At 36.4% G+C, this 137,796-nt stretch overlaps 5 protein-coding genes across 10 annotated transcripts in view; 3 read left to right on the top strand and 2 right to left on the bottom strand.

Moving 5' to 3' along the window:
* The first annotated feature begins 24,405 nt into the window (after positions 1–24,405).
* LOC115447165 (synaptic vesicular amine transporter) lies at positions 24,406–40,077 on the top strand. The gene is made up of 13 exons (XM_037443735.1): positions 24,406–24,475; positions 27,885–28,042; positions 34,327–34,482; positions 34,925–35,057; positions 35,676–35,734; positions 36,281–36,402; positions 36,724–36,868; positions 37,363–37,464; positions 37,772–37,906; positions 37,979–38,070; positions 38,325–38,508; positions 38,608–38,741; positions 38,996–40,077. Exons 2-13 carry the CDS (start codon positions 27,910–27,912, stop codon positions 39,059–39,061), a joined length of 1,461 nt encoding a protein of 486 aa, XP_037299632.1. The 5' UTR covers positions 24,406–24,475; positions 27,885–27,909; the 3' UTR covers positions 39,062–40,077.
* Positions 40,078–47,730: 7,653 nt separating this feature from the next.
* Positions 47,731–67,024, top strand: LOC115447156. Of its 4 annotated transcripts, XM_030174126.2 has the most exons (15): positions 47,733–47,815; positions 48,018–48,117; positions 50,555–50,672; positions 51,072–51,210; positions 52,063–52,195; positions 52,425–52,564; positions 52,938–54,818; positions 54,907–57,027; positions 61,253–61,471; positions 63,096–63,238; positions 64,216–64,357; positions 65,546–65,737; positions 65,819–66,021; positions 66,295–66,450; positions 66,723–67,024. In XM_030174126.2, exons 3-15 carry the CDS (start codon positions 50,623–50,625, stop codon positions 66,766–66,768), a joined length of 5,565 nt encoding a protein of 1,854 aa, XP_030029986.1. In that variant the 5' UTR covers positions 47,733–47,815; positions 48,018–48,117; positions 50,555–50,622; the 3' UTR covers positions 66,769–67,024. The 4 variants fall into 4 exon arrangements, with proteins under 4 accessions (XP_037299340.1, XP_030029986.1, XP_037299339.1 ...); XM_037443443.1 differs by lacking the exon at positions 50,555–50,672 and having other exon boundaries at positions 47,731–47,815; XM_030174127.2 differs by having other exon boundaries at positions 47,770–48,117; positions 54,907–57,018.
* A 2,147-nt stretch (positions 67,025–69,171) lies between these two features.
* On the bottom strand, positions 69,172–78,130 carry LOC115447161 (uncharacterized protein MAL13P1.304). The gene is made up of 9 exons (XM_030174133.2): positions 77,856–78,130; positions 77,397–77,570; positions 76,243–76,342; positions 75,310–75,432; positions 74,110–74,205; positions 73,445–73,565; positions 71,163–72,995; positions 70,354–70,431; positions 69,172–69,524 (listed from the first exon to the last, which is right to left on the bottom strand). Exons 1-9 carry the CDS (start codon positions 77,999–78,001, stop codon positions 69,493–69,495), a joined length of 2,703 nt encoding a protein of 900 aa, XP_030029993.1. The 5' UTR covers positions 78,002–78,130; the 3' UTR covers positions 69,172–69,492.
* A 404-nt stretch (positions 78,131–78,534) lies between these two features.
* Positions 78,535–127,366, top strand: LOC115447154 (protein neuralized). 3 transcript variants are annotated; one of them, XM_030174123.2, is made up of 4 exons: positions 78,535–78,862; positions 121,120–121,292; positions 121,512–122,588; positions 122,699–127,366. In XM_030174123.2, exons 1-4 carry the CDS (start codon positions 78,835–78,837, stop codon positions 123,116–123,118), a joined length of 1,698 nt encoding a protein of 565 aa, XP_030029983.1. In that variant the 5' UTR covers positions 78,535–78,834; the 3' UTR covers positions 123,119–127,366. The 3 variants fall into 3 exon arrangements, with proteins under 3 accessions (XP_030029983.1, XP_030029981.1, XP_030029982.1); XM_030174121.2 differs by lacking the exon at positions 78,535–78,862 and adding an exon at positions 101,844–102,243; XM_030174122.2 differs by lacking the exon at positions 78,535–78,862 and adding an exon at positions 102,855–103,546.
* An 8,377-nt stretch (positions 127,367–135,743) lies between these two features.
* The window catches only part of LOC115447158, a 9,353-nt gene continuing 7,300 nt past the window's right edge, over positions 135,744–137,796 (bottom strand). The window contains exons 8-9 of the mRNA XM_030174130.2: positions 137,744–137,796; positions 135,744–137,043 (exon numbers count right to left, since the gene is read on the bottom strand). The exon at positions 137,744–137,796 is cut by the window's right edge and continues 62 nt beyond it. Coding sequence (XP_030029990.1) covers positions 136,916–137,043; positions 137,744–137,796 — 181 coding nt within the window. The 3' untranslated portion in view covers positions 135,744–136,915. The remainder of the gene's footprint in view (positions 137,044–137,743) is intronic.

The following is a 137,796-nucleotide window of genomic DNA, read 5'->3' as shown; positions in this document are numbered from 1 at the left end:
CCTCACGATGTTTTCCTTCACTGTCCAAGCAAGCGATAACTCACAAAGAATACACACATAATTTTAGAAATCAGGGGCGCGTGCCATTTGTTTTTGAACCTGGACATTCGTCTCGGCAGTTCATTCCATTCCTTATCTATCTGCCTTTGAAAACGAATAATACTTAATATATAAAAATGCCTTTACCCATTCCCTAAGTGATAAAGGAATACTTATTCCAGACGTGGTGGGTATTGGAAAGCTATTATCATTTATTAAATTAATTCTTAAACGAGTGAAATTCTAATATAATCATATGTCCGCCTCTCGCCTGTTGAACGTTTAGTCTCGGCTTACATGACGATCACAATACTAGCATACCTACGAGCGAGATGTTTGATGGTAAGCAAAACATAAATATTTAATACTAGTTTCCGCCCGCAGCTTCGCCCGCGTGGATTTCGGACTTCAAAAATGGAGGAGGTGCTCAATTTGTCGGGATGTTTTTTTAATGTATGGTGGTATGCATTTTTATATAATTTTAAGGAGAACATTTTCGTCATACATGATTTCTGTGTAGCTTTAACTATTAAGTTTGCACACGCGAGGGAAGCTTAAAAAATGGAGTAACTTCTCCCATTTTCCCAACATTTCCCTTTACTGCTCTGCTCCTATTAATTGTAGCGTGATGAAATTTATACTATAACCAGCTCGGGAGTATGAAAAATAATTGTACCAAGTTTCGTTAAAATCCGTCGAGTAGTTTTTGTTTCTATAACGGTTATACAGACAGATAGACAAAACTTTTACTAATTGCATTTTTGGCATCAGTATCGATCCCTAATCACCACCTGATAGTTATTTTGGAAATATATTTCATGTACAGAATTGACCTCTCTACAGATTTATTATAAGTATAGATCACGGTCTTACAACACAAGAGTAGACACTTGGGAAGGAGATGGATAGCCATTTAACACGTTTCTGACGCAATATTATCATTTTTTTATCCTGGCCCGGGAATGTGGCTTTACTGCACCTGATGGTAAGTGGAATGGGGTCCAATAGAGTCGACTGACGAGAGATGATTACCCGTCTATAGTTGGTACAATTATGCCGGCCTGTTGGAACCGGATATACACAGACTGATCCTGGAACACGACACACTTCCGTGGGCCACTATGGCGAATTTCATGCATTACTGTCAAGTTAAAATACTCATTAAGAATTACAAGTTCTTTGAGGCGTTGCTCGCAGTGAAGAGGCTTTCTCGTTACATAAATCTCTGTATGATTCCAGCGCCATCTTGAAATTAAAATTAAATATTCAATTATTTTTCACGAAAACAAATTACCGGGATAGAAAGCCTATATGTCAATCCAAGCCAATCTACAAGTGTGCGAAATTGCATTAAAATCTGTTTAGCAGATATTGCTTTCTAACAAACATTTATACATATACATTTATAATATTAGAGGGGAAAGAAGATTGTCAGATATCTGACATTCAAAGGTCCCTGGTTTTAAGTTATTTCTCGGCCCATGAACACCAACACACCACACCAATTCCAAAATCATGAATGCATAGATAAACGAAAGAAATGATTGTAAAAAAGTAGAACGATAATTTGGCTTCGTGATTTCTGGAACACACGAAGCCTCAGACACGAAGCGTTCGCAAACTGTCATTGATTTCTTATGTTTATGCGAATTATAGAAACATCGGTAGAAAATTATAATGTAATAAACCGCATAAAACGCTAAAAATAGTTTGATTCCAAACTGTAAATTTTCGCCATTTTCTATGAGACTATACCAAGCCCTCATTCATCCTGTAGACCAATAACATCTACAGCATAGTTCTACAGTATGCCTAGACGCTACTAATAATTTCGCCCATATAAACCTAGGAGTACATTCTTACCGACTATCCTTAACTGGTGACCTCGCTCGCTCCTTACCAAAGATTAATTCACAGATAGGATAGCAAATATTTTCTATAAATTAAGTGAAATAGGAGGCGATAGCCTAGTTGGGAGTGGAACGGACTGCCGAGAAGAATGCCCGCAGGTTCAAATCCCAAGGACTCACACCTCTGACTTTTCTAAGATTATATGTGTATTCTTTGTGAATTATCGCTTACTTTAACGGTGAAGGAAAACGTCGAGAGGAAACCTGCATACATGATAAATTCTCTATAGAAATTTTGGGGCTGTGTGAAGTCTACCAACCCGCACTAGGCCAGCGTGGTGGACTAAGGCCTTATCCCTCTCAGTAGTAGAGGAAGCCTGTGCCCAGCAGTGGGACAGTATAATATAATACAGGGCTGATATTATAAGTGAAATTGGATACGCAGTACGGAAGCGCTCTGAGGTCCTGGATTTGAATCCCGGGATAAGAAAAGTGATATTTGCGTTTTTCTGCTCAGTATCAGCCCGGAGTCTGGAATTTGTGTCCGGTATGGCGATAGGCTCGCCTATCACATCATGAGACGGAACACACTTGGCGAAAAGTGGGTGCCCTGGTTGTAACCCTTTGAGGATAAATGCGTGATGTGTGTGTGTGTGTGTAACAATAAGACGACAAGACGGGCAAATGCTAGGGACCCTTAGCAAAATGAGCCCCTGGAGATCCAAGAGATCTATGCACCAATTTTTCTATATATGTACCCAATCACCCAGCTAATAGATTTCTTCTGAAACCCTGATCCTCTCCTTCTATAGATCCAGAACTGCGAAGATGCCAGTTAGCTGGATTTCCAACGCTGAAGGTTCTATAAATTCGCAGTTGGCCTCAACGACATAGCTCCATCACTAGTTTCTTTTAACTTTGTCCGGCAATATGACTATTAGATAATATGACAGCAATTACAATACAGCGTCTACGGTCGCGATAATTATGCCGGCCTAAACCTATTTGTTTATCAGTGTATAGACTGTTGGAGATGATTTTTTTTTATTTTTATATGACAGCTCTTTTCAACTAATAATAGTAAGTTTTTTTTGTAAAATTTTCACGTCATTTTAAAAGGAGTAGGCAAAGACAAGGCTGATATTAATTTATATTTTTTTATATAAAATTTGTTTCACACTTTATCCCTTCTGCGTCATTACTCTATGTGACTGTAAGCGGGTTCAATTATTATCCAGGGTCGCGCTGCTGCCGGAGACGGCTCCAATTTAGCGCTAAAGCTCTTTGCGAAATGACGATTAATATTGTCAAGCACTCGCCATCTTAGCTAGGATTTTAATAATACGCCTAACAAGACCACATTAGGACTGCAGTACTATGGCGACATGATCTAATGGAGTTTAGCTCAGATAAGAATACTTGAACGAATTTCGGCCAGGTCGGTAAATGTCAACGGAGATCAGCCATGATATTATATTCATAAGTGTGTGCGCAATACACAAGCACTGTTCCTTTACTCTCATAGTCCGGTGAGACAATCCGACATGACCGGAGAGAAATCAGGCGCGGGACCAATATTGACTATACTACCAGAATGTGAAGATATAGATATACTTATTATTAGCAGAAAGTATGCTATTAATGAGCAATTGCTCTTAAGCAGCATAAGTATTTTGTTATGCTCATATCTAATATGCTCAAAAATAGGAAAACGTAAAGTTTAAAATATTCCCTTTGAAAGAAATGTTAATTGCCTTGGTTTAGAATTTGTACTCGTTATAAAGAATAGAGAAGTCCATGATAGCATTACAAATGGTATGGACAGCCGAGACGAAAGTACGCAAGTTCTAAACCCAAGGTACACAAAGTGGTTTGCGTATTGTTAATTATTTATATTCGTTTGTTATTAAAAGAAAACATCGTGTAGAAATCTACATAACTTATAATTCTCCAAAAGAATTTTTAAGATGTGTGAAGTCTGTCAACCCAGACTAAGCCAGCGTAGTGGACTAAGACCTAAGCGTTAGATATGACATCATACCCAAATTTAACGGCTCATGCTCTAATTTCAAGTTTCCCTATCAATCCCTCAAGGAATTAAGACAATGCGTGATTAATTGCTTTATATACATTGACGTCATCGATATATGTACTACGTACTAGATTTGGCGTTCCAAACATTCGCTGTGTTCAACTGAATTGTACTGAAATCCATTCAAACTGACTTTAGTATGGTCAATATTGACAGCTTGTGGTTGTGAACTGAGTGATCATGATATAAGAACTCGAGTCTAAGTGTAAACCTGGATTTGAATAAAAAAACATTAGTCAAATAAGTAAAATTATTTGTTGTTCAAGTGAATGAATAGGTTATAACGGTGATGTTTTGGTTGCCATTTTAGTTCAAATTTTGATCAAATAGTTTATATGGACGTTCGTGTCTATAGAATATACGTCAATGCGTGGGAATAACATCATATGCCTACTGCTTGGTTGTCATTCTTATATATAACGTTATTGTTAACGATTCTTCAGGTATCTTTCAATGGCGAAGGGTCCATATAATCTGATTCCTGTCAGCTTGTCTCTCGTAATTGAGTTAAAATCTAATTATGATCACTAGAAGGCACATATAAGCGGCGATAGCCTAGTTGGGTGTGGAACGGTCTGCCACGACAAATGTCCGCAGGTTCAAATCCCAAGGGCACACACCTCTGACTTTTCTAAAAAATCATGTGTGTATTCTTTGTGAATTTATCGTTCGCTTTAACGGTGAAGGAAAACATCGTGAGGAAAGCTGCTTACCTGAGAAATTCTCTATAGGAATTTTGAGGGTGTGTGTAGTCTGTCAATCCGCACTAGGCCAGCGTGGTGGACTAAGGCCTTATCCCTCTCAGTAGTAGAGGAGGCCCGTGGCTAGCAGTGGGACTATATAATACAGGGCTGATACTACTATTATAATGGACGATCATTATGTTGGATTGGAAGACATAAAACTACAGTTTGTTACGAAGCTTAACATCTAAAATCTCAGATTACAATACATGAATTTTATTCACACCATTAACTGAGAGACTATTTAAAAAATCATACCAGAAAACAGATTTTCATCAAAATGCCCTAATCCTCAACATTGCCTGCAACATATTTTTAAACGTATTACAGGGCGCAAACTGGGAGCACTATTTGCGTTTGCTTACCCTTATGACGGATAAAATGCATGAGTGTGTGTGGATATAATTTATCTAAAAAGAACCAATCATTTATCAATGGGTTATTGTTCAAAAAGCCATAGCCCTCTAGTTTGCCTACGACATATTTCACGCGATCGCGTGCGGGCACGTCCCGGACACTTTATTAAATAACTGAAGGCTGGAATGCTGCGCGACGTCTTAATACGCTGTGACCATGGTTCAAATTATAAAAAAAATATATCTTATTTTTTATTCATTGCTCGAGGAAATTTTAGTGCTAAAGGGAATATATAAAAAAAAAACTTTTATTTGTCAGACTTCAATGCGCAATGGTTAGATATTCCCGCCCTCACACCCACCACTACAACTCCTGTAAGCCAGGATCAGTGGCACGCATTTGACACCGAGCGGTGAAGTTCGGCGAGTCTCAGGGAAAACTAATCTTTATCCCGCAACGAAATTAATCAAATAGAAATATAGGGATGAGTTGGAAATATTAATTGTCCACTTCCATAGCTAAGCGGGAGACAAAATAATAAAAGAAGCATTTTCACTTAAAGTATAGGGAAGTTTACAACTAGAAAAGCCAGTTGTAAAGCACCACGGGTAAATATTAAGCTGTTGGATTTGATTCCAATAGGCAGGGCAAAAACGCCGAAAAGTACTAAAATTCCGTTTAGTCTCTACAAGGTCTATGTAGTTTACATTCTTGGATGTTATTTGCATATTGTTTAACATGATGTTGCGTTATTCATGCCAAAGACTACACTCCAAAGGTTTCGTGATAAGCACACTGTTCATATTCGTAAGTAAGTATAGAGCATGAGCACGCAGAAGACGCATGGATGCAGAATAGTTAGGTGATAGAAGTCGTGGGTCAAATCCTATTCAGAATTTAGTTGTAATAGATGGCGCAGGAGGTCGCTGGAAAAACACAACTGAAAATGTCACAAGAAAGCAAAGTCCGCAATTTCGTTTCCTTGGACGTCATCCCAGTTATTTTAATTTAAAAACTAAACTACTGAATTGATTTTGAAATAAAAACCCATGGAACCAATTTTGAAGTACATTTTTCAAATATAAAAAGAATTTTCCAAGTCTGTTAATAAATGACCGAGTACTGAGGCAAGAATAAAATAAAATACACATCATACTAAGAAATTGATTTATTTTTTTAAATCGGTTAAAGACAGTTAATAACTAGTCTAGTGATAATAACATTACAGAAGTGAAACTCCGCAAAAATTAATTAAAGAAATACTCTGAAGAAAATCGAAGCAAGAATATTATTAACACGTAAAATATGTGGACTCGGTGATAACCTATCGCGTCATCTTTTGGTATTTCATTATGGCAGTCGCAGAAATACCTTAGATATGGTCACCTTATTATATTGTCTGAACACTGTACACACAAATCACTTCCTTATTCACAAACGCATAATGTTCAAATTACCTTGCAAATAATTGAGCAGTAATATTCAACAAATTTTTTCTAAACGCACATTTAGAATTCAACTCTTACACACAGTCTTACGTCTCAATTTTCAATAAAAGGAAATGTGAGAAAATTTTCCTAAAACGCTCACAGGGTTTTCATCATTATTACTCAGCAATAAAGGCGGTTTTAGTATGTGCGGTGTCGTTTAATGCACAAGTCAAATTTCTTTAAGAATATCGGCAGCAGTAATGATGGCGGAAGGCTCCAGGAGTCGGCCATGATCTGCGGCTTTGTGTTGCTGTTTACGAGGGGAACTAAAAGGCAGCGATATAAGTAAAGATTTGTGAAGACCACACACTTGATTTGGCAACTTTTTTTTTTCATTGCTGTGAATAACGGAACGAGCTTACCGTTCGCCTGATGGTAAGCGATATGACCGCCCATAAACAGTAGAAACACCATCCAATAAAATACAAAATATTGTTTGGTATTCCACTGCGCTCACCAGCCTGAGACGTGAGATGTTGAGTCTCATTATGTCCAGTAGTTACACTGGCTATAATGTCCTTTAAACCGGAACACAACAGTGACTACACACTGCTGCTTGACGGCAGAAATAGATTTAATGCAATGGAATGACGAGACGAGCCACTCACTGATAAATGATCACCCATAAACAGTAGAAATACCATACAGACCTTGGAATTAAGGCTCATTAGGCTAGGCTCATTTTACAATTATACAACTTTTTAAATTTTAGCTGTTGGTGGTCAAAACTACACATGAGCTCGCAGAGTCTTGAAGTCTGGCAACAGTAAATTAATTTACTAGATTCGGTCCAAACTTACAACTGAAATAAAAATTTGTAGACGGACGCGTTTTTAATGATGGGTCCTAATGTCTACGATTTGCTCGTATATAAAACCTTAACTGGTCCCGCAGCGAATCGAACCTGCGACTCCCCAACATAGCGAATAAATTCCGCGCTAAATAGGTTAGCGGGCGCACGCCATGGTAATACGACATTTATCGCGTACAATTTATCTCTAATCAAATAATGGAAGCGGCCGACATTAGTTTTCGCTCAAGTGTTTGGGCAAAAAGTTTTTGAATGGAGCCGCGCATCAGAATCACGATGGACACCTGCAGCGTCCACGGATAATGGAATGAACATACCATTTTTTTTAATGCTTTGCCTGACGAGATGTGCTCTACGGGAATAAAAAGCATGCGTGTGGGTGTATTTTTTTTTAATATAATCACATTTAAGACACTTAAATATCTCAATGAATATCTGCCCAGTATATACAGGCAGTCCTTGTACGATCAGCAACAAAAGTCGATGAACAGATACTAATTTACAAAACGCCTGAACATTGAAACGGACCATAAATCACTTACCAAAGAAGAGTACAGATTAAGGTGGTAGCTCAAGGTCCATTTTCATACATTTTGTTTCGGCTTTAATCTGGGTAACTAAACAAGTATTGGCAAGTAAAGAATTTAAATTCACGTCTAGTTAGTGATTAGTTCTCGCAGTTGAAAGAAAAATGTAAAAATAATTAATAATCATGGATATTTCTGCCTTTAAAATTTCGTCATATTAAATTGACGAAATTTAATATGACGAAATTATTATGATGTTTTGTCCGTACTTAAAAATTTATGATTCTGGTTATTAACTTCAATGTATACTATTATATAATTATATAAACCTGAAGAGTTTGTTTGTTTGAATGCGCTAAACTCAGGAACTGCTTAACCGATTTTAAAATATTTCACTAATAGGAAGCTACATTACTCTTAAGCGCTATATGCTACTTTCTATCCCGGGTAAATATAAAGCAAGACTTTAGTCCTTGAAAAATATTTTCACGCAGGCGGAGTAGCGAGCCAAAGCTAGTATGTTATAAAATAACAATTTAATTGAAATTCTGGACTGTTGAAAAAAAAGCTTGTATATAAAACAAAGAATTTGATAATTTCAGCCACATTTGTATTTACTACAGATCATAAATAATTGTCGCTAGTTATCGCTATGTTTAGCAGTGAATGGTTTGACAGCGTTCAGCTACTTTTGTAATTCAATTATGTCAAGTTGTTTTGTCTTTAAATTAATCAGTAACTTATGGTAAATGATAATGATTAGGAAATATTGGAAACAAATTATGTTCAACGACTTCTGTTGCTGACTGTACATACGATATGTTAGGTTCTCGAAATACGCGACGTAAATCGAAACGACGTAAGTCGCGACATATTTTTTCATAGGTTAGGGCTAGGTTCCACAAGGACTCCAAATAAAATAAAACTACATTTTCAAAAGTAAGTTCTTTAAATAATAATGCTATTATGAAATCAGTAGTTATTTTTGATGTGTAACTTTAATAAGCGACAAATAACTTCTCCTATGCCGGAAATCGAAACAATTGACGTATTTTTGAGGAAAAGTGCCAAAACATTGTTTGACGTAACTCGAAACGACGAAGTCGAGACTGCCTGTAAAAGTAGAGGACGTTTGGTTTAGCAAAAATTTGGGCTGTAGATCTGCCATGGCTTCAAACCTAGGTCAGCTAACAACTTACGTTGGATGCTAACATAATTTGACCAAAGCTGGGTGAATAAATTTGATTCGGCTTGCAAAGCCGAGAACAAAACTTAGTATCTATTTTTATAAAGCTCAAGAATTTGTTTCTTTGAACGCGCTAATCTCAGGAACTACTGAACAGATTTTGAGTTTCTTTTCACTAATAGGAAGTTATATTACTCTTGAATGCTTAGGTTACTTAGACTTTTTATCTCGGAAAAACATTTTCACGCGATCGGAGACGCGTACAAAAGCTAGTGGTATATAAATATGACGTAGAATTAAGAAAGGTCTGAGCCGGGCAGTGTGTGGGCAAGGGGCCGGTTGCCTAGCAACGGAGCGTGCCTCCGAGATGATTGGACCAATTCTCGCGGATTCCTCTTCTTTTGTCTGCAACTGCGCGGGTTGATTCCGAGACGCGAGCATTTATTGCGATTGTTATAAGAGTGTAAGGTAGATTGCTAGTTGTTATAAAGTACCAGGTTTGCATAACTACCTAGATGGTTACATCTTTTAATTCATTTTAATAAAAAATAACCGAACTATAATCTTGTACAAAAATAATAAAAAATATATATTTTAGTTTTTAACTAATAATTTGTAGTAAAAATAATGAAATACTATATGTGAAATGAAAAATACGGATAAATTCAGAGAATGTTTTTTTATCATTGAGCACTTGTTTTACATGAGTTGACATAAGACATTTATGTTTTTAATTTTTAAATTATATTCGAACAAGAGGTTCTACAACATATCCTCCCTTAATAAATTAAAAACATAAATAACAACATAGTAAAATACAGTTTCTTATAAAACTAATACATAACTATGTATTAACTCATACCCATGCCTTTCATGCATTTGATATGCTTTATTGGACATAATGGCTTTGCCAGCAAATCTGCAGGTAGCTCATCTGTAGGCATATACATTAATTCTACAACCTTGTCATTAACTTTTTCCCTAACAAAATGAAACTTTACATCAATGTGCTTAGTCCTATTGTGATAGACTGGATTCAATGCAAGTTTTTGCGCACTTTGACTATCAGAGAAAATAACAACATTTGGTGATTTACCAGTTACTTCAGTGACAAAACGTTTTATAAAACAAGCTTCTTTAGTGGCTGAAGTTAAAGCCATGTATTCGGCTTCTGCCGAAGATAAAGCAATAGTAGGCTGCTTCCGTGATTCCCAAGATATTGGACCACATGCGAACTCGAAATAAAATCCAGTGTATGAACGTCGATCAACTGGACAATTTGCCCAATCTGCATCTGCATAAGCTTGTAGTTTAGAATCTTCCACTTTCCTATAAGTTATACCAACATCTTTAGTGGCACTTAAATAGCGAAGACACCGCTTAGCAGCACGCCAGTGACTCTGATCGTTGTTTGTATTAAATTGGCTCAAATAACTTACTGTATAAGCTATATCTGGTCTCGTGTTAACAGCCAAAAACATGAGAGATCCAATTAGAGCTTGATATGAATCATTAGACTCACCTGTACCAGGTTCTAATTTCTTTAATGCAAGTGGTGTTGAAATACCTTTGCAATCTTGCATAGGATATTTCTTCAACAACTTTTCTATATATGTTCTTTGATATAATTTTATAGAATTTTCTTGCGAACATATATTTATTCCCGTAAAGAAACTAATTATACCTAAATCTTTTGTTGTAAAATATTTTCCAAAATCACATTTAAACTTCTCAAACGTCACATTGTCTTTATAAATAACAACAATGTCATCTACATAAGCTGCCAGTATTAAACAGTTTTGATTCGAAATCTTTTTGGTAAAAACACAAGGTTCAGAAGGAGTTTGAATAAATCCAATAGCCAACAAAGTTTGTTTTAACTTTGTATTCCAGGCTCTTGGTGCCTGTTTCAGACCATACAAAGATTTTTTTAATAAACAGACTTTATTCTCATCACCTTTACGAACAAAACCTTCAGGTTGTGTCATATATACTTCCTCTTCCAAGTCACCATTTAAGAAGGCTGTGTCGACATCCATATGCCGAACTTTGTATCCTTCCTGCACTGCTAAAGCTAGTAGAGTTCGCAGTGATGAGTTGCGTATAACCGGTGAAAAGGTTTCATGGTAATCTATTCCTTCTATTTGTGTGAATCCCTTGGCAACTAATCTAGCCTTGTACTTCACTACATTACCATCAGCATCTCGTTTTAGCTTATAAACCCATTTACATGGAATGCAGGATTTATGACTTGGTTTATTTACCAAAATCCAAGTTTCCTTTTTTAATAAGGAATTATATTCTTCCTTCATTGAAGAGATCCAATTATCTTTGTCATCTCTAGATATTGCATCATGAAACGTTTTCGGATCATCATTCAGAATATCATCGACAAGAGCACTATATGAAAAATAATCTGGAGGCTTACGTTCTCGTTGAGGATATCTTGACTCAGACCCACCATAAGGTTCATCATTAGTACCACTTGATGGCAATGAAGATGAATGATCTAAATCATCTGAGTTGTCATCAATATCATCAACAGCATCCACAAAGTCATTTTGCTCTTCCGGCAACAAAGATGGATTTGCATCAGATGATGAAATCTGCGATAACAAATTAATAACATTGGGATTAAAACTAAGATTTAAATTATTTTCAGGCATCTCTTTCAGTCCTGTAAAATTATTTTCGAAAAAAGTAACATCCCTTGACTTAATTAAGCTTCGTGGCGTTTCCACGTTACGGAAATAATAACTTCTTGGATCATCTGAATATCCAACAAAGATGTGTTCCGTTGCTTTCATGTCTAACTTAGTTCTATGACATGACGGTACATGAACTAAACATCTACATCCAAAAACCTTTAAATGAGATAGGTCAGGTTTGCTTCCATACCACATTTCAAATGGTGTTTTACCTTCAATTGCGCGATGAGGAGACCGGTTTTTTAAATAAACACTAGTTTCTACTGCATCCTGCCAATATGCCTTAGAAAGCGAACCATGTGACAGCAAAGCACGAGTCTTTTCTATAATACTGCGATTACAACGTTCACTAACACCATTTTGTTGAGGGCTATATGGAACCGTTGTTTGGTGTTGGATTCCTTGAGAATCTAAGTAGGCCGCCATCTCTTTATTGACATACTCAGTACCATTATCCGATCTCAGTATTTTAATTTTCGCACCAGTCTGTCTCTCAACAAGTGATTGAAATGTAAGAAACTTTGACATGACTTCTGTCTTAGAATTCATACAATAAACAAATATAAAACGCGTATAGTCGTCTACAAAAATAATAAAATATTTATTGCCTTTGAATGAAGTAGTTGACATCGGTCCACAAACATCTGTATGAACTAATTCCAGTGCTGATGTAGCTCTCTTATACTTCAGCCTCTTGAAGGGCTTCCTAGCTTGCTTACCTTCAATACAAGGTATACATGGTTCTTTGTCAACTTCTACGTACTTCACACCGACAGCAAGACCCTTTCTGAGTAGGTCCATACCAATACGGCAGAGATGTCCAAGACGCTTATGCCAAAGCTGAAACTTTGAAAGCTCTGAATTAACAATGTACGCTATATTTTGCGGTAAACGAACAGAACAATCTAAATGAACCAGTCCACCACTATAAGAACCATGAAAAGCAGCATTATTTAAATAAGATACATCATCAGATTTATAAAAATTACAACCATTTTTATCAAAAATTACTAAAAAACCTTTTTCAACAACCTGCTTTACTGATAGCAAATTGCAGTTTAGGCGTGGAACATGTACGACGTCAGCTATTCTGCAGACTCTACTATTCGTATCAATAGATACATCACCAACGCCTATAGCTGCCAACTTCTCTCCATTTGCCACAGTAATTGTACCTCCATCTATAGGACGATAGTTGATAAACCAATCTGCACGGGGAGTCATATGAACTGTTGCACCTGAATCCACAATCCATCTATTAAATTCTTTACTTTCTGGTGCAGATAAAGACATTTCAGTGATAACTTGCTTCGAATTCGTTACCCGTTCTTCCTCATTATTCACAACAAGACCCGTTTCACATTTTGCTTCCTTTTTATTATAAACAAAACTTGGTTTATCTTTTTAAGAGGACAGTTGGGAGACTTATGCCCTGGTTTTCTGCATTTATAGCATATTATACCCTTCTTATGCAATGAGCGCAGTGCTGGTACATCACGTTCAGTCTCTCTACTCATTTCGCTCAATAGTTTAGTTTTTACCATTTCGCTAGTGACTTCTATATTACTGTGCTCTAGAGCCATTATCAGGGGCTCATATCGTGATGTAAGACCACCTAGAATGATTGCAGCAAGCGAACTATCTTCAATTTTCTTACCAATATCGCCTAGATCCTGCGCGGTCGTAGTTATAGCTATTATATAGGATTCTAAATCTGTAAAATCTGATAAAGTATACCTATATAACTTCCGCTCTAGTGCTAACTTTCGGCCTAAGCTTTTATCTTCAAACGCTGTTTGCAAAGCATCCCACGCCATTTTCGCCGTTATAGCTGTTCTGACATGCGTGATAGCACCACCGTCAACCGTTAGGCATATTTTTGAAAGAGCCTTTTGGTCATTACGGAAACGTACCTCAGGAGGCGTTTTGTCATCGTCAGCATAGCCACTTACAGTACTCCACAACTCTTCATGCATCAATAACATTCTCATTTTAAATTTCCATATTGCATATCCTTCACGATTTTTTAACATAGTAATTCCATTTAATATTCCTACAGGTCCTGCCATCATTATCTTCTTCTAAATAAGATAACTTCGTGCTGATAACGATTTGTAGTAAAAATAATGAAATACTATATGTGAAATGAAAAATACGGATAAATTCAGAGAATGTTTTTTTATCATTGAGCACTTGTTTTACATGAGTTGACATAAGACATTTATGTTTTTAATTTTTAAATTATATTCGAACAAGAGGTTCTACAACATAATTGTATTAAATATAATTATGTTTCTTGGTCACACCATAACTTGTGAACGACTTATTGATTTTACTGTTCTTTTTTTAGTTTTCTAATGTTTTGTAGTAGGTTCTTATGGAAAGAAAAATTAAAATTGAGCAGAAAAATTGGGAAAAAACATTAGACTATTTTGATGTCGCGCGTTTGATGAATTTAGCAGACTTAGTGAAATGTTCGTTAATTATGGATGATTTTTGGCACAATATTAGCAGAGGTAAAGTAGAGTATTTTGTTACAATTATTACCGCAATGTCAAAATAACCCTGTATAAAGGAAATGAAGTATGCAGGATTGATATTTGTGATGAAACAGTAAGGGCTATCTTCACGTTTAGAGAACTTCCTTAGGTTTACTAGTATATAGGTCTCTCATATGTGGAAGTCCATCTGGGTAGGTACCACCGCAATGTCTATTTCTGCCGCAGTGTGTAGTCACTGAAGTGTTCTGGATTGAAGAACATCGTAGCCAGTGTAACTACTGGACATAGTAAGACTTAACATCTCATGTCTCAGGATGACGAGCGCAGTGGAATAACAAACAATACTTTGTAATTCAAGATGTTTGATGGTGTTTTTACTGTTTATGAGCGGTCGTATCGCTTACGTTTACGTCAGTCAAAGCAATAAAGAAACTGCCCATCAATTTTAAAGTTATTGAGATTTGCGATCTAGGATTTTATCTTCTTTTTATAAAATCACCTGGTATTAAATACATCGTCGTCAAATTTAACTAATATGGATCAATAATTTTTATGGTCAGAAATACGAAGGAGTGCTTTTAGTGAATTCACTTCTGACTGACCCGCGTCGCACACCTGACAAACCTGACTACCAGGCAATTGCAACTCGGAGTGATAGAGCAATTATAATTATAATTTGCACTAATAAATTCATGTTTAACTATAATAAAAGTCGCGTGCAAAAAATAGCATCTAATAATATAGAATAAGCCGCCGTCTCGTGATGAAATTTTCGGTAAATAATTCAAAAGGGAGGTTCGAGCCGACCTATCGCCGTTTCTGATAGCCTGGTACACGGGTTATGAAAGTCAAATTTGGGGGATACAGAGGGATGACCTCTGGCCCCTCTGGAGCATAAACAGCTGTTCAGTTAAAAATCGTAAATGTGGTAGAACTGTGTTTCAGCCAGTTTTGGCGAAAACCGAGGCGCCTGGGTTTGTACCAACTGAAGTATCAATAAGATACTTGGAAACCCAAGTAGTAATTTTTTATTGAAATTCCATCGAACATTTTGTATAAGTTTCCCACTATAGGGCACGAAGACGAACCTCTTTTACTATTAGGTTCCAAAGCTTTCAACCACCAAGTTGGCTCAATTTGATTAGCTAGACTTCAGATACATACGCTTATAAGATATCTAGGTTCTGACACCTTTTCCCATAAATCGAATAAAACATGGGTTACTATAAAAGTTCAGAGGTGTGGCCTAGAATCAAACCCCCGACCATTAACTATCGCTCCTGCAAATCTCACGGTCACTCAGTTGGAAACAATAGATCTTGACATTAATTCCTACAATAAATAGTCTTTGTCAATAGTGTTTTTCTATAGATCTATCTATTTTACGCCCCCGCGCCTAAGTCTACGGTACACATAATCTAGGATACTGTTGTTGTCTCTGTCTTACGTATTGACAACCGTAGCCGTCCTTGTCTAACACTTAAAGACCCTTAGGGACCGTGAAATGGACACAGTGTTGCGTGGAGTCGAACAGACTAGTCAACAGTATTATTTTTATTACACTAAAATAGTGTTTGGATTTTTATGTTATTAGTGGGTGCAGTAGACGCTGTTCTGTCTCAGACCGCATTTTATGTAAACTACCGTTAATTTTTTTAGGTCTTAACAACAGCGCCATCTATCGGGTCAAAAATTATCCAAAGCTGGAACTGACTAAATTCTCACAAAAATATTTATTACAGTTAGGTTATTTTGGAGATTATAGGAAACATATTTTCATAATAAAAATATCACCCAAATTGCCAACTTTTCCCGTAGATTTTTCAAAATTATTCTTTGATACAAATCTTTTCCTGATACTTAAGAACACATTGGAAAAGGAATCAGTCAAGCCAGTCGAGCCGTTCTCAAGTGATGCTCTTACATACATGAGGCAACAGATTTTTATTTATATAGATATTAGTGTAGAGAATTGAAACTTGACACTGAGCTGCATGTATTTTAAGAAAAAGAAGTCGTTCATACAAAACGTTTGAAAAGTATAATGCTTGCTTATGTTTACGCAAGTGATACACATTGAAATAAAACAATTTTTCGGAATTAATCGCGGCTTTTTATATTATATTTTTTTCCCGACGTTTCGTATATCACGGAGCGGACTGTGGTGTTTATCGTCCGAAAAGTAAAAGTTACAATATCTACCTATGTTTTACAATTTTACCGTTTTTTTTATTTTAGCTGTTGACCGTTCGATCTACGCAGACTGAGCTCACAGAAATGGCAAGGCTGAAATTTAACGTAAGGGCACTAGACACAACATAATTTAGGTACTTATATGCATAAATGAAGTCTGTATATCGTTCTAATATTAGATTTAACATAAACTACAAAAGGGAGGCCGGCAGGAATCGAGTTATATGGTCCTTTTGCTACTGGCTCACAGTGTCTAACTGCGACGCGTGGGACTGTTGATACATGAGGCGCACTTCTAGCCTCTAGGCTGAAATGCCCTTAGCCAGGGGGCCCTGTTTAACCTCATTGGTCGACATTTAACAATCCTCACGTAATCGTGATGCCTTGCAATATAAATTCAGAGGTAAAGGTGTTCTGGGAAATGGAAATGATGACCTGGTGTTAAAAAAAGCTTTCAGAGGAAGAAAATCCTGCTAGAGGTATAGAAGAGCATGAATTGCCCACAGTGACATTTGGCATTGCCTCGGCTCACTATAGGCCGTACGCACTCTACGTCAAATCGCTTATGATGAATGTAAGAGTAATCCTGAAATGTCTAGAATAATTCAAAATGATTTTTATATGGACGACCTGATGCTAGAAGCTATAAATGTGTACAATAGTTTTAAGGAAGTAGTGGATCAGTCACAACAAGGAATTATTAAATAGAATTAACAATGAGAATTAAAGGCAGGAGTGATGTGAGGCCTGGATTATCGATTCGCGGTCATCCGGATTGATTGCGGATGAAACTTTACATAAAGTCCTAAACTACGAATTTTAAAAATTGTTTCTCCAATGGTAAGCTCCATTATCTCTAAGTGTCCTATCGCTGAACAATTCGAAGCCATCTTCGAGCTGTTTCATGTTCAACTTTACATAAAACTCATAAACTACAAATTTTAAAAATTGTTTCACCAATAGTAATCTACATTGTCCCTAAGTGTCCTATCGCACACACTAAACAATTCGAGGCAATCGTCTAGCTGTTTTATGTTCTATATTTTATAGGAGATGCTAGGTTGTTAGAAAAAAATGTTGTGATAATGACGACTCCACAGCACCTCGCGAGTGCGGTACAGCCGACACTGGTCCGCACTCAGCGCTAATCACCCGCTGCCATCTGTCACTGACTACGCTCCTTATCAGAGCTACACTAGCTATACGACGCGACTTTACGTGCTAATAAAACTCTGTGGAATAATAAAGTCGAAATAATTTTAGGATTTATAGTAAAATGTAGGTAGACGTTGTATCTGTCTTTGGTCGATTAATGCCTCAGTCCGTCCCATGACCATGAAGGTTGCAGCCTTCAATACAACGAGAAAAAAAAAACGGAATAAAATTCGAAAAATAGTTTTATATCAATGTCTAACATTTGTAAAAGCATAAGAAAGCATTATAATAATAAATTCCTCTAATGAGCGGCGATAGCCTAGTTTATTGTGAAATGGACTGCCGTGACGAATATCCGCAGATTCAAAATCCAAAGGCACACACCTCTAACTTTTTTAAAATTATCTATTCTTTGTGAGTTATCGCTTACTTTAACGGTGAAGGAATAGATCGTGAGAAAACCTGCATACCTGAAAAGTCCTCTATAGCAATTTTGACGGTGTGTGAAGTCTACCAATCCGCACTAGGTCAGCGTTGTGGACTAACTTGAACGCAACTTCTTTTGTCAGTCGACAATTTCTTTACCTACACTGCTTCCTATGGGCTCCAGTGATGTCACTTAATGAACAAAACATTCATCAATTTCTAAACATCCTAGCCATTTACGCCTTAATGTAGGACAGCGACAACAGACATATCCACAAAACCTTTTTTTATATACATGCTATGGATAGTTAACTTCAAATGCTTATGTACTCCTAGTTATTTATAGAATGACTAGACAAATTAACGAACCATTTTACTGAAGAGATGTTTGTAGTATCAAATGTCATCTATGGCGTATCGGAGAGAGGTAGAGATGCAACAAATGGTCACAGTTTTCGCGGTCTCTATTTCCGTCGCTTATAATCTGCTCAGATTGTTTTTAACGTTTTATGAAACGGCAACGGAATAAAAAATGCTAAATATCATGATTCTAGGCCGACAGGAGGTACTTTATAGGTTATGATTTTCTTGTTAAACCGTAAATATTGCGATATAAACGGTCATATCTTTTGATCGCGTTGACTTACAAGTTTGATTTTCACAGCTGAAAGAGAACTGTAGACCCGCTTATTTATATAAATAACTAGCGACCCGCCCCGGCTTCGCACGGGTGCAATGCTGATACTAAATAATTACAGAAAAACTGTGAACGTTGTATATAAAACATAGCGGCCCGCTCTGGCTTCGCACGGGTATAACATAACAAAATAACAGTATTTCTCCACTATTTAATGGATGTTATTATACATATAAACCTTCCTCTTGAATCACTCTATCTATTAAAAAAACCGCATCAAAATCCGCTGCGTAGTTTTAAAGATTTAAGCATACAAAGGGACATAGGGACAGAGAAAGCGACTTTGTTTTATACTATGTAGTGAAAATGTATCACCAATATGTTTGTACGCGCATAACTTCAAAACGACTGCACGAAAGAAGATTATCTAATCTTTCTTTTACGTGTTCGTTATTGTCAGGAGGTTTGTATGAAACAAAATTATAGCATTAAAATTCCTAGAAAAGTGAGTGTTTGAATGAGGCAGAAGAAAAAATATAGCGATACGAAGTTCGCCGGGTCAGCTAGTTTGATATAATTTCAATTTGATACCTCTGTGCGTTCTTGAGAAAAATCGTCATGACACACAAACGGACGTCAAAGCGATACTATAAGGATTTCTTTTGCGATTCAGAATCCTAAAATTACTTAATGAAAAATATACAATTTTATTGTCTTAACATGGCATTTGTAGTCGAACACTGCAGTCCAAACAGTACCAAACGCAATTCTTGACGTTTTTCTATGTTTGATTTTGTATATATTGCAATGTGCAAGAGTGGGCGCGTAGTGGAGTTATAACTTCATCTCTTTTTACGCTCGCATCGTAATTCCTGATGATGTCACGTGCGTGTATTGCTCATCTTTTCATTTTTAGACACCACTTCTATCGAAATTCAAAGGCGTTTTGTTAATTATTACTAGATTTTAATAATTCTCTTGTGTTATAATTTATATAACATAAATCTATATATATAAAAAAAGTGGTGTTAGTTACACTATTTATAACTCAAGAACGGATGAACCGATTTGGCTGAAAATTGGTGGAGAGGTAGCTTAGAATCAGGGGACGGACATAGAATACTTTTTATCCCGTTCCCGAGGGAACGGGACGTGACATAAGACGTGGTATAAGAAAGCAAAATTTGGTATGGAGATAGTATAAGACCCTGGGAAGGTTATAGGCTACTATCCCGGGAAAATATATAGTGGGACTTTTATCCCGGAAAACTCCTTCACTCGGGCGAAGCCGCGAGCAAAAGCTAGTATTTAATAAAAGTGAAGAATACAAATGAGTCAAATGCCCTATTGTGCCGCCTAGGACTGACTTGCTACATTAATAGTTGCACATTGGCTGATCTTGAGGCTCGAAAGCAACACTCTTTGGTCAACTCGATTTGAATGATTCTGCAATACCATAAGCAAATATGAGACTTCCAAGTTCTACGTTCGATTCCCATGTCCATTCAAATGGTCCTTGTGGAATTGCAGTCCAGTTTTTGAGAGCTCTACCCACCCTTTTAAAATATATATAGTAATGTAACTCGTTATAATATACCAGGGGTACATAAGTCAACAGGTATAAATATTTAAAAAGAAATATATTGTTTATTTTTATCACCCCGTTTCATTTCATGTTTTCTTTAAATAGAAATATTAAAGGTACTAGGACGACATAAATCTATAGGCAATTAATATTATGAAAAGCGAGTGAGGAACCGTCAACCGTCGCAAAGTCAAAAGTGAGTAAAACCATCGGACCGTTAAACCGTCTGCAATCAGTACATTTGTGTGCGAGCGAGACGGGAGATACGTACATACAAAGAATTATGTGCTGTTTGTACATACATAAAAAATGTGTATTTAATTAAACATTCTGAGATTTAAAAAATACAACATAAGAAAATCAACGATACAATATTCCATTATGTAATTTTTTTTACCACCCCGATGGCGAAGTTTTAATGCGTACTGGAATACGAGTATTACTACCGTGCTGAGGTCCAGGGTTCGAATCCCGGGTCGGGCCAACAATAATTGTGACTGAGTTTTCCATCTTAAAAATTTACTTAGTCGCAGCTCCGAGTCAGACAGTTGGCGGTGAGAAACCAAGGTGCTTCGGAAAGCATGTAAAGCCGTTGGTCCTGCGCCTGATCTCTTTTAGGTCATGTCGGATTGCCATCTCGCCGGACTATGAGACTGAAGGAACAGAAAGTGTAGGAAATAAAACCTATAATATAACCCCGATTAATCTAGAATCATAAAATTCGGCAAGAAACAATGTCTTACAGCACGTACATGTAGAAATAAATTTAAAAACCATAAATATGTCACCACGCGGCGCGAGTCCAACTCGCACTGGTTTTCGAAGTGAAACTTCTTTAGAATCGTTGTGATTTGAAACTCGATGAATCAAAAATGCGTCACGATATTTGAAAAAGGAACAGCATTCAACCAGCCTGCATGTTTTTGCATCCTTTTATTCTTTTGTTAGAATGTATTTAATAATTATGTTAATAAAGCAAGCGTGTTGTATTATTTGTGTATTTTTTATGTAATTATTTAATACTCACAAATAATTTATTTTGCAAATATGTTATAGTATTATGCAAAAATAATGAACCTTACATTTATTCTAATACTCACATCCATCTCAGTCTCTCGTAGTATTATTAACAAGTTTCAATTCTGTCGTGTGTGAATTGCACACACCCTATTTTTCAATTTAACATATTTAATTTATATCATTGACGTATATTCCATAGACCCGAACGTCCATATAAACTATTTGTTCAAAATCTGAACTAAAATGGCAACCAAAACCTCACTATTATATTTACTCATTTGAACAACAAATAATTTTACTTATTTGACGAATATTTTTTATTCAAATCCAGGTTTACACTTAGAGTCGAGTTCTTATATCATGAGCCTCACTCCGTGCACAACCACAAGCTGTCAATATTGACCATACTAAAGTAAGTTTGAATGGATTGCAGTACAATTCAGTTGAACACAGTGTTTGGAACGCCAAGTTTAATACGTAGTACATATATCTCGATGATTTACACTCTGTAGAGCGATTAATATGGCATAGTTGAAGTAATTATATTATACATTGTCCGTTTTATGAATTATTCAAATAATTACCATAATGGCTGATTCATTTACACGAATGATTAAAAGTATGACGGGTCTATACAGGACATAGATTGGGGTACATTTTGAGATTATACCGTTGTATTTAAACCTCGTTAGGTTTAAGTATCGGTGGTATAGTTGTAAAACAGTTGTTAAACAGTGCAGTGTTGAGGTTTTCGGTTCAATCCCCGGGCAAAGTGATTTTTCTACTCAAAAAAAGAGCGAATAAATAAGTTATGATTATATATTCACTCTTTTTTGCACACAAGTAAAATAATTTATATATAAAAACTAACAGTCTTACTTATAAACTTGTTTTAGCGTTAAGATGTGGTTAAGAATTGCTTAAGTAGCTGTCAAAAACATCACCGGTGTCCTAGTTTAAACCTTATTAAGAGACAAGATGGCGGGTTTTGACTTACAGCTGATCGAGTAAATTTGTGTCTTAACTAAGCATGGCTTTGCGTAATTTTCATAAGTAAGACAGGAAGTTTTGAATATACTACATACAAATCCAATTCAAGACTTAAATTTTCCCATTTAAATACTATACCAGAGGTTCCCAAACTTTTTTTCTCATAGAGCCTTTACAAAATGTTGCTGGTTCCAGTGGACATTTTTTATTTTTGTTTGGCAGAGAAAGTGCAGTACAACTATCGCCCAGCCATCGCGGGAGGCGTCTGGACAGTTATGTTGGGGTCACCGTGCCTTACGACCCCTATCAATATTATCTGCCTACATTGATAGGCGCAGTCAAGCCAACATTTTAGTATTTTACTATCAAACCAGATACATTTTCGTGGACCCCCGCTTACGAATTGTGGATCCTCAGTTTTTTGGTCACGCCAACGTAGACCCCCGTCAAATCTCCCGTGGACTCCTGGGGGCCCACCTGGACCATTTTGGGAATCAATGATCTAAACCAATGTTAATGATTTTAAAATAAACTAATGATGTTTATGAGTACATTTAATGGAAGAAATGTAATTGAAAAATCTACCCTGGGGAATTATCTGGTGCAAAGTGACAGGAACAATTTCCCAACCTGAGAATCTAACCTAGGAACTTGCGGGAAACAGTATAAGAAACATTAAGAATACAATATGATTTTCATTGCAACAAAAAAAAATAAAAATGCAAGTGAAACCGCGTGCTGAAAATTAGTACAACATAAAAAGGATGGAAGTGTACTTATAAGTGTGAAAAGAGAGAGAAATACATTTTCCAAGACGTGTGAAGGAGATAGAGATAGAAATTAAGGATCTCTGCGCGATCTGAATGAATAAGGCTGTAATTAACATTGTTTTAGAACAATTATAAGAATTTGCATTTTTTTATAGATGTAAGTATTTTGGTCGTTGTTTACCCGGATGTGTAAAGAGTAGGATAATGTTTAGTTAGGGGTCTACTAAACCAAAGTAATTGTTTTTTTTTTCATATAAAAAGTGTTTTTTGTAAAGGAAAAAAATCTTTTCTCAAGTTTTGCACCTTATACTAAATGTAGCTTATAAGTATTTAAAAATAAGTAGTCAATGTATTACACTTCATAATGACGTCTAGTTATATGCATACATATATTAACAAATTTTTTACATAACCAGATAAATATTTTATATACAAGTACAATAATTAAACCTGTAAAACCTCAAAAACAATAGTAATTCCAATTAAAAGTTCAAATTACAATTTAGGTAGTCCATAACAGTGAATAAAGTAGTTATCTACGTTTGATTTTGTAAATTATTATAATTGGAACAGAAAATAATACGAAACGAAATTTTTATGGGAAATCAATAACAAAAATGATTGAAAAATAAACTAGTGGAGGCGTAGGGGGGTTATCATGCTATCCCTTTCTTAGGTACACAGCGTTATGGCTGTTGACATTCCATGACGTCACAGTTTGCTAATCCTCTTAATAGACAGGAAATCCTTCCACCGAATTTCAAAGCTTTATAACTCATTTATCATTGCGTGGATTTTGAAAACTCTTGTCCCATAAGATGTTTAAAACAATTTTAAAAAGTAGTAAATTACTCTATTATGGGTTTTACTTAAAGCCCAATAATTACACTAACCGGAAAAAACTATATTTTTTGCATTTATTTTGAAAAAAAATATAGATAATTAAGACATTGATAATTTTGTTAGTTAAGTATATTTTCATTGAGGGCGAAACGCGCACTTTCAGCGTGAACTTATCGAAAACCTGTGGCTTTTATCATGCATAGTAATCTAAGTTCGACTTTATTACATCGTGGTAAAGCTTAAAATTCTATTACTACATGATATGTTGGCTGAAAACCAAAGAGGCAACGAATAATCTTACTTACACAGTAAGAAATAGAGTTGAAAATCGCTAAATGATCATCCCGTTGAGTGATAACAAACGGCTAATTTTACATGAGCTTCCCCATCTCTCTCGCTCCCAATTTATAACACTAATAGAAGGGCGTTGAGCGTATATATGAGGGATCAACGTTACGTGGACAGTTCCAGAACTAAGCTTTTGAATTTGGAATAGTGGTGGAGAAGTCAGTCGGTCCGCGGACCTCGTGCGGCGCGGACGTCTCGTACATAGTTAGTATATATATTTTTTTCTTAAACAAAATTAAACCAACGTATTATTTAACAGAAATGACTGATGAAGATATCCTGAATACATAGAGTGAGTAAATTTTGTCAAAGTTCATGTTTTGAATTTAAGACGTAGATGTTTTATACACACGCCTTTTATTCCCGAAGGGGTAGGTAGAGACGCAACTGGTGCACCCAATATCCTTCGTGTGTATTTCGTCCCATGATGTGATAGGGGGCGAGCCTATCTGATACTGAGTATAAAAACCCAATATCACTTTGTCCAATTTAGGCATCGAACCCGAGACCTTAGTACTGCGTCATACCACTATGCCACCAAGGTAGTCGTATATATTTGAGAACCGTTAAAAACATTGCATATTTTAAAATACATTATTATTATTTTAAAAGCTTTTATTGCCTCTACTTAGCTTTACCATTAAAGCTTAATATTAGAGTCATTACTACATAAATTTGATAACAATGAAGCCCAGAAGTTATCACGTAGTTTTGCTCATAATGATTATATTTAGGAGCTTTTGCAAATAAAAATATTTTTACTGAAAAGCTTTACATATTATATTATAGATTTTCGCGCTTAGGTGGTTTTGAAAAATAAAAATAATTTTATTGAAATCTTTACATACTATATTATAGCTTTTAGTTCGGTTCGGGCCGCGTGAGAAACTTTTTCCGGGATAAAAAGTATAGCATTCAGGGATAACGTAGCTTCCTATTAGTAAAAAAAAATCAAAATCGGTCTAGCAGTTCCTGAGATTAGCGCGGTCAAACAAACTCTTAAATTTTATATTAATATAGCTTTAAATATATCCTTCCTTTATTGCCAGTTTGGAAACTAATCTCCACTAGAGAACAGAGAAACTGTGGTAGTTAAAGCCGACACTATTGTAGCAACTATCTCGTAGTAATAGCCTACTTCCCTTTCCTAATTTATGTAAAATATAATTATCAGAAAGATTTGCAGTTAGCATGTATGCATATTAGTACTTATATGTTGTGTCGGGTTACATTTTGGAATATTTCACTGTTGGCCAATAAAAGACGAAATACTTAGTCTAACTGTTAAACAAAATATATTTTTAGTTATTTTTAGTGAAGCGCAAATCGTAATTTAATTCTTGTAATGGTCTATGTAATTTCTGTTTTATTATATTATGATTTCTCATGATTACGCGAATGTTAGATATTGAAATTAAATAATTTTTCGGATTTTAACGCGATTTTTATATTGTAATTTTGTCCTATCCTTTCGAAGACTTTACAGCCTTTATGGTCCCCTGGTAACCGACATTGTGTTATTTCAATATTGCAACAATAAAAATCATTCGATTTAGAAAACCTAGGCAATACAAGCTTTACAAAGTATTTTATGATTTATTTAAGTAAGAAACTACGCTATCGTTTCCAAAAATAGAAGACTTACTAAAAAAAAACATGTATTTTCATGGAACTTACATTATCTGATAGAAAAATATTACGATTTTTTAATTGTGTTTCGTATAAAAAGAATTTCTCATTTCATCCAGTTTATGAGATTAGCGCATTCAAACAAACAAATTCTTCAGCTTCATATAAAAGTATAGATATAAATTCTCATAAAATAAATATATAACGCGATGGAAACCAATTAAAAAGAATTTTTAATGTCATACCTTTCACATTTCTCTAAAATATAATAACAGCGGTTTCTTTTTCTGCAAGAAAGTAGCATTCCAGATTTTCATTTCTCAGTGGTCGATTTAATATTGTACAGCGTAGCTTCGTAGCATTGTCGTAGCGACGTAGCGGCTACTACGCTCGTAGCAAACTCAAGCGCTACGTAAATAAATTAACTGTAGTTCTCTGCTCTCCTAGTACCTATTTTTAATTTAAAAAAAAAATGTCGGAACATCTTTTTTATTCTCGTTGCGAGAAAATATAAAAAAAAATACATTTTTTTTTTATATCGACAAAATAAATGACGAAATTTGAACGAAAATGAAATTTAAAAAAAACATATTATTTTTATTTTATTTTCGTTCCTTCAATTACAAATAATATATAAAGTCCCGAATTTTTATTTTTAAAACAATATAAGTAGTACTTGTCCAACACGAACTTATTGCGATTAAAGAGCATTTCCGATGATTCCCCGCGGGAACTTACTGACTCAATAGAAACTGGATAAGTTAGGAATCGAGCACTTTTCATGCGATCCCGATTAATCCACGCTCGGTGCTAGGAACTAACGATTTCCCAGGGGAATCTTTAGAGGCAACAATTTTCGAGCCAGGGCTGAGCCAGCACAAGTTATAGCAGATTTCAGGCACAGACACAAATATTTATTTGTACTGTCTGGCGTCTGCAAATATTTGTTTCAGTCTAACAAGACCGAGTTTTATAGTTCACAAAAATTAGTTGCTGGTGGAAGGATATGGTATCCGCCAGATAGATCACCGTACATAGTGCACCCTCCATAGGAGCCCACGTAAGTTTGGCGCACTGACAAGCCACTGCCCAGCATTATTATCAATTCTAACGCGTTACAAATAAAGCCTACTTCCCTCAAGCGAATAACGGCAAGTACTGCCTGAATTAAAAATCTAGCCTTTCATTTTACTAACTAACTTACGTTGCAAACCAAGAAGGCGATCAGAATTTTAATTCATATTATATATATTTATATTATTATGAATCCTTCTGCTCATGATTGCGTTCTGAATTCGCTTACGCGCAAATCATTATGAAGTTTACACATCAAAATACATCTGGAATGTTCACACTACCTCATAAATTTCTTAAAATAATGTATTCCTTATTACATATTCTGTGCTTTATATACGATACGTTTCACAAGCATGTTACGCTGCAAAATTTAATCTTTAATGAAATTTTCTAGAGATGCAACGGACGCGCCGCCATTTCATGGGAAGTGAGTCGTTAGCGCGCTCACTCATTTCCGGGCCGCCATTTTGTGCACTCCACAGTATTGTGTGTAGTTTTAATTGGATTGTTTGGTACTTTAAAGTTCTTTTTAAATTACCATCAAAGAAAACAAAGATAATAAACTCATACAGCCATATCAGCAACTCTGCTCGTGGGCAATATGCAATAAACCTTCTCCGCAACATATTTTACGATTTCTATAGCCTCCATGTTTGGATCCTGATTTTTCCCTTGGGCCATCATTATAAGCTGATATTTGCATGTGGGTCGCCTTAAGTTAAGGCAATGTACACCCTAGGAATACCTACATATCAAAAGAAAAGGGACAGGGTTGTTTACTTTTCCCGAAATCACATCCACTTTTTTAGAATGCCTAGCTCACTGCGGCAATTTATTTATAGACAAATGTCTACACCGAGGATCTGATTCTACAGTGATACTGACTGACCGGTTACTTCGTCTCTAGGTTTTCCACCTTCTCCTAAGACACCATGGGCGTGGCATCTGATGGCTTCGGCAGCGGCTGGCGCGCCAAGATTGCCGCCTGCCGCGAGTCTAGGAAGCTGGTGCTGATCATCGTCGCCATCGCATTACTCCTGGACAACATGCTGCTCACCACTGTTGGTAAGTGAAAGAATTAAAAAAAAACACGCAAACACACAAAAAAGAAGTACCAGGTAATCAGAAATCTCCAAGAGACGTCTCATAAATGTTAAACAGAATAATCGAGTGTTCGAATTTTGAAATTCAATCAATGCGAAAAAGTAAATGAGACGTAAAATATAAGAAGTATTTAAAATAGAAAGATAAAGAAATGGTTATTTAAACACCGCGATAATTCCAGTAAAAGATATTGTTAAACCAGTACATATAAATGCAATCGGTTAAATAGCCAAAGTTAAAAATACCCGAAGTACGATTTTAGATATAATGTTCAACAAAGGAAATACGACACGGACATTTTTATATCTTTTTGAATATTCTTTAGAAGTTCAATGAATCGAGAATATTCCTCCTTTGGCATCCATATTGGAAAATCGGACATCCATCTATGTCTGCTGCCCTGGTGCTTTAAAAGTGAGGAAATATGATATTTAGTTTTAAAATTTCTATAGTAACTTTAAAAGCTAATTTTTTCGATAAAAGAAATCGATTAACAAATTATACCCCACCTAAAGTAAAAATAAACCAATGTTATTTTTAACTGGAATTGTATTTTATAATATGAATAACTTTTGATTAATAATTGAAAATCTTTTATGACTTTTTTACACCATTAGTCAGACTGTACAATCACTAATATTTTAAACTGCAAAACAAAATTCAGTTTAGATATAAAAAAATTAGGCTATAATTTTATATTGACATATTTATTCTATAACATAATATACACGTTTTTTTTATTATAAATAGTATAATACATTTAGTAAAATTAATAAATCATTTACTTATTTTCTAACATCACCTTGGTCGGTTGATTGGTACCCTTTTAGTATTAACTCCGCCTAATATGTTCTATGTTAGTGTATCAATAAAATAAATATTTTTTCCTAAACTTTATACATACACCAGGCTAATACTATATTTTGTTCATAAGTGAAACAATAATTCAAAAAATATTCAAAAAAATACTACTTTTTTTCTCAACAATATCTTGTTATTATCATTAAAAAGTACCAGGATCGCACACCCTAAAAGAGACTCATTCAAACACCAAACGACCAAGCACACTCAAAAAACATTAAAAATGCAAAGTCGCCAAGTGACCGCAGAAATTATGCGAAAAATCACTCCAGCAATATTTAAGGCCATTCAATTTACAACTAAAAGGATGAGAACGGGCGCTGCTTGAAATGGTAAAACGCTACTCCATCTTATGAATTGTAGATGAACCACTCCTGTGATTGGGTGCTGGCCACCTTACTTTGTGGCTTGAGTGGAAGAAAGGGCTCACTGATGTAGTTCCGATAAGTGCGTAATAAAATCGATCATTGTTAACGACGATTTTGTAATAAGTACCGAGCATAGACGTATTTTTTTAAAGAAATAATCTAGCTAGATTTAAAAAAAATTCAAGTAACCAAAATAATATTATATTTTTATTATTCTTGATTCATTTCGGAATCGAACCCGTAACCTTTCCCAATCGACTTCTGCTTACGAAGCCAAGTAGAAACCAAAAATATACGGTAAACAAACATAAATGAATTATGCAGTACCAGGGTAACAAAATGTTGTAGGAGTAAAATTTCAGCTGAAATCAAGTTATCAACACGAGTATGAATAGATAATTGCGTTAGTATCATAACGCTATCGCAGTACGGAGGGTAATAAAGGCGAAAACTACACGAAATGTGATTTGCGACTCTGACGAACTCGCTCTTGTAGGGTGGCGACAGTTATCGATATTAATACTAAAGTATCGACTTGGCAATGAAGACAGCAGATCATGGCAAGAAGCTATAAAATATAAACATCACTGGTAGTAGGTCTCTATGTGAGAATCCGACTGTGTAGGTACCACTGCAATGTCTATTTCTGCCGCCAAGCAACATTGTGTAGTCACGGTTATGTTCCGGTTTGAAGGACGTTGTAGCCAGTGTAACTGCTGGACATAATAAGACTTAACATCTCATGTCTCACGATAGCGGGTGCAGTGGAATACGAAAAAATACTATGTAATTCAAGGTGTTGGATGGTGTTTCTACTATTTGTCGTATCGCTTACCATCAAGCGAACGGCAAGCTCGTTTCGTCATTCTAAACAATAAAAAAAATTACCTCACTACATAATACTGGATTTTACTGCAGAGTAATTAAAATTCCTATTGGAGTTCGCTATCCAAACGACCGCCTATTTATTTTCCACCTCTGTACCCAACCTCTTCCATTTAAAGGTGTTGCATCACAATTATAGTTATTGTTGTGGACTGAATTTCCATAAAAACAGCATAATACATTACGTGAGTGTTTTAAAGTATTAGTCGAAATAGCTCCGGCCAGAAGCGTAGGTGACTGGGTTCAAAGATTTCATCCGCCTATGTACCAACTACCAACGTCATTGCTTCGTTTAGTGGCAAAATTACGATTTTAACAAAAAAAATATCGAAAGCATATAAGGTGCACCGTCACATCGTGGAAAAAAATGGTGTCAGTGCATACATTTAGCCACATTGAAATCCAATCCAATGTTTTGAGAATTTATATTTCATCGACAAGCACCCAACCCCATCACTAACAAGAAGCGGCGTCTTTGATGAGGCGGCTAACTGAGTTTCACTTTGATGTTGCCGACGGCGGGAAATTGGCCTCGCTTCCGGCCGGCTAAAAGCTTGCGACGTCCGCCCCTTGCAGCGAAAAATTCAAATCATTTTAAAGTAAAATTTAAAAGGGTTGCGGTCGCCTCCCTGGACGGCATGCCATGAAGTATCTTCCGTATGCGAGAAGCTATCTGGTCAGACACAACTGCATTGTATATAGTTATGTGCAAGTACTGTTATGTAATAAAATTATGCCAGCATATTGGAACCGGATATACACAGGCTGATCCCGGGACGTAACACACTTACGTGTGCCACTATGGCGGGTTTTAACACCTTGTGTATGGTGGTCGCTATCCGGACGGATATAAAATATATCCTACCACCAGCAAATATATAAAGTATATTATATAAGTAACTGAGACATCGATGCAAACAAAAAAAAATTACGTCCACATCTAATAAAGTGTATATATATTTTTTAATTTAATAAAAACCGTTATCAGCTATTCAATCGAATTCCATTTTCAAATTCATATCGGGCAATATCGACGTAATAGCTATGCGTGGAGTTTGAAAGCCAGTCCGGCTCGAAGGACCACTTGACACGGCCCTGTTACTGACATTTCATTTGCAGCCGCGTCGGCAATTATCGACTGCCGAGCTTTGCCGAATGAGAATAAATATGGCCGCCATAATTGATTAAATTTTTCTTGGGACGTTAATGATTTTTTGTGCCATCCTTAATGCTTGATATAGCATGTCCTATTAGTTTATTTATTTTTTTGGCTAGATATTACATCCGTCGAGATGTCATCGAACATTTTACTTTAACAAAATATAAACCACGTTGAAATAGGTACACACGCTTTTCATTCATCTCGCCCTAGTACTTACAGTAATAAAACTTTACGGTTGCACTAAAATGAAACATATGGTTCAAGGAATAAAAATTATATTACTCTTTTATGTTCCGTCGCACTTTATAATTATTTTAGAATATAATATGAAGTATAAGATTTTTAATATAGGACTGAAATCTACGGAAAAAATATTTAAACATTTTCGTTCTTTAAACCAAAAAATTAAATGCCATTCTTTTTTGTAAAGGGACATAATATTTTTTTTTTATACTTAAGCCGTAAAATATCTTATTGGAACCCATTAGAATCGTAGTTCGACTTTAAAACCAGTTCTGGAATCAGATTTAATCCGAGAAATGAGATTTCGTTTATTTTGAAATACCAATTTGAAAATGACGAATGCAAGCGTGCACAATTTTCTCTCGGGAATACAGTTTCAGAATTTAGCCGTAAATAAAAAAAAAACTAGGTGGATAATGTAAAGATGACGCTTCGGACGATCTCTACCACAGCACACCACCAAATCCAATGCAAAAACGTCACCTAAAACATCACAAGAAAGCTAAATTCGCGATTTATTTCGCGATATTGCTCTAATATACAATTAAACAAGGACTCATGTAACACCGTTTCTTAATGAAAAAAATATTTAAAAAATGGAAGCTCGTCGTAAATTACATTTAACTTGCTTTGTTCATAAAATTGTACAAAGCAGAGATCCCAAATACTTGTTTAAGGCGATACCTCAAGGTCCATTTTCATAAAAATTTAATATGACGAAATTTTAAAGGCAGAAATATCCATGATTATTAATTATTTTTACATTTTTCTTTTAACTGCGAGAACTAATCACTAACTAGACGTGAATTTAAATTCTTTACTTGCCAATACTTGTTTAGTTACCCAGATTAAAGCCGAAACAAAATGTATGTAAATGGACCTTGAGGTATCGCCTTAACAAGCTAGGATGGTTGCAAGATATCCACGAGAGGAATACACGGAGTAGAGAAGCAAACGATATGGTGATTCCACGACACAAGACAGCAGGCTATAAAGGTAGTTTCAAGTATGCGGCTTCTAAGATCTGGAACACCTTTCTTCACCTCTTCGCAAAAGGATGTCTCTGCATACTCTGAAAGAACATCTTCGGAGGGAATTTTTAAGCAATCAAAAATTACCTTGCCCAATGTAGTGACTCAACGGGTTATATGATTCTTTATTAATCGAAAAAAAAAACGGTTTCAATGTCATCTAAATACGTGTTCTGTATGTGATTATCTATTGTACCCATAATTATTAATGTTGCACTATTCCCAATATATGTATAATCTCTTTGTATGCTGTAGCTGACCGTACACTCAAAAAGATTTGTTGTGCTTTAATAACAGTGGGGTTCAGCTGAAAATCAGTGCTGTTTTGCAGCGTATACTGAGCTGGTATCCCTTCTACCACACATCGTGCAAGCAATCAGTTTTGTGCCTGGTATTGTTAACTGTGTGTGTGTTTGTGTTTTTTTTTTCTTTTATACTTTTTTTGTTGTATTTATGTGTGTGTAGAGAAATAAATGGTTTAAATTTAGTTTTCTTGGACGACATAATTATTCTAGTTATTTTAGTTTTAAAGCCAAACTACTGAAGCGATTTCGAAAAAAAATCTATTGAACCAATCTGGAGGTATATTCTTTCAAATAAAAAAAAATCCAAATCGGTTCATAAATGAGCGAGTTCTGAGGTAACAAACATACAAAACAAATAAAAACATTCACGTCGAATTGATAACCTTCTCCTTTTTTTGAAGTCGGTTAAAAAGAAGTAAAACTACTAAGAAGTAAGATAAGCTATTGACAAATTTTACCACGCATGTCATATTCCTAATATCATGTACACGAGTATGAAATCTTCACAAATCTTCGACCAGCGATTTATCCATTTTATATATATGGACCCGCATCGCGCTCCGTTATGATAAGAATACATTTATGAGCAAGGAAATGGAACTATGAAATGGTACTGAGTTTATAGCTGGATAGATAGGTCTTTATTAAATCTGTTGGAGCGATGGAATTTTATACAGTGATTTACGAATGGAACTCTACTCATCTGTTATATATGTCTACACTATATATATTATGATACAATAATAATATCAGCCCTGTATTATATACTGTCCCACTGCTATGCTCGGGCCTCCTCTACTACTAAGAGAAATTAACCCTTAGAACACCACGCTCGCCTAGTGCGGATTGGCAGACTTCACACACCTTCATAATTCCTATAGAGAACATCTCAGGTATGAAGATTTCCTTCACCATTAAAGCAAGCGATAATTCTCAAAGAATATACACATAACTTTAGAAAAGTCAAAGGTGTGCTTGGGTTTTGAACCTACAGACATTCGTCTTGGCAGTCCATTCCGCTCCCAACTAGGCTATCTTTCTAATGAATTAAATAGATGTTGCCTTCCAAATACTAGAAGTTACAAATATCTTCTACTGCGATATCTCATTTTAAATATTTAACTCGCTCAACACTTTCTGCTAGATTTTGGTTAGAAGATGGTACACATTTTACTATTGCACGCTATTAAAACTTCGCAAGACTTGTAACCAAACGCAAAATTCAGCATCAAAATATAAATCATGACGTTTCGTGTTGTGAGGGAGATTAATGATTTATATTTAATTAAACGGCTGAGAATCTGGTTTTTTTATTGCATAAAATGAGACAAGCCATCATCATGAAATCATATGTACTAGGAAATCATAACCGCAAGGCGTTTGTTATCAGTGCCGATAATCCCGGAGTTCCTGTACGACATCCGGCACCCAGACGCGCCCCTATCGGTCTCGTTGGAGGACATCACGACCACCCCGCCCCCTCCAACCCCCTACTGCCCTTGTCTCGAACGGAACACCACGCTGGTCATCGAAAATGTTACGCATAGTAAGTACATTTTTAATATTTTTCTGTGGTACCGAGACTTACTCGTGGATCTTACCACGTCAAAATAAATGGTTTGAAAACAAATAATAATTATAATGACTTGAACGAAAGCACCCGTAATTTTTTCTCATAAAAGTTCTAAAGATAAAATTTTCGAAAATCTACAAAGTTTTAAATTTTTTACCAACGTGGTAGGTGTTAGTGTCCATGAAATATAGGTAAACATAATAAACACGTCTCTGTGACGTCACACCTTTGACAAAGCAGGCATACGAGATAACATATTGTCACTACGCTCCTAGTCCCCTTTATACTCATTATTGTAAAATCATTTTTTGAACCAATTCATCTTTCTGTTCTCCTAGTAGAGTTTCTTAGACTTTCATGTAGTTTTCCTTTGTACAAAACAATAATTAAAGGTAAAAAATTCTGTTACTTACAGTCAACATCACAGCTGAGAAGGAGGCACGGCACCAGGAGCTGATCCACGAGACGGTGGCGGTGGGCGTCATGTTCGCCAGCAAAGCCATAGTGCAGCTAATGGCGAACCCCTTCGTCGGACCGCTAACTCACAAGTAAGGGTTTTAACTGTAGAGGTACACAATAAAGAATTAAACTTGTTATGGAACGCTCATAGAGATTCCTTCTTCGTTGCAATAGAATGACATGACTAGCAAGTCTGGTGGTACGCAAAACGACCGCTTATAAAAAGTAACAACATCATCATCCAAAACTTTGAATTATAAATTACGAAAGCACTCCACTGGTTCGTCACCCTGAGATATAAGATGTTTAAGTTCCTCCACCCTCGCAGTACGTTTCTGTCAAACCAATAAGTTTTTTAAAGATTTTGTGGTACAAATTGTGGTTGAGAAGTACTTTATTTTTAAAACAGAAAGCCGACAAATCAATAAATAAACATGCAGCGTGATTACCATCGCCAAATGACCAACAGCACAATGGTAAATGGCAGGTCTTATAGTAAAGGTATTGGGAATTTAAAGACATTGACAAAACTTCGTGTATATTCACTTGCAAGAATTTCTTACAACCTATCAGGAAAGAGTAGATAGTAGATACTTCAGTTTACAAAAATTTCTAGGTTAGTGCTATTAATATAAAATTTAAAAAAGAAACTAAACTTGGACGTTAATTTCTTGTGAACAACTTCTAGATTTTATCGTATTTTCCAGAATCGGCTACAGCGTCCCTATGTTCACTGGATTCATATTGATGTTCCTGTCTACGCTCAGTAAGTATTGGTTTACCATTTTCTACTCCGAAGAATGATTAGGACAGTATTTTGATTGTATTATACAGGGTCATTTGGCATGAAAACTATACTTTATTATTATTCCAAACTTTGTAAAATAAAAAAGAGATTTTATTTAAGATAATTCTTCGGAGCGGCAACATCACACTTTCAGTTAAAAATACACTTAAGTACACCATATTCGCACTGAATTACAAAAGGATAAAAAATCAGAAAAATAATTATGCTGAAAATATTTGTTATACTTAATACAATTTTTGCAGAAGTAGAGACGAATGTGTGCTTTCATTTAGTAATGCAACGTAAAAATGATCTTGTATAACAAAAAAACTAGTCTATATTCAACATATGGATGTAATACTTCCATAGATTTTAAGATTTGAATAAACATGATTTTCCAACGTTTGTCTCAAAGCAAAAACTTTATCCGTAATGTTTCACTTCACATATGCCTCAGTGGCACAGAAAGTTTTAAATGAATGACTTGTAATATGATTAATTTAATAAAATTCCTGTTCTTTCCAGTTTTTGCATTTGGAAGGTCGTATAGTGTGTTGTTCGTCGCGCGGGCTCTGCAGGGAATCGGTTCCTCCTGTTCTTCCGTGTCTGGTATGGGCATGTTGGCAGAGAGATATCCTGATGATAAGGTAAATAAAACTTTTGACAATGCCTTTTGAAAGTGGTTTTCGATGATTATTTAAGACAAATTTGTGATTGGATTTTAGAAACAATGTAAATCTAGTGATCAATGTAATTTACAAAACAACACTGGCATGATTTTTTAATAAATAAGGAAAATACTCCAAAAATATATTTTTCAATATTAGAATATGATAATTATACCTACCCTAAAGTACCAGTGTATCATAAAAACCTAGGAGGTTATTAACACCAATTTGACCAAACATTCAAACTCCCAAGTGGTACTAGGACAACATAAACTACACGAAGTAATTTGTTTATAACAGGAACGAGGCAACGCTATGGGAATCGCTTTAGGAGGTCTCGCCCTCGGAGTACTCATTGGCCCTCCATTTGGAGGACTTATGTACGAATTTGTTGGCAAAACTGCCCCGTTCCTGATGCTGTCTGCACTAGCCCTTGGAGATGGATGTAAGTTTTCTAACTTTCTTGCTTCAAGAACCATAAGATTAAGGACAATTATTCTTTAAAGCAACGAGGAAAATAACTAATTTTATTTATTGTTTGAATGCGGAGAAGAGCTTGCCGTTCGCCTGATGGTAAGTGATACGACCGCCCATAAACAGTATAAACACCATTCAACACCTCGAAATACAAAGTATTGTTTGGTATTCCACTGCGCTCGCCATCCTGAGATATGAGATGTTAAGACTTATTATGTCCAGTAGTTACACTGGCTACAATGTCCTTCAAACCTGAACACAACAGTGACTACATACTACTGCTTAACGGCATAAATAGACATTGCGGAGGTACCTATCCAGGTGGATTCTCACATATGAGAGACCTACCACCAGTATTTGACGAGACATGTTATTAGACCACGTCGACTGTCAGACTACAAACTCGTACGACTGTCACCAAACTTGATTTATTTTATGAGCCGCATTATGTTTCCTTTGCAGTACTTCAGCTGATGATCCTGCAGCCAGGCGTGGTGCGACAAGAGACGGAACCGCCTTCACTGCGTGACCTGGTCACTGATCCCTACATCCTCATTGCTGCTGGTAAGCCCAGTTTTCCTCTATTAGTAACAACTAGAAAGTATCACCTAGATCTTCACTACTCCTGGGCCTCCCCTATTTTCTCTATTAGAAGCGATCTGCATCCAGCCACATCCTTCGACTTTTATTAAGTCACTGTCCACCTCGTGGGTAGACGTCTGACGCAATACGCTTAGAATGTAAAAAAAAACGTGAGAATGATAATCTGAGTACGTCAGTGATATTTAAACTTCCTCGGAGGCGGTGCTTCTTTTGAATTTAAGGCAATATTTAAACAAACTGCTGATCTCTCTTCGTATGGAATTTCCAGGAGCCATCACATTTGCCAACGTTGGCATCGCGATGTTGGAGCCAAGCTTACCGATCTGGATGGCAGACACCATGGAAGCTCGGAGGTGGCAGCAGGGCGTCGCATTCTTACCCGCTAGTATTTGCTACTTAATCGGTAAGGAAATGTTTTCAAATTGAAGTTCCATCTACCTGGTCAACACAGCTAAACACTTTCGCTTGTTCTCAGGAACCAATTTGTTTGGACCCCTCGGCCACAAAATGGGACGTTGGTTAGCAGCCTGCTCTGGACTGGTCATAATTGGCTTGTGTTTGATCTTGGTAAACAAATTATGAATATTCCTCTCATATTTTGAATACGTAAAATACACTTCTTTGAAAAATTACTTCCTTTTTTTAGTTACCAGATAACTAACGATAGATTACATTGTTTTATTATCAAAGTAACCAGGGCAACAGAAGTTTACAAGACATTTCCCTAGAATACAGAAAAAAATTAATGATCCTCAAATAGCATATCTTTTTCAACGACATTTTGTCAGCTCCTAAATTACATATTTTCCTGGTACCTGCAGATCCCAATGGCTCGCAAGCTAGAGCACCTGATCATCCCTAACGCTGGCCTAGGCTTTGCTATCGGGATGGTAGACTCCTCCATGATGCCTGAACTTGGTTTCCTGGTTGACATCCGCCACGCTGCTGTATACGGATCCGTCTACGCTATTGGAGACACTGCTTTTTGCCTGGGGTATGCTATTGGTAAGTATGGAGATTAAAGAAGCCAAAAAAATATTTTTCAATCTCCAAAAAGGTCTTAAAGTTTTAATTTCAATCATTAAATCTGATGAACTTCTGCAGGTCCCGCGTTCTCTGGCGCCCTGGTCAACAGCATTGGCTTCGAATGGATGTTGGTCATCATCGCTATCCTGAACTTCGCATATGCGCCATTCTTAGTGCTGCTGCGGTCCCCACCGGCCAGAGATGAGAAACAGGTAATACTTCAAATGGCACATTCATTTGACCACAGATAATATTACTGACTTGTCATTATGATGTCTAAGAATGTTTTCAGAGATTTTATATTTTATGTACACCACATTGGACATAGGCGCTCTTTTCTGTAACTATAAATGCATAAGATATTCCAAAAGTCTTCTAGATTTTGTTTAATGACTACACAAAAGTCTGTGTAGTCATTTAACTCGCTCAAAAAGGAGTTTTAGCAATTTTGTATTTCTAATTACAGAGCCTGATAGAAAGCGACAAAGCCTCAGTGCGCTACGTGAGATACCAAAACGACGAAGAAGAATAAATTTCCCGCCATTTTGAATCGTCCGCCATGTTTTTCGTGGCGCCATATTGGCAGATTTTGGAGCGATAGCCGATGTGAGGTTAAATATTTAAGGTTATTCCAAAAAAAAAAAATAGGCAAACTAAATAAGCATTATATAAAGGGGTTTGCTTAAGACGTCTTAGGAGCAACGCTGTTTTTTGGCAAATTAAGAAAATCACAAAAAAAATGTTCTAGTCAAGACCAATTCTATATATTATTATTGTGATATAATATCAGAATAACTTATCATTTAACCTAGATGACATATTTTATAGTAGAAACCCAATATTTATAGCCTTTTTAAAATATATTTTAGATATATTAGTGTTTATCGAATTATACATTGGAATTATTTAAATAACCCCTAGTCTACATACAGTTTCAAAATTGTTAAACCAGAAATATATAAGGCAATCTAGTAAACATACCAGTATACTATTCAATATTCTAGTATAGTATACTATTCGATATTCTATGTACTTATGATTGCCCGGGTACTAGTATATTAAAAATCACAAATATGACAGGGTGCCCTATTTCATCTACTAAGGCATATCCATCTTTTTGCAATTACTGGCGTTCTTATTGAAGGACTGCTTTGGTGGTCATATAGGTACAAGTGTCAAAAAATCGCCTATACCTATACCGCTTATAAAGCTATCCTTCGATTATAATGCTCGTAATTTTAAACGGATTCGCCCCCGTTGACGGAATAGGGCCCTCTGACATATACTAAAGAGGAGACTAAATTCAGCAGAGATGTACTATACATATAAAAGCAAATTTGGATGAACTTTCTTTATGTTAAGACGAGAATAAAAACAATGTCTTCTTTAGCATCATTTTTAAGGACTCAAAATGCAATGATACTATGTGACCTTTGCTATATAAACCTAATGATTTAATTTAATAATTTTCTTTACATATATCAATGACCAAACGAAATATTTAATCATTCTTATATTCTTCTAAAAATGTTCAAACAAAATCTACCGTTTAGTCAGGGTGTGTTTAGCAAACAAACGTATAATCTATATTTTAATAAATAATATATAATAAATATATGTATACTGTTTATTATACGCTTTAAGGGTAAGACTAGATTAGTATTTTTGGCTAAAAAAATATCTAAGTTATCTATGGTCACACATAACGCGGATAGCAAGTTTTACAATTTTGCATTTTTTGGATTCCATATAACATAACCTAAAACATATTTTGTAGGAAGAAAAATATCTTCTTCCGCTAATAAAAAAATGAATACATATTATATTAGTACTGGCATTCGATCGAAATATTTAAATCGTATTGATTTGCCTCATTATGGACAATAAATAAAATGGAAATATACAACTTTAACAATAATTAGGATTTGAAAATATTTGTTATAATTAATTTCAATATACGAAAAAAATATGTTTATTCGTTTCTAATTGGCCAAAATATATTAAAAAGTCCATCACATTACCCGCTGCCAAATATTGCGCTTTTGCAAATAATGTGATTAGTTCGCATATGTGACTTTGACAATATTTTTTCTTGTGTATATTATAAAACTTAAGACAATAAATTTAGTAAGGGCGAATATAGCTTCAGAACAATCATTTCATCATATTTGCTTAAAAAAAAGAAATGATGACCAATTGTCTCTTATTATCTTATCCTTCCCAATAAAAAAGAAAAATTAAGAAAAAAAAGGCTTGTCATTAAAAAATAAAAATAATTATCTCTTATCATCAATTCACTTTTTTCAAATCAATATCATATTGATATTCTGCATTGCAAAACTCTATTTTACATGCCCTTTAGCCCTGGCTTAAATAAACGACAATAATTTATATCCCACGTGTTAGGTACGCACTCTTTGGAATTATTTTTGGATATGGACCAAAAATTACGTATTTTATCATTTTAAACGACAAATAATCTTTGAGCTTATTTTTAGTATTAAGTATATTTAAGGTAACATTTTAAAACAGTTGTAGCAGACCGGCGTGTTTTTAACCGCGGTGTTGACACGCCCACGTTGGCGGTTTTTTAATTACCAAATATGAACGTTTACTTTTATATAATATACGCTTTGTATAGACGATTTTGAAGTAGGGCTCTTTTAATATTAGTAACAAGTACCTATATGTAAGATGCTATGATATACAATCGATATTAAAATAACTTCATAATTAAAATTAGGTATACCATTTGTAGTTGAATTAATACCAATATGTATAATCAATAAATTGTTTAACGTTTTCAAAGATGTATTTAGATATGTACTCCATTCTTACATATATACTCATATCATATATGCTGAATTTCAGTGAAATATTTAATGTATTCAATATCTTTCATAATTCTATTTTCAACTAAACAAATCATCGTAATGCGTACAATTTTTCTTGACGGTGCCAGCTTATGCCACCTAAAACTGTCAACTCAGACCTACCAGAGTACCTATCTAGTACACAATAGACCTCAGACACAGACTAAATTTGAAAATCGGCAATAGAAACTGGCCTTATATAGTGAATTCGTAAACATTACACTTTGCTCTCAGTGAGATAGGGCCGTCTGCATCCTCACTTCTTATGTTAGTTGCATCTAACGCATTCTATCTAGGATTTGGGATTAAGTTTGAGGAGATTCCGAATTAAAACAGAGAATAAATATGTCATCTTAGGATCCATCATTTATAACAATAGAATTCTCACATAATTACTGTCTAGGTATTGATATTCTATTTGATATCTTATACCGCATATACCATCTATGGCTGACAATAAGAAGTTAGGAATTAAGTTCTTTGGCACCTATTACGAACTATTTCTGTATGGCTGCGGAAATAATTTGTATGAAAAATTAAGAAAAATTGACGTTTTCTAATCTAATTGCTTCTACTTAAATTTCCAGATTGAAATCTTCAAATGTCAGTTATATTATGTCTTATTAACTTATCCTTATAATATTCTCTATTCTTAATCTTTAAAATTTACTAATTGCACCTCAAAAAAAAGCATTCAAACTTTAAATAAAGAAGTCACGACGCCCCTGTGACAATGTGCAATTTATACTAAAATTTCCAAGATTTTCAATTTAATTAAATGCTGCCTATATATAATTCTCTCTTTTCTATCGCCTTGTAATATTTCTTGCCACGTACTTTTGAGCTATTCTAACATATTTAATCACTTGAAGATTAATATTCAGTATTCTCAGAATAAAAATATTTAATCACATATTCTTCCATTGTTAGGCGTTATTGTAGCATATGATATATTAGTATACGTAAATATACATAAGTCGTGTTATTAATATAGATATCTGAATCACATCTACATAAATACAACCACGACCACTAACAAACAAACAACCAATAAATAATAATTTATGTAGTATATTTTTAAATGGTGCACGTTTTAACCTTGTGTAATTATTAATTAAAAAGCAATATATAAAAAATAGAGCGTAAATTATGCTGTCTGTATATGCTTTCAAGTAAATAAATATAGAAAAACATATTTGTGTATGTATACAGTATTCGTGTTCATATTTGGTAAAAATTAGCGACATAGGAAGCAGCCAGTGTTTTTTAAAAACCGAGCGTTTTTTTCCCCGGTCGTTTGTGTAGTTTTTTTTTAATATAACATTATTTATAATTACGTGTAACGTCATATTTTTATGATTAATAAAAAATAGCATTTTTAAAAAGAATTTTACATACTTTTAGTCTACTACAAATTAAAGAAAAAAATATTTCAAAATTGTTATTTCAACACATCGTCTTAGTAGCATTAGATTAGATATTAGACGCTTGACCGATTTCCAATAAAATTTACTTTGATATACTTATTTCATCATAATGTCAATGTGTACAAGACGAGCAAAATAAAAAAAAACTGCTATTAACTAGAAGCTTCTAAACCTCTTAATAATTTCGTATTGCAATACTGAAAAAATTGTTATAATTATTAAGAGACTAACATTTCTTTAATTTTTATTTATAAATAAAGAAATGTGTATTATTTTACACTGTACTCAAAATAGCTGGATTTGGGTCCCTTACGTATTTAATTTTGTAATCTTAACATTGTATCAATAAGTGATTTTATTGTAAAAATTATAAATATTCTTTGAATGTAAAATAACTTTAAAACCTCATAGTTCATAATGATGTATATAAGTAGCTTAGGTTTGTAAGACGCAAACTGTGCGTAATTTTATGGAAATATATCTTCTTATATAACGTTCTTCTATAATAAGTATTAATAAACTTGTAGCAACATTAATATTATACAAACTCTGACGTATCGCAAAATAATAAGTCAGGGCGTCTTATTACGTCTGCAAGGGCAAACCCGTTATTGCAATTACGAGCGATCTAATCCAATGACATCTTTGAATGTCATAAAGGTAAAAGAGTAAAAAAAATCCCTATATACGGCTATGAATACTGTCTTTCGATTAGAAAGCCCGTAATTGTAATAAGATTGATTTGCCCCCGTAGGCGGAATAGAGACCCGTTACTTTATCTTTATACGCTCTTAATAGAAATGACGGGAAATTCTGACGACAAATTCTAATGCTATACTTTACTTGTTAGTGTGAACGCGTTAAATACTTCGTATCGTTCTATCGAGCATGTCTGCCGGGAGTACGATCTCTATCGCTATATCGAACTTATAAGCGACCAATCGACGATACTTGACGTGTATTGACGTATATTCTTGACTATTATAGTTGATATCAAAATCTTCATTGTTATCAATGCAAAACAATTAAATATTATATAACATTCAAAATAAGTAGATATCTTTGCCATTACTTGGATTCTCTTCCAATAGCTTATGGTTAGACTGGTAGATATCTTGAGAAGTCGTTTACTTTCCGTATGATAGCTCATTTGATATCATTGTATCATGTATTAGCAGTGGGTGCTACATACAAACGCAAAGCAATATTAAGTTTGCATTAAATATTATAAACTAATTAAAACAAGTACCTACATCCATACTGAAAATAAGTATTTTTAGAAAATCATTAAATCGTCACAGGGGCGTTGAATAAGCAATTTATAAAATCTTTTGTCAAAATTCATGCCTGTATTAGATGTTCATATTTAGCTTTTGACTTTCGCTTTCACACAACACCGACGGATCATTTTTTTAATATGACAACATTTGTAAGCCTGGTAAGGGTCAGCTTATACTAATACACTGGCTTTTTGGGTGAGCGCTTTAGAGGCTCGCAACCCTTGATCACATTTAAAAAATCTTTAAAATTTTTCATGTCTACATTCTTTAGATGAATTATCTATACTCACTAAATAATATATAAACTATTTATCGTGTTGGACGGTCAGTTAATTCGCGGGTGTTAGGTAAAAATGAATTTAAAGTCTTCATTAAGTTACGAAAATTATGCTAGTCAAACATATCGTAAATATTACATTAATAAACCAATTAGAACGAAAAATCATCCCATAGAATGAACTAAGACATTTCTAATTATAATAACAAATGATGTCTCCGAAGTAACGTCTATTAAAGAGAATTATTTTTTTTTAAAACAAACTGGATTCGTGTTTCCAAGAAACTAGATGCTTTTCACTGATGGTAGAATATATTTTATATCTGTCCGGTGTTAAAACCCGCCATAATGGCACACGTAAGTATGTTCCGGGATCAGCCTGTGTACATCCGCTTCCAACAGGCCGGCATAATTGTGTCGATTGATCATCTCTCGTCAGTCGACATACTATTGGACCCCACTTTACTTCAGGTGCAGTGGGGTTACTTTGTCGTGTATAAAAAAAGATAGTTTGAATAGACACCAAGCCGTCATACAAGTTCGTACATATCTCAAAACTTATAAATAACTTTTTAACTTACCTTAGATATTTTAAACCTTCTTTCGAAATAACTGACTGAAACTTTTACCTCGATTCTCTTCGCAAATCTCATTGTATCGCTTAAACACTATATCATATATTACTTCTAGATATAAACATATATTATAAAATGTATATTAGAACAATATACAAAGAAATGACGCGTGTACTGCAATAAATTGTATTAGAAAATATTTAAACCATTTAGTATGTAATTTCGCTCGCGTTCCATCTAACGTACCTAATATTAGTATTTTAGTATATAACTATCCTCATTAGTAGAGAAGGATATGAGCTATATGTTAGTGAAAATATTATGAATATCGGTCCAGTAGTTTTTGAGTTATGTTAAGTCAAAATATTTATCTGCTACACTAATTGCGGTTATGGATATAGTCAATGTATATATGCATTTATCTATGTTAACTTGTCATCTAGGTATATTTATTCATCATGTAATATTATAATAAATAATAAGAAATATTTCCAAATTCCATTGCTAGATGGAAATGCATTGTAGTGTGATCTGAACATATTGTTTTACCTGATTGCGAAAAAGTAATGTTTTGAGTGTATTATTGATATTATTTGTGGTTATACATATCTGCTTTAAGAATGTAAATTATTGTATGTTTTAATAAAATGTGGGTGTATGAACTGATGTGCTCGTTTCATTTATATAAGGCATCCAACCAACTACAATATAAAGCTGGTAAAATTATCTTTTACATGGTTTTGTCTTTCATTGTTTTTTATTATTTAAAAAAATGTAAAGGAATTTTATCCAGTTTGAATCAAAATTCACTATAAAATTTTCATTATTTCACGTGCTACAAAGGCTATATGAGTTAAACTTATTGTAAAACTTATAAACCTCTATTGCCCTACCAAGGAAAACACACTAAAAATGTAACTACTGGACATATTAAGACTTATGTCATCTCATGTCTTAGGATCTACATCTCATGTCTCAGGATGTCGAGCGCAGTGGAATACCAAACAATACTTTATAATTCAAGATGTTGGATGATGTTTCTACTGTTTATGGGCGGTCGTATCGTTTACCATCAGGCGAACGGCAAGCTCGACTCGTCATTCAAAGCAATAAAAATAAAACACAGAAGTAGTAAGATTTATACTTTCATAGACAATAAGGCCCCTGAGTTTACAGCTGATTTAGAAAAGTGACCTTCAGAACAAGCCACTATGACGTATTCTTCATCATGTGTATGGTCGTTATCAATGAAAAAATATGCGGATATCCTTCATATTCAAAAAAAATAAAATAAAATACTTTATTTATCACGTAGGCGAACAAAGTTGCACTTATGATACGTCAAAACAAAGAATAAGAATAATTAATATTATTTCTAAACAACTATTAAAATTACTTATATAACTATGGACATTTTAAATTAGGGATAAAATTTATAATAAACACATGGTACAAACCGAAGTAACCAGGTCGGGCTGGCAAGTAGGGGGAAGTAGAAGGCTAACGCGTCGCGATCCTCACCGGCGAGGACATGAGCCCTAACCTAGCTAACCTACCAGCCTTTCACTAGCTACCTAAGCGATGACTACCCGAAGAAGAAAGGCAGAAAAAACTCCGGGCTTTCTTTTTTGTCATCAAATGTTCAGTACATCATGCAAGTCGTAACTACTGCGGTATGATGACGTATTAACACAAAAAGGCCACATTAACAACTTATGTCTTCCTGATAATCCATTTCTTACGGAAAAGTAACTTCACTGCTCCTGATGGTAAGTGGAGTGGGGTCCAATAGAATGTCGACTGACGAGAGATGATTACTCCTCGACAGTCGACACAATAGGGTACCGGACTCATTTTTGTTCGTTACTATTATCAAATATTTACATAATATAAAATATAACACAGAAGGAATTATTAAAATCCGGTAAAAAATCAACAAGTTATAAGTCTTTGAATTTCGGTGGAAGGGGTAATTAACAAGAAATACAAAAGAGACGAAATATCCACATGTGACGTCATCGGGAATTACGACGCGTGCGAAAAAAAGAGATGAAGCGATGTCCCCACATCGCGCCCACTTCTGCGCGTTACAATATTTTAAATATGAATTACTCGCTCATTTTTTAACCAATTGTTATGCAGTTTTCGCAGGAGTGCTTCTTTTTCGTATTATTAACCATTACGTATAGAATAATGTACAAATCAAGCATAGGCCGGTCCCCTATTATGCCGGTCTGTTGGAACTAATTTACACAGACTGATCTCGGAACGCGACACACTTACGTGGGCCACTATGGCGGGTTTTAATACCTTGTGTACGGTGGTCGCTATCCGTGCGGATATAAAATATATCCTACCACCAGCAGTATCTTACGAGAAATAAATACATAACATCACGCATTTATCCCCGAAGGGGTATGCAGAGGCGCAACTAGGGCCACCCACTTTTCGCCAAGTATGTTCCGTCCCATGATGGGGGCGAGCCTATCGCCATATCGGGCACAAATTCCAGACTCCGGGCTGATACTGAGCAGGAAAACCCAAATATCACTTTGCCCGACCCGGGATTCGAACCCAGGACCTCAGAGCGCTATTGTACCGGGCATGCAATACAACTACGCCACCGAGGCAGTCGAGTTACGAGAATTAACAGTATGAATAAAGAAATAACAATAATCCCTTTTTATAAGAACAATGGCACACCCATACATTAAATACTTCGACATTTTATCGGGCGACCACTCCATTATCTAGTGCGGGCGATAATTATCGCCGGTTATCACTACCGGAGTGATAATAGGAGTTAGTCTAATTGTGACCACCTAGCCGGCGCTCCTGATTCAAGGATTACCTGGTTTGGCATTACGTAACATTGACCTTCGCTTTTTGTATTAAAATCACAAAAATGGCGCGATTTTAAATAAACTTTAAAAATAGAACACAGTAATTTTTAAATTAAATTTTCATATTGTTTGTAGAAGTAAAAAAAACTGGCCAATTTTTTTAAACATATTTTTATTGTTCTTTCCAGCCAGTAACTTTTTTTTTACTTTCAGTTATTATTAAAGTGATATCTAACTATACAACAAAATAAAAGTGCATCAAGGTGAATTTATGAATAAAAGTGTTGTTTTCTTTTTCAACCCTGTAACTATGGTAAGTGACTTTTTCTCATCTAAATTATAATGTAAACACAGACATGTGTACCTACCGTGTATTACTCTCAAAAAGCAGTCAAAATGTCAAAAAACAACCCCAAAAAGTTTTAAGTTAAAACAGATCGAACACGCATAAACTAGCAAAAATTCTTGTAAACCAATCTGCTATTAATTTTTTTTCTATGACATTCTAAAATTCACCAACATTTATTATAATCATCCCCACCTATACACGCACGCTGCTCGGTGAGGCTCAAAGCACTAGTAGCCAGAGTAAAAGAAAAAAATATTAGCGTGATATCCGGAAGATAATTATAAAAAATTAAAACTTTTACTAGCCAAAGTGTCACTTTCAATCGTTGCTAAACTTAATTACTTATGGCGATACCTTTAACCCGCTTTCCATAAATACTTGAACTTTCGACATGCGGTTATTCCTTAAAGTAATATTCCAAACAGCTGATAACATTTGACATTATTCATTTAGGGAGTACGACTACCACAATTAGATCTTGGGTTCGAATCAAAAATGCCCGGATTTTCCATCTTAAAAATTATTAAGTCCTAGCTCAGTGTCAGGAAATTGGCGATGTGATACCCCCGAGCCTCGGAAAGCAAGTAAAACCGTTGGTCTTGCGCCTGATCTCTCTCGGGTCGGATTACCGTCTCAACGGACTATGAGAGTGAAGGAACTGAAAGTGGTTATGTATTGCACACATATATGTGCACTATATCTCCTGTGTACCTGGCTAATCTCATTTGGAAAAGTCGCAGCCATATGCAGGAGGCTTATGAAGAGTCGGATTGGATTTTTTAGGGAATTCCCTATATTCAGTAGTATTCATTTGTACCTGATAATGATTTAGTTTCATATCAGGCGACCGTAGGTAAGAAACCGTCTTCGATGCTATCGTCTATTTTATGTTGTTTACAATTAATTCTGAAATCTGCAATAAGGTAGTTGAGGACTTTTTAAAATAAATCTATCAAAAATGTATTTCATCCAAAAACTATTGGAAAAACAATTTACAAAATCCACACTATAATAAATAAGTTATAAAGCTTTGAAATTTGGTGGAAAGGGAAGCTATTAAATTACAGTTATAGTGAAATCAATCAATCAATCAATCAATCAAAATCAAAAATAAGAAAAGTACAGCGCGATAACCCCACCACGGCCCCACTTTTGCTCATAACAATATTTAAAATATGATTAACAGCTTCATTATCAACCTATTTTGATGCTGATTTCATAGAGGGGTTTCTTCTACATATTATTTTCTGTTACATATAAAATAATGAAGTAAATCAAACATAGGAAACTACCCTATTCTTCCTCAGTTGATACAACCTCTATTATAATAATAACTAGGTTTACCGCAGCTCTGCTAAAATATGTTCCCGGGATAAAAAGCACATAGCACTCAGAAGTAGTGTCTCCTATTAGTGAAAGAATTTTCAAAATCGATTCAGTAGTTTCAGAGGTAAGACCCTGCAAACAAAATGACATATTCCCTCCTTATAATATTAATTAGCATAGATTAGCTGTTTAATTCTCCGTTTCTTTTACCCGCCTTTAAAACAAGCAAATCTCACGTATACATCTTACATGGCTCTCAATATTTCTTTCTATCTCTTCTCTTATGCGATCTGTATATATCAAGCCACCAACTTCAAATCCTTGACGATTATCGCATGATCGATTCGTGTAGTAAGCGCCGCCGTAATCGCTGCCATCTGGGCATTGTAATCTACGCATTCCAACGAGCAAGCCAGTACACGCGTAACGAGTGTAAATATCACAGACGGAGCAAACGAAATGTTCAAGACTAAGGCAGGAGAAGGAGTCGTTTTAGGATGGGGGACGGAAGGACAGGAAAAGAAGGCCTCAATGTGAATTGGCAACCATGAGGTACACCCAGTTAACTGTGTGCCTAAGGCCGCGACAAATGTCACCTTGTGCATAGGCGTGCATTCGGTGTGGAGACCGAGCGCACAAGAACACCCATGAGTTTGACGTTAGGCAACAGCCGGTTGAGAAAGCCAACCCAAATCCATCCAGTAACTTACTTGTAATGTTTCATTTATACAGAATTGAAAATATTACACACACACACACACATCACACATTTATCCCCTAAGGGGTATGCAGAGGTGCAAACAGAGTACCCACTTTTCGCCAAGTGTGTTCCGTCCCATGACGTGATAGAAGGCGAGCATATACTCAGCACTTTGCCTGACCCGGGATTCGAACCCAGGACCTCAGAGCACTGTCGTACCGCGCATTCAGTACAACTGCGCCACCGAGGCAGTCTTGAAACTATTACAACTATAAAAGCACAACGAAATCTCGCCCTACACCAAGGTCCCTACAATTCCCAAATTGCAAATTGCATTTGAATTACGTTTAATTAATAAATCTTATCTAATTTCAGAATGTGCAGTAATCAGTTATCGATACCAGGCACTCGTAATCTTTTTATCTAATGATGATAAATTATACATGGAACACAGTCGCTTGCTGAAGTTCCTTGTGCCCGGCCGCAGTCAATCGTGAGTAATATTGAAATATTGTCTTATTTATCTTTATATAAGGTTTAGAATGACGTAACTCTGTCCTTAATGTGAATTCCTGACTCTAATAATGTTTGAATTCATTGTTTTCCGATAAAGATTGTCCGCTGTAAGAGATGACGTTACCTCTTTGCAGTTTAATTAATACCTTCTGAGCTATGCGTCTCAAACAGTATCTGATTTCCTTCTGGCGCTAAATTCAAAGATTTGGAATTCAAAGAGACAAAACATAAGATTAATCATTGATAATAAATTCTATTATGACATCTCTTTCTTGTGTTATTGCTGTGATAAAATTCGAAGTACATATATGTTTGAGTACTTTGAAATTTTTTCTGATGTAAGCATTTTATAAATCTAGATTCCCTAAAATTCCAGCACAGAGATGGCAGAAACACCATCATTCAAAGTACAGTACGAGTACCAAAACCCGGAAAACGTGGAATCCGAAGTACCAGGCTCTCAGAATATCAGAGAGATTACCGAGAAGGCCCACGATGAGACCACAGATGGCGCTGTAAGTACAGAAATTGAAGTAACAGACAACTATTCGTTGGAACCTGTTATAACCATAACTAAAAAAGAAGCTACGTTCTCCAAAGGGGATTTGAAATTGCAAAAAATAACCGTCACAGAAGATATATCCGTAAAATACCAACATTTATTTAAAAAGGAAACGCAACCAGGCAAAACTGTCGTCACAAGCGTACAGAAGTTTGAGTATAAATATTAAAATAAATACGCAATATTTTGCTTTTGATTTTACCCTTCCTAATCAGCGTGGAAGCTATAAATCAAATATGAATATATTAAAACAAAATGATAAGTACTTCGTTCAAGTACCTACTTAAATTCCTAATCCATGATTCATATACTTCGTAAATATTTATTAGAAAGTACGCCAAACCAAAGATAGATAAGTTTTTATGCTCAATATTAATTGTTGCTCAATAACCACTTTAGCTATTGTTATCTTTAACTTCAAAGAAGATTGAAACAGTCCCAGATAGCATGAACAGTAGTTTTTTTAGTATCAAGAATACATTAAAGACGAACATAACTTATTTTCACAAACGAGCAATAATCAGCCGCAATTTTCTAAAGCCATAGAGAATATTACCTGAAAATACTTTCTTCATAAATAAACTAACAATCGTAATTGATTAACCACAAAACCATAGAAATTAAGGTCACATTGCTAACATTAAGTGGCTGACGGAACTTAGGTATCTACCTTTACCTTCTTTAAGCCTATGTTACCCTGGTACACCTTGCTCAGAATGCAGACATAAACTAGCTACACCAATTATAATTCATTGAAAGCATGAACCATAGATGCTAGACTTCTTCAGTAGTCAAACTTTTTCAGGAAATCCAAAACGGAGGCTACATGATCACTCGCAGTTACACGGAACAAAGCGGGACTGTGGAGGGAACCACAATAACAAGAACCACTGTCACTCTCTCAACCAACTCTACGAGCCAGGAGCTGGTCAGAGAAGGTAAGTTTCTTATAAATAAAACGGAGATTGATTCAATTTAAAGGTATTTTTTTCTGTTTAGAGCATTTAAATAAAAGCTTGCGTTTTATTTTTAATATTTCTCAGCAAACCCTTTAACTTGATACACATGTTATAGGAGTACGTAAAAATCTGGGGAAGGATCCAACATTTCAAAAGTATTAACCTCATAATCTAGACTTAGTAACATCATTGGACTTATGCTTTTCAGAGAAAACTATGGTGTCCTCGGAAAAGACGGAAGCAGAAGACTCGAGGCCGAAGACTAAAATACCGAAACTGAAGTTCAGACAGGCTGCTGAACGAGTGAAGAGAGAGAGAAGATTGACTAGAGGGCTGACGGAACACGAGGTTTGGGGTCGAACCTTTTTAATTTTTATATAATAGCACTAAGACTTTTTGTAGATAGTACAGCAAATGATATTAGTAAGTAGACGTAGGAATTCTTAAGTTTACGCGAATGTTTGAATGAATTTAAAAGTTGTATATTTATAAAATGTAGGTAGATATTGTAACTCTGACTTTGCGGATGAACAACACTTCAGTCCCCCCCGTGACCATGAAGGCTGCAAAGTCTTCGAAACGTCAGGAGAAAAGTAAAATATTAAAACCGCGATAAAATTCGTAAAATAGTTTAATTTAAATAGACGTAGGAACTTGTTTTATGTATTTTTTATTATTCTCCACCAAGATCGTTCAGTAAAGCGATTATATATTTTTTCAGACTCACATCCCAGTGCCAGCAACCCCGACCAAACTGTCGCGACTCAGCAAAATACCACCACCTACCACCAAACCCGTAGTCCACAAACGCGACAGCGAAGATATAGAAGTAATGCGGCCCGATGAAGAATTCGACAAAATATACGAGGAAATTATAGAGAACACACAAACCGACATCGAAGTCAAACATCCGGAAATAATCGAAAGTAAATTCGAAGAAATAATTCATGATTATGACGAAAACAAAGTTCAACCCATCAATGTTGAGAAGATCAGGCAAAGCAGAATACCTTCGCTTCGACGTAGGACCTCGGAACAAGCCGAATCTAAAACAGTAGTAGTTAGTGAGAGAACTAAAAGCAGATCATTACCCCGGTTGAAAGAAATTTCTATGAGAGTCAAAGAAGATGAAGGGCTGGGTCCAGTGAAATATTCTAGAACAATTTCAACAGAGAACACTGGAGGAGGACAAAGGAGCGTTGTTGAAACTAGAATTATTAAAAATCCAGACGTAAAGACAAAAGTTTCTAAAATGATTACAACTCAAACCATCACCGGAGGGAAGGAATTAAATAAAAATATAGAGGGCAGCTCAAAAACTGTTACTGTGCACAGAACTGTACAAGTAACAAGTCAGGGTGCGGCATCAGTTAGTATTGATAAAAATATTGATCAATCAAATATGCTACAGACTGAAAATATAATGAAGGGGTCGATTAGTATAGGCTATCCTACTTTTGAAGCTAAGATGACAGAAAACAGCAATGAAACGAATAAAACCTCAACAGAAATACGCGAAAGTGTCAAAAATATAAATACTGAAAGCAAAAATATTACCTCTGAAGAGAATAAGATGGTTGTGCAACAATCTCAGAGTAATGTCTCGCTAACTACCAGCAAACTGGAGTCTAATATTATTACACAAGTAACTACTACTAAATCAGCATCTAGCTATGAACGGACTACTGGTGCTAAAGAGATAGTAAGCAATAAAATCTATACAAATGACAATAATAATACTGTCGAAATTACAGAATTAAGCCCGACCATTGAACGTAGTATGACTGTCACTAGTGTTGTATCAACCGGAAATGATGATGGACAAGTAAAAGAGATAGAAAAACCTAAAACACCTACGCCTGATAAGAATAGTCGAACAATAATTACTGCGGAACGTAATTTTGTAGAGGTTAGAAGTAAAATTCCCACCATTGAACGAAGTACGACTGTTACTCGTATCATATCTTCAAGTAATGATGTAAATGTAAAAGAAATAAAAGATTTTAAGATAGAAGAGAGCAGCACTGTCGACGAAATTACGACACAGCACAATCTTGTGAATACTGTTGGCACTACTACTAAAGCATCATCAAGCATAGCCAATGAAGAAAAGATAACCATAGAAGAACCTAAGTCACCACGGAAAGTAAACGGCGGTACTTTCGAAAAAGTAACAACAGAAAGTAAAATTGTCAATGTCCTGAATAAAACTCCTGCCATAGAGCGTAGTACATCTGTAACACATACAACGGAATCCAACAACATAAAAACACAGGATATAAAATCTCCTACAGATGATAAAGAAGAGAATTTGGAAAAAACTATTGCGAGAAAGACAATTATTTCAGCCATCAGCAAACAGGTGAATGAATCGCGAGAAAGTGCTAGAGAAGTTGTCATGAGTAAAAAGGAGGAAAGCATTGAATCCACCGCGGTGTTGAAAGAGGCGAATGTGGAAAACTTAACAACTAAGGAAAATAAAGTCGGAAAATTGATTCACAGGATTGATTCAACAGAACAGACTTCAGAGATAAAGAGCAAACACCAAGTCGATGAATTTCCGAAGAAAAAGTCTATTCTTTCGAAAATTGCTATGTTCGAGGTAAGTGTTCTTCATTTCATATATTTATTTTAAATTTTTGATCACACGGATGACAAATAAAACATGCATTTTGACTGTATTTTTTCAGCGCCAAGATGTCGAGGACCGGGTGCCTAAAAAGAAACCTGAAAATCTTTCAAAACTTGTAATAAAACATCCACCACAAAAAGTTGCGCACCTTCATACACCGACTATAGTGGAAGAAGTGTTAAAAATTCGAGACGATTCCCCCCTCTCTGCTAACAGCAATAAAGACGTTAGTCCTTTGAAACCAGAACAAGTTACTACACTAGATTACAACATAAATACAGAAATGAAACAAGTTGGCGAGAAACACAGCATCGACATAATCCAAGGGTTTAAAGATGAAAGTTATTACAAATCCAAGTCCATTACAGACATTGACTATAGGGTAAAGGCAGACGAATACAAGCAAAGAGTCGAAATGACTAAAGTTATTTCAAGTCTAGCAAGTCAAGATAATAAAAATAACCACGTATCATCATCCGATAATAAACTGCAAGAAACACAAAATGTTGAAAACAAAACTAAACAAGACGTTGAAATAAGAAAAGATATCGTTATTTCAAACAGCAATAACGACGTTGGTTCTGTAAACCCTGACCTAGTAGCCACGCTCGAATACAAATTCGACAGCAATATTAATAATCAAAGTATGCAAAATGAACAAGAAACCAAAACAAATGTCGCGAAAACAGTCACTATAACAAGTAATAATAAAGAGTATAGTGCTGTAACACCTGATCGACCACGGACAATTGATTATCAATTCAAAGGAGTAAACAGACTTACTAGTGAATTTGAACGCAGAGTTGAAGTGAGTAAGGACAATAAGTTTGTTTCTAAAGACATTAAAATACATCACAGACCTGGGCAAATTGCTACGATGGATTATAGATTCGATAGTGTTGTTAACACTCACGAATTAAATAAAAACATTGAATCAAATGAACACATCGCTGAAATTACAAGACTGGAAAAGGAGGATATTCCTAAAACACCTGAATCGGTTACAGCAATCGATTATAAATCCAACGTTGATATCACAGTACAGGACATCGAATATGAGCAAATTACTGACAAAACCGAGGAGAAATCTGTCATTGTTTCAGAAGAAAAAGAAGAAAATATAGTAACTTCTGAAGCACCAACGATTCAATACACATTCAAGGACGTAAAAAAACTTGCCACCGAGTATGAGCAAAAAGTCGAATCTACTAAAAACTTAGAAGTACACTCTAGAACTGACACTTTAAGTCCTGGTCTATTGAACTACGAATCTAAAATTTTCAGCAAATCAACTGAAAGCTTAGGAAAAGTCATGACAGATGCTCCTGTTATTTTTGTTACACCTAAATCTGACCTTCAAATAAATACAAATATCAGTAAAGAAGACGATACGATCCAAATAACAACACAGGCAAAAGAAGCTATAGCACATAAAGCTGCTGAGAATAGCGAAATTCAGTTGGTGAAACAAATAAGCAGGGAATACAAAGAGGCTAAAATTGATGATAATAGATTTATTGAAAGAGAAAATGCACATTCTTCTGCTCTTGAAAGATCTATTAGCCTGACAAACCAAAATGCCAATTCTAATGTCTTTAAAAGATCTACGAGTCTGACAACAGCTGCAACGCAATCTAGAAACATCAGCAGTACAACAATTAACACATCAAAAGCTACGTTTACACAATCTTCTACTAATGTTTCTAGTGGCAATATTGAATTTAGAGAAGCAAGAATTGACGGCAACGTAATTGCAAATGTCCAGTCTAGTAATGTACAAATATTAGACAAAACAAAAGACAGTTACAGTGAAACTAAAACTGTAAAACCAAGAGGATACGTTATTAAGCGAGAAGGGGACTTAGCTTACGCCAGAATTCAAGAAGAAGCAGAGCAAGGCGATGAAATACGGATGTTTGAACAAAGTCCCAAACTACCGAGGACACCTGTGAAAGAGACTTCTTCAACCGTCACCAGAAAATTCAAGAGCATAGAAGAGAAGAAGAAATATTACGCAGATGTAGACATCAACAATGTTATAAAGGGAAAAGTCAGCAGGATGATATCCAGGATGACGTCGGTGGACCGACAAGAGGTGGACAAGAAAACCATAGATATTAAGGAGATGCCGCGAAAGATGTCTGTGTTGGAGAAGATAGCGATGTTTGAGGTAAGTGAGGTGAGTTTGCAATCATGATTGCCTGGTATTTAATAATATAACTGACGTTGAAATATATTATGTATATTTAGGGTTTTAACATTTATTTATTTGAAGATCGTCACAGAGAACTAACATAGTATTTAGTATTTATAACAAAAACTTATTTATAAAAAGACAACAATATTAATCAAATTACCTAATGAATAAACGAAAGAGCAAGAACATAAAAATATAGCTAGCGAAATGCAACAATTGTGAACATCCATCCGATCCAAAGCAAAATGCAAGCAAAAGTGTATCGCCGACGCAGTGGTCCGCGCGCTAGCCGGTACAGTTTCCCGCCCTTTTTCTTTTTTTTACACGACAGACCACGTCACCTTGCTCATTGTATAATATATGTAACACTGGTAAAAAAAAACTAAGGTTCAAAGTTAAGTCGGTAAAATTGCTTAAGTTCTATATACACTTAATGTACGATTCCAATACTGCCGCTGCGATAAAACGCACTCGCATACACCTGTTTTATTTAAACGAATGGCCGATAATATGTGACGTATTTACATAGGCACAAGCAAGAAGGTTAAAATGTAACCTCCAAAAAACAAGCTAAAGCAGAGAAACTAAGGTTAATTCTAACGCAAATAAAATACACAACACGAAACTGAAATCATAATTATTGTTAAAAATATAAAGAATTTAATTTTCTGGACCCCTAAACTCTATCAGAGATTCCCTTTTTGTACCTACGTCAGAACTAGGACACAATATTCGCACACAATTTACAACACACACGATATTTTTATCCTTAGGGTAAGCAGAGGTCCAACCGGGCGCCCACATTTCGATATAATATGTTCCGTCCCATAATGTGATAAAGGGCGAGCCTATCGCTACATCGAGTACAAATTTCATACTCCCAAATTAGTTATTTAATAAGTAGTTTGAATACATCAGTGGAGTGGTTGTAATTAACACGGTACTAATACGATAACCGCGCTGAGGTCCTGGGTTCGAATCCCGGATCGGTCCAAAATAACAGTATCTGGGTTTTTCCATTTTTAAAATTACTGTGATGTAGCTTGAAGTCAGGAAGTTGGCGGTGTGATACTCGTGCCTCGAAAAGACTTAAAGCCGTTGGTCCTGCGCCTGATCTCTTCGGTCATGTTGGATTGTCTCACCAGTCTATGAGAGTAAAGGGACAGAGAGTGCTTGTGTATTGCACACACTAGTGCACTATAAAATCTCCTGCGTGGCTGATCTCCGTTTAGATTGGCCGCTGTGGCCGAAATTCGGTAGGGAACGAATCAAATAATAAGTGAACGGTGTCGCCTGCAGTCAATCTTGAACAGCACTTTAACCCCAATAGGAAACCCCACCTGACGCTCAAATAAATAATAAATATAGAAACGCAAGAAAAAAGTCAGTTAGTGACCGCATGCGAAGGCTGCGCGATAATTGCCAAGTTATAACTTAACCATGAAATTCGTGTATATTATAATGTGTTTTCTGTTTGTAAGTAAATTTTTGTAATTACAGCTTTTATTTTCTATTTGTGATTTTAATCGATTGTCTAATTAACTAACGAGTTTTATAAAATTGATTAAAATGGATTTATGTTTTATTGTAACTAAAGCTCCTTACTTAATTATTAACTGTGTAATAATAGTGTTTTAACAAATCTTAAGGTGGTAGCTCAAGGTCCATTTTCATACATTTTGTTTCGGCTTTAATCTGGGTAACTAAACAAGTATTGGCAAGTAAAGAATTTAAATTCACGTCTAGTTAGTGATTAGTTCTCGCAGTTGAAAGAAAAACGTAAAAATAATTAATAATCATGGATATTTCGGCCTTTAAAATTTAATATGACGAAATTTCGACGAATTTTCGCAGTCGAAATAGACTAATTAGTGGAAGCTATCCACACTCTGTTGTTGACTTGAGTTTTGTTGGGGCCCTGAGCTAATTCTAATTTGGGGGCCTGATCAATTATTCGAATAATTGCAATCTTGTCAAGAAACGACGTAGGTTCACAATATAGGAGGTTGGTAAAATATATTATTGTAGGAGTTCCTACGAAAATGTAATGGGCCTTCTCAAAAAAACAAATACACATAAGAGCGCGAGAACGTGCGTCGCGCGTGAGAGCGTGAAGCGGACTACGAAGTGCTGAGCGACGCGAGGCCAGGGCCCGAGAAAGACGTGGCAACCGTCGCATGCGCCTGTTAGGACGGCACGCTTCGAGCAAATGCACGATGTTGTACCCATACAGCGCAATGTCTAAACTATTTTTTTATGATACGCTCCATTATTTTGTTAATATGACCACTATACTATCTTCAATGGGAGCTGGGAGCCCTAACAATCCACGGAGTCCTGGGCTACACCCCAAAAATCCCTTAAACAAATCCCCAGCTGTTTAGCATACGAGACACCGATCACGTAGGGAACCTCGTCTGTACTATCGTAAAATAACAAGTTCTCTTCATTAATAAGCGGTGTCAATGACCTCAAATAGATAAATGCTTGACGTCAAACACTAAATCAGGATTTTCCTCAACCACTAATGCTTGTACGGATTACCGCACATTAATATTGATTCATTCTAGCATAGAAAGCAAATGTCACTTAGCAATTAGGATTATACAAAATATATTACACATAGATTCTAATTCCCAGAATATTTATGTACTTAAGTAATAACTTTAGTTGAGCTTATTTAAATTTTATATTTATTAATGTACAATAAATATACATACTTTGTATGTTGAAATAAAACTATCTTTTGGATTTTATAGCGGTTTTTAATATTATAATTTTCTTTCGACGTAAAATCCAAAAAATAGTTTTATAATGATTTCTAATGTTTACGCGAATTTTAGACATTATAAGTATGAAACTATTTTTCGGATTTTATTGGGGGGGGGACAGAGAGTCCCCCCGTGACCATGAAGGCTGCAAAGTCTTCGAAACATAAAATCCGAAAAATAGTATAATTTAAATGTCTAACATTCGCGTAAACATAAGAAATCATACTTTATATGTGTAACGTTGTTTAAGTATTGTTAATAACTGTCAAGGCCCTATTTTGACATTGCGTTAATAAATAAAACCACATAATCGTCTTTACCCCTGCTAATATTTTGCCAATATCCGTGAATAACGAATATTTACCGAAAATTCTGGTTTTAATTTCTGATTTTAATAATTTTGTAGTTTAGTGCGAATATGACATTCCGCGGCGGCGAATTCTTTTAAGTAATACTAGTGGCATTAGGGCGCCTAACATTAAAACTATTCTTTTTTGATATTTATTGTGTTCGAAACATTGATTTCTTTATTTAACAACTACGGTTCCAGTAACTTATTGTAAAGTGTCATTTTCAAGAATATTAGTATGTGGTTTCCTTTATTAACGCAATATCAAAATGACCCTGTATATGTATAAATTAATAAATATTAGAAAATTAAAATAATAATGTTGGTTTGAAGTAAACGCAAAGATAACTAATTGGATTTTAAATATCGTACACAAATAAACTTCCTACCTATGTACCATATTGACGTCAAAAAAATATAATTTGCGAAAAGTGAGTTGGACCTCTAACCCTTCCTAATTCCCCTCTAGATTCTCCCATATGTAGATAGCGTAGACGGAAACCAATAGAGAACACATTTTGTTATTTATGCAACCTTTTAAAACATACCGATAAAGATCTGTCTCAAAACTAATCTAATCAAATACTTTCATATCTTAAATCATCGAATATTGTGTATTATAATTGTACTAGTACACCATGAGTGAGACTTTAGTTACGTACACTGCTTTAAAATAAAACTATTTTTTGGTTTTTATCGCGGTTTTATATTATAATTTTTTCCCGACGTTTCGAAGACTTTGCAGCCTTCGTAATCACGGGTGACGTGGTTGTATTCAAGACACTATGAGCTCATTCTGCGTAGATCAGACCACCAACGGCGAAAATTTAAAAAGTTTTATAATTGTAAAATGTAGGTAGATATCGTTACTACTTTTCGGATGACCAACACCTCAGTCCGCCCCGTGACTTCGTAACGTCGGGAGAAAATAATAACATAAAAACCGCTTTAAAATCCGTGAAATAGTTTTACTTTAATGTCTTACATTCGCGTAAACATGAGAAATCTTTATACATGCACTGCTGTTTATCAAAGGATGAGCAAAGCACCACGGAGACAATTTTTACATTCAATTTCCGCGTTGCAGAGTAAAGCAGCGGCTAGCAAGACGCAATACTCAACCGTCAGCCACACCAGGGTCGAGAAAACGAAACCCCAGGCTGTGAATATGACGCAGGAGGAGCTGGACGAGCGAGTGGCGGAACTGAAGAGCGCCAGGCTGATGTTTGGCAGGATTGAGAACGTGCCCAGTATGCTGCTCAGGAATGGCGTGGAGATGCCGGTCCTCGCTCTTGGAACAGCTACGGTAAGGGTTTTTTTACTCGATATGGCGATAATTTGTGTCCGATATGACGATAGGCTAAGTGTGTGCATAATTCGAGATTGCAACATGGTATTTTTTATATATTTAATCTGGTAACACTGTTTGGAAGTTAATTTGAACAGTATTTTTTACATGCATGTTTATTGAAACTTGAAAGGAAACATTGCTGCATTACTGTCTTCATGAATCGAGAATTACTTAATGCAAGGATAAAACACCGTGTTTTAGAGAAAATCACCTTGAATCAGTAAAATCAAAAGAGGAATCTAGAAAAAAGGTTCGAATTGAGGACTTCTTCGTAAACTGAACGATAGATAATGGTAAATTACATTCCATTTACCATCATCACCGTTCTCTTGAAGGCGCTAGTTACAAAGTCATGTTATGAATAACATCACATGTTTTGAGATGCAAAGCCCTTGTGAAGGACTATCCAAAAATTTCTATAGTTGATAGGTTAGCTCACGATGCATTTTTCACTGAAGCTTATATGGTTTCAGCGTGCACAACTCTGTGTCGCGAGCTACTTTTTAACTGACGCCATCTGTTGACGTATATTGTAAGCAAAAAAATCTTCCCTTATTCTTAAATTGATATAGTACTTTCCTTAAGATCATTGCATGAATAAAATATTATTATAATTACATATGTCTACATATATAATTCACCGAAGCATTTACTTAGACAACAGCGTATTAATTTCCGAATATTGCTGCATTTAAAAGCCTCAGATGTCTCAACAAAATATATTTTACTAGTTGTGGCTGCACATTTTCTGCATGGACTTAAATTTATACCCGCTCACTTATATTTGATACTGCCCCGTAGCACAGAACCCGGACTGACGTAGAATAAAAATTCTAACAAAACTTTCAAAATTATATAAAGTGACGGGATACAGTGTGGATTGGAGACGTGGCAATAAGGGTACCTTAATCCTGTAGCCACAAGACTTTTTTAGAAGACTCCTTCATTTATAAAGACATCAAATGTCACAATCAAAGTTTTTAAAAATAATGTAGTCATGGGCGCCGCCAAGATTAGTTTTAGGGGGGTGCATCTACACCTAAACTCTATACTACATAACATCATTAACATTATTTTACAAATTTAAATCGAGTGGGTTTTTGAAAATTCACAATAAAACCTCTACGGTCGATAGTTCCATTTTGCAGATTTATTCAATGTCTTACATTTTTATGATTTATTTCTGGGCATAGGGTGCACGTGCACCTACTTGCACCCCCTCCCCGGCGCCCATGTGTACAGTTAGCAAGGAAATTAACAAATTATGCAACATATTTTTGACTAATCGATCCTTTTGCCTATAAAGATCAAAAGCCTCTGGAAATCAGTAGAGGTTAAAGTGCTTTTAAGGTAAGATATTATAAAAAAAATCTCCATAGATTTGTAGGAAATACGACTCCAATTAGCTTTTAATCATACCAAAACTTTCTACAGTTCTAGCACAGTAACTAGTCTTTCTTCACGAAGAATCTTTCCTACGGAAAATGCAGGAGAACCTGGTGTTATTCAAACATCAAAACAACTACATTAGTCTCACCATTCGAAGCCTAATCACCACTCCTGTACTTGCTTGTTGCAGCTGGACCCTCGCCTGATCCAGCACGTTATAGGTGCCGCAATAGACCTGGGTTATAGGGCAATAGACACCGCCTACATCTACGGTAATGAAAAGCAGATAGGAGAGGCTATAAGAGCTAAGATTGAAGACGGAACTGTGCGACGGTCTGTATCCTCCCTTTTAAGAGGGCAATTATTCTTTATTCTTTATAGCTATCTGAGAAGTTCTCTATAGGAATTTCGAAGGTGTGTGAAGTCTACCAATCCGCACTAGGCCAGCGTGGTGGACTAAGGCCTAATCCCTCTCAGTGGTAGAGGAGGCCCGTGCTCAGCAGTGGGCAAATATATAATTCAGGGCTGGTATTATTATTATTATTATTATATTTATAGCTACGAAGAAAATAACTGGTTTTTTATATTGCTTTGAATGACGTGACGATCTTGCCGTTCGCCTGATGGTAAACGATACGAACGCCCATAAGCAGTAGAAACATCATCCAACACCTTGAATTGTAAATATTGTTTGGTATTCCATTGCGCTCGCCGTCCTAAGACATGAGATGTTAAGTTTTATTATGTAAAGTAGTTACACTAGCTACAATGTCCTCAAAACCGGAACACAACAGTGAGTGCACATTGTTGCTTGGCGGCAGAAATAGATATTGCGGTGGTACCTACTGGGACTCCCACATATGAGAAACCTACCAACAGTAGATGCTTGTATACAAATAAGGCCGGCTGAAAACAGTAGGTTACTGTTTGATTTTGTGTATTATTTGTGTAACAGCTAATGTAAATAACAAATCTTGGCAGACAGCGGTAGCGAAGTGTCTAAATAACCCAATTTTTACGAGCTTCCATTTATGTAGAATCTAATTATCATTAGAATGATTTGCGGACCGCATTTATGCATATTAGTACCTATATGTTGTTTCGGGTTCCCTTTAGGAACATTTTATCCTTCGCACTGGCAAACAACATTAAAATTGGTTAAAAATTAGTTTTTGTACGTTTGGAAGGGAAACCATTCATATATACCTAATATTTTTTAAAAAAATAGCTTGTCTAACTGTTATGAGTAAGGGTGGACAGGAATATCTTGTTTTAACGAAGTTGATCGAAATTTAATATTGTTCCCGCAGAGATGAGTTGTTCATCATTTCCAAGTTGTGGAGCACGTTTCACCGCACCGACCTGGTGGAGAAGGCGTGCAGGTCCTCGCTGGACGCCATGGGACTTGAATATTTCGATCTTTATTTGATACACAACCCTATGTCTTTCAAGGTAAGTGCTATAGTAGATTTCCCTCCTCAATCCAAGACTGTGATGATTGTTAGATCGGGAAATTTCGAAGGATTGAAACCAAATTCTACACTGATTTTATGCCGAATAAATGATTGGTCGATTATTGAACTGTTCCCTACCTCCCACAATTAGTAAACACTTAGTATTAGTATTATTAAACTCCCACAATTAGTATTCAACGTTAAATTAAAACTGATTTTCGGTTTTCGCGGCTTTTTGTATTTTATTTTTCTCCCGACGTTCCGATGTTTGCAAATGCAGCCTTCACAGTCACATGGCGGGCTTTAGAGTTCATGCTAAAACGAACCAAGCTGGCAGAAGGCAAGAAGAATTCACATTTACAGTTAATTTATCTTCAACTAGCTTTTGCCCGCGGCTCCGCCCGCGTTATAAAGTTTTTCAGGCTAAAGTTTTCATTATAAAAGTAGTAGTTTCCCGGGAGCCTCTCAAACTGTCTCCATACCAAATTTCATCTTAATACGTTGGGTAGTTTTTGAGTTTAACACGTTCAGGCAGACAGATGCAGCGGGGGACTTTTGTTTTATAATATATTTTTTAGAACTTTTTAAGAGGAATAATCCCGTCATACATCATTGTTGCATAACTTTAACCGTTTACGCAGCGCACGCAACGGAAGCTCTCAAAACTAATAATTTTTCCCCGTTTTTGCAACATGTTTCATTACTGCTCCGCTCCGATTGGTCATAGCGTAATGATGTATAGCCTATAGCACTCCAGGAACAAAGTGCTATCCAACACAAAAATATTTTTTACAGTTCGATCTGATAGTTCCTGAGATTAGCCATTACTGCTCCGCTCCTATTAGTCATAGCGTAATGATATATAGCCTATAGCACTCCACGAACAAAGGGCTATCCAACACAAAAAGAATTTTTCAGTTTGGACCGGTAGTTCCTGAGATTAGCCATTACTGCCCCGCTCCTATTGGGTATAGCGTGATGATATATAGCCTATAGCACTCCACGAACAAAGGGCTATCCAACGCAAAAAGAATTTTTCAATTTGGACTGGTAGTTCCTGAGATTAGCGCGTTCAAACAAACAAACAAACAAACTCTTCAGCTTTATATAATAGTATAGATATGGTATCTTGAATTTATTTTAAAAGTACCAGGCTACCAGAAGATAACAAGAGTTCACATTACAGGAAGGCGGTGAGGCGATACCAAAGATAGCGACAGTGATCCAGTACTCGCGATTCGATTACCTGGACGCGTGGTATGGCATGGAACAGCTGATGACGAAGGGCCTGGTCAGGAGTATAGGAGTCAGCAACTTCAACTCGGCGCAGTTGCAGAGGATACTTGATAAGGGGAAGATCAAGCCGACAGTCAATCAGGTAAAGGAAGACATAGTAGATATCGTAAAAACTTACAAATTGCTCGAACAACATATCCAAAACCAACATCTAAACTTTCAGGTGGAATGCCACCCGTACCTTACCCAACAAAAACTGGACCTCTTCTGCGAAGAGCGAGACATCAAGCTGAGCTGTTTCGGAGTACTAGGCTCAAAGGGAACGCCTGCCGAGTACAAGAGCACACTACCTCCTGTTATTGATGATCCCCTGGTACAAGTGATGGCTTCCGGCCTCAATGTTAGCCCCGCACAACTACTTATAAGGTAATTAATACCTACTACATTTACTGGAAGTTAGATATATTTTATCTGCCCAGATAGCTACCACCGTAAACAAGGTGTTAAAACCCACCATAGTGGCCTACGTAGATGTCGTGTTCTGGGATCAGCCTGTGCCTCGGCTCCAACAAGCCGGCATAATTGTGCCGACTGTTGAAGGGTCCTCATTAGTCAACACTATCTGGACCCTACTCCACTGAGCACAAGGTGCAGTGAAGTCACTTTTTCAGTATATAACTGTCTTCAATATCTTTCTAGATATCAGCTAGATAGCGGCCGGAACGCGGTGGTAAAGTCATCGTCCGCCAAGCGGCTGTGGGACAACCTGCAAGCGCTGACCTTCACGCTGTCCCAGGGCCAGGTGGAAGCTCTGCACGCGCTCAACAGAAACAAGAGGACCTTCACGTTCATTGGGTGGGTTGTCAAAAACAAAAAATAATTTTCCAAATCAGTTGAACGACTGAGTTAACACATTAAAAAAACACTTCGAACTGAGAACCTTCTTTTGAAGTCGGTTAATAATCTACAGCCTTTCTAAAAATACATAGTTGCATACACCTTGGAACTACACGGTTGATAATAACTATACCAAGTACTGTAATATGAGGTGTCGACCCCACATTCGAGGAGTTAATGAAAGATGAACATTATTGGCTTTTACTATAATATTTTTATTTTTGTTTCAGAATGGGCGACACACACAAGAACTATCCCTTCAAAATCGCATTTTAAAGATATTATAGTTATACAATATTATCATAAGTATATTAATTTATAGATAGGGTTTAAGTGAGGTAAAAGGAACAACATGTTCTCCACCCAATGGCACATCTTGAGCGAAACGTAATGAAAGATGTCTTCGAAATGTACAGCAGCACGAAACTCCAGTACCCGTCCATCGCGGCGTCTCTTGCTCTGAACCTTACTTATAAACCCACTTACTTTCCTAAATGTCGAACTAAAGAAATATAAACTAGAGTTACCTCTACCGCATTTTATTTATTTACATTATACAAACATAGTATCGCGCCCCATATCCCGTAGGGGTAGGCAGAGACTATGGATTGCCACTGCACGATTCTGGCATACTTCTCTCGCTTCATCCACCTTCATCAATTTTTCATGCATTCCTGCTGATTCAGGGTAATTTTGACCTGACCTTTACTAAGAATGACATATATGACATTCGAAGGTTCGTTGCGGTCGAGCCCTACTCTTCCATCCACATTCGCCTTATATATCTTTGTCAGTCTCCTATCATCCATCCTCTCCAAATGCCCAAACCACCTTAGCATACCCTTCTCAATTTTGGTTAATACATCCTCTGTCATTCCACACATATCCATGACCATAGTATTCCGCACTCTAACATTCAAAGTCACCCCACACATGCTTCTTAACTCATTTCCACTGCTTAATGCTTTCATGCTTTCCGCCATACCCAACTTTCACTACTATACATCGGAGTAGGCGATAACACTCCTCTATAGACTGCCAGTTGTGCCTTTTTGGACACTTTGCAGCTACCCATAAAGGTGTACAACGCCCCATTCATCCGATTCCTTACACTCACTCATCTATCTATATCATTATCATATCTACAATCACTTGTGAAAGCCAAGATATACAAACTCTCCTTTCTGTAGCCTGTATTGTTTTATAATTAGTGAAAATATAAGCTAATAATTTTGGCTGATAACATTGTACAAAACTTTGGTTAGACATTCGCGAAACGTCCAAGGGCAATATACAGGGTAATTTTGACATTGCATTACTAAATTAAACCACACACTCTCGTCTTCACCTTTGCTGACATTGTGTCAAAAATCATCTATTAATAATGAATATTTTCACCAAAAATCCTGGTTTTAGTATTCCGTTTTCTTTATCATTACGTAGTTTAATACGAATATGGCGTGTGCGTGAATGTATTTCTGACTGAAAGTATGATGTCGCCGCTGCAACGAATTATCTTAGAGTAGTAGTAATGGCAATAGTGCGCGTAAAATTTAAATTATTAAATTCTTAATATTTATTTTGTTCGAAACTTGCACTTTTTAACTTTATATCTACAGCTCAAGTTACTTATTGTAAAGCGTTGTTTTCCAGTAGATAAGTATGTGGTTTCATTTAGTAACGCAATGTCAAAATGACCCTGTAATCTGCAAACCCTTCAAGGCCCCGACACTGCATGAACATGACGCCGAAGCAATAATCTATATTATGAAGCTCAAGAGTTTGTTTGATCGCGCTAATCTCAGGAACTACTGGTTCGAATTGAAAAATTATTTTAGTGTTGGATAGCCTATTTATGGAGAAAGGCTATAGGACCATAACGTCACGCTTTGACCAATATGAGGGAAGCGTCAATGAAAAACGATGCAAAAATGGGGAAAATCTATTCCTTGTGTGATGTTCTGTTGCGTGCGCTGCGTAAACGGTTAAAGTTAGCAACAATAATGTATGACGGAATTGTTTGCAAGGAAAAGCTAGAAATAAATAAGTTTGTATATTGTCAATATTTTATTAAAATTATTTATTAACATTATCATTAAAATATTTACAAATTAACAGTTATTTTTAACTTCGAAGCCTTTAAAGGAAAGTTTTGCAAGAAACATCACACCATGGTATTACACTGCTCAGAAACATTGATAATAAACATGAATAACATTACTCATTATTGAAAGAAAAGTAGAATTAAGCACATTTTATTATTAACAAAATATAACATTTAAGTTTCCATTGTTAACTTACAGTCTTACTTATAAAAAAATCGCAAAGTTATGCTAACTTAAAACACAAATTTACACGATCAGCTGTAAGTCAAAACCGCCATCTTGCCTCTTAATAAGGTTTAAAGTAGGACACCGGTGATGTTTTTGACAGCTATTTAAGCAATAGGGTACCGGACTCATTTTTGTTCTTTACTATTATAAAATATTTACGTTATATAAATTATAACACAAAAGGAATTAGTAAAATCCGGTAAAAAATCAACAAGTTATAAGTCTTTGAATTTCGGTGGAAGGGGTAATTAACAAGAAACAGAAAAGAGACGAAATATCCACATGTGACGTCATCGGGAATTACGACGCGTGCAAAAGAAAGAGATGAAGCGATATCCCCAAAACGCGCCCACTTCTGCACATTACAATATTTGAAATATGAATTACTAGCCCATTTTTTAACCAATTTTTATGCAGTTTTCGAAGGAGTGCTTTTTTTCGTATTATTAACCATTACATATAGAATAATAAACAAAATCAAACATAGGCCGGTTCCCTATTCTTAACCACATCTTAACGCTAAAACAAGTTTATAAGTAAGTCTGTTTATAATTACACTTAATTTCGGTGGTTCCAATTACCAATACCTAAAATATACACAATCACCTGCAACTGTTTGTAGTCCTGCTACAAAAACAAATATACTGGAAACCAGATCAAACTTCTGTCACTTTGCTTTCATCATCGGCTTCGCTAACCCTGGAAAAATAAACATACATTTTATTATTAGTAAAATAATAAAAGCTGATTTTCATAAAATTGAAATTATTACTAAGAACTATCTCGATCACATCAGCTTTCAAACAAGAAACACAACATCAAATTCGGTCAATTCTTTTGGAAGCTATGATGCCATAAACACACAAACATAAACTCACACCTGAAACTTATAACACCCTTCTTTATCTATTGGGGATTAATAAAGACGATGGCTATCTGACAGAAGAATCTTAAAATAAACACACAGTTAGAATTCCTTGATCGCATTGTTTATACACTTCAATAAGACAAGCAACTTGCTTCTCTGATGGTAGACACCATAACAACCTATAAACAACAGTAAGTATACTGCTCATAACCTTGCATTACAACAAATTTGCTAGTTTGACACACTTCGGTGATACACTAATCCCTTCCTAACCGTATTTCGGCAACAGCTTCCAATCTCAACGGAGATCAGCCAACGCAAGAGATATTATAGTGCACTAATGTGTGCAATACACAAGCGCTCTCTGTTCCTACACACTCATAGTCCGGTGAGACAATCCGACATGACCGGAGACAGATCAGGCGCAGGACCAACGGCTAAAGATGCATTTTAAGGCACGGAGGTATCACACCAACTTCGTGAATCCTAACTGCGACTGAGTAATTTTTAAGATGGCAAATACCCAGTCACAATTTTAATTATTCTTCATCATTTCACATTTGCTATTCAGGGACTTTGCGATGATACACCAGCTGGCACGCCTCATAAACCTTGATATGTAAGACACTTATCACCTAGTAATGACTTATGAATACTTACGAGGTATGTTGGTGGTAGATTTCTGAGCGCTCTGCTTCACCGAACTGGACGTGCTGTTGAATGTAGCAGCCATGTGTCCTGAAAAAGTTATAATTAACAATGAAACGTTAATAATACACCCGATAGTTGTATATATTGTAACCTAAGTCATGCCCAGATATCGATATGAAGGCAATTTACTTAAAATTATAGAGGTCAAAGTGGCATTTTTAATTCTAAAATTAAAGCCGGAAACAGGGACCCAATGGTCTTCAATAAAAAAAAATATTATGGGATTAGGTATATTGCTAAAACTTAGTAAATTAAAGAAAACGTCAAAAAAAGAGAGATAGAGTAGGACATGGCTTTTATGTATATTTAGGCTTTCTGCAATCAAGCAGACAAAAAAACAATAAACCTGCTCATAGATATCAGTGTTCTATAAAACACATGTATTATTCGAGATAGCACAACTATTCTGCACATACACAACACACACACATTCACGCTTTTTATCCCCGAAAATATGGGTAGACGCACAACTAGTACAAGCCATTTTAGGCCGTATATTCCATGATAGGTAGACACACAACGGGTGCAACCCATTTTAGGCCGTATATTCCGTCCCATGATGTGATAGGTATTGCTTCCCATGTTAAAAGAGCGAGCCTATCGCCATATCGAGCAGAAATTCCAGACTCCAAACTGAATACAAAAACTAATTTTTCCCTTGGAAATGAAACCCGAGACCTCAGCCCTGCAGTCCTACTACAATACAACTACGCCACTGAAGCAAATTATTCTATAAAAATATTAATACACAAACTTACTTGGACTCATCCTCAGTGGATTTTTCTTCATAACATTTTCATTTAGAGGCGACAGTTTCTTCTGGGGTATCTTAGATTTTATATTCACGCCATTTTCCTTCGCCGCGGAAGCTTTGATGTTGCCGATCGATTTGCGCGTCATTTTCAAATGATTCTGCATGCGCAAAGGCAACACTGATTTCTTTGTGTAATCCGATTCTTTCATATTGTCACTGTTAATGTCCTGTGACTTGGGTTTTTGATTATTTATTTCTTTTTCAGTCAAATTATTTGCATTTGTGTTTTTGATAACTTTATTTTTGTCACTGGCAACAATTTTTTTATTAGTAAGTTTTTCTGCTTTATCGTCACCAACGGTTTTCTTGTTACTAACTTTTTCTACATTAGAACTTTTAGACTTGACAGATGCACCATCTTTCTTTTCTGTCGATTGCTGTCTATTTTTAGGATTATTGTTAGAAGCTTTGATAGTTGCAATTTTATTGTTTACATTATTTTTGTCCTGCAGATTATTAATTATTTTTTTAGTTTTAGCAGGTACAACATCATTTGGTTGAGTTACTGCTTGCATTATTGCGGGATCTTCAATATCGTATGGCTCTGTTTGGCTTATTATTGGATCGTTACTATTATGAAGAATTCTTTTAATAGGCATTTCGTCTTTTACACTATCAACATTTTTAACATTAGTAACTTTCTTCGCAATGTCTGCTATGTTATCTTTGATTTTATTGTTTACATTCTTTTCTACGACTTTCTGCGCCGAATCTTTATGTTGAGGCTTTTCTGTAGTGTTAGTTACTACTTTCTTCCCTTTCCCACTAGATTGGACAGTTTGGGCGTTGTTTGCACGTGTATTTTCTTTGCTAAGTTTCTTATTTGTGACAGGTTTTTTCACTTTATTACTATTTTTTGCACTTACAATATTTTCATTAGCATTGTCACTAGACTGGCCTTCGGGACTTTTTTCAGAAACTTTACTGGTTTTTTTACTTGCACTTTTTTCTACTTTAGCATCATTAGCAATATTTTTGGTGACACTATGCTTTTTTTTATTACTCATTGGATCGACTTGTGCATCCGGTTTAATACCTTTTGTTCCTACTGCATCCTTACTAGTTTTTTTATTAGATTCAGTTGCGGCTTTATCTTTTTCTGATACTTTTTTAGATTTATCTTTCATCGCAGTTTTTTTGACAGACTGCGACTTTTCAATTACTTTGTCAGCAGTATCAGATTGTATTTCAAGGTTTTTAGTTTGTGGTGCACTATTTGGTTGTTTATTTTTAATTTTTGGATCAGTTACAGTATTTTCTATATTATTTTCCTTTGCCACATCAACGCTTTTAGTGCTGGAGGCATTTTTTGAAGCTTTCTCAAGTGTCTTCTGACCAGTTTTGGAGCCACTAACAACACTTTCACGACTACCAACATTTTTAGTTGTAACAGTTTTGGTATTCCCCATAAGATTACTATTTTCATTTTCTTTATCAGCGTCTAGATTACCTGCCATATCTTTATTTCTGGCATCATCATTGGATCTACTATTTTTAGACACAGCTTTAGTAACTTTTGCCTTTTTGGGCAAGCTCCTAGGTGGTGCCATTACTTCCTTCTTCTTTTTATTCTCCGGTTCCTCAATCTCTTGATCCAATGTGGCCCTGCGCTTGGGCACCCTGGAATCCCGGTCAGACTCAGCACTCTCTGACACTGGATTAGCCTCTAGGCAAGTTGCAATGATCTTCGAAAGGAGAAGCGACCTTTCGTCCGTTGATATTGTGGGATCTGATAGTTGTTTGTGGCACTGAGTTATGATGTTGATGTATTTCTCCTCTGGAATTATAAAATAATGGAATTAAAAGGAAGGAAACATACATTTTATAAACTCAAGTGTTAAAAACAATAATACTGACCACAAATCTAGTTGTTCCCATTCTTTCCGTTCATGCAACACATATCAATTTGACCAATATAAATGCCAGTTTGACGAGAGATGATTACCACTCGACAGTCGACACAATTCTGCCGGCCTGTTGGAACCGGATATACACAGGCTGGTCCCGGAACACGACACACTTACGTGGACCACGACGACGTGTTTTAACACCTTATGTATAGTGGTCGCTATCCGGGCGGATATAAAATATATCCTACCACCAGCAAACATGTGAACGCAGTGGCTCATCTGAGCAAATCCTTGTTTAATATGACTGCTATATTGTACGCCCCAATATATATAAGCTAGACAAGTACCAGGCATTCAGAAAGCATAAACAACTCACCCATATACTCGAGGTCGAACTTCATGCGATGGTAGAATGGAGCTAGCGGCGACCACTTGTTCTCCAATCGCCACGCCACTTGCAAGAGGTTCCCGCACTTCAGCAGGTAACCGCCTTCCACCTGCGAATTTAGATGGACATACTTTAGTCGATTGACGAGAGATCATATTGTTATTCGACACAATTTGAACTGCAGTCTTTACCATCAGGTACAATGAGGTCAATTTTACTGTTCCTATACAAAAACTGTGTGTGATGCAAAAAATATAAACTAACATAGCAAGTGCCTTGACTAAAAGTGTATTTTTGATTTTTCTACTATGAATATTATAACACAGCACTTATCTTCAGATGCAAGACTTGCTAGTCTCAATATTGTGTTATATAAAATTAAGTAACTACGGATTATTTCCTTTCCTTTGTAGACTTTACATATCCTCAAAATTCCTATAGAGAACTTCTCAGGTATGCAGGTTTCTTCATGATGTTTTCCTTCACCGTTAAAGCAAACGATAATTCACATAGAATACACGTTGATTGCGATTATGAGTAGCCTAGAAAGGTGTGGAATAGACTGCCGAGACGAATGTCCGCAGGTTCAAATCCCCAGGGCACACACCTCTGGCTGAAATTGAATACTATATTTTTTAAAATTTTGAACTCACCAAAGGTTCCATATACAATGAGTCCGCATATTTTTTCGCCAGACAAGCGAGAGTGCTGCGACGAGATCTATAGGCCTCCGCATAACTTCTTAGTATCTACAACAATTACCAATTTAGTAATAACTTATAGACAATATTTAAGACCGTCTGGTACAGCATGGGCATAAGCTATGTACCCTTTTGAGTGAAGACAGAGGGCTAATTAGATACTAATTAATGTAGTAGTAGTTAGTAGTATGTAGTGTAGTAGTTGACTGTCTCGGTGGCGTAGTTGTAAGTGTACACGGTACAAGTACGACTGCCGCGCTGAGGTCCTGGGTTCGACTCCCGGGTCGGGCCAAAATAATTGTGACTGGGTTTTTCCATCTTAAAAATTACTCAGTCGCAGCTCGGAGTCAGGAAGTTGGCGGTGTGATACCCCCGTGCCTCGGAAAGCACGTGAAGCCGTTGGTCCAGCGCCTGATCTCTCTCCGGTCATGTCGGATTGTCGTCTCACCGAACTATGAGAGTGAAAGAACAGAGAGTGCACCTGTGTAATGCATTATATGCACTTGTGCACTATATCTCCTGCGTACCTGGCTGATCTCCGTTGAGATTGGCCGCCGAGGCCGAAATTCGGCTAGGAGGGATTCAATTAATGTAGTAAACTCTTTAATATGAGGTTACATTATTCAAGCTACCCATGAGTTCAAGGGAGCGATCAGGACACGCACCCTTCACTATGCGTATTCTATCCCATGATATCCGAGCCTAGCGCCACATTGGACATGAATTCCAGTCTCCAGGCTGAAACTGAGCAGAAAACTTAATATGACAGCCACGCAGGATCAGTTTATCGATCCCACGAACTCAAAGCGGTTTAACACGCCTCCGAGGCAGTCACATTGAATGAATTCCTCCTAGCCGATCTCAACGGAGACCAGCCACACAGTAGATATTATAGTGGGTGTGTGCGCATACACAAGCACTCCCTGTTCCTTCACTGTTATAGTCTGGTGAGATGGCAATTCGACATGCCTGGGGAGAGATCAGGTGCAGGATCAACGGCTTTAAAAGTGCTTCTGTGTGCTTTTGTAGTCACATTAATATGTCATTACAATAAAACTCCTATAATTCTTTCCTACAAAAAATATTTCACAGTCATTATACTCTATTCTGAGTCTCCTACACTAGCTATGAAATGATAGAGAAAGGTCATACCTGGACAGCATCACTGGGCCTCAAAAGGGTAGGCAACACGGATGCCGACAGCTCAGCTTCATGAGCTGCTTTCACCAGCACAACGTTTAAGCCGCGGTACGACGTCGCGCCGAACTTTGCGTTCTGGAAATATCATGAGCACAATTTTTTTTTTTTTTTATCTTTGACCGACGAGACGAGCTTGCCGTTCGCCTGATGGTAAGCGATACGACCGCCCATAAACAAATATAACTATATGAATAAAAATCAGTTGCCACATGTATGTAAGTCATGTGTATGTCATCACTTGAGAATGGTTCAACCGAATTGACAAATTTTTTTTTGTTATGTTCCTAATTATCAGAACAAGGTTTGTGTCAATAAAATTGAAAAATCAATGGAAAAGGTTGGCAATTTGAGTGATATTTTACTGTGGATATTTTCTTGTACACACTGATCTCCAGTCAACTAACCTTTCATAGATGTTTTTTTTAAGAGTTTAGTTAGTTCCAGCTTGAATCATAGGATAAATTTGGACCTGATAAGAATATGTTGTCGAGACCAAAAGATGAAAGGTAGTTTACATAAAATGGGGTCTGAGGCAGGACTTCTGTCAGACCCACTAATAAAAAATATACATGATTTCAGAAATATACAAATAGCGCTATTACATTTCTAGATCATGAAAAAAATATGTTAATAACTCATTCTTATAATTCTTTACAAATATGAAGAGGTAATTAAATTCCAAAATAATAATGTCTATCTCTGTTTTTACAAATACAATTTTTTTCTAATTGCAATTCTAATTATCAGTTTGCTTAGTTTTCTAATTTCACAGGTGTCAGTTTGCTTTTGTAAAATATAATTCATTTTGATCTTATTTCTGGGTTGTTGCAAGTGAACAGCATTTAGAGTGAAATAATTTCATTAATTACTTTAAATATAACTTACAGATTTGTGAGCGTAGAATGTAATGGAGAACGGCACAAGATCTATTCGACACTCTGCAGTCACTTCTCGCCATGTGCCGGGCTGTTTCACTGGTGGCTCTCTGTAAATATTAGTTGATAAATAAATCTTACTAATATTATAAATGCAAAAGTTTGTGAGGATGGACGTAAGGATGTATGTATGTTTGTTCCTCTTTCACAAAAAACACTGAACAGATTTGGATGAACTTTACAGTAATATTGGTTATACATCAGAATAACATATAGGCTACAATGTATAGTGATTTTGTGTAATTTGGTCATAATATAACGATACATATCAAGTAAGTCGGAAACAAAAATATAATGGCAAAGTCCTTCACGCAGGCAAAGCCGCGATCAAAAGCTAGTCATTTATAAATATGAGACCTCACTGTGACAAATTTGTACATCACACAAACCAAACTTTGTTAAACATAGTTTACAGTCTGACTGCTGAGCATGGGCCTCCTCTACTAATGAAAGAAATTTGGCCTTAGTCCACCATGCTGGTCTAGTGGGGATTGGCAGACTCCACATATCCCCAAAAACCTCTATGAGAATTTTGGTGGTATGCAGATGACCTCACAATGTTTTCCTTCACTGTTAAAGCAAGCGATAATTCACAGACTGCACACATAACTTTACAAAACAGAAACAGAAATAATGTGCAGGTTACATGGTTCTCTAATAATGATATTCAGCATTACAATTTTAAATTTGTATACTGATAAAATGTACTCATAACACTCTTATTATTTTTTTTTTATGTCAAACTTCAACTGTTTCTGGGTTTACTTATTATGTCACACCACACCAAAGATGTAGGTGAAACTGCAACCAGTACACCTAGTTTTTGCGATGCGGTATTAGCCAAACCTATTGCCATATCTGGCACAAACTCCAAAATACAAGCTGATACTGAACAGAAAAATTCAGGCACTGCCCAACCTGGGATACAAAACTTGAGCTCAAATTGATGCTGTACCGTGCATGCACAAATACAGTGCTGATGCAGTCTGAAACCGAGTTTGCTTGAAATAATGAGAAATCAACTTTAAAATTTTTATATTTGTAGAAAAAAATAATGGAGGTTCAAGATTTGAACCCATATACTATATCACACAAAACACTTACCCAGTGGTCACAGGTTCATTTACAATAATATTAACTTCAGATTGCAGTATTTGTAAACTCGTCAGCTCATGTGTAGCTTGGAGACAAGTCCTCAACTTAGATTGTTCAAGCTTCAGCTGTGTTAAGGAATGCCCCTGCTCTATAGACAGGCAGAGATCATCATCGGAATCTGAACTGAAATGAGAATTTATTGGCTGAGTAATTATATTCCTTTGCCTTTATAACCTAAAATTAAAGCTAAATAACACAATTCTGCAAATTGTAAGAAATTAAAGCCGACGCCAAGCGTTTACACTATTAAAATTTACTTGTATCATAATGGGTATTGGAAAATACAGAATTTTAATGAATTTTAGGCCCAAAAGAATCGTCTGAATTTGTATTGTTATTTACCACATTAGAAGGACTCGTTTGTTATATATTGAATATTAAATCTATTTAGTGAATTGAACGGTTTACCTAGCATCATCCACATAATACTCTATTTTGCCCTTGTTCCGCTCATCTTCAATTCTCTTCTCGTAGTACTTTATTTCTTCGAGGACCTTCTGTTTGTGTGACAATAAAGCTTTTTTCTTTTCACTCACGATTGAATTATTCCACATTTTTAGGATTTCTTAGGTCATAACAAATTGTAATAAACTTTCTTATATTCTTTTTGCGATTGTTTGGTCAAATTTCAAAATAACGTTACGATAGAAATGTCAACTGCTTTGGGTATAGGGATACGTTTGATACATTCATAATTGTATCGATTATAAAAAGTATAAGTTTTTTTTTATGTTATGATCAGTTTCTATGCATCCTTTCCCCGAGGGTCTCACGAAGTGAAATTTTTATTCTCATAACTTAATCGATTCAAATACACAATTATTAGTTTGATTTTATTTTTGGATAACGCAAAGATTACAGAATCGGAATCATCATTCAACAATTTTTATAATATTGTAAAGTATAGTTTTCTATTATAGCACCTAACATTGTTGTCTCTAATTAAAAATAATTAAATAGAAAGAATAAGATCAAAGTAAAAAAAACAATTGTTGCTATAATTATTGCAAACATATTTTGCATAATTGCAGAACGTATCCGAGTACAAAAATTCTTATCGGAATGTGCTTGTCAAATCCATGACACGAATTGTAATTTTTTACAAATACCGTAAAAACATCAAACAAAAGCAATAATGTGAAAAAAACCGCGTGCAGTATAAACATAAACAAAATTTATATAAAACAAATGTTGAATCATATTGTTTGTAATTAATGTAAACAATGGGACATGGCTTGTTTCATACGTGTGATTATTAATTGATTTAAAATATCGAGACTCGTGGAGTTCATAGGTCGACGTTAATATGTCTGTACATAGTGTTACGAGGATATAGATTGTGTTTGCACAGTGTTTGAACGATAATTAGTGGTGTTAATTGCCGAAAATGGGGCAGACTGGCAGCGCTATGCCTGGTGAGTACAATTTATAGATTCTGTTAGTACTTGTAAGGTGTTGGCGTTGTGAAGCGGGAAATTGCGCGTGCCGGCTCTTGGCTGAACCTTGATGGATGTTCGGGTCAATGTGTTTGATGTGAACGACTCCTTGAAATTGATCATCTGATTAGTTTTATTCATGCACTAGGTTGGTAAACAAAATCATAACCTCGAGTGAGAGTTGAATGGAAAGAATTTGATAGATGGTTAACACATAGTATGTACCATGGCTCTTTAACTAGTATATGTTCAAAACATTAGGTCAGTTTCCTCGGTATGGTGTCTTGATGATATGAACATCCCATGTTAATTAATACTTTTCGAAGTAATAGGTATATTAAGAGCTTATTAATCAACAAATTAATAAACACTCTGAAATAAACTGCATTAAAAAAAATCTCCTGGAACTCTGGAGTTGTTGGTTCTGATTGTTTCCACATCTTCTAAAGAGTAATGAAGATAAAAATATTGAAGCAAATTACCAGGATAAATATGATTGTCTACCTGTATGTCAAATTCTATCCTAAATCGTTCAGCTGTTTCTATGCTTACTTTTAACAAAATGCAAACATTTCCACAAATTTCTCGTTTATCATATTAATAAGTTAAAATTATTGTTAGTTTGTAAAGATTTCTGGACCCTTTTTTCACATGACATACTTTTGTCAGCCTGACAAGAGCTGGCTTATACAAACATTGGTCTTTCAGGTGAGCACTTTAAGCGCTTGCAACCCTTTATGGATGTTTTGGACAATCTTACATAAGCAACTGAACAATTTTGATATTTAAATCTACTCTTATTCTATACAAGTATAGTAGGAACTTGAGTACTTGGCAGCTTAAAACCTCAAACAACTACAATAACTACACAAACTTTAATATAATTCTATCAGTTTTAATAAATAATTCCCACGGTTTGTTCAAAGATTTGTTCTCATTTTTTATTTATCAAACAGGACATCCTCCACAACATACTACCATTCCTGGACAGCTGATAACAAATATACACAAAAGAATTGTTTTAATAGTGTCAGATGGTTTACATTATTATCTAAATAACCCCTGTAATGTCATGCAGTCAAAATTTTTAGATAATAGACTTTATTCCATTACCTTTAAAGTCACTTTCAAACAGATGATAACACCATAATAATATGGTCGGTAGTAGGGAAATAAATCAGAATCAGACTTAACCAGTTCCATACTCCTTTCATTTCATAATAAATGTTAACCAGAACGACACACACAAATTTCCTCACTACTGCAAACTGAACACTAATGAATCTAATTGGAATCTAATAAGTGAGAGATTTGGTCAATTTGATTCATGTTAGTCATTGTTTTGGGTTTAGTTCATTCTGCTATTTATTTATTTACTAGCTAAACCAACAGACATTGTCCCGTCTTAACTATGAATTTGCAGCGTGCATTCTGTCAATCGCTGACAGTTTTTTCAAACAATTGACAGTTATATAAAAATATATTTTCGTTAAGTTTTCTTAAATTTTCTAATTTTCCGCGCAATTTTTAGATTTTTTTCTTTTATAAGGACCTTCTCCTGACAATAACAAACACAACAAAAAAAAATGTGAAATTGCTCCAACCGTTCACGCGTGATGGCGTGACCAGGGGAAATAGGGATTCATTTTTGTATATATAGATATACACTTTATTACAAAGAGTATAAAGGCAGACTATTATTTGGCGCTATTGTTACTAGGGTCACATAAAGATGGTGGAGTTTAGGATTTAATCACTACCATCTGTGAATTCAAGTAAGCTTCATAATTCGAATTTCGAATTCAAATTTAATGCTTAGAATTATAGCTAATGAATATGATACACCAGGATGTCATAACTTAGTAGAGTTTTGATTACCAAGTCAAACAAAATATTTGTAAATAATAAGTTTCCTATGGCTATATGCAGTGCTAGTATTTTACGAAAAACAATAAATTCCTTGACGAAATCCTCATGACGTTTCTGTCTATCCCCGCGGACACTTGTGACTCGTTTACTTATTTTATCTCTTTGAAAACGAAGCTTTTTGAATTTTGATTTCCTTTTTTTTATACAATGAAAAATGTAGGTATACTTGACTATGCCATCATATAACGTCTTATTCTATGGGGGCGAATCCGATGCGATTACGGGCGATTTAATAGAAAGGTAGCATCAGATCCTGACTCGCTGACTATGGGATCACATCAGAAGTATCTCCTGTCGAACTAAAAAAGAATTATGTAAATCGGTCCCCAATTAGCGGAGTAATTGTGTGACATACAAAAAAAAACATACAATTATTAATTGAGAACCTCCTACTTTTTGGGTTAAAAAGGGGATTTCTTGTCTTTTTTACCAATATGGCTATCAAACCTATCACAAAAAGACGGATTCCCCCCTTCCGCGGATTAGGGCCTCCTGACCTTAGTTCGGAAGCACTGTAAGCCATTGTACAGCCCCCGTCGATCTGAAAGATGTTTATGTCCTATAATAGCCAGTAATTACAGCTACACAATCGATTTGCATAAAATGGACATCTATTGACACAGAATAAGGTTGGAATTCGCATTGTACATTGTTCCGCCGTCTTTGGTTGGGTTAATTGTGCAGCCCTTTGATATGCCGTATCCATAGTGGATTTATACATTTGTGTACTATTTATTAGTTTTATTTTTCTCTATTTATTTTTATATTTCATGTGCACTCTATCTTATAGGGTAGGCAGAGACAATGAAATGCCACTTTGCCTAATAGGAAGTTTGACTCATTTTTAACCGACTTAAATAAAATTGAAGGTATCAATTCAATGAGTATTTTTTTATGTTTTTTCCTCAGAACTCAGTCATTTATAACCGAATTCGAAAAATCTTTTTTTATTTGAAAAAATTTACTTCCAGATTGGTTCCATAGTTTTATTTCCAAATTGGATTGTTTGATTTTTAAATTAAAATTAACTGCAATAATTATGTCGTCCATGTAAACGAAATTGCGAATTTTTCTTGCCTGTGACTTTATTTAAAAACAAAGTCTCCCAGCCACGTCTGTCTGAACGCGATAAGCACAATAACTACCGACCTGATTTCGATGATATTTGGTATGAAGACAGTCTGAAACCCTGGAAAGGTCATAGGCTTTATATTATATGAAAATATATAGCGGGACTTCTATCCAGCAAAACCTGTCATGCGGACGAAGTCGAAATAATTGTTATTTTGTTCCTTACCTTAAGTAGTATTAAAGTTAACAACAAAAAAGGTTAGTCACCAAACAAATATATTGATCAGTAGTGTATCAGTGAATTGAATAAAGTAAAATATCCAAAAGACCTTTCCCACACGGAATCATAAGTTTTAAATAATATAACTATGCAAGGAAACTTTCAAATCCCAACGGTCCACAATCAGCTGATTCTTGACGCAATCCCTGACAAATATATTGTCTTCTTTATTGTTCTCTATAAGCATGCACGTGCAGTCCCGAATCTTATATCATCCGGAGAAAAAAACACTAACCGTCGGAAAACCTTCAAAATGCAACCTCCTTGTCACTAAAATACAGTATATATTGCCAAACCTCCACCAGCCAGTATTGCAATTTGAAATATAAAAAAATACATGAAATTACAATAATGCCAACATAACAAAATTTTACGAAATTTAAACCTCCACAGTGACAAAATAAAATATATTTTTCTTCAAACCAGTCAGTGTTGCACAAAAGTTTTTTTTTTCAGTTATGCAAAGAGGTTCTGTTACCTGTCTTTGACAATCAGCTGACTGCACAAAAGATGGTCGAACGAATCAGCTGATCGCTCGAGAATAACAAATTGAAGTATAGAAATTTCTTGAGAATCGCGTTACCTGAGTAAGGCATTGTATAGACAAGTATCTGGGCAGGTAGGTATGGAGGCATAGGTGGTCGAAACCGCAAACACAAAGAAATCAAGTTTCATATCTAATGGAGCCTGGACAAATGGGAAACTTGCACAAGTCGTGTTCTCACTGAGATACCTATATAAAAACGACCAATTACATCCTCTATGATGACTCAAACGTTATAATTTCGTATTTTATGCCATTTGAGAATAAATGCTTGTGTTTCTAATAGTCTTTTTAACCGACTTCAAAAAAAGGAGGCGGTTCTCAATTGGACTGTATGTTTTTTTGTGTTTGTTACTGAATATAAATTTAAATAAATGTGTAATGTTGAAATAAAGGATGAAACGTTTATTTGCACCGAAATTTCAACATGTTTTTTGTCTGTTTGTTCTGGCTAATCTCCGTAAAGGCTTTGTTGGAAGTTGACAGGCGTTTTAGAGTGTAGTCGATGCTATATTTTGACCTAAAATTTTTTAGAGAACCGCGACTATTAACATTAATTTCCTTTGAGAATGTTTGCACAATGAATAAACTTACCTTTGTAGTCTACACATCGCGCGTTTAGCCCCGAAGGGCTAGGCAGGTACTCACTTTTCGCCAAGTATCATGTAATTAATATTGAAAGAAAAAAAGGGACAAGTTATAAGAAGCGCTGATAGCCTAGTTGAGAGCGGAACGGACTGCCGAGATGGATGTCCGCAGGTTCAAAACCCACCTTTGACTTTTCCAAAAGTTATGTGTGTATTCTTCGTGAATTATCGCTTAAGGAAAAAAACATAAGGAAACTTGTATACCTAAGAAGTTCTCTATAAGAATTTTGACGGTATGCGAAGTCTGCCAATCTGCGCTAAGCCAGCGTGGTGGACCAAGGCCTAATCCCTCTCAATATTATACAAGGCTCGTGTCCGTGGGACAGTATATAACACACAGCTGATATTAAAGTCATTCTAGTACATATTCACTATGTACATAAAAAATTGCCTTCTGACGAGCGCAATGGCCTGCTCGAGACGATGTCGCGTGTTCTAACCCCGGCGCACGCACCTCTGACTTTTGTAAGTGACGTGTCATGGTTAAGTAGATAGTACCAGTGGCGTGGGTTCCTTCGCCTGGAGCGGATGTATCTGTTTCAAGCTAGCGGGCGAGAGACTGAAGAGAGACGAAGTAATAATTTCGCACCCTTTTTTTCCAGGGATTTTTTTAGCTCCCAAGTCCTCTCCCTAGAATATGTTTAAAGGTTTTATTTCACGCCTTTTACCGCCTCCATAACTACGGCGCTGGATACTGCTATGACTGTAGTACTTAATTCTAGTAACCCTCAACTTCTCCTGTTACCCTAGTACCTGAAAATAATAATGACAAAGTCTGCCTGAAACACCGGCGTCAGCTGTAAATCTCCGGGCCTCGAACCCGGGACATTCCAGCTCGCACCTTGCCTGTTGCCAACTGAGTTGAGATGCGATCTTTATTCAGCACGCGAACGTACAAAAAGACAACTCCGCCATTACTCTAAGGGCATGAATACATCGCGTATGCCCTTTATACATTGTTCTTTTGTGCGCGACAGCTGACTGTCAGCTGTTCGAGGAAAAAATACCTTCGCACACCGGCAAGGGACTTTCTAGCTTATGACTAGGTATGTAGGTATTATATTCGATTACATATTTTGTGTATGAAATATTGTTATGGAATAAAGCACTTTATCTATGAACGTTTAATTTCACATTTAATTGACCCTTATTAACAAAGGAACATTTCTCTAAAACAAAACGTCAATAAATTTTACTGAAGTAGGTAGGTCTCTCGCATGCGAGAGTGCATTAGCCACTAGTTTATTTATTTCTGTCACCAAGCAGCAGTTTATAAGTATTATTTGGTTCCTATTTTAGGAATATTGCATTCTTAAGACTGTATTAATATATGTATCTCAGAGTTGCTCTCAGCTGCGATATCAGTTGAGACGCTTTTAAGTTACGGTCGCCATCTTAAGATAGTCTCTATTAAACCCATATTAACATCAACTCAAATGATATCTTAAGTAACAATATGTCATGGATTTTGACAGCCGAATTTTGTACATTTAAGAACGCTGACTAGCTCTTAAACGACAGTCTACGCTTTGTTGAATAAATAGTTCAATACATTATTGTCTACTTGAGATTTAGCTCAAAGGTGACTTTGATTTATTGAAAGGTCCTGAGACTTTTATGCGATGTCTCAGGGTGAAAGTAATAAGTAGTACTCTGCAATTCAAACAAGATGATCATTAATTATTGACAGACTTCCCTTGTCGTTCAATTCCAAAAAACAGTCTATATAATGCTAAATTTAGATCAGTTGTCTCAGCAATATACTGCTAAGAACTTCGAGATGCGTTTACACAATACGAAATCAAAATCGGTTGCGAAAGATGACTTCTGCCAGTTTTCTTGCAAATCTAAACTTAAGGATTTTATGAAAGCTCATGTCTTTAAACGGCATCTGAAACGAAATATTGTAACTCATATTTTCCATATTCTCTGTTGACATTGTAATTTGTATATAAAATTTATCAAAAATACGTAATAGTGTTCTTACCTGCTAATGTTCTGATAGACCGATGGCCCTTTTAATAGTTTTTTATAGTAGAGAATAACCGAGCAAGTGAGTTGAATAACATCTAATATCAGATTGCCTCGGTGGCGTAGTTGTACGGCATGCGCGGTGCAGTGCTCTGGGGCCCGGGGTTCGAATCCCGGGTCGTGAAAAGTGATATTTGAGTTTTCTGCTCAGTATCAGCCCGGAGTCTGGAATTCGTGTCCAATATGGCGATAGGCTAGCCTCTATCACACCATGGGACAGAACACACTTGGCGAAAAATGTGTGCCCTGGTTGCGCCTCTGCATAACCCTTCGGAGATAAATGCATGACGTGTGGCCATAGTAAACAGTGGAGTCTTGGAGCACAGGCACAGTTCCACGCAGCTATCTCAGTGCAACAAGATACCCCGGGGCCGTTTCGTATGCGCCGAAGAAGACCACCGCGTTTGTATAGGGTATAATAAGGTTTTGAACTCTGTTCAGTGCTCGCTCGACCTATACCCGAATGTCGACATTGGGGCGTAAGATTGAAACCAACATAACCGCTTCATTAACCTTCAAGTGGTTGCGTTAAAGCGTTTTTTTCTCGTAAAAAAAGGCAGTCTTGGTAGCATAAGCACGATCTGCTAATGTGTCAACTTCCTAGAAATGTTGATCCGCTCTTGTAAGTATTCACGAACGAAGCAAGAGATATTTATATTGAAATAAATATTGCGGCTTTAAAATTATCTAATGCGGAAGTCAAAACTTCGATAGAGAAAAGAAAAAATTAAGTGGTCATGATGCTGAATCGCGTAATGAATGGTATTTTTATTTAAATATGGGTGAGGATTGCGACGCATTTTTTAGCTGGCAGTCCAAACAGATTTTCTCGGTTTAGCTTGTGCTTTTATATTAATATTATAAATTGCGTTGACTTAGAAGTTTGATTTTGTTACAGCTTAAAGGTATTATAGACCTAAGTATTTGATATGAATTTCAATTTAATACCTCTACGCGTACATGAGAAAAGGGGTAGTAACTTTAAAATTATTAAAAATATTTTTACTATATGTAAATAAAATTTACGTTTTTCGCAATTTTTCCTTTATTTGTTCTATAAGACGTTGCTTCACGCCAAAGTTCGAGATTCTAGGTCGACTGGAAGTACCCTTTAGGTTTTGATTCCCTTGCGAGTTTCGAAAATTTGCGACATAAACGGCCGTATCTTTTGATTGCGTTGGCTTAGAAGTTTGATTGTTTCACAGCTCCAAGAGACAGTAGACCTTTTTTTTTGTTTTCGCGGAGAAAGTGTCTTATGACTACCGCTCAGCCTTCGTGGGGGGCGACTGAGCGGTTATGTTGGGGTCACCGTGCCTTACGACCCGGCATTGCGCCGCCTGGATTTGATGTCGACCTTCAGGCGACCGCCGGGCCGAGTCCCTAACCTATGTACAACGCACGGCATACCAACTAAAACTCCGCGGTGGCCCTCTTCGGCGCATTAGGGACGACTGCGAGCTTCCTCTGACGGAAATGTCTAAGTCTGCTTCCACAGCCGCCCCTGAAGAGACAGTAGACCTGAGTATTTGATATAAATTTCAGCTTAATACCTCCACGAGTTCCTGAGAAAAAGGGTCTTGACAGACGGACGGACAGACGGACAACAAAGTGATAAGGTTATAATAATAACAGCCCTGTATTGCATACTTGCCTACTGCTGAGCACGGGCCTCTACTACTGAGAGGGATTAGGCCTTAGTCCACCACGCTGGCCTAATGCGGATTGGTAGACTTCACACACCTTCGAAATTCCTATAGAGAACTTCCCAGATGTGCAGGTTTCCTCACGATGTTTTCCTTCACCGTTAAAGCGAACGATAGATTCACAAAGAATACACACATGATTTTTGTAGAAAAGTCATAGGTGTGTGCCCTTGGGATTTGAACCTGCGGACATTCGTCTCGGCAGTCCGTTCCACACCCAACTAGGATATCGTCGCTTAAGATAAGGTTAAGGTTTCAATTATTGCCTTTTGAGGTACGAAACTCTAAAAAACACCACCTATGACTCCATTCAGGTCCAACACACCCACCTCAATACGGAATAAAATTACAATTCATCAAGTAGTAGGAAACGCTATGTATTTATATCCGTACATATCCGATGAGGTTGGGTAAATTAAATATTTAAATTGGTTACAATTTAAATCACGGATGTTGTATAATTTTAGAATATTTTTTTATTAAGAAATTTTCGTTTAAGTTCGAACAAATCACACAAAGGCACCAAGGTTACCGAAACATCGTCCATATAAGAAACTACTCTAAAGGATCGCAGACACCGCGGTGATCTGGAATAATATAAAATACCAGCTTTTGTCTGCAGCTCCTAGTAGCCTATAGTACTCTGTAGTATTGTTATAAATAAAGCATTTACTGACTTTGTTTAATTACGTTTTTACTTAAAATATATTTAAAGAAACGAACATGACATCAGTCAGATACAAAACAGACATAGAGAGGTGATTGGTCACTATCGATGTACGCTGACCGCTAAGTTGTCTATAGGGCACTAGTATTTGCGTTTACTCCAACAAAAAGTAATGTAGCTCCCTAATAGTGAAAAAAATCACAATATCTTTAGTGGTTCCTGAGATTAGCACGATGAAATATCGAGTAATATGTAGATTAAATTTGTAATATGACTATGTATAACATTCGTCTCAGAAGCTAAAACAAAACACTGTGATCCAACTGTGATCCTCACAGGTATGTCCTGACGAACAGAGTGGTAAGAGCGTGGAACAAGCTGCAAAAGGATAGTGAACTTATCTCAGCAAATGAAACCTTAGTTGAGAATTGCAGTATACAGGCATATCTGCTGAGTCAAAGACATTAAACAGTATAGTTAGTTATATATTGGACATCAGGACCAAATTTGTGCTCCAAAAGTTGTCACCATTTGGTAAAATAGCGGCGATAGCCTAGTTGGTTGTGGAACGGACTGGCGAGACGATTGTCTGCAGGTTGAAGTGTTTGCTTGACAAGATGTCACAGCGTCCTTAGATATTAATGCAAAAATATTTACAAAAAATATACTGATATGGGCATTAAAAACGTGCAAATCACGATATGGAAACAATGTGAAGTATTTTCATTTAGTATTGCTATTTCACTGTAGATTGAGGAACCATCGCATGAGCGCAAAATTTTTATATGACTTCCCAATGTCCGCTCTACATAATCTTAGAAGTCTGAGTTGAGCAAACTGCTTGATAACAATATAATGATATATTTTTAAGACCATAATAACGCTTTCTGGCCAAAACTCTGAGAAGAGCTTTATGAAAACTATATATATAAAAATGAATCCCTATTTCCCTCGGTCACGCCATCACGCGTGAACGGCTGGACTGATTTCACAATTTTTTTTTTGTTGTGTTTGTTATTGCCAGGAAAAAGTTGTTATGAAAGAAAAAAATTAAAAAATTGCGCGGAAAATTAGATAATGTAAGAAAACTTAACGAAAATATAAATTTTATATAACTGTCAATTGTTTGAAATAACTGTCAGCGATTGACAGAATGCGCGCTGCAAATTCATAGTTAAGACGGGACAACGTCTGTCGGGTCAACTAGTATTAAATAAAATAGAAAACGCATTTATAGAAAAAGTATTTAAATATAAAATAGATAATTTCTTTCCATCCAAAGGTTGTCTAGAATAAATCGTTTTAGCGATAAGACCGCCCATTGTGTAACCATGTTTTGTATTTGTTTTATTTAGTGTGCAATAAATAATTATATTGTATCTTTCCTGCGGGAAATCACGGCATTAAGGCCTTTTGGAAGGCTTGCGTGGGGACATGGATCCAACACGTAGAGGCTACTTTAAGATACATTACTCTATACATACATAACATCACGCATTTTATCCCCGAAGGGGTATGCAGAGGCGCAACTAGGGCACCCACTTTTCGCCAAGTATGTTCCGTCCCATGATGTGATAGGGGGCGAGCCTATCGCCATATCGGGCACAAATTCCAGACTCCGGGCTGATACTGAGCAGAAAAACCCAAATATCACTTTGCCCGACCCGGGATCCGAACCCAGGACCTCAGAGCGCTATTGTCCCGGACGTGCAATACAACTACGCCACCGAGGCAGTCCATTACTCTAGTTGGAGTTTATAAGAATTATATTATTATTATATATAGGTATTTTCTATTTTAAATACGACTATGTCAAATATCTCTACACAAGAGGAATTTAGTCAAAGTTAGCATTAATGTAATAAAGCAAGCTTAGAACTATACACAGTCAATGAATATTCGTCTTAAAAATTATAGATTTGTTAAATATCGTAACTATCTCACGCTCTTAATTATTTAAATATAAATATTTTATTTAAGTTAATCTATACTTCTATACTTTGTTATATAAAACTGTATAGTTTGTTTGTTTGTATTGTTTTGTTTGAACGCGCTAATCTCCGGAACTACTGGGTGGATTTGAAAAAATCTTTTAGTGTTGGATAGTTTATTTATCGAGGAAGGTTATAGGCTATATACATCACGATATGACTAATAGTATCTGTCTGTATGAAGGCGTTAATGTCAAACCCCCTAATTCATAGACGTTATTTATCTAAGGACGGAGCATTGCTGTGATATCAAGTCTGTTTCTCAACTTTGTTCATCTGACAGCTTGCTGTTTGTTCAGCTTTGTTTATCTGACAGCCAAGTAGATTTAAGTTGTATCTCAATATTAGCCAATCACAACGGCCCTATGGCTACGCACTGCGAAGGCAGCCATGCCGTCAGCACTGAGAAACAGACTTGTTATCACAGCAAAGATGGAGCTTAGATAAATAACGTCTGTGAATAAGAGGGGAAAAACTACACAACAGATTTCTAAGGATTTTGGTAGGTAAAAGACATGGGCTAATTTCTATCCCGGGATAATATAGAGCGGGATTTTTATCCCTGAAAACTGTTACACGCGGGAGAAGCCACAAGCAAAAGCTAGTAATAATAATAATAATATCAGCCCTGTATTATATACTTGCCCACTGCTGAGCACGGGCCTCCTCTACTACTGAGAGGGATTAGGCCTTAGTCCACCACGCTGGCCTAGTGCGGATTAGTAGACTTCACACACCTTCGAAATTCCTATAGAGAACTTCTCGGATGTGCAGGTTTCCTCACGATGTTTTCCTTCACCTTCAAAGCGAACGATAAATTCACAAAGAATACACACATGATTTTTTTAGAAAAGTCAGAGGTGTGTGCCCTTGGGATTTGAACCTGCGGACATTCGTCTTGGCAGACCGTTCCACACCCAACTAGGCTATCGCCGATTTTTTTAAAGCTAGTAAACTACAAATGAATACTTAAAATAAAACTTTGTACACCTTAAGCACATTGCGCGAACGGAATGTGAGGTTCAAACAGAGTAGAGCAGAAAAATAATATTTATTTATATGTGTTGCAAATATATTGAAATTTGACGGCCGAATTTCCGCATTTGCAATTTAATAACCAATCTAAAGACCAGTTAAATTAGTTTATTAAGTTAGGACATAGATTTTTTTTAATCTCCGTTTTTGGGCTCGGTTTAAAATAGATTTTTCGTACTCATAGACTTTGTACATCCTGCGCTTTTTAATTGCTGGTGGTAGGATATATTTTATATCCGCTCGGATAGCGATCACCGTGCACAAGCTGTTAAAACCCGCCATAGTGGCCCACGTAAGTGTGTCGCGTTCCGGTGTATATCCCGTTCCAAGGCCGGCATAATTATGTCGACTGCTGATTAATCATCTCTCGTCAGTCGACATTCTATTGGACAAGAAAAAACCCTAACCAAGTCACGACTGATTACATATTAGTGAAGATTTAAAACATTTTCGTCCACGATTTTGCTGCTGTGTTACCAGCAGCGTTTTGAACAAATGCCTCGGTGGCATATTTGTAATGCTTACGCAGTACGAATAGTACTGCGCTGATGTCCTGGGTTCGAATCACCGGTCGAGCTATATATATGCGTTACTAGGTTTTTTCATCTTAGAAATTACTCAATTGCTTTTCGGAGGCGGGAATTTGGCGGTGGAATACCCCCGTGCTTCGGAAAGCACGTAAAGACGTTTGTCCTGCGCCTGATCTCTCTCCGGTCATGTCGGATTGTCTCACCAGACTATGAGAGTGAAGGAACTGAGAGTGCTTGTGTATAGCGCACACACTTGTGCACTATAATATATCCTGCGTACCTGGGTGATCTCCGTTGAATTTGGCCGCCGTGGCCTAAATTGGACTAGGAGGGATTGATTTTAACAAAGTTTGAAATTTCCGTCATAGGCTTCAGGCTTGGATCGATTTGTTTCGGTAACCACCCACCCTAAAATTCGCCAAGATTAAAAAAAACAAAATTAGCATCTTTTAAATAGGCGCTGTAGATATTCTTTTGCCATTTTAAAAAGCAAGAAATGATTTTCGCTTCATAATCGTAATCATCGTGTATTCTTTGTGAAATAATAATAATCGCTTGCTTTAACGATGAAGGTAAACATCGGGAGGAAACCTTCATACCTCAGAAATTCTCTATAGGAATTTTGAGGGTATGTGAAGTCTACCAATCTGCACCCTCCTAGCGTGGTGGACTAAGGTCTAATCCCTCTCAGCAGTAGAGGAGGCCCGTGCTCAACAGTGGGACAGTATATAATACATGGCTGATATTATTAATCGTAACCAAACGTTCTTGAGGACAAATATGTTAATAATTATATACTTAAATTTTAACGTTTAAAATGCATTCATTATAACATATTAATATATTTTTTACGGTTATTTGTTCATATTAAATTGTGCAAGAAGCTTTTAGTTGTAGAATAAAAGTATAGTGTCAATGCTTTCAAATAACACTCGCTAAAATGTCCTCCAAGATAGAACAAAATAATTGTTGTATACTATTCTTGGGAGCAAACATGGACGAATATTAGTACTTAGTGTTAACTTTAACTGACTTCTGTGTATAAAACTTGACCACATACTAATGTCATAAGCCTTTTATCTTTCAGTATCGATCATATTCATTACTCGGGTTAAAAATAATAGTTAACACTCGATTAAATTCGCCACACGAATACAACTTAGCAACAAAGTTTTTATAAATAACTCACTTTTACCTCAACATGTTCGAAAATTAAAAAAAAAATGGCAACATGGCGTTTGCGTTTGAATATAGAATTCGAGAATGGCAGACGGCGCGCGCGTCTCCTCTCTCATTGGTCGGAGAGAGGCGCGCGCGTGCCTTAACGGCAGATGTACGAAAGGCGTTCTTTTTTCAAATTCGCTGCGAAACTCGGGTTTGCTTGCCATTCTAAAATGCAATATTTTCTTTTATTAGCATTGATAATGTTAAATTTCTTCTACTGTGACTAGAAATCGGGTTAATAGCTGAGCCTGAATTTGCTGTGACGGCAACTATTACATCTAGGCAAGAAGCGTTTGATTAGTTGCACGAAAAAAATGATGATTGATTAGTAAATATAATAAAGCTTTTTGAATCCACAAGAGTGAAAACACCAAATCAAGAAACGTTAGATTAGTTTTTTGCACAAAATAATGGTCATAGATAAGTGATATAATTTTTTTTTTAAACCATAAAAATGAAATGAACTACCTTTGTAGTAAAATACATTTTTCAGACATAATAGATTTTTTTTAAGTATCAAATTACACAATATTTACTCTTTTTTTATGGCATCTCACGTATGCTGTCAACACTCAATCAAATATAAAGACAAATAACTTATGAATGTTTCATTTATATGCTTTATCAATTGTTGCAGAGCTGTTATTTTTAAATAGAAAACCCTGATTAATATTTACCCATGGCCTCAAAATCCACTAAACGGAAACCTAAATATATGGCGAAATTGTCCAATATACCCACACCGCCGTACAGACGGACGTACAATCCAAACATATAGACGAGTCCGTGACCGTCCTTAGACGTCCTCGGTGCCTACATGGCGCTGCATATGGCTTTCGTAACCTTTTCGTAAGCGTTTTTTACGCCTTTTTTTTTTATTAAAAAGTAATGCATATGGCATTTCGATGTACACGTATCGAAATATGCAATTTTTTTTTTGATCTTTGTTCATGCCTAGATCTTTTTATATTATATTATATTGATTTTTTTTTAGATCTTTGTTAATGCCTAAATAAATTTTGATATAGTATAAGGCAATTTATTTTTTTAGATTTTTGTCCATGTCTAATTATTTTCATATTATATCGTGAAATGTTTTTAGGTCTTTATTAATGGCTAGATCTTGTCATATATAATGCATTTTTTTTTTAGATTTTTGTTAATGGCTAAATATTTTGATATATAATGATTTTTTTTAGATCATCGTTCATGCCTAAATACTATGCTGTATTTTTACGTTCGAAAGACGGGACGAGTTAGCCTCTTACTTAATACTAGTGTTAAAGCCTTGATATAAACAGTAGTAGTATAAACTGAACTTGTACAAACATGAGTGCTTCGGCAGCATATTTGTGATAAGTCACAACAGTGCTGTGGTGTCGGGTAGGATCTCCGGGTCGGGCACCGATATTGGGTTTTTTTACTCAGTATCAGCCTGATTTGGCGATTGGCTCACCCCCTATCACATCATGGGACGGAATACACAGCGGAAAGTGGATGCATTAGTTACGCCTTTGGCTATCCCGGTAATCTGCTCCCATCGAAAATAATGGAATATTTCAATCAGTTTAGTAAATGGCGTTGGATCTGAAATTTGAGGTACTGGAAAGGACAATGGCTTTTTATTCCGGAAAATATATGGCGGTACTTTTATCTCCAAAAACTCTTTCACGCGGACTGTAAGGTGCAACCGTACATTTTCGAAGCTCAGCAATTATTCGCTGCGCATGCGTCCCAATTACTGCAATATAAAACAAATCAATTTGTTTCCATAGCAGTTCATAGTGAGCCATCAAGGGCACAATTCATACTTAGCCAACGAGGGCCGAGTTTACGTTCAGCCAACAAGGGCCGCGCGCGCTAGCTTCTCATTTACTATCAAGTGTATCATCAAGTTCATCTCATCAAGTTTTTGGACAATACAAGTTTATAAGTATTTACAGCATTACAATTATCACACAAATAGTGTATGATTCAACAAGGAACCGTACACGGACGAAGCCGCGAGCAAAAGCTATAACTGTATAAAACTTCAAACCATGTGAACGTCCATTTTTTCTAAATAAATTGAAAAACACTTGTCCAGCGTGATCATTTTGTTGTCCCAGTAACAAACACACATGAGTGCACCGTTAATACATAAATCTAAATAGCGATTTCTACTAACACCTGTTTATACATATTTTAACCGAATTCAAAATAACAAAGAATTATACCGCTTTCAAAAGCCACTAAAAAGCTAAAAATAATTTTACATTACTTATATACTGGTTACCAATTTTGGAGTCTGAGATTAATTAAAATCTATATATATATAAAAATGAATCCCTATTTCCCTTGGTCACGCCATCACGCGTGAACGGCTGGACTGATTTCACTATTTTTTTTTATTTGTTGTGTTTGCTATTGTCAGGAGAAGGATCTTATGAAAGAAAAAATTAAGGAAGTTGAGCGGACCGTTAGAAAATTTAAGAAAAGTCAATTTCAGCGATTGACAGGATGCGCGCTGCAAATTCATAGTTATGACAGGACAACGTCTGTCGGGTCAACTAATTGGTATATAAAAGAAATGCAGTCCAATTGAGAACCTCTTTTTTAGAAGTCGGTTAAAAAGGATTAGTATTCTTAGTGTTATTAGTATTTTGTGTTTCATGTGTTGAGAATTATCGAAATATTGCTGCCAGTTTTAATTAATGTGAAAGTTCTCTCCCAAAATATTGCTGCAAGAATTCGGTGGCCTAAACTGTAGAACAAGAAGTGATAATCCCAAGGGTGCGTTTACGACTCCATTGGTAACGCGTGGTTTTTATAAAGGCGCCGCCACTCAATTCCGTTTCCGGCAAATGGCGCGTGCGCATCTGGTGCCATTGATATTTATTGAACTAGGCCCCGGCTGCTGCGATTGAGTTTGATCGCATTAGGAGGTTAGCTACGAAAGGTAGTAAATCACAAATTTTAGAAACGTGGTTTGAAAGATTTTGAAGTACGAGTAGTGAAATAGTGTCATATTAAAAAAATGAAAAATAAACATTTAACGTGTAAAAAAGAAGCAAACTTGTCTGTACTAGTGTCGCTTTTTTGTACGAAAAAAAGCGGTTATTAATGTATATATTTTTGTTGCAATAAAAATAATAATAATATCAGCCCTGTATTATATACTGTCCCACTGTCGAGCACGGGCCTCCTCTACTACTGAGAGGGATACTGAGTTGCAATAATCAAATAAAAAAAACACAATCATATCATAACCTAACACAATTTAATATCATCGAAACATATTGAATATTAGTCGAGAACACGTTACAAAGGAAACTGTTAACCTTTCGACATTTGTAATCAACTAATTGTGTGTAATTAAGCACATTGTTATTAATGCAAAGGAAATGCTATCGCACACTGTCACCGGTCTGTTGCACAGGAATATGTTTTTTTTTATAGTGGAACTAGGACTTCATTTGGTTTGATGGTAAAGTTGGAAACTACGTATCAATTTATTATATACATCATACTTTTATAAATGCGAAAGTTTGTGAAGATGGATGTATGTATGTTTGTTCTTCTTTCACGAAAAAACTACTGAACGGATTTGGATGAAACTTTTCAATAATATTGGTTATACATCAGAATAACACATAGGCTACAAAGTCGGAAATAAATGTATCCCGGAAAACTTATTCAAACGGACGAAGCCGTGAGCAAAAGCTAATGCTTATATAATTGTATTATAATTTATACAGGGTCATTTTGACATTGCGTTAATAAAACTACATCTTTGGTAACATTGTGTCGAAATTCATCCATGAATAAGGAATATATAATAATAATATAAGCCCTGTATTATATACTGTCCCACTGTTGGGCACGGGCCTCCTCTACTACTGAGAGGGATTAGTCGCTAGTCCACAACGCTGGCCTAGTGCGGATTGGTAGAATTCACACACCTTCGTATTTCCTATAGAGAACTCAGGTATGCATGTTTCCTCACGATATTTTCTTCCACCGTTAAAGTGATAATTCACAAAGAATACATACATAATTTGAATAAGGAATATATTGACCAAAAACCATATTCTGCTTTTTTTTTTTTTTTTATCATATGTTGAAAGATATATGATAAGCTGGTTGCTACCGTGTAAAGTAGAGAAAAGGTTCGAGCCCAGCATTAAGTTGCGGAGCGACCCTTTATGCAGATATTCTGCTGGAATATTACTTATACTATCTGCCGCATTCGACAGTTGATCCAATCGCTTTTTTTATTGCTTTAAATGATGAGACGAGCTTGCCGTTCGCCTGATGGTAAGCGATACGATCGCCCATAAACAGAAGAAACACCTCACAACACCTTGAATTACAAAGTATTGTTTGGTATTCCACTGCGCTCGCCATCCTGAGACATGAGATGTTAAGTCTTATGATGTCCAGTAGTTACACTGGCTAAAATGTTCTTTTAAACATAAACACAACAGTGCCTACACACGCATGCTTGACGGAAGAAATAGACATTCCAGTGGTACCTAACTAGGCGGACTGTCACATATGTGGGACCTACCACCAGAGTGCTTTTTTATAACCCATCGCGATAATAGAGATAATCAGATCTAAGATTTTTTGGCATGTTTACAAATGACTTTTTGAAGCTTTAATCTTGATATCGAACTGAACATTAACCCCCTCATTCACAGACGTTATTTATCTAAGCTCTATCTTTGCTGTGATAACAAGTCTGTTTCTCAGTGCTGACGGCATGGCTGCCTTCGCAGTGCGTACACCTAGGGCCGTTGTGATTGGCTAATATTAAAATACAACTATAATCTAGTTGGCTGTCAGATAAACAAAGCTGAGAAACAGACTCGTTATCACAGCAATACTCATTAAATAAAAAACGTCTATGAATAAGGGGATAAGACTGTGAACCTTTATTAAAAACTACCGTATTTCGGTATCTAGCGATGATCGTAAAACACCACGCGAAAACATCTAAAGTCAACAATTGTTTGAAAAAAATCCGTAACTAGTTCAAAGAATCAATTAACATTGTGATGCGTAGGTAGGTATTTTTGAGAATATTAATCTACTTGATACTATTATCGAAATTACTTTGTGTACAGTAATTAGGTTCCGCGAATTCTTCATTTGTTATATTGCTTAATGGTAATTGTTTACCTGTAAGTGAATGCTTGGAAAGGGAACAAATTGATACTAAAATATATCTTTAATATGTCACATAGCATAGATAGCATTTTTATTTTGCGTCGATACTATGTATTGGTACATAAACTATGTTAATTTGTTTTCGATTTTTTATGTTGTAACTAGTTGACCCGACAGACGTTGTTCCGTCTTAACTATGAATTTGCAGCGCGCATTCTGTCAATCACTGACAGTTATTTCAAACAATTGACAGTTATATAAAATTAATATTGTTAAGTTTTCTTAAATTTTCTAATTTTCCTCGCAATTTTTTGAATTTTTTCTTTCATAAGAACCTTCTCCTGACAAACACAACAAAAAAAATTAGTGAAATCGGTCCAGCCGTTCACGTTTATAAATATAGATTTTCTCCCGAAGTTTGGAGGACTTTGCAGCCTTCTTGGTCACGGGGCGGACTGAGTTGTTGGTCCTCGTATACTACAATACAATATCTAATACTAATTATACATTTTTAAAACAAATGTATGATTGTAAAATGTAGGTAGATATTGTAATTGACTTTTCGGATGAACAACACCTCAGTCCCCCTCGTGATGATGAAGGCTGCAAAGTCTTCGAAACATCGGTTGAAAAGTATAATATATAAAAACCGCGATAAAATTCGAAAAACAGATTTATTACAATGTCTAAAATTCGCGTAAACATAAGAAATCATTATTTTGTGTTTTGAAAGTAGTAGGTAGGGCATATACATTTCGAATACATGTTGCTGATTTTAAAATTCAAATCCACACAGAATAGGTCGCACCTGGAAATCAAAACTGGGTCCGCGTCTCTCACACACCTTATCATCTATCATATGGTCATCGGACTGGTTGGACACAAAGAATTAAAAAAAAACAAAGTAGTTTTACTGATTAGACAGCTTTTAAATGAAACATTGAAAACAGTTTTTATCTAGGATTCCAAAATTATTGGTAGAAGAAATATTGATATCGAATGCATTGACCAGTAAACCAACTCCAATCTCCGCCATATGACCAGCCCTGTTGCGTGTCACCGTCGCCGAATTAAATCTCCAAAAATACCTCGAGTCCATCGAAAATTGGCGAAAAAAAATTTGATCCATCCCAAAAAACTTGAGGACAGGTCTATGAACTCTTATAAAAACCTACTTAGTTGAACAGATGGTGTTAGACGGGCGGGCTGTGGTGCGGGCGGGGTGGTGCGCGCGCATGCGCCGTGCGCAAGGTGCGCGCACGCATCTGTAGGCGCTGCAATGTGTCGCGCGGCCTGCGCACGATATGTGACACGCATGCTCATAGCGAGCTAGTCTTTGTTTACAAACTGTGCTGAGTTGGTCTATTTATCTATAATCTAGCATGGCTGGTTTTTCTGATACTTGAAACTGTAGTTTGTGGTGGGTATCTCGTAGGGTCCCTCTGCGTCGCTACGGTCTTATTTTATTTGTCATGTTCCATATACAAGAACGGTTTCTTTTTGGGAGGTGGGGGTCTGTATTCTGAGAATAGTATATAGGCTTTGCAATGACCCCGATGTAGAGTGGGTTAGGAAACGTGGGAAAGGATGGGAAATGTTCGCGGGCCCTATTAGACCAATGTGTTGTACTACGAAGTATGTGCACTGCACTGTGTGCTTCGGCCCTTGACAAATGTCCCACCGTGCACGCGCGTGCATTCGGTGTGGAGATCCTCGGGGAGGATTCGAGCTCGGTTTGAGAATGTTGTAGATAGTGTTATTAGGCATTGTAAGTACTACTACATTGGTAAGGCTTACTTACTGCTCAGGGTGACTGGTTAGTACACACGCAACATCACGTCTTTATCCCCGAAGAGGTATGCAGAGGCGCAACCAGGCACCCACATTTCGCCAAGTGTGTTCCGTCCCATGATGTGATAGGGGGCGAGCCTATCGCCATATCGGCCACAAATTCCAGACTCCGGATTGATACTGAGCAGAAAAACCCAAATATCATTTTGCCCGACCCGGGGTTCGAACCCAGGACCTCGGAACGCTGTCCGCGTGCGAGCGTGTACCGCGCATGCAGTACAACTACGCCACCAAGGCAGTCTACTAGTTTGTAGTATTGTCTAAAACTTTCTTCCAATTCGAAATCAGTAGACGACAATGTTTGCATTATTGTCAAATGGCGGACTCAAACAATTATAATTTGTGGTGCTGAAACGCGGCCTTAGGGGTTGTCGTATCACCGGACTACGAGAGTGAAGGAATAGAGACTGCTTGTGTATTGCGCACACACTTATGCACTATAATATCTCCTGCGTGGCTGATCTCCGTTGAGATTGGCCGCCGTGGCCGAAATTCGTTTACGAAGGAATCAACTATGTATCTATACATGTTATAAAACAAAGTCTCCTTTTCTGTCTGTCTGTATGTTATCGATTTTCTTAAAACCTACTGCACGGATTTTCATGAAATTTGGTATGAAGATAGTTTAAGACCCTGGGTAGGGAAGGAAGAATATATATCGGGACTTTTATCCCGGAAAACTCCTTCACGCGGGCGAAGCAACGAGCAAAAGCTAGTTTTATCATAAATAGTTATCCCATAACTAGTTATGAAAAGCACATCCTCCACAAGTCTTTAAAGTAAATCTGAATTATAGTAAGTGACTCTTTCACCGCCAATAATCACCGGGCACATAAACACGAAATTAATGGACCCCGGCCAGGAAAGGTGGGGCGAGTGAAAACGCGGCGACGTGGACACGTACCTGCACTGGAAATCGGAAATGAGATTTCCAACGGCCAGCGTCCGGTGTCTGAGGCGTTGCTTGATATCGATGATATCGGGAAGGTATTTATAACCATGGACGTCGTGAGGGAGGTCCAAGGAGATGCTCGCGCACCTCTGTCTGGAACAAATCGCAAAAGTCAGTGAATGACAATGGGAACTATCGACCATAGAGGTTTTATTATATAATAATATCAGCCCTGTATTATATACTTGCCCACTGCTGAGCACGGGCCTCCTCCACTACTGAAAGGGATTAGGCCTTAGTCCACCACGGTGGCCTAGTGCGTATTGGTAGACTGCACACACCTTCGAAATTCCTATAGAGAACTTCTCAGATGTGCAGGTTTCCTCACGATGTTTTCCTTCACCGTTAAAGCGAACGATAAATTCACAAAGAATACACACATGATTTTAGAAAAGTCTGAGGTGTGTGCCCTTGGGATTTGAACCTGCGGACATTCGTCTTGGCAGTCCGTTCCACACCCAACTAGGCTATCGCCGCTTTTACGCTTTTAGAGGTTTTATTATGGTTTAGCATATATATGAATTTAATTATATATAGTACCTACTTATAAGTTGGAGATGCATCGTCCTAAAAGCAATCTTGGCGCGCCCATGTTTTTAACTAGTCTTTATAATGTACAGGAGAACTAATCATCTTCTTGGTGAGAGCCTTTTCTTATGTCTTTGAAGGCCGTTCGCCTGACGGTAAGCGATACGACCGCCCATAAACAGTAGAAACACCATCCAATACTTCGTATTACAAAGTATTGTTTGGTATTGCACTGCGCTTACCATCCTTATTGCAAATGATAGCACTGATCAAAAAAATATTATCACGAGAATTTTGATTTTCAGATAAAATCTACTAACACTCGTTAGATAAACTGTATAACTTTAAATTAAAAAAAAACTGTGTTCAACAATGGAGCTAATATACTCCGAATAACTCAGTAATGAAAACCTACATCACAAATTACTAAACATATAGACTGAACAGTAAACACCATAGTTGAGAAGTTACTTCAGATATTTTCACAATTCACTATTGTCATTTGTCACTATCCAGCCTACAAGGGACCTACTATCGAGCTAATTAAAGATGTCGTTAAATTGTCTTCAAGATCAATATGGAGCAGATGCAAGCCACTGCTCTATCATGCATCCTCACAAAGCCAATAATTACCAACAAAGACCCATGAACATTTGCCAAAATTAGCCCCAACCCTCTTTGTTCTAAGTCATCTGCTGAAAAAAAAACACTATGTTGACATTCTTCAGCTGAGGCCGGCTGTCTCGCTCGGTCGTTATACAACAGACAAGGACGGCTTCGAAGGGCTGTTCGGATGCGCGGCGCAGCTTTCCCAAGGCCCTGGCCACGCTGAGCTGAGCACGTCACTCCGCCGCTCGGTCGCGTCGCGAGCGGACGTCCTCCCGCGTTGACGTCCGTCACTAACCGCGCGTTAAATAATCGTGAGTTCGAAATTCAAATCGTGTATCGTGACTTAAATCAGCCAGTATTGTGATGTTCCATTTTTGAATTTAAATTTTACTTTTGGAATATTAAAACCGTTTCGATGATGGGCGTTAGTGGATGTATGAGCGTGAGGCAGGCGAGAGGCGCTTGCCACTGCCCGGCCTGTCCCAGGGCCTCGGGGCTGCCTCCGCCGACACTGGTCCTCCCGCCCATGGCGCTGGAGCCGGAGACCACGCCGGTGAAGGACAAGAAAGGCTCCAAGATGAAAGTGTTGAAGAAAATAAAGAAAAAGATCGGATTAGGTGAGTCGGTGTGGCGATTTCTAACGGTTCAGATAAAGTGCGCTGATAATTTTTTTATGTGTGTTTGATGTAGTACGGTGGTTAAATGACTGTTAACTTACTTAGAGCGAACATTAATGCTCTGCTATAACACTTGGCCTGTACTAATTGCCTATAATTTTTTACCTGTAATTTAATTTCGTATTTGGATTTAACTAGACATATCTAACTTCGTAAACGTTACTAGATCTTTGTTATGAGCACTTAACCGGTTAAAACCGATATCGTCAAGGAAAATAAAGCGTATTACAATATAATGCAATTGTAATTACTTATAAATATAGATACGTATTACAATTAGCACGGGGATAGCAATAACTAGCAACGTGCAAACATTCTTGGATAATACAGTCAAGGAAACATGCAAACATTTTTGATAGGATATCTTATGAGTTAATTATATCTATATTCGTTAAGCATGTGTTAGAGTTGATATCCACACTCATTTTCGAATAAAATATTGGTTAGACTTTTTTTTGGCGGCCTCAATTTATAAAAACGGTGATAATTTTTGTATTAGTAATTTAAATGTCGATTTAAAAACACATCGGTGCTATTTAAGAGATGATCTATTTATTAGGTACAATAAAAGATGAAAGAGCAAAAGCTTAAAGCACGACAGTTTTCCTAAGCATGCATCTGAAGAACCATTTTCAAATGTCAAACATGACAATGGCATTACAAGTAGTCGATAAAAAAAAAAACAATTTAACAGTGGGTAGTTCAATAACATGACGATAATATTGTAAGGTAAACGGAAACGGTTTCCGTTGACTGGTCAAACACGAACGTAATCGTGTGTTACTCGATAATAAATTGCTTAAGTTTAAAAAAAGAACACAGTTTCGAAATAAACGTTAATTTAATTGCGCCGTATTACCGTTGATCAAGTGCTTGTTGGACAGTATTACGAAATTTGAAAAAAGAACGATTTAAACTAAGCACATATTTGAGTGGTGTTAGTGTTGATTGAAAAGTATTAATTTTAAAAATAGAACGGCAAGACAATATTCCAAATTTGAATATAAAAATTCTGACTCGCCCAGTGCGTATACAAAACTGATAAAGATATTATCTTAATAATAAAACAATAGAATTACGAAGATAACTGACGTGGCCAGCGCGATTTGTGACGGTTACTTGGCCGAAAATAAGTAATTTGAAAAAAGAACGTATAATAATAACCAAATCCTATAGTTTGTGGTAATTTTGTGATTATCCCTAATTTGAACAATGGCGGTACAGCTTAAAAGGAAAGTTTGTGGTGAGTTTCTTTGAGAGATTACATTTTTTTTAATGTTATTTACGTACAAACTAACGCATTGATCCCCAGAGGGGTAAACGAAGGCTATTGTGACATTATTTCCATTAATGAAAGGGTGAGCCTATGACCAAAGTCGACCGGACTCGTCCAATACAAATGTATATAAAATATCGTGAATACAAGTCTCATTACACAAGTACATCACCACGAGATGAATGAAGCGGTCATGTGACGAATTCAATTGTTATAAAACATTGGGCCATTGTAATGTTTGCGGACGGGTGTGATGTTGGAAAGGTAACTAGAACTTGAGTAGGCACCCTCACTCAACGTCCTTATTTATCAATAACTTAAGTTCGGCTTCTTTTTTGACGTAGTATTAGTCGTATTTATAAATTACTAGTGGGCCGGCAGAAGTCCTGCCACAGACCTTGTTTTATGTAAACTGTCTTTTAGGCCTTTTTTGTTTTAGAGAGATTATCTTTTAGGTCTTGACAACATCGCCATCTATTGGGTCTAAAATTGTCTTATAATACGAGTTAGAAATAATTAAACTCTCAGAAATCTTTTCATTAAAATCGTTTAGGTGATTTAGGAGATTAGTGTCTAGGAAAAAATAGTAATTTTATATAAAAATAACATCCCGTTTGCCAACATTTATCGTTGATTTTTGTAAATTATTCTTTGACAAACTTTGTTCTGATAATTACTGAACAAAATATCCTTTTGTTTCTTCACTAAATTAAATTTCACAGGGTTGACTTTATTTTACATTTAGCAATAATATATCGATTATTTTAAATATAGAACAAATATCTCGATTGAAGTTAATGTGTACAATCGTTTTTAAGTTTTGTATTTGTTCACCAACTTTTGTTGCTAACTGTACTTAATATTAGAAACGACGGACAAACATTACGCGGAAATTTCCAATCAAGCATTAAATTTGTATAAAAAATATTCGACATGTGTAACGTCTATGTTTTAAATTATTTTATATTTTCTTTTTTTATTAAATATATTATCAGTGCGAAGCTTGCTATAGAGAGGACCTATTTCTATATTTTTGGGGGTTCTTCAGGGCAGTGCGAACTTTTGGGCGCCCGCATAGTTTGGGCCCATGGTATATTAAATAAGATTTTGAGTCTCATAATGCCCAATATTGCTATCATCATAATCATCAGCTACTTCTAAAGTCAAAAGCGGCCCATATATTAATGCGCGAAGAAAAAAATTGTATCCTTTTTTAAGAGCGTTGCGCACACGTCTCAGTGTTAGATTTGGTGTGATTACAGATCAACAGAAAGTAATAAATTTTCCTCGATTCTGCAACATTTTTCATTACTGCTCCACTCCGATTGGTCATAGCGTGATGAACAAAGGGCTATCCAACACTAAAATCATTTTCAGTTCAATCCAGTAGTTCCTGAGATTATCGCTCTTAAACAAACTCTTCAGCTTTATATAATAGTATAGATTTAATTCTAAATCGATTTTTGACCACAGGAACAGTTAGTATTTTTGTAATGTTTCATAATATTAAATAATTTGTACGCGATACTTTTTACCTTAACAATCGACTGGAAATACCGGGTGAGTCAACGGAACGCAAAATATTCTGATGCAATATGATCAACTTAAAAAAACGTCATCTTGTATTAAACTAGTTGTGTCCGCGACTTCGCTCGTGCGAAGCAGTGTATCACAAAGTTTGTCTCTAATACATTACTTTAGTGTGTCTCTGCTGGTATACGCAGCGCACGCGAGCTCTTCAACAGTGATCGTTATATTTCAGTAAATTTACATAGAACCGTAATGTACTAGTAACCTGAACCTTCCTCAAGAATTGCACTATCTTTTAGTAAAAACCGTACAAAGATCCGTTCAGTAGATTTTGAGAAAATCAATCACATACAAACAGACAGTTTTTAGGGACTTTGTTACATAATATGTATATATATTTCGTAAGTCCAGCCGTATTGCATTGTTTTGTTGTCTCGGGGAAGTACGTATTGCAGTTTTCATTACTAATTACGAGTTAAAAGTCTTATCTAAACCTCGACTTGGTCGGGCCTTACAAACAAAAACAATAATAAGTGATCTAATCCAATCACACACATTTTTAATTAAATTAATTCGATTATGGTATTAATGATATTTCAATTATTCAACGCAAATACTAATGTATAAAGCAAAAGAGTTTGTTTGAACGCACTTATCTCAGAAAGAACTTAACCAATTTTGATTTTTTTCTTCACTAATAAGAAGCTACATTAGTCCTGAATGCTACTTTTTATCCCGGAAGAATTTTTTGACGCGCGCAATGCCGTACGCAAAAGCTGGTTTGTAATTAAATTGATTTCTAACTTCTTACCTTATTGTAAAACCTTTTTTTAGATTTCATGAAACCAAAACCTGCCCACATACAAATGTTTGGATACAAATCACACAGATGCGGGTAGTCGTATCATTTATTAGACCAGGTGTGTTTGCACATGCGCATAATATAACATGGCGGCGAGCAGATGGATACCTCATTCCATAAAATATATAATGATAGCTCTGTGCTTAGAAGTTATCTATAAAAATTCGTTACAAATTCACCGCAATTTGGTATTTCTTGACGACCTAGCTTAAGCGTTTGTAGGACATTTGAAGCGGTTTAAAATAATATATAAAGTTACATTCAATAGTTAGATAGACAGGCGGCGAAAGTAGAAGAAAGTCTCCGAAATGAGGGAGTCCTTGCTTCTTGTCCTTGCCGACTTATTGCTTCGCGCGCGTGAAATATCTTTCCTGCTATAAAAGTCGATAAAACACTGTACAATACCATCTATTATATAATCAGATTTAAAAAAGGGCATTGGCTAAAGTAATATTGATATTACAATACTACAGATTCTCAGTACAAAAGTCAAGCTCCTAAATAAATGACAGACGAAAAAATGCATTCAGCTCTTAATATCCTGTTGCCGTATACAAATTATCTCAATGGCTTTCTTTGATCTATCTCAAAAATGGACCAATCAGAACAAAATTTATTTTGTCATTACAAATGAGTCATTTTGATTGGTCTATTCTCAAAATCGGATTAAAGATTGAGATTAAGATTGTTTATTGAAAATGGCAGTTTTCATCGATATATAAGTACTACGTACTAGATCTAGCGTTCCGTACACTCGTTGTCTTCGACTCAACTGTACTGCAATCCATACACCTGACTTGTATGATTTCAACATTTACAGCATGTGGTTATGTACGAAATGACACTCATAATATAATAACTCGAGTCCAAGTGTAAGCCTGGATGGGAATAAAAAATATTTGTCATATAAGTAAAATTATTTGTTGTTCAAGTGAGTAAATAGGTTATAACTGTGACGTTTTGGTTGCCATTTTAGTTCAGATTTCGAACAAATAGTTTATATGGACTTCGTGTCTATAGAATATACGACAATGGCTGTTATGTGTGTACTACATCATAGTGAAACAGGCACTTAGAGACTAAAATCGAATGTCACAAGCTCAATAGGAAAGTAGATCTTTTCTACGGAAAATCAAATCGCTCACAACCAAAATACAATCTTATTTATCCTTTACTTGCAAAATTAACACATTGATCCTATCAGCCATGCTCCCGACTCCTAGATTCGAACACCCGAACCCCTTAGAGATTGTTGGATAACATTTTAGCACTGTCCTGCCACATGTTCCGGTCCGGAAGTTGGCAACACTGCGCGTGCCAGATGCGCGACCATTGTTCCGCGAGCACCTCCGGGCTTAAGGTTCGGTGCCAGATGCCGAAGCTTTTTGTTTTGAACAATTCGATCGTACCGAGCTTTGTTTTTTGACTGGTGCCATGTGTTTCATTTGTTTTAAGCTGGGTCTAGGATTTTGGATTAGTATGAAAGAATAGCTCGTTTTCTGTGAAATTTGTTTGCTAGACGTGTTCGGATTACTTTAGTCTTGAAAATACTTTTGTTATGGTCTAGTTAATTAGCAGAGGATTGACTATAGCAGTGGGAAGTATATTATTGGTTTTATACGTTTTTGTTGAGTATAATGTCTGATCCTAAAAATACTTTTGATATAGAGGAAATTGGCAGAGGCTTGACTTTAGCATTGGGATATATATTATTGGTTTCATATTTTTTTTTAAAGTTCAACGTCTGATCCAAACCAGTTGAAATGTTTGATATAAATTTCATTTTTTCACTCGTTATCATACATTCGGTAGTTATGCGTTATCAACACATGTCCTGTTGCTATCTCTGTCGCTCTCGCATGTAAGCGATGCTCGCATCTCTGTCGCGCATGTTGTCACACAACAGCTGTTTGGCAACGGGATAACTGCCGCGTGCGCCTGCGCAGCCTACGTGTAGGGCTGTCGCGAAGAATATTTTTTGGTTTGGTGAAAATTGAAGAAATATTTGGTTAGTAACACATATAGAACTAGACAGAACTACTTTTTAAATAAAAATATTATCTATCTGTAGATCATCATTATCATTGTTACAGATCATGGTAATTTCCCAAAATATATCCTAGATCTCTTATCGATGATCGCTGCATCTATAATCTATATGCATACGTATATATTAACTTGGACGGTCTTTGGACAGACGTTTACTCCAAAAGCTTTTTGCTGCATTGATTTTTTTTTATTTTCTGCGCAACATCTAGCAATGCGTGTTAACAATAAAATACAAATTCAAATAAAGAACATAAACTTCAGCGTGCCAACCCTACAGAATGTTGTGGCAGTCAGCTGCTCGACGCACCGTTTTATTGTCTATGCCACATTTAAGCCTCCGAACAGCTGGCCTTTTGTCCCTTTTTTCCTTCACCCGACCTTCGCTAAGGCTGTTTTTGATGTGCAATTTTAAGAAAAAAGTTTTATGGCCAGGTATGTGTCAGATCAGATGTTACGAGTTCGTTTTTTGAAATGACCGTTGGAACTGCTTCGTGTTTGAATTTCGAAATCCAATTCGAATTTATATTTGAATATGCGCTTACTGTATTTTTTAAAACAAATGAAAAAGGTGTAATGTTAAGAATGTTGTAAATTCCGTTTCGATTTAATGCGCAAACATTGTCAAGACTCGAGTCATAGTGAAGGAATTATATGCCGTTATCAGCCCAATCTTTGTCGCTCCCCACAGGACGAACCGGTCTAAAATAAGCACTGAAAATGCTCACTTCCCGAAAATAAATTAGATAGTTAGTATATGCTAGTATAGAAACAAACAGGTCGATAGCCTTATTAAATCTTATGGATCATAAAAACACCGCCTAAATCTTTGTATTAATCAGTACATTAGATATTAGGACTTGCTGTGATATATACTTCAAACTGTAAAATAATTCTCTGTGGCGATAAATCCATAAAACTAGACTTTCGTGTCTATGAAGAGCAATTAAAAACTCTTTATTACAATACACTAGCGGCGGTAATGACGTAACCGTTGTAGGAAGGAGTAAAGGGCCGTGTTGCGTGGCAGCGCTGTGAACGTGCATCCCACGACCTCGCGACCCGACCCGGCACCTATATCGCTCGGCTCGGCTGATGCACGGACCGCGGAACACGCGCCATCGCCGGATTTACTGCCTCTGGCGATTGTGGAATCGACTTGATTAGGTGTTGATCAGTGTTTAATCTGTGGTTGATTGAATTCAGAAGTTAATTGCGTTTGAAAAAGGAACGGCACTGTAACAAACAGTCACTTTATCGGCCAGTAATAAATAATTCCAAATTTGTAATCTAAACGACTGTTTATTATCCGAATTCGATGTTCAAAAACAATCAACAAATTACGACGTTGTCCGAAGATTGCCGAAGACGGTGGGCTAATGATCGTGGGAAAACGAACGGGAATGCGTCGACGTTCTCGGGCCGCGTTCGAAATTCCGAATTCGAAATTTGAATTAGGCTGTTTGTACAGATATTATCTGTGAGATGTCTCGGCTGTATGCCTAGATGGGAATGGAAGACAAATTATATTTAACTGTTTAGAATACAAGTCCTTTTAGCACTTAGAATCATTTGGTATAATAGACGCTACCCTTTAAAAATACAAAAGTAAGACGATGTCATTTCCCCGCGGAAGAAGCTACCTATAGAGACTGAAGCCAGGATAAGCGTCATAGTTCAAATAAAGTACATATATCTGTTAACAAAGGTGTAGAACCAAAGAAAATAAAGCCATTCGGACGATTTGCTACATTGTATTTACAATCCCTAATCTTAATACACAATATAATGTTTATAATGTTTAAGAAACTGGTTGGTTTTGTTGTTGGAAGAGCTATCTCCGCAAATAAATGTTATGTATGGAGTCAAATAGTTTTACAAACTAAGAAATGCATTTACGGCGAAATGTACGCGTTTGCCAAATTCTCATATCCTTTTCTCGTCCGTGTAATTTAACATCTTACCTCGCATACGTCTACACGCACGTGGAATATTAAACGAGTTGTTTGTACAACATTTTTTCTAGGTTTTTACGGGATTTTTTGGTAATATTTGATGAGAACATATTTAAGTTCCTCAATTTGCTGTTATCCTGGTGTATTTACCTAAATGAACTGCTCTAAACAATAAAAAAAAAAACAATTGTATTTTTTTTTCTTTTCGTATCATGTTCTGTAGTTTATACCTTAAACTGATTTTGAAAAGAGCAACACCAGAATTTCTTGTCCGTTCTTCTCTGGTGAGAACTGCTTTCCGAATGATGTTAGAGTTAATATTGTCGGAATCTAAATAATGTATAATATTTTACGGGTTCAAAATAATGCATTTAATTTCAACCATTTTGATTTTTATGTGTGTTTAATTCACACTTGTTTGTCACATTGATTGTAGTAGGAGCCCAATTCCTCATTAATAACGTCACGAGGAAGCCCAGTAAGAGATGAGAATAATGTACAATGTCAAGGCAATTTATTTGTCGGCAATAATTGCCAAGAATTAGTCGTGACGCGAATAAATGCGATTGTCTATGGGAATTTAACGTGTTTTTTTCTTCTTATTTCGATAAATTTCCGATTCGTCGTGCTCTGATTTTGATGAGATTGTTTTTTATGTGTTTTCCGCGCTGACGAGATTTACGCCAAACTTCTTTGTGCATTTATATACAAAAAATTTAATTCTATTGCTCCTCAAAAATATTTGGCAATACTTTTTACTTTCCCACATTCCCAAAGTGCAAATGAATCCTGTTTTGTGATTGGTTGTATTGTTTTTTTTTTTTGCGTACAAGTTTTATGAACGTCATAATCCTATTGTTCCAAATTTAAAACATTCACAAATTCTTTCATTTTTCTAAACTTCCCACATTCGCGCCAAAATGAACAATTGAAACTGGCAGCCAGATGTTTTACGATGGATCCCTTTCGAGTAAATATTCAAACTTAGAACAGTCGCGTGGGAATGACAGCGTCAAATGCAAAAGAAGCAAAGTTATTCTTGCGCTCCGACCGCTTTAACACGGCATACAATTGTATAATAGAAAGGATTTATGGAGCCGCATCGGTAATTTTGTACCGATGCGTCTGCAAAATTACTTTTACAGTCAACGATGTGTCACTGGGAACTCGTCACTATACATTGTTGATTTTGACAACCACATTATTAAGTATGCGGCGGTAGTACCGTTCGTGAATTGTTAAGTGTTTATATTGTAGTTCATTTGAAAGATGTTACGCTTCCGGGATATTGAATGTATTGAATTCGTCATTAGTAATTTCACCTGTTTTGGACACATTGCTAGGCCCTTGCAATTGTACGCCACTTCCTCTTTTCAAGTCATGTTCGCCTGGTACCAAATGTGAATGCAAATTAACGTATATTTGCTTTGCATTTATTAATTTAATGTTATATTTATGCGGTTTCATTTTCATTATATATTTGCATTATTTTTTTATTATTTTAGACGCTAAAATAATTTCATACGTTTCACTTTCTGACATTCTGGTAGTTTTGATAGCAATCAATAGTTAAATAATGATTCCATATTCGCCTGATTCTGCTAACCTAGATCGGCAAATGGAAGGCAGACTAACTTGTCGGAACTTAAACGTAACTTAGCTCGACTTGAGATAACTAACGCATTAAAAACAAAACATCTCGCGAGACCATCTTTCTCTGTGTCGCAATCACCTATATTCCGTCTCGCTCGCACGCGCGCCGTCCCGCTCGCACGTTCCCACGGAGCGTGGGAACTTCACCTTTTCATCGATCATTCGATTTATCATTCGTTTACGTTATCGATATGTATCGATTTTAGAATCGATAGTTTTCGAGGCTTACCGTAATTTGTAATCTATGTTAGATAAGCTATTTATGGATAAAGTTATCTTTAAGCGTTCGTTTTTAGATTAGGTTTAATCTATTTCCTAGATCATCCGATTAAACTTATTTGAAGCTGATAATGCTATTTCCTTATTTATGTACATATTTATATGTATGATACCAGTTTAATTCACGGATCGGTCCACGTGATTCTTTTCTCTGTGTAAAAAACAAAAATCAAAACGAAATGTAACCTCTGAGTCAAAGAATAAAAACAATCAAATTTGCTGCAAAAGGTTAGTCAATATTTCAAATATATTTAAAACAGTATACAAATTTTATTTCGTGCATGTCAAACATCAACTACTATTACTATTTGGACCTAAACCGGAACCAAATCCTGTCCTCCTCAAGAGATTTGTTAATAAATCTTATCTTTAGTCTTACTAATATTATAAAAGTGAAAGTTTGCATGTTTGAAGTAAACCCAGAAACTACTAAACGGATTTGGATGAAATTCGGTACACGGGTAGCCTAGTCCTGAATATATACTTTTATACAAAGTGACCCACTGCAGCTTTAACGCGTGGAGATTTGACTCATCCGTGCGCGCTGGGTTAAGGTGGAAGCTCAATTATTGCACACTATAGTTACTATCCGTTCCATGATGTGATAGGCGAGAGAATTAAGCTGTATTTGACATAGATGCTAAGTTTTTTCGATCGGAAGAAATCACAAATTTCAAGCATTTATTTAAGGAATCAAACCCAGGGCCGTATATTAGATGCATTTCAGTTTCTCTCTCAAATGCGATGTTAGTTGAGACGCTGTTAAATTAAACTGAGCATTTTAAGATCGTCGTTATTTATTAAGAGATGTCAACAACATCTCAAATGATATCTTAAGTCACATAATTGAACAGATTTTGTCTGCTGAGTTTTGTTTATTTAACGCTGATAAAGCTGAGAACGAGCTTTTAAATGACGACTTAAGCTTGATTTATTAAATAGTTCAATACATTAAATGTCTACTTGAGATGCTACTTAAAGTTGAGATTAATTTGGCACCTAGAACTCAACTCTTCAAAGCCTAGAATGCTGTATTACACCTATATAACTAATAATTCTCATGGTATAGGATGAAATGCAAACCAGTAGCAACTGTCGAGTGACAACCGCGGTTGTTTTCGTTTTGCAGGCCGATTATAACGGCGCGGCGATAAATAAAAAGCGACCGAGAGCTTCCCACGATTGAGCCGTGTTGAGATAAAAAAAAACATCCTGTCGCACCGCTGCGCACGCGGCTTGCATGGCAAAATGTATATACACTGGGTTTCGCGCGCGGCGTTACTCGTTTTTGTGTGTAAACACTACGTTCATCAAAGTTGTGAGATGCTAAATCTCGTTTGTAAGAGAGTGCACTTGTATGCAATATTTTGTCTAAAGGTATCTGCACTGTTCTGTGCCAGTTTGAAGGACATTGTAGCTGATGTTTATTGGGAACATGGGAATGCCTAACATACTTTTTAAAACTGTGTTATAGTTTATTTCGCTTTTTAATTTAAATTTAAGAAACATCAAAAAATACAGGTTGAATTAAGATATCTCCTCCTTTTTTTGAAGACGGTTAAATACAATAAAAACTACTGTTTTTTATAGTAGCTTGTATTCATGTATTCTTACTTATAGAATCGAGCCATAATTCAGTCGTTCGGTTCTATTCCCAATTAGTTATCGATGCTCTTATATCAAATAAATAAAAAGTTTTTAAAATATAAAAAAAAAATTAAAAAAATCTATCATCATTTTTTTTTTTCTCGTAATAAGTAAACGTTGGTAACCTTTCTGGTAGAAGTATATTTTTACAGTAATCAAAACCTGCATTACTTCCCTCCATTCCCATTATTCCAACACGAATGAAATAACGACCAAAAGCCAGTATGTATAGTATTTAAATAAAACACACTTCAATTCATCGAAGCCAACTCATTCATGGTGGTTTGCGAAAATAAACATAAAAGGACGCGGCGCCCTCACCAGCCGGCAAAAAGAGAACGACGCGTGAGAACAGGACGGCACACCGTTATAAACACGTCTATTTTTATTGTCTTTATGCGTAAAAACTGCCTTTTATGTCGCTGTAATGAGCAAGGAGTTTTTGCTCGATGCCCGCTCCGATGCGATGACTGCCACGTTCAGTACTAAATTAACTAGTTCTTTTTTTAAACCAGTTAAAACATAAACCTTTCTATCTTATGCGTCCCTGGTAATAATTATCAGATCTTTATTAATTTGTTGGGCACGGATATCCTCTGAGAGGACATTTAAGTTACTTTTGGAGTACTCTCAAGTTCCATTGAGGCTTGAAGATGTTCCTCTTCACAAATATATTAACTTGGAGAATTCAGAGCCGTGTGACCTCTCATACAGTTACTGATAACACTTAGATGGTTAGATATCTTAAACTTAGATGTTGATCAGACAAAATTTACATTTCTATTTTCAAATCTACAAACTAGATTCGTTTTTTGTGCATATAAACTGAGTCAAAATAAATATTTAACGTCGTAAATTAGGATCTTTATAAATCCTATTATGTCTACCCGTCCACGTGGGTCCGCCGTGTTGAAAGTGAATCCGGAACGGGTTTTCGAAAACTGGAAACGTCATCGTGGGAAAATGCTCGACGTTACTTAATATATTGATATAATAGTATTAGAATATATTACACAGATGGACCGTGCCCCGGGAAGGGCGTGGGATGGCATTTAACCCCGGATAAGGAGCTATAATTTTCAGAATGTCAAGAAAACGACCAATTTTATAATTTGAATAGAGTTCGATTTTCAAAAGCGCTGATTGATCATTTACCATCAAGCCACCTATTCGATCATGTGCTCTTCAAATATACATTACGCACTCGCATGTGAAACCGCATGATGTCCAATAAAGTTCTGATCTCCCAGTATCAGGTTTTGTGTTTCGTCCAATATCAATTACATCCGCCGGTAGCCCGTCCTGTTTGCGGTTTAGTTAAATTCAGGTAGACGGGTAGTCTTCACCAGGAGCATATTTGTGTACATACTTTCGCCAGGTTTTGAATGAATTTCCTTCTTTTAAAAGATTAAAGAAGTTAGTCGGTTAGAAAATCGACTAAATTTAGAATTTTAAATATAGAATCTTTCCTACGCAATATTAATTAGTCTCCCTTAAAAACAATGTGTGACAAATATTGTTTGAAAATATCTTTCCCCACAATACCTCTTAGTTAACAAACCATCGGGTTTATTTTGGAAAATCTCTAGGGTGGACGCCATTTTTAAATGCGGGGGAGTTTTGGCCCGTACTAATTCTGTCACAGATGTCGCGTGCAGATGGCGCGACCCACGGGGATCTTCACTCTATGGGGGTTTAGGATAAAAGTGTTTTGGCTTTCGTAATGTATCTACGACTTGAGTGTTAAGTAACTTTTACTGTTTATGTTACTCTGGTATTTCTAATGACTGCGGGTTTAGTGTACACATGTTTTGGAAATGCAACTTTATGTAATTGTTTATGTTTCTCTGGTATCATCTCTTTGAAATCATAAAGGTTTCTAGTAAAATAATTTGCTTAAGTTTTAATTTTACATATGACATAATTATTATGAGAATCAAGTACCATAATCTTTGGAAAATTAGAAAGAAGTACGCAATTTAGAAATTCATCTTCCAAAATAGTGCGTCAATATTTAATTAAAAAAAAAAATACAAGAAAAGAAAACTATTAGTTCATTTGCAATTTCCAAATATTAATTTCAGCTTTAGAACTAAGATATTAACGCACACGCGGTGCAGGGCTCACGGGGATTTTACTCAATCACCCATTTCTTTTATGCCTTCGAGAGGGCGGTTACAATTCAAAGTGATTCAAGTGGAATTAATGTGACTCTGAATTCATTGAACCTCTTATAGATTTATATGCCCCTGGTACTTAATATTTTACTTTGAATATTTCTAAAATTATATTTCAAATATTGGCAGTCTTATTTCTGAATAAAGGTTATATTTATTACTTATTAAAAGTGATTATAGAATCCCATCGTGACCATGTATTATTTATTAACATTATACCTTTCTCCTTCTAAACACGGTACAATAAACACGCGCTTGCGTGTCCGTCTGTCACGCGCCGTGACTTTTTGGTCCGGCCGTCACGCATCACCGCCGTCCTTTTAGTTATACGCTATACGCGCCCTTATCACATACCCAATAAAGGTAATAGTTGTGTGATGTGTTAGTGTTTTTAGATGTATGAAATGGTGATTTCGTATGGTCCTATGTAAGGCCGTTAGTTATTTAACGTTAATTTTTTTTAATTGATTTATCTGTATTTTGTACTAAGATTTGTTTCATTATGTTGAGACAGATATATTATCAACTGAAATTTGTTCAGATTTGTGTAATATGTACATCTAATCTGAAGTATATTGCAATATAATATCGTCGTTTTGGGATCGCAGTTATAAGGCATTATGAACTAGAGCAGCATAACTTGACAGAGAATAAGGCTTCAGGGCGGCAACAAGCAGGAGCGTGGCGCGGTCGTGTACCCCGGTTCAGAAACCGTGACCGAGCGGCTCGCGGCACAAAAACTAGTTGAAATCGTCTAAAAAATGACCGTTTCCTCGCGTCCGACATCATAACGCTGTCCAATTAAAACGTTAGACCCGCTCCGAAATCAATTTCATTGCTCTATTGTCGAGTTATTTTTCTGTTCCGGAAAATTCAATTTAAATTGTTGGTCCGCGATGGATGTTTTTAAATTTAGAATTGTCTCCGGCCGCGCGTAATAACGGACATTTTGTCACCCCCCTGTTCACGCAACGAGAATAGTAAACTTATTTTTATAAATTCATACAAATCTCTGCACGTTATCGTAAGGAATATGGCTCAGACAAGACTGTACTTTACTGACTATTATAGTAGAATTAAAGATGTAGGGCTTGATTCTGGGGTTGCGTATAGCGTCCCCCGGGGCCGAAATTCGATTTTCGGCTTAATAAGGGCCGCAGATGTCTGCCCGAATCGCTGTTATTTCGCGCCTCGACGATTTCCGAGGTTACTGCGAATCGAATTAGCCGCCCGCGAGCCTATAGGCGATATTGGATTCTTTATCAAGATTCTGCGTGACCGTGGAGCCGCCTTTTCCAGCTTAGATGCCAGTATTCCTCTATACGTTTCGACCTTGTCTCTTGAACAGATGGAATTCTGAATTGTTAGGAAACACATTCGACGTGTTGCGCAAACGTATGATTCACAGAAACAATGAGAATGACGTTGGTATTGACGCAACCGCCTTTGATGCGTGGACACGGGGTGGAGGCATAATCAATGCAATCAAAATAATCATGTAATGAGCATTAACGCTGTCTACTATCAACATTGTAAGAAATAAATGGTAAATAACAAGTTGTTCAGGAAAAGGAGTACCAGGAATGCATAAACACAGTGCGGTAACTGTACCGAAACTTCCTACTCTAATTAAGTAGTGCCCACATTTCCCTTACTACAAATAGCGCTGGCAGGAAGCGCGGTTCGCTCGTGCGGATCTCCTCAGATGTAGTGAAAAAACATGTTCATGCCCTTATAGTGGAGTGTGTTCCCTGCGTTACGTCAACAGAGTGTAATTCCTATCATGAGTGCGGCACAATGCCTAATGTTGTGTGCTGGATTTGTTATCTATCATCAAAATAATCTCTGGAATGCGATGAGTGCAACAAGCCGCTGTTCCATTTTCAAAATCTCAATGGTAAACATTGGGTATTACGTAGGAATTCGTACATAAACACGATAAATTATTTCTGTGCTGTTTATTCTGCATTTATGTAAGATGTAACCATCTCTCTTATAAACATTATTCTTTTTATAAATTATTGTTCAGTCTGTGTGAACAAAGCTATTGTTTCAATTTCACATATTTCTGCATTTATGTATGGACTTATATTTAGTGAATTTGTCCTTTTGTGCTGAATCCTTTATCTTTATTTATAAAGGACTACGCTTTCTCTGTTAGCCATTGAATCTTCATCTTGTCGTTTACAATTTATACATTCCTGGTATATAAATAAAGACAACAAGTCCACATATTTTAGATATTTTGTTTTTTTTTTTAATATCATAATAATTACAAATACAACGTGTTGATATATAGAAAACACACGGCGTGTATGAAAACAGAGGAGCATTGTTCCGTGAATGATCCGTTCATTGAACTGTAAACAAAAAACTGCATTTATTTATAACGTCATGTGTTCTATCAAGTATAAAGGGGTTTTGTTTAGGGTTCTTTATAATTTATGTAGTCCTGGTACTGTTTCTTTTTCTAGGCATTAATTATTTTATTAATTGTTGATAAATATAATCTTCCTTTTGCAACTTTAAATCTAACTTAAAGTTTAGTAACTTGAAATCTATATTAATTTTATTCTAAGTACATCACTCCAGTGTGCATGTATCTTGCCAAAATAAGGGTTGCAGCGCCGATGCAAATATTGTGCGACTGTATAACGGCTGTCAATCGTTGCGCAGCCGCTCTGGCGCAGTCAAAATGTCACATTTTGCGTCACTAGCTCCTTCCTGGTGCGATGCCTAGTCTAAGTTTAGCCCGTTTGACGTCACAACTGATCTAGATAGCTAGGAATAGACCTTTATGCATACACACACAATTTAATTCGCTTATGCAATTGTAGGTTTTATCTTTTAATCGATCTTTATAACTGTATTTCATTCCAATACCCAAAACAAGATATCGCGTACCAGGATAATATAAAACAAAAGAAGCTTAAACTGTGAACATAAATTTTATATTTGTCTAAAAATTTGCACTCTATTCGAAATTCAAAAGGAAAACATTTATGCCAAGGCAAAATAAAACTAAATATTTTTCTTTCAATAGTAACTTAATCAGGTTCGAGAATATAATGCTCTTTTTGATAGTCACGTACACATTCTTTTCACCCTCCACAAGTGAAATAAAAGTGAATTTATTAAGAAAACACATGCATCACGCATCGAACGCCTCCCCTTCATCTTTGGACCGTGACGGATGGCCTAAATACCTATAAACCACCCTCTCTGTACACCCTCGCACATGTGTGCTAATGTGGAAAGTATCTCAAGGGGATGAGCGGTAATAAAGAGTCTATTGTTAAAATCTCTTATGGGTTTATGTTGTCCTGGTAGATGGAGACGAAAATTGGTGCATTTGTTACAAATAAATTGCGGTTCATTCTATTTAATCTAAAGGATTTATGTGTAAATCCTGGCAGGGTTGTCAAGGAAATAAGTTATATAAATTTAACATTGTGGGTAAAGAAACTATATTAAATTTATATCACAAAAGCAGAGGAAACGATATATTCACTTCAACTGTTAAACCTAGTGTCATGCACAATAATGAAAGGATGACTCTAGTCACACCCATCTTAGGAGGGGATTATTCAATTTAATCGCACTTTTTTTTCCAACTTCCGATTTAACAAAAAATATTGTATTTCCTAAACTCCCCCACATAATAAGTTTGAAAGAAAAATCCTGATACATCGACATATCTCTTCCGGCGGATATGATCTCCACTTCGAAACCAAAATGGCGGCCTCCCTCGTCTAAAGTGTCCACCTGGCATAGGGGCTTGGACCCCAATTGTTAGCAACCTCAAAAAATATAGCATGAAATTGGAATATTTAATTTCTAGTGAAATAATATTAAAAATAATAAATACCATTTCTCTTATTTTACTTAATTGGCCATGTATTTAGTTTTATTACTAGGAATTCAGAATTAAATAAGTGTTCATACAAAATGGATTAAAGCAAGACAATCGACGTTCCAATTTCAAACCGATTAAAATTCAATTTTTATTGCCGTTTAACTAGTGCGCCACAAACGTGAAACGAGCCCGTCGAATTTCAAAACGTATATTAAAGTTCGCGTATGTATTGATTATAAAATTTTAAATGCACTCACGTGTTGTTTGAATTTTAAATTTCGTAATATTTATTGCCGTGAGTTGCCTACTTTATATTAGAGCCTCAATCTCAATTAATTTTTATAACGAATGCTCAAGTTCTGGTGCCGAATATAAAATTTAAAAACTTTAATGTTCCAAATATTTTATATAACATGTCTAAAACGAAATAACATAGGCAAAAGCAACTTAGCACGTTCAGCCTTGTCGTCGTCATTTCCATTTTCTTTTTTTATACGTAATGGATCATTTTTGTGTGCCAGCAACAATAGAACGTATTCGCGCCAAATTACACAGTATGGCCGCTCATTATGCTTTGTAATATAATCACTTCCGTCGAATTTATCGCCATTAGAGGAAGTGTATAACACGTGACGTAACAAAGGAGAGTTCCCCTTCGTTTAAGACGCATCCAGAGGGTGGAAATTATTAGGCGTTACGTAATTGTCTAATGTCTATGTGGAATACAATGATGGCATGTGCAGGGACATGGCTTCTCTTGCACGAACTGTGTTTTACGTTATGTGTGAATATTTGAAGTTAAAAAGGCACTTTTTTTGCCTTTCTATAGGCATGATTGTAAAGACCACAACTAAATTAATAAGTACTTAGTGCACTCGTAAGATAATATTCAAAAGAAATAATTTCCAGAAAAATCTATATCAAATATCGGGAAAGGTTTCGAAAATGCCACTTTTCTTCGAATATTCGCGTTTCGTTAAGTTTCATGTTTGTTGGTATAAGTGGTTAGTTTATATTGTACTTTGGAACATATCTTAAGTATCTCTATAATAATAAGTGCCATGTAAAGTTAAAAATATCGAAAAGCCACCCTAAGAAAGTTCTATTGTGCGTTCCCCTCGTTACAAGGGGCAAGATGGCGGCGTCACCTGCGCGGCAGATGCGCGTGCGCAGCTTGCAACATGGCGGCAAAATGTCAAATTTAAATGGCGATAAAGTCCATTTTAATTGACAATTAGATGGAAACACGCGGGTTTTAATTTATACGAACCAGTTTTGAAGATTTTAAGGAGCATTTGGAACGCGTCAGCTGTCTAAAAATATGTCACTTGTAGGTTCAAGGCCTCAATACGAAAGACAGTTATGAACATCTTGTTCGAATGTCATAAATCGAAAGAACATTATAGCAATTTGCATAATCATTAACAACTAATATTTCTGTTTAAGCATTTAATAAATAAAACACAGCTGTGCCTGTCTTGTCATATATTTTTCTTTGTACTCATAACTAAACTTGTCCTGATTTTTGTCAACAGCTCCCCGCACGTCGTGTACGGGAGGGACGCCCAACAACCTCCCACCGTTGGGCTTCCACGGCGTCCACGGAGAGAACGTGCGCGTCTCCCGCGACGGATCCACGGCGCGCCGCGTTGAGTCCTTCTGTAAAGGCGTCGCGTTCAGCGCTCGCCCGGTGCGCGTCAACGAGAAGGTGAGCTCCTGTGACTTATGTTGTCCTGGTAGTTTATACTATATTTTCATAAAAAATTTGGAGTAAATAAGGGTTCATCTTGTTGCTTATAATGTCCTGGTATTCCATGGGGCTACTTTATCATCCCTTATTCATTCATAATTTTAAAATTTAGCAAGTTGCTTTATTTGTGCATATATAAGGCAACTTGATTATAATATTACCTTTCTCCTCTTGCAGGTGTGCCTACGCTTCGTAGAGATCTCGAACAGTTGGAGCGGCGTCATCCGGTTCGGGTTCACGTCCCACGACCCGTCCACGCTGGCTCACTCTTTGCCCAAGTACGCGTGCCCCGACCTCACCAACAAGCCCGGCAATTGGGCCAAAGCGTTGGGAGAGAGGTTCTGCGAGAAGGACAACATACTCCACTACTACGTCAACTCGGCCGGCGATGTCCATTTCGGCATCAACGGAGAAGACAAAGGCCTGTTTTTCTCCGGAGTGGACACGAGGAGTCCACTCTGGGCGTTAGTCGACGTGTATGGCAACTGCACAGCTGTGCAGTTCGCCGACCCCAGAGCCCCAAGCCAGAGGAGGACCCACAGCCCGTTAGAAGAAGACAGACTAGTGAGCGGCATGAGAGCAATGACTGTTGAAGAATCCCTCCCAGCTCCGAGATACCAGAACCCGTTAGTTCCCCTGAGCTTACACAGGACCAAAGGCAGGAACGTGCAGTTCATCAACGACCGAGGGGTCGCCGCGAGAGCTGAGGCGGAATTCTGCCAAGGTTATGTGTTCACGGCGCGGCCCATGCGTCCGGGACAGACCATAGTGGTGCAGATCCTGGCGACAGAGTCGGCGTACGCCGGCAGCCTGGCGATCGGCCTCACGTCGTGCGACCCGGCGACACTGAGGCCGTGCGACTTGCCCGACGACGCGGAGCTGCTGCTCGACCGGCCCGAGTACTGGGTGGTGCGGAGAGACGCCGCCAACGGACTGCGGCGCGGCGACGAGCTCGCCGTCACCCTCACCCTCGACGGCGAGGTGCGCGTGAGCAGGAACGGCTCCGGCCCCGTGACGGTCATGCACGTCGACCACACGCTGCGGCTGTGGGCGTTCGTGGACATCTACGGCGCCACACAGCGCGTGCGGCTGCTGAGCTCGGCGCCGCCGCCCGCCGCTGCGCCGGCGCAGTCACCGCAGCTGCGCGTGTGCGGCGCGCCGGCCGGCGGCACCGTGCTGGTGGTCAGTCTGCCGCCGCAGCAGCAGAACAACAACCAGCAGCCGCTCACTCTCGCCAGCGCGCATTACATTGAGGTGAGCTTTGATTTTCATATACTTGACAAAGTTATACATTACGAAATATAAATAGAAGTTTTAAACCGTCAAGGAAATTATGAAATTTTAATAAACGCTTTCTATTGCAGCCGATCCAAGCGTCGTCGCAGCTGTGCATCGCGGGCCTGCCGTCGCTGTCTCCGGCGCCGACCGCGTGCTCGGCGCAGTTCCAGCGCACGCGCACGGACGCACAGTGCTCCGCCTCGCAGAACTCCTCCAACGAGCAGGCGCAGCTGCCCAACGGCCACGAGCCGCTCAGAGTCGACAGGCTGCCCAACGGGCCGTCCACCAGCCGGCAGCCGCTGTACTCGGTGATCGGCGAGGGCACGCTCACCGGCACCGAGTGCACCATCTGCTACGAGAACCCGATCGACAGCGTGCTGTACATGTGCGGCCACATGTGCATGTGCTACCGCTGCGCCGTGCAGCAGTGGCGCGGCAAGGGCGGCGGCCAGTGTCCGCTGTGCCGCGCGCAGATCAAGGACGTCATACGCACATACAAGTCCTGATCGCCGCACACAGATGGCGCTGTTCGCCAGTTTTGATTTCGTTGTACTCGTGCGCAGTCCCCGGGCCGAGGATTGTCTGTGATTTGGAAGGAAACGGCGGACACTAGCGATTTTTAGATTGATTTTATGTTTCGAAGTCCGGCTTTGACTGTCATGTTAGTTAGTGTTGAATGTAGGGTTATTAAGTATGTATAAAGGAAAGCGTTTCCTTAGGACTGTTAATTGAAAGTCGCTAGTGCCCGCCCCCCGGCGTCGATCGCTACATGCCAAAAACGTTTGACATTTTGACTTATCCAAATATTTTTTTTTGTGTATATAGTATTATGTATGCGTGTTAGGAATCCTTTAGACGTCGACTATCTGTCTCCCTCGTTCTGTATCGATTGGAGGGAGACGACACGATATTATACGGTACTTTAGTGTAAGAATCACTCGAGTTTGCGGATTGTGAAAATACGTCCATTTTGAATGGGAAATAGTCGTATTTTTAATGTACTAATCTTGGAACTATTTAGGCGGCGTTGACGACGGTTTTCTGATATTTTTTACTAATGCAAGTAACCGTGAAGAAAGAATGACAGTGAGCATTAAAATGACATTATTTGACACATAACACACATAATTATAACTTATTTGAATTATTATTACAGTATTGACAGTTCGCCATCGAGCTAAAAGAATTTATCGACACTAAAAAATATACGCGTGACTTCAAAATTATTTTAACAAGAGTTTGCATGACGAAAAATAAAAATACGGAAGGCGCGTCGTCCGACCCGCCGTTGCACTTAAGCAATAAGAAACGCGTGGGGGAGACAGTGGGGGTTGCAACCATGCTCCAGAAGGCAACGCGTTAATCTGTCTACACTACATACATATCAACCCTCTCCCATAGGGAAAGGCAGACTGGTTTGCCACTATGCCCGATTCTGGTACTTTTTCGTTTCTTCCACATTCATTAATAACCTCATGTCCGTCAATCCAAGGTACTTTGACCCTTCCTTTACTCTATAGACTTCCATCTCCACCTTATATGCTACCATCCATGCTACAGTTGTCAATAATACTAATGGCCTTTGTAACCATGGTTGCAACCTCACCTTCCCCTACAGCGACCACTATAGCGTAGCGACATTAATATATAGTTTAAAACAATAATATATAATTATTTTGTAAGTATTTTATTTATTTCGACATTTGCGAATGGTGATTTATGATTGGTATTTTTTTGGTAGTAAACTGTTTTTTTATGTGGTATTATTATAGTTAATACTGCATAGAAAATCAGTTTTTTTTATATGATTTTCAATATGTAAAATTTTCGTTTAAGAAACATTGACTGAGGTGAGATATAAGAATGTCGACGAAACCAAATAAAGATATCAATTCTCTATGACAATGTTGATTTCTCCGATGGAATCTCTATGGAAACTAATTGTCGTTAGAGAATTAAAATCATATTTGAGCCATAAGTTGGTTTCTCCATCTCTATTTGACCAGGATGGTGTTTCTTATGCGAACATTTTATATTTCAGTCAGTCATGATAAGTTCAATCAGTTTGAACTTTAAATTTTGTTTAGTAGTTTTTCGTTAGTCTGGTAACACTGCTCAATCAAATTAGATTACCAGTTAGAATGCTTGATATCGAAGTTAGTGTTCATACAGTGTTGCCAGAGCGTGCATCTTGTAAATTGTAGCTGGTATTAGCTCATTGAAGTATTTTGGGATATCATATTAGGGTTCAAATTTCAGTATGCAATCCCGAAATTTTACCTATTTCAATAAGCGAAATTTCAGCAACAATTTACACATGTCTGTTTCTAATAAATGATGTAAATCCTTTTTAACTTCCAACGGCATCGTACGTCCACACTCACAGTATACTAAAATCGGTGATAGATACAACGCATTTAATAATTAATAATTATTAATAATTTAGAAGGGACAAGTATCATATCATGAAATAATTTTTAACTATAAATGTTACCGCGTAAGTGAGGGGAGTTCCTACAGGTGTTTAACGATTTTTAGTAACGTGTACACGTCATGTGAAAGTCTTATACTACAGTGGTAATAAGGAACCATTTCTACCAAATTGGTAGAAAATTTCGGCCAATTTAACACTGTAGTAAAGTTAATTTTCTAATTGTATATTTCCATCACGAGATGTATGTCGACGATCGAGAATTTAGCCGAATCTCGCCGGTAGACGCGCGAAGCTACCACGCAGTGTTGCCAGTGTTAAAATCTACTGATCGTTTGGTAGAAAAATCGTTGAATACTTATCTGACAATAGATATATTAAAGCTTTAATTGAAATTAATATACATTGGAGATGTTGCGGCTATCTTCAATCTATAACATTCTGTAGACTGGCGTAGCGATAAAAATTTACTTAAATAATTGTATGCCCGTGACGCTCATACATATCTGTTTTAAAAGCAATATTAGTAGGTTTTGATGGAGATTTTTCAGCATTTTTCATCTAACTATAGTGCTCCTAAAACTAATAATACTAGAACGACAAAATTGACATATATGGTTTTTCATTTTGAAGAATTATTTAATTTATTGTAAAAGGTTTCCGATGTTAAAAATTTATGTCTAATTTCGGTTTCATGTCAAGCATTACCTCTCATTTTTACTGCAAAATACTTCCTTTTTATTTTGCTTTACATATTTTTTTCTAACAAAATCTATAATGGATTAAAGGTTTTGTTAAATTCCTCTCTCAATTTTCTCTACCATTCCTTTATATTTACTAACACATCGTACCAAACGGACCGCCAGTAACATGTAAAGTAACCATTGGGGTAACTGTTATATGTGGCCTGGTACTAGGGTACAAATTGACCCATTCTGACGCAAAATGTCCGGTTGGGGTCAATTTGACCGGGGTTTTTAAGAAAATCTAAGTGCAAGGTTCAAACAGGTCGAAGTTACCCCACGTATATAATAATTGTTTTAAAGCTGATCGTATTCAACGCTTGTTTCATTCGTTTGATGTGGATTCTTACTTCGTGTAGCAAAGATCGCTTTTATTATCCATTCGTTTTACGTTAAAACTCGCCCTAGATCGTCACTGCCTTTTTAGATCCTATCTTTGCTGTAATAGAGGCCAGTTTAGCGTCCAAAAATATTTATACGTTTTTCTAAGAATCCATGTGAGATGTTTCAAAACGAGCGCAGCTAGTGTAAAGATATTTATATGTATTATAAGTTGGTATGCATTAGAACAAATTGAATTCTATACCAAAACCTAATGACCAGTCTGATTGTCGAGAATAGTGCGGGCGCCAGGACCAAAGTGGGGTAACCTTAAATTTTATATTTTTATCTATACACCAAACTATGAAATTAATATTTAATTTACATCCATTTGCAATAAACGATCCCAATCTGCCTTCAATTCGATTACGAGAATGAACCAATCAAAATAACTCATTTGTGAGCGTCAAAAATACTTCGCTCTGATTGGTCCATTTTTGATGTAGATCGAAAAAATAATTGGAATCGATTATTGAAAATAACGGTTAGTATTTATTTTTTTTATAACAATACATAGACAAGATAAAAGAACCATAAAGGAAAATATGAAGTGAACGCCACTGGTCCTCGCAACCGGAATATCTTCATGCTATGTTCGAGACCAAAACTTATTTTTTTTTTTTAGTTTTTTGTAAATATTTGTATCAAAGCGATGTGTGGAAGACATGTTTTTGTATGGTTATTATCCATAGCTTGGAATATACAATTGTTAAATTCTAAAGTAGGGCGCAATTGTTCTAAAAGACATTTACATTTGTAAAATTCCGTCTAGAACTTTGTAATTTACCTGACCTTTTTGAATTTGATGTTATTTTTTGATATTCTATGTCTTGACATTGCTTTGATGAGTTTATAAGACCCACAAAATGTTGATACAGGAACGTCTGTTACATTCTAATACCGAAATCGTAGTTTAAATCTCAGCAATAAATCTATTTTCTTTATTAAAACTTAGCAGAATCGCCATCTGCCGGTGCACATGCAAATTACATTTTCCTTCGTGTATCAACATTTTGTGAAATGATTTTGTGATATTTTAATTTTTCTTTACGGATGACATTTGGGAGGTGTACAGCGTTGTTCTCTAGTCGTATGTCTAATTTATTCACTTTTTAATAATTTTAAACGGAAACTCGAATCTTTGTAAACGATGTTGCGAGTTTTAGATTAAGTTTTAAAATAAAAATGGTTATCGATCATTTCTTGGTTTTATTTATAAACTTTACTACCAAAGTGAAATCATTTGTACTACACACTCACTAACGCCTTTTGGCCCTGAAGGAATAGGACTCATTTTCCGCCGCGTGTATTCCATCCCATGATGTGATAGACGGTGAGGCTGTCTACATATTGTCCCAAATTCCACACCCCGGCTCATTAATGCTATTCGATATGAGTAGAAAAATCAATAGCACGGCCCGATCCGGAGATCGAACCCGAGAGAGCACTATAGTCGTACCGTAATACAACTACACCGAGGCAGTACTTTATAAAAATAATTTATGACTAGAAAGTAAACGGACCATCAAGCTATCTTCAAATAGAAAGTAGAAACCCATAGACTGACAGACCTGTTACATGACCTTATAAGAATTCCTAGAAAAGTCATTACAGATCTGCGTCCAAATAAAACACACATTTTCAATATTATTTTATTTAAAACATAAAATACATATTCACAATAAACAATGTCCACTCGCGACAGATGCGTGGCGCTGCCACGTGACAATGGCGGTGATAGGAAATTATACAAATTATGTTATATTACAATTAATTTTACATAGGAATGTTATATCACTGGATTTAAAGGCTTTAAGAAGCCTAGTATTACTCGGAAAAAATATACAGTATGTATTTTTAGTCGAGGGATCTGTCTAAGCATGGGGTCTTCAGGCTCATGTGCAAAAATAATTATAATTGACAGAGTAAACCTTAAAAATATTCGTAATAGGCTCCCAACACTTGTTTAACCTATGTTATTTGCCATTACGTATGAATACGACATTTACATATGATCTGTTTTGGTTATATGAAAAAATAAAATAAAAAAATGCCGTAAGAGGCTACCAACGCCAGCTGCATGTTTAACATTTAATGATTTATAAAATGTGCACTGTCAGCTAGAAAATAAACATTTTTGCAAAAGTTTTTATGCTTCTCATCTCAAAACCTCACCTGTATATTTGGGACCTGAATCCATTACTGGACACCAATTTTAAACAGCTCCCTCGACTAACCTACTGTGTATTTCGGCGCAAACAGAATATGTAAGGTTAGGAAATAATAAATAGAATTAACACTTTACCCGCATAATCTCAAGAATTAAAAAACAAATATAATTTGTACACTCATTCTCCAATGTAGGATGATAAACAAACTTTATGCAAATAAGGGTAGCTGGCATATTGACTGAGACAATAATATTACATGCTATTATATTTTTAAATGTAATTCTTACAGAGTACTCAAAAAAATCCTCCGCATATCTATTTGAAAACGATAAACGCAAAAACTACTCACCGAATTTCCATATAGTTGGATATGGAGATTTTTTTTTCATTTGTATACATATAATTGTTGTTTTTGACATTTTTTAGGAATAAGACAACTAGGTATCAATCATTTTGATATTACATGTAGAGGCAGATAATTCTGACCCCAATATAACTAAGTGGTTATGAATTGATTTGAACTATTTTCATGAGTATTTGTCACAAGATATATAATAAATAATATGTAAATTCAGTCAACATAAATAGAAGCATACAATATATTCAATAGGTCAAGACTTATAATTAACATAGACTTCAGACAGCTACATACAACAGTGATAGTGTTAATAAAACAATTAAGTATATAAATATGGTATATATTTGTGAATGGCAACACGCACGACACGCAACACTGTAGCGCAACACGCAACACTGCAACGCAACACGCAACACTGTCGCGTAACACGCAACACTGTAACGTAACACGTAACACTGTAGCGCAACATGCAACACGTAACACTGTAGCGCAACACGCAACACTGTAGCGCAACACGTAACACTGTAGCGCAACACGCAACACTGCCGGCGACAGCGCCCCGCGTACCCTCCACGTCAAAGGAACATAACGAGTCGAAGAAAGTCGCTCATGTTTAGATATTTGATATGCAATAGAATCTCAATAAAAACGTATACTAAATAATATTTGTGTGTAAGGCTGGCTTTAAATTTTTAAGTTTTACTTACGTAAGTTACTTATATACAGGGTCATTTTGTAACCCTAGACTTAAATTTAACTGCGAGAAAGTCATCTTGAAAGAAGCAGTTTACTATAAGTTTTTCTAACCTAAGGTCAAAAACAAAAAAGTAAAATTTTCAAACAAAATAAATATTCAAATAGTCATTTTATTTTTACACACCTTTTGCCACTACTACTATACTAGAATTCGTCGGAGCGGCAACATCGCACACAGTCATTGATAATATTATGCTCACGCACACGAACAAGTGATGCACACTCGGAGCGCAAGGGTAGTTCGTCGCACCGCGCGCGCCGCGCCGCAACCGAACAGCTGATGTCGGCGCTTTAACTACCTAGGGTTTTGTGTCGAGCCACATCACTCGATCAACAATTAGACCAGCAGCGACAACGGTACGCCGACGTTACAAAAAGACACATACCTAAACATCATTATCATCATCAGCCACATAAAGTCCACTGTTGAGAACATAGGCCTCCCCTAAAGATTTTCAGACGACCTGTCAAAAGCTGCCTGCATCCAATATGTTCCCGCGACGTTCATCAAGTCGTCTGTCCACCTTGCAGGTGGACATCCAACGCCAACATAAACATCACGCACTAATCATCACATTTCATTAGAACAATATTTTCTATGCTCAAACTATCATCATAAGCAAACGACACTAATCAAACAACCACAACTGCATAAGTTAGGTACACATAACACATGATTTCCGTAATTTTAAAGTGGTTTCATTCTTTTAAATCAAAACACACACATTCTAATGTAGGTAGTTCATCCATTTTAGTAGATAAGTAGGTATAATAAATATGTTCAATGGTTAGATTTATAACACTCATAACAATAAAATATCTTTCTGCAAGTCTGGCAATTCACACAAACAATTAATAACGAAGTTACAATCTTGATAATAATTAGTTAATGTGATAGTTTGAGGTAAAATTGTCGAGCGACGGGATGCGTCACAGCGCGGCGCGGCATCCCAATAGGTATCTAACATGTTTTCAAAATAGTAAATGCGTTTACCAATACCTAATGATGATTTGTAGATTGCTTGTTCCTTTAAAAGTTGTTTCATACTTCAAAGTATTTTTAATACATTTAATTTGTGACTACCTTGGTGCCGCAGTTGTATTATAGTACGGATGCTTTGCTAAGGTCACGGGATCGAATCCCTGGTCGGACATAATGATATTGGATTTTTCCATTCAGTACCTATCGCAAATTCATAAATCCACATTCAAATCGTAATGACAGCCTCCGATAGAAACATAATCAATAGATTGTGATTAGTTGTTTCGCGTACGCGTCAACGATGCAACTTCGCGATCGTTAAATATTCGAAATGACAAAAATATTTCTAAAAATAGACTCTATTTTATAGGTGTTAAGGTCGCATTTAGGGGACCACTTTAAATTTCTTTGTGCCTGACCGACCAACACGCGACACACGAGTTTAGCGAATTCCACAAAGTAGCGGCAAGGGTCTGGAGTAGTGTTGCCTGATGTCCCGATTTGCGCGGGACGTCCCGATTTTCAGAGTTCTGGGGACGTAACCCGTTTTGCACCAATAAAATTATTAAAACCATTAAGTATTATGAAAAATAAACTACGCATTAAGCACTGTGTTGAGTGCGACAATGCAATCAAAATAGCACGTATCTCACTAGCGCTGAAGGTACAGTTTTGTTTTATTATCTTGCTTAGAGATGCGACTACCCGGCGATCTGTGCTTTGATGTTGAAAACAGAAATCCAAATTAAACGCAACTTTAGCACGACTTGCAGTGATATTTTTTGTAAAACGCAATACATAAAACTTAAATTTAAAAAAAATACTTGCTTTTTATGTCCCGATCTACAACACTAAATCTCGATTTGTTTTACCTTCTTGATTTTAAACAAATTGTCCTTGGCAACACTGGTCTGGAGGTACACGATATTTGACGAGCCAGAGTTTTACAACTATCACGTGCCCTCGCAGTGTTACCAAACTTTTTTTTATTATTACTTTATTGTGCAATATCTTGTTTATTTTATACCCTGTATGCCTATTGAAAATGAATGACTGAATCCAAAATCTCTATTATACTTTATTACTTAAAATAATGTTTCAAAAATACTAAAATATTGCTGTGTATTATTTTAATTAGGTAGACTTTTCATTAATCATTTCATCATAAATCATTACTTATTTTATTTTGTAATACAATTGTGTGTTAAATCTGTTAGAACATCATGTAATAAAAAATCTAATATCAGAATTTTTGAAATGCTGTGTCGTTTTAGCAAGCTTTTGGTAAAAAGTTTATACTGACAACACTGCGAGTTTAGGCGAGAAAGAGTACGACTATTGTATTGAATAATCGCGCGCTCTTCGGACTCGGTCAAAGACTCGGACGCATTGCCATAGTGTCTATCTAGCAAAGAAATGGTACAGAAGGCATAATATGACGTTCGGTAATGTCTACGTAGTCTTCTTTTAGATATTATGACAAACCAAAATATTAATGTTGGAATTAAAATAAATGTCGGAATATTATGTGGAATCTAAAAAATACGATACCAATAGATTTAAATCTTGTAACTTTAGTAATTATGTAGGTAACTTTTTTGGTAAGAAAACTATTTTATTAACGAAAATAACGTTTATAATTGACGAAATATTTTTTGTAGTAATTAATTATTGACTCAATGAACTGCTGCAACCAAGTCAGTGAACGTATTGGGAGTTCATTTGTGAGCTGACCTTCTGAATCCTATAGGTTCGGTAATAATATCATCAGCTGTGACGTAGTTCATTCACTTCAGTTAAGCGCGCTAAGAGACAGCGTGATCAAAAAACCATAAAATCTAAAAATCGGGATTATTGACGTAAATATTCGTTACTTATGAATAATATTTTGCACGGTGTTAGCAGAGGTCACCATGAACCTGTGGTTTCATTTAGTAACGCAATGTCGAAATGACCCTGTATAATTTATTAAATATTAGCAATTTTGTAAGCTAATTTATCACTTAATTTACACAAGTAACTTATGTCAGTAAATCTTACATAAATTCAACGAATGAAGGCTAATTGAGTTAAACGACATTTTACTTACGATATGAAGATTTAAACATATTTGGACACATTTTTGAATTTTTTGAACCCAGTTAAAATATTTGAAAAAAGTAGTTTCAGCCAATTAGCCTTTCACCCGTCGAATTATGAATTATCACATAATAAATAATATTGTTTATGATCAGTAGTTGTATTAAATATTTCATCTAATATTTATTATTAACCTACACGAGTTATATACATATTATATATTCTCTTAAACGAAATAATGGCATATCCAAACATGAGCTCGACTGGACCGAGCAAAATAATCACTACCGAACAACGAGGCGGCTTGTTAACGACAAGGCTTTCGACAAAGGTATAGAGGTACAGCGGCACGAGACGTGAGCACACTCATGATTGGTTTGACGTCCAACACGTCGAAGTCTCACGCGATTGGTTCCTCAGTCAATGCGGGTTGTCTATTGGCTCAAACGTGCCACACGGCTAGAATACACTCATCATATTTGTACATACGCCAGCTCGCCGCCACCAACTGTGCTCATGACTTATGCTCTATATTATTATAGTAAAACATATTGGATTGCATTTATACTTATTATTGTATTTAGAACTGCCCCGCACTATAAATAAAAGGCGTTAGGATTGTTCTCATACAACTAAATTGAATGCTTAGTGAAGAGGTCGCCCTGCAATACTCAAATATGATCTATAAAAACGTCTCTGGACGTTATTATCGCTCGGTATATATAATTTCTTTGAATAAGTGAATTATTTAACTGGTGTCTAATACTTTATCGTTAACAAGTCGTCGAAATATTTTTACATGCATTCTACGACCGTCTGCAGACGTCACACGCGTCAAACTTGACGTAATTACACGTCCAAAAAAAATGAAACAATATTTAACTGTTATTGTCTGCTTGATAGAGATTAATAATTTTATAATATCCACGAATAAGCAACGAAATAATAACGATATAATTTATTCTACATGTAAGTTTGCAACGTGTGCGGTCTGCCTAACATGAGACATAAAGATCCATGTACATACCGCATAACGGTAATTATTTACATTTATACTGACCGAAGCTGGCAACAAGGTGAGACTTTAAGCCTCTACAATCTGATTTTGATAAAGGGCAAAGTAGCCTCTCTACTCCTAATGGTAAGTGGAGTGGAGTCCAATAAAATGTCGACTAACGAGAGATGATTACCCCTCGACAGTCGACACAATTATGCAGGCCTTTTGGAACTGGATATACACAGGTTGATCCCGGAACGCGACACTCACGTGAGACACTATGGCGGGTTTTAACACCTTGTAAACAGTGGTCGCTATCCAGGCGGATATAAAATATATCCTACCACCAGCAATTGCAAAGCTGCAGTAAATAACTTGGAAAGTTACCTGTATTATTGTTCAAACACTATTCTGTTTTTATTTCTTCCCTCTCAGTAGTAGAGGAGGCCCGTGCCCAACAGTGGGACAGTATATAATACAGGGCTGATATTATTAATATTATTCTTTAAGTGTTTGTTAATCTTTCACATACTTGCCCATCCCCGTTGCCAGCTCTCGCCCTACCAAACATTTACAATACAAGTTACTTAACATCTATTTATGTATAACAATAATTATGGGCAACAGTAGTGGTCAGTAAGCATGTTACGTCAGGAATGTACAGCTAGGAAATGGGTATGTTTTTGATAGATTACTTGAAATAGATACCGCGTCATGACTACGAATTTATCTCTGATTTAGGTTCTGGAAGGGCTCTAAATAATTTAGTTAACACATTCGTGTTTTAAGAAAAAATGTTTGAAGTTTTTTTTGTGTTTTGAATGACGAGACGAGCTTGCTGTTCGGCTGGTGCAAATTAGTACAGCATCACGCGGTATCCACAAGAAATATAGAACAATAAAGCTTATATATTTAACGGCAACATTAACTACACCGGACCCGCCGGCGGATCCCAACGATTCCCTCACGATCCAAATCCAAGAAAGTCATAGAATAAATACATTGATTTCTTATAAAAACAATAAATGTAAATATGCAATTGTACAAATCAATAAACAAATATTGTAACACAAAACCCAATTTTAGGTGAAAAATATGTTATTTTAAGTCAATTAAATTCTTAATGTCAGCATTTTTATATATTTCTAATAGCCTTTGAGAACACAGTTAAGTCCGAGCAATGGCTGGAGCGTGTGTTGTAACAAAATATATCATATCGACGTCAGTAGACGTCCGTCACTGTCAACTATATTTTTCTATGTACGTCACGCTTTAACTCCTAAAAGGTGAGTAGAAAGACGGGCGTAATTATAGCCGTATCAGTGATAAGGGACTGTGAATTTTAGGGGCTCCTTGGCTCATACCCTACATTAAACTAAGCGAGCTCCTAATAGCTCTCACTTTACTGTAGGGACCCTAACAAATTTTCATATAGGATGGTATAATTGAAGAGAACTTGTATATCCACTATTACTTGAGCTTAATATCTCAAGATGTCACCAAAACTATTTCTGCTACAAATTCACTCAAAAACACAATCCCGCCATTGACCGATCCTGTATGAGACCATAGTTTAATACAAAACACATCATAATGATATGCAAATATTTATGAAATACTATATTCCATAGTACAAAGCTGCCACTATTACCTTATAGTCTAGGGCTGTATCAATAAATTCAACTCAGTTCCTCTCAAGTGAGAGACGTTGTAAAATTAAGATAGGCATCTTAAGATGGTCACCTCAATTTATTTTTTAAATCACAATATGTGACAGATTACTTGTTTATGTAGCAGTGGCTCTTAAGTAACAGTTTAAGTTTGATTTAATGGTTTAATATATTAAACGTCTACTTGAGATTTTACTCAAAGATGAGATTTATTAATATGATCCTAACTGAGATAGACATTTTGGGGAAGGTGTTTCGAGGCAATATAAAAAAAATGTTTATTAGTTATACCTGGCTCAAGGTTCTGGTCTAAAAGGACCCTTAAATTATTAGAACGGCAATTACTTTTTACAAAAACGTTCTATGGATCTAAATCCATTAGTATTTAAAGAGTTAAGTTCTCATTACTGTAGTTTATTGAGTAGTCCTTTTCTTTGTCAAATTTTAAATTGTATTTGAAAAAGTAATTTAATTAACAGGTCATGTTCTGTAAACAATATTAGTTATTTCTGTATAATACATATAACCAAATTAATAATGTGCTATTTTTTTATAACAAATAAATAAAAAGAGGAAGAACTTCATTCACACAATCACAACTCCATACAGAAGTGTTTTGTATGGACATCAAACACAGACTTTCCAATTGTCCACCAAAATCTATGACATAATATGACAGATTTTAACATACCAAAAAATAGACTGAGCCCTCGGTGTCATTGTCTTTATATATGAAAGAGCATGATGTTGAATTTGAATTATGAAATTTAGTATCCTTAGCCACTCCATACTCCAAAGACCAGATATTTTAGGGCACAATTATTAACATCTATTCATTATAATCTAGTTAGGTAACATGCCAGTATAGATCATTTCATCCAAGAGGACGTGCCCCACCTTTTGATTAGGGAAAATAGTGGGGAAGCCTTTGTGGATGAAATGATCTATATTGTGGAACGATGTCCAGATATTTTGATATCTAAGGACCATACATCTTCACTAACTTGTACCACTTACATACAACTATGGGACAGCTCCAAAACACTATTGGAATGTTTTTGCCTACTACATGCTTGATATGCGGCTAATTTGATGCCTGATCATGGAAGCTGTACATATTTACGGCTAGTTTGTGAAGTGAGCCTACTTGTGAAAGGCAGCTTATTTTACAGTGAAAACCGGTTATAGCGACATCGAAGGGATCACTGAATCTGGGCGCTATATCCGATAGTCGTTATAAACGATACGCTTTTTATATGCATTCATTTAAAAAGACCTTACTATTTAGTCGTTATAACCGATGTGTCGCTATAACCGGAGTCGTTATAACCGGTTTCTACTGTATAGTGTAATTCAACATTACTAGTTGGTGTATAATCTAGAGCAAGTTTTCTCAACCTTGATTCCTTACAGACCTGTTAGAATATTGCTGGCTTACTATAAAAAGGTGTCATGTTAATTTTTATTGATGCAAATGTTGGTAAAAACAACAATAATTCATGATTCGAGATTATTCAATTTTTTTACTGGAAAAAATATACAATTATTTGATATAAATAACATACAACCTTGTCATAGTGAGCCAATGATATTTCCAGTACTCCAAGTTGGCATACTGCTTCAGACAATTCAACCTATCTATACACTGCAAGATCCAACCCTGATCTATACCAATCTGACCTTGACAAAAGCTTGTCCCGCAGCCCTCGCCAGTCTCCACCGTGGCAGGTGGTGCCTACAGCGGCGCGGAGTCGTCGAGGGTGTGGAGCCAGTTGAAGATCATCATGTTGCGCTCGTACTTGGAGAGCGGGCGGCCGCGCTCGCGCTCCAGGTCTGCAGCTGTCAGCGCCAGCTGGGCTGCTTCTGGAATGGAATATGTAACTGATTTATTTCCTCAACACTACATTAATTAGTGTTCCCTGAGACTCGCGTTGTAGTCATAAAATGCCATTGCTGATCCTCGCTTACAAGAGTTATAGTGGTTGGAGAGTAGTTTGGACAGCATTGTTATGTAATGTCTTCTATAAACGAAGATTTAAATAAAAATATCACTATCTTTCTGTTTAATTAATATTGTTGCAAGTTAATAGTAAACTAGTATTGCCAAACATAATATATAAAGCCGTTGGTCCTCCGCCCGAACTCTCTCTGGGCATATCGGATTGTCTCACTGGACTGTGAGAGTGAAGGAACAGAGTGCTTGTGTATTGCGCACACACTTGTACACTATAATACTTCCTGCGTGGCTGATCAACGTCGAAATTGACCAGCCAAAATTTTACTAAGGAGCATAGTCGAAGGGTCCATATATACCCGATTCCTGCCGGCTTATTTTTATATAGAATCTAATTATCATCAGAACGATTTACAGACCGCATTTATGCATATTAGTACCTATATGTTGTGTCGGCTTCGGCTTCTTTAAATTTCACCATTCGCCACTATTAGGAGGTATTCATTCATTTAGTGTTGCCAGAGACTCTTTAAGCTTCTCCGCTTGGTAACAAAAATTACGTATCAAGTAAGTGGTTTTAACGCATTATTTGATAGTGTTGGTTCGTACCGGGATGCACATATCTGTCGCGTCGGTGCGGCACGGCGAGCGTGGTGGGCCCG

This window comes from Manduca sexta, chromosome 26, assembly GCF_014839805.1.
Source record: "Manduca sexta isolate Smith_Timp_Sample1 chromosome 26, JHU_Msex_v1.0, whole genome shotgun sequence".
NCBI classification, from domain to species: domain Eukaryota; kingdom Metazoa; phylum Arthropoda; class Insecta; order Lepidoptera; family Sphingidae; genus Manduca; species Manduca sexta.
Note: the sequence above shows the minus strand (reverse complement) of the source record. Positions and strands in the feature narration are given on the sequence as shown.

Coding starts and splice junctions, on each gene's coding strand:
- LOC115447165 (XM_037443735.1), top strand. CDS start 27,910: ATGGGCGTGGCATCTGATGGCTTCGGCAGCGGCTGGCGCGCCAAGATT. Junction 28,043..34,326: donor CATGCTGCTCACCACTGTTG/GTAAGTGAAAGA, acceptor GTTTGTTATCAG/TGCCGATAATCCCGGAGTTC. Junction 36,869..37,362: donor ACTAGCCCTTGGAGATGGAT/GTAAGTTTTCTA, acceptor TTTCCTTTGCAG/TACTTCAGCTGATGATCCTG.
- LOC115447156 (XM_030174126.2), top strand. CDS start 50,623: ATGGAACACAGTCGCTTGCTGAAGTTCCTTGTGCCCGGCCGCAGTCAA. Junction 52,196..52,424: donor CCAGGAGCTGGTCAGAGAAG/GTAAGTTTCTTA, acceptor TATGCTTTTCAG/AGAAAACTATGGTGTCCTCG. Junction 64,358..65,545: donor ACAACCCTATGTCTTTCAAG/GTAAGTGCTATA, acceptor TTCACATTACAG/GAAGGCGGTGAGGCGATACC.
- LOC115447161 (XM_030174133.2), bottom strand. CDS start 78,001: ATGTGGAATAATTCAATCGTGAGTGAAAAGAAAAAAGCTTTATTGTCA. Junction 72,996..73,444: donor GTTCGACCTCGAGTATATGG/GTGAGTTGTTTA, acceptor TTATAATTCCAG/AGGAGAAATACATCAACATC. Junction 69,525..70,353: donor ATCTACCACCAACATACCTC/GTAAGTATTCAT, acceptor TTATTTTTCCAG/GGTTAGCGAAGCCGATGATG.
- LOC115447154 (XM_030174121.2), top strand. CDS start 102,042: ATGATGGGCGTTAGTGGATGTATGAGCGTGAGGCAGGCGAGAGGCGCT. Junction 102,244..121,119: donor AAAGAAAAAGATCGGATTAG/GTGAGTCGGTGT, acceptor TTTTGTCAACAG/CTCCCCGCACGTCGTGTACG. Junction 122,589..122,698: donor CCAGCGCGCATTACATTGAG/GTGAGCTTTGAT, acceptor TTTCTATTGCAG/CCGATCCAAGCGTCGTCGCA.